Raw genomic sequence first — 144,179 nt, 5'->3', positions numbered from 1 at the left:
GGACCTCTCCTCTGAAAACTCGAGGTAGGGGTCTGGCTCTGCCAGGGGCTTGACCAGGAGGAGAGCTTGGCTTTGGCAGGGTTGTGACTGTGATGTCTGCTCTGGGGGAAAGGGACTCTTGTAAAGCGGTGTGATAACCTAGCTTATCCTTACCCGGTAGATGAGACCGACTGGTCAGGTGCCTGGTTTGTAAGTAGACTGGAGGCTTTGGAGGTCATCTTCGAAGGCTCGTCACACAACAGTCCGACCTTGACTCCAGAGTGTGGAGGGGGGACAAGGCCCGCGAGATGGGCACCTCCAGGCTGTCTGATTTCTGTTTGGGACTTTGTGGTAACATTCACATGGATAGGACAGACGTCACCCAAGGACCACAAGTGTCACCACAGCTGATTAGGAGAAGGAAAAACGGAGGCAACGACTCACAAGCTGTCTGGACTGCTGAAGCAGTGGTGAGGGCGCCAGACCAATCAGCGAGCTCCTGCCAGGCAAGCGGTGTTCTCACCTGGGTCAGGGCCCCTTGGGTCGATTCGAGCTGATGTTCAGCTGCCCCCGTCTCAGCCTGACCCCAGTAGGTTCTGGGGGAGCCAAGGCACGCCTTCCACTGAGGGCGTGTGGGCTCGTTTTCACCATTTCGGCTACAGAGAGGCCTCTTTGAGACTGGACGCTGGGTGGCCGGCAGGCCCCTCTGGCTCTGGTTGGCCACTGGTCATGCATCTCCCGTAGCCAGATTCCTCTGGTTTGCCCCTTCTCAGAATCTCCAGGCAAACCAGTGGTTTGTTTTTTGTTGTTCAGAGAGGACAGTTGAGTGGGTCGAATTTGGACTCTGCGTTTCTGGTTGGAATACAGTGTCTACAATCCTGGTAGCTTTTAGTCATGGTTTCAGGGTTTTTTTCTGAACAGCTTTGATATTTACTGAGACTGATACAACCATCCATGACACCAATATTTCTCAGAAGCGTCACATAAAAGGTTTCTCTACCTTAAAAAGTTCTGTTTGATCAATTCACTCAATCAAAAATATAAGTCAGGAAAAAAATCCTAAGCCCTGTACAGGGTTCTGGGGTATCCAGATTCCCAGCAGTCAGCTCTTTGCTTCTGGAATCCTTGTTGTACATAGTGAAGTCCATTTCATCCCAGATCTAAACTGCTGGAAAGTTCATGGACCCAGGAGTTTTCTTGCCCTCCCCCGTGGTGACCAGGGGTGTTCATTCTCTGGCCTGTGATGCTGCAAGGCTCTGAGAGGCCTCCTGTCCTTCCGTGAAAACGGAACTCCCCGCATATGGGGGCTGCAGGCTGCTCCTCTGGACCCTGGTGCTGTGCACAGAGCACGTAGTGCTTAAGCCAAAGTTGGGACACATGCAACATCATGTTTGATAATGGTGCTTTCCAAACGGTTCAGCACCCCCCAGGTCACCATGAGTGTATACGGGAGATCCCATTGACCAAAATGGTGATTGAATCAGAGTTCACCACCCAGCAAACACTTGGGACCCGTGGGGGTTGCCTGGGGGAACTGCCGACTCGGAAATTGGACGTCAGGGTAACTGCTCGGCGGTGGGTTTCACAGGTGTCAGGTGTGGTGGATACTCAGTGAAGAGCTGTGGATGATGGTGGTGGAGACGTGCAGGTGAGGAGGACCGTGGTGATGGCGGTATCCCTGAGTCCCTGGGTTCCATGTGGAGCTGGATGCTCCAAAGAGGCCATTTACGTGTTTTGGCCATGTTTACAAACACAGGAGGGAAAGGGAATGAGTTGTACTAGAAAAATGATCGAGACCCAGCAGGAAAGAATAGTATGAATAATAGGACCTGTGTTCCTCTTACTTAAAGCACCTGGAGGCAGTTGAGAATTCACGTTTGACGTGTATGTGCTGAGGGCCCGCCTAGAGCCCCACACGCTGCCTGTGAGGTCGCGGCGTCAGTGCTGTCCCGTGGGTTCGGGAACTGAGGGGCAGGGAGGTGAGAGTCTTGTCGATGTTCTCAGAACCCCCTCCACCTCTCCCCTAACCACACACCCCATCATCTAGCAGTTCCGGGTCCCCCAGAGCTCCCGACCCAGCACACGGGCCCAGACCCCGTGGCGAAGGCCTCTCCCGGAATGTGCCTTCCCTTCCTGGTCACTGGGCAAGGTTTTCCAACCTTCCAAACCCCGCTCAACAGAGGGCCTGGGTCTGGTCCGGAGCTAGAAAGCACAGGTAGGTTAACTAGGGGAGATCAGTATCAAGACTGTTCCCTGTGGTGAAGGGGTAACTGTGAGATACGGGAGACTGTGTGGTTCTCCTGGGCTGAGGGAGCGAAACCCAGGAAGGACGGACACTGATGAGGTGTGGTTCCCCCTCCACCCACTCCCCGGGAGCGGGCTGTTCCCTGGTCAGCCGGGCCACCCCCGAGTGCGGCTGGCAGGAGGCCAGGAGCCACAGATGGCAGGGCCACGGCGGGGCTGCGGTTTAGTACGCGTGCGCACGCAGGCGTGCGCACGCACGCACACGCACGCACGCACGCACGCCTCAGGGCAGCACCTGTCGCTCGCTCGGGAGAACCGGCTGCAGGAAGCAGCGTGTGAAGAGCAGGTGAGGACAGGGCGTTGGGAGTTGAGGTGGGAGCTGATAACAGCCGCCTGGAGCCCCCTGTGGAGAGGAGCCCTCTCTCCTCTGCAAAGCCTGGGCTTCGCCCGTTTTCGTCCTCTCGCTGCCCGCCTCCCCTCCAGCCCGGCCGGCCTGGCGCCGCGAGCGCTCCAGCCGTGTTTGCTGCGAGAGGCAGGGTCACGCTTCCTGGGGGAATAAACAGATTTTAGGGCACTTGGCCCGGTGTTTTCTATTTCAGAAGACACCTTTCTGGAAACTGTAGGGGTCAGAGGGTCGGGGTCCTTGCTGGCATTTGTTGGACTGTACTCGTGGCGGGTGTGGGGGCGATGCGGAGCCCTTTTGTCCTTCAAACCCAGGGCTTCAGAAGCCAGCGAGCCCTTCCCAGACTGGCAGACGGAGGCGCAGAATAGCGCTTCCTTGAATTCTCTCTTCTCCGTCTAACAGACGAGGTGTAGCTTGAATAGACATGACTGTGCTCTCTGTGTTTAAGTTCACGTTGGATTATGGCTGATCCTTCCGTGCCAGGGTGACGCTCGTGTGTCCTGGAGGCAGGATGCAGAGGACAGCTTTCAGGGCCCCTGTTCCAACACGTTCGGTCAGTGTTCCCACTGCCTTTAACCAGAGATGCCCGTCTGCCATGCAGCCTGTCTGCCACCACCCACCTCCTTCCCCTCTGTTGGATAAGGGTCCCGTTTGGAGCCCTCACCCAGGGCTGTGCGTGCCAGGCCAGAACCTGCGGCGAGGTGCTGTCCCGGGAGGATCTGGACCTATGAATTCGGGTACACGGTTCAGAGACAGGCTCGCAAGCTCCCAGGCTAGAGTTTCAGAGGCGTTTCCCTCTCCTCGCTGCTAAGGCTACTCTTCACCAAGTCCTGGCAAGTCCTGTCCCCTTTTCTCCGCTGCGTTTCCTCGCCTGAATTACCGCGAGCAGCCCGTCTCGTTGGTGCAGGCTGCCTTTCAAGGCTTCATCAGAGGTTCCGCAGCAGAGGATGCAGGTCCCCACAGCCTGCGAGAGCCACACTCCCGCTCAGCCTCAGGCCTCCACCATCTGGCTCCCGAGTCCCTCTCCAGCCTTGCCCTCCGTGTGCCCCATGGGCCTCGTCTGCCCAGGTGGGGCCTCCCCACCCTCACGTGCAGAGCAGCAGCTGGGGCGGGGGGGCGGGCCCAGCATCGTGTCCCACCCTCTGGGGCTGGCGTTTTACACTTCCGTGGTCTCACTCAGTAGTGGTTTCTTGTGCACGTTTTATTTTCTGAGACATTGCATCATCGTGAGCTCTCGAGCAGGGACTGAGTCCTGAACTGACGTGGCTCCCCATCGCCCAGTCCCCCACCTTAGACACTAGTGGCTGATGGAGAGATCAGAAATCAGTTGTCGCAGAAGACACCTGAGCTCTTCCCAGGACGTGACATCACCCTCTTAAGGCTTGTGCCTCAGACAAGACAGTCTTGTGGGCGGAGTTAGCAGAGTCCCTTCAAAGGCACGCTGCCTGTGGACCTTTTCTCTAAGCGGCGTCCAGCCTCTTACCTGGCCCAGCACCCCTCAACTACCTTCACTTCATGTGACAGGTGCTGTCGTGACTGGGGACTTGTCTGAGAGTGCTGTGTCCCCGTGAAGCCCGTGACCTCTGGAATGACACCTGACAGAGACTTATCAGGGTTGGCGCCCTGGCAGGTGGAGTCCAGGGAAGGTCTGCAGGGGTAGGGCTGCCACCCCGTCCAGTGATGCCTGGTGACCCCGGATCAGGCGAGGATGGGTCTGGTTCTGCCCATGGCAGGTGGCCTGAGCCCCCGCATTGCCCACGTGCCGAGCAGCAGTGCTCTGGCTGGGCAGCGAGCAGTTGTCACTGTCACAGCTGCTGACCCATCCCTGAGGTCAGGGTACCATCAGCCCAGCTGCTCCGGCCCGGCCCCCAGGGCCTCTAGGTGCACTGCAGCAGCCAGCAGTCTGCCCTCCAGAGGGCCTTCCAGAGCCTCCTCCCTGTGCCAGGCCAGGCAGGGGCCTCGGTGCAGCCCACGGTGGGGACACGGAGCCCAGGAGTTGACCCCTGGAGTGGTCACTATGCACACCCTACTTCTTCCTTCCTGGGTTGTACAGCGATACTTTTACCTTTTCTTGGAAAGTAGCTCTTAAAGAAAAAAAGAAACAGTTGGCCCAGTAATTTTTACTTCTGCTTTCTTTAGATGCATCTAGAATTTTAAAAAAAGAAAGAAAGCCACAGGGGGTTTGTACAGACAGAATGTCCCACCAGGCGCGTGTCCCTTTGGGTTAGCTGAATGCCCTCTGCACCCTCAGCCCAGTGCCCACAGCAGCGCGGCCGTGGACACTCGCTCCTCCAGAGCGCAGTGGCTTGGGCAACAGAGGGATGTTGCGGGGGGACCCGGCTGTGACCCTCCCCCGAGCCAGCACCCCAGGGCTCAGGGCTGCCCAGCACCTGGCACCTGGTGCCCGCGGTCTGTGGGCCCTGCACATTCTCCCCGCAGGCTCCTGTGGCCGCTTCATCTCTTTATTCACACTTAGCCTATGTCTAGTCTGGTTTTCACAGTCATTGCCACTTGCGTTATCCGGATTCATCCGGCCTTAGTCTCCATGAGCAATTCTGTTGGAGCGTGAGGGCTGTCTGTCTGCTCTGGGTCCGCATGCACTCACCCTTCCCTCAGGTCCCCGCCTGGGCCTTTCAGGAGTGATGGGGGTCCCATCAGTGTCAGATTCCCTGTCAGCACCGGGGGAGCGAGTGGGGACAGCCCCTGCAGAGCCTGGGGCCATGGGGCCATCCTGTCCTCGGGGGAGGGACACAGAGGCCTGAGGTGACTTGAGGTCCTGGAATCCGGAACCCTTCTCCTCCGGGGATGTCATCCTGGTTCCCAAAGCTTCTGTCTGCACGCCAGTTCTCTCGCCTCCTGTCCACTGAAATGGACAGCACGTCCCACTTTGGTTGAGACCTCACTGCCTGTGTGACGGGGTCATTCCTACACTGCCCGTAGGGTCCCTGTGCCAACGCAGCATCTCCTGCCCTGGTCCATCGGGTGCACCATGACTCAGTGCTTTCTGGGACAGCTGCCCTTTGCATGAATCCCCTGCCATCTGTAGAAACATCTGGATGACCCGGGCTGATCCTTGTCTTTGTGGGACACCCTTCGTGACGGGTGACAGCAGTCTCCCTCCTGGCCCTGCTCCTCTACCCTCCTCCTCGGGTGGCGCCTGTGAGGCAGGTGGGAGGGAGCCCAGCCCATCGCCCCCACTCCCTGAGCGGCCCCCCTGGGGGCGGGGGTGCCTGGTCCTCCCCAGGCGTCCCCCCCGCTGGGTGTGTCAGCCGCTCCACTCACCCCGCAGGGCCTGATGCACTCCAGCGGCCCTGTGGGCCGGCACCGGCAACTGGTCCTCGTTCTTGAGGGGGAGCTCTACCTCATCCCGTTCGCCCTCCTGAAGGGAAGCTCCTCCAATGAGTACCTGTACGAGCGCTTCGCCCTCATCGCCGTCCCTTCCATCCGCTCCCTCGGTCCTCAGGCCAAGGTAAGTCAGGCCCGCCTGGGTGTTTGGGGCGCCGTCCCTCTGGCTGGGCTGGCATCCGCAGGAGGAGGTGTGGACTCCCTAGTTTGCGGCTGGTGGAGTGACTTTGGAGCAGATCCGTCCGAAGGCAGGGGGACAGCCTCCCGAACCCTTTGCCACCCCAGGAGGCCACCATGTGTGTCATTTCTCTCTGCGTTGCTTTGCTGTGACACCAGGGTTGGGAGCGACTCCCAGCACTGAGTCAGGCTGGAGGCCATGCCGCCTGTCTGAGGAAGCGGGTCACGCCCTGGGGGCCGCGCTCACCCGCCAAGCTGACCACTGAGTGGGCGCCGAGTGTGCCCAGCAGAGGGGCCGCAGGCACGGAGGGCAGACAGATGGGATTAGCATCAAGTGGGCAGGGGCCCCACAGGCCGACAAAGAACCGAAAACAAATGGGTGGCTTTCAGGACTTGGGTCTCATTCAGCAAAAATCAGTGTGGGATGAACTCTGTGGACTCAAGGGGGTGACAGTGGCCCGCCGCAGGTCAGGGCTTAGCCCACAGCCACCCCTGGCGCTGCCCACCTACCTAGAGGGCCTTCAGAGCCAGCCCTGAGCCCTCCCTTCTCTAAACTCGCCCAGATACCCTGAGACCCGGGCTCCCTCCTGCCCCGACACTCCTGCCCCAGACCTGGGCGTGGGCGGCCCCCACAGGACCTGCCTTGGCCTCCGTTGACCTTGGTCATTGGCATGGTTCCAGCCAGGTCAGTTTCTGCCTCACGGGTTTTGGAGATCTTAGTTATGACTGTTTTTGTTGCTGAATTGTACTTCTCATGGGACAGAATCAGTTCAAGGTGAAAGAAATGATTTTCTCCAAGTTTTCCTCATGTCCATGGTTGACTGTGAATCCCATCCATGAGCCCGCTGTGTGCCGTCCGGCACGGAGGGTCGACTCACCTCTCCTGCTGCCAGGGCACCCTGGGAGGCACAGATGAACCAGAGAGTGGAAGAGTCCCGCCTCCCGACAGGCACCCGAGAGGCATTTCTCTTTCCCAGTTTAAGGCATCACCAGGTGGAAACACCAAAAAATTATTTTGAAATAATTTGATACGTGATGTTTTCCCCAAAAAACATCAGAAGGCATCGTAGGGGAAAATCAGAACTTTGTTGGGCTTCTTTATGCTGATGTTATAATTCAGTGATGTTATTCATCTTTCCAGTTGTAGTGCCTCTAAAGGACTTAATTTGGCCCTGTCTCCCCTGCGACTTGCTTTTTGCAAGTTTAAACAAAATCACCCCTCAGAGCCCCTGTTGCATCAGGAGTGGGTTCCCCCTGATTGAGGGGCTCACAGGGGAGCCTGTGGGAGGGAGATGTAGGGCAGGTGATCCTGCCCTGCACACCCTCACCTCCTACATGCCCTGTCCCACCCCCCTCCAGCTTGACAAACGTCAAGGGGTCTTCCTGCCATCTATCTGGTCTCATTGTTTTCAAGAGCTTGTCACCAGCAGGTGTGATTCTCAGTCGGACATGCACCTGTGTCAGAAAGGTCTTGAAAAGTAGAGTGAACAGAGTTATCAGGAGATCGGGTGGAGCCACGCTAGGTGCAGCCCTGCTGGAGAGCTGGCGTCTGCCTGCCCCAGAGAAGCCCTAATGGGTGGCCCGCTGTCTTCCCTCCCCTCCAGTCTCACCTGCGGAAGAACCCTCCCGCCTACTCCAGCTCCACGTCCATGGCGGCTGTAGTCGGCAACCCCAAGCTCCCATCGGCGGTGATGGACAGGTGGCTGTGGGGCCCGATGCCGTCAGCCGAGGAGGAGGCCTACATGGTGTCCGAGCTGCTGGGCTGCCAGCCGCTGGTGGGCAGCGTGGCCACCAAAGAGCGGGTCATGAGCGCCCTGACCCAGGCCGAGTGTGTCCACTTTGCCACCCACATCTCTTGGAAACTGTCGGCCTTGGTCCTCACGCCCAGTGTGGAAGGCACCCCCGCTGGCAGCAAGAGCTCCTTCGGCCACCCCTACACCATCCCTGAGTCCCTGCGGGTGCAGGATGACACCAGCGATGGCGAGAGCATCTCGGACTGCCCGCCGCTGCAGGAGCTGCTGCTCACAGCCGCCGACGTCCTGGACCTGCGGCTGCCTGTGAAGCTAGTGGTTCTCGGCTCCTCCCAAGAGTCCAACAGCAAGGTCACAGCCGACGGGGTCATCGCGCTGACGCGGGCCTTCCTGGCGGCCGGCGCACAGTGTGTCCTCGTGTCTCTGTGGCCTGTGCCCGTGGCTGCTTCCAAGATGTTCCTGCACGCCTTGTACTCGTCCCTGCTGAATGGCCTGAAGGCCAGCGCGGCCCTGGGTGAGGCCATGAAGGTGGTGCAGAGCAGCAAGGCCTTCTCACACCCCTCCAACTGGGCAGGTAGGGGCTCGGGCACCTGTCAGAGGGCCTGGGGGCGCAGTCAGGGGCGGTGGGGTGTGAGGACGGGGGTGGGGGGAGGTGCTGGGGAAAGACAGTGCGGAGAGGCTCAGGGAAGGGGCCTCGCTGGCGGAGCCAAGTCAGCCTCTCCTCACTATGGCATTAAAGTGGCCTTGGGAGCAGGAGCATCAGAAGAGTTTGCCATCAGAGCACATGTCAGGCCCCTCCTGATGTCGTGTATACTGGGTGACCCATTTTACGGCCCTCATATGAAATCCCAGACTGTAGGAAAGAGCAGTCAGTGTGTTCAGAAAGACCTGAGATTTGGTCATTGGAGGACTTGGCTGAGACAGGTTCCTTACCCTCCCTGAAGCTCAGTGTCCTCAGTGGTACCAAGGGGATGACGGTGGTGGTGCTGGCATCTCCCTGTCCACATTTGAGACAGTCTGAGGAGTGGGTTGAACGTCTTGTGATGCATGAGGGGCCGGCGGCGTGTGTGCCCGGTGGTCCCGCCACAGGGCCCTGTGAGGGGCATGAGGGCCTGGGGGTGGAGGGAGCATGTTCCCTGTGACACCTGGTCTGCCGCTCAGCTCTGTGCGATGACCTGCGACCCGCTGTGGACCCTCCCATGTGGGAGACCCTCCCCGACAGGCTGAGACCCAGGCCTCTCCTGCGGCAGGGCCGCTTTGCTGACACACTTCATGATCCTTCAGTTTGTGGTGGTCTCTCTGAATTGGCCCCTACACCTCCCCAGGACCTCCAGAGCAGAAGACAATCCCACCAATGCCACAATAAGTGTCTTAAACCTTGAGAAGCAGAGGAACACCAAAAATACTATTTTCAAACATTTACATTTTATTGTTTTAATGGCAAAAAAATATACCATTCATTTATATGTTTAAAAGTTGGGAACAAACTGACTTTCACTTTACTCTTCCCCTCAAAGTAAATCCAGTTGACGTGAGCTGAGGTTGCTGGTGTCGTTCCCCAAAGGCGGGTGAACCCTGAAGCGGGGCCGTGGCATCCCGGGCCCAGTGGCCAGCAAACAGGAGCCCTCAGGGGCCACCCTGGGCGTGGCGCTGAAGTTGCCCACGGCCAAGGGCTGGTGCCGGGTGGGTGAGCCATGTTGTTGAGGAGTGGAACGTGTTTACTTCACAAACACCTCATAGCTGTGGTCTTGTTCAAAAAGGTATTCAAAATTCAAAGCAGAATCTATGCTGTTTCCTCACGTGGCTGAAGAGAAACATTCAGTTGGTCCAGCAGGCCTCCTCTCTGGCAGCCCTCAGCTCAGAACTGGGCCCTCCATCTGCGAGGCACGGGGCAGGCAGGCCCTGCGGGTTTGGGCCTGGCCATGTTGCCAGACTTCTGCCAGGAGATGTGGAAATCAGAGGCGATCACGCCCGTGGTGTCCATGATTGTTCTCAGCACATGGTGTCTGTTTATATCTGTTCTCAGCAGTCAGAAGGGGCTCTGAGCACCATGTGGTCCCGCAGAATGTGCTGCAGGGTTTGTGGGGACCCAGCCCCTGTGCTTGGCCATTTATTCTTGACAGGGCCTCCCAACCCCACCCCGCATCTTCCCATCTTACGGACGTGGTATTTTTGTCATTGTTTAGTTTCAGTGACAGACAATAGAAAAGTCAACTCTGTTCTGTGGGAAATGGTGTTTAATGATGCTGCCCTGTTACCCTTAAAAACAGGCTTGGCACATTCATTCTCAGAAAACCCTTCCCCTCCATTACTTGGGGAAGGTTGGCCCTAAAGTTGCTGGGGGAGGCTGCTCCGCTGTGTACCTCCCCCAGGCCCTGCTTATGGAAGTAGGTGCTGGGGAAGAGGAAGGGGGACAGGATCCAGGCAGACGTGTGGCTCCTTCCTCCCCAGCCTAGGCTCCGTTTGCTCGTCTTACAACTGGGAAATACCTCCTCCTGTCCCCTCGTCTGGTGGCCCCGAGGAGTCAGGCACACCCACCCCTCCATCCCCGGGCACATTCCAGACCGACACAGATTAATTTCAGGGAAAACAAGGCAGATCATTTCTCGGGATGGTGGCCAAGCCAGGGAGGCCCCTGGGGGCCACACAGCCTTCTCCTGCCTTGCTCACTGCGCAGTTACCTCAGCAGCTTTCCTGAGCAGCTCACCCAGCAAGAGTATCAAACTGCCCCAGTGAGTTAGCCGTCCCGGTCCAGCCCGTGGAGCAGCTGTCCTTGGCACGCCTCTCTCTCTCTGTGGCACAAATGAGCTGTAGAGACCAGCTGGGCTGGGTGAGGGCGACTCTGAGGTGCTTTCTGGGCTCCCCACAGGGTTCTTGCTCATCGGGAGCGATGTGAAGCTCAACAGTCCCTCCTCGCTCATCGGCCAGGCCCTCACCGAGATCCTCCAGCACCCAGAGCGGGCGCGGGATGCCCTGCGAGTGCTGCTGCACCTGGTAAGGGGCGCAGGGCCCTTGCGGGAGGCGGCCAGATATGCACAAGGAGCAGGGCAAAGCTGGAGGGATCCCACAGCACCGGGGGGTGTGAGCAGGTGGAGGGGACGTTGTCCCCAGATGTCTGTGTGGTGGGCACAGTGTGCAGTGTCACACCGATGGCTGCAGCCATCCTCGCCCAGACCCTGTGGGGGGTGGCCAAGGGGGGCCCTGGAGCAGGGCCTGACCACAGGTGCTTCCACCCCATGGCTTTGGGCAAGTGACCTTGCTCTCCGAGCCTCAACTTCCTCGAGTAGAAGGGGGGATAAAACTTTACCTTTTCAAGGTTCTCGTGAGGGTTAGAGAAAAGGTGAGTACCTGGCACACAATAGGGTCCCAGTAACTGAGAACTGGTATTTTATAATCAAAGGAATTCAGTTGGAAGAGTCCAAGCCCAGCCCTACTCTTGGTGGGGCCCTGGTGAGAACACAGAGGCCCCATGCCATTTTCTGCAGAATTGAAAGGTTATAAATAAATCAGGCCAGGAAACAGTGCCATAAAACTTGTTCCACCCTTCCACCTTGATAACCTGGAAGGCAGTTTCAGATAATTTAGAATTCTTAGCTTCCTTGGAGTTCTGTGCCAGAAAGACCAGTGCAGCCCCAGCCCAGACCCCGTGAGGCAGGGGGAGATAGGGGACAGCCCACGCCACAGCCGAGCTCTTTCCAAACCCAAGGCAAACAGCCACCCCATAGCTTAGAGATGCACACACGGCTCTGCCTGTGCTCAGGAGGGAAGGGCCCAGTGAAGGCTTCTCCACAGGTCCTGGCAGTGGGCTAGGGCCGGCTTCTGGGTGGGCATGTTCCCTTGGCCAGGGGAACGCTGCGGCCCATGAGGCTGGGCATCAGCTCTGTGTGGACTCCAGTGAGGGATCAGTCACGGACATTTCTTAAGCTCAGGTCTGCCTGAAGGAGGTTTTTTCAGGCCTGACAGAAATCAGTGTGTGAACAAGAATGCTGGAGGCTGAAACCTCTGACAGCTCTGGGCCAGACGCAAGGCACCCACGCTGCCTGCCACTGGTGGATGTGCTCTTGTGCTTTGAGAATTTTGGGGGAAGACTTTCTCAACTGATTTTAACCTGTGCCTGGAAGCTGCACGGAGCCTTTATGTTGCTCAGCACTAGGACCCTTGTCAGGGCCCCCTCTCCCTGAGAGGTGCCCTTCTTCCTTGCTGTAGCCCATTTGCTTTCTCCTCCCAGGCCAGGCCGTGGAGCAAGAGCCAGGCCTCTTCGCTCCCATTCGGCCTTGAGGCCCCTCGAGTACATCTAAGGGTTTTCTCTTTCTTCTTGCCTTCATCTTCTGGGGTGAGTGTAGGGGCCATGGGTCAAGTTCACCAGTCTTTTCCTCCTTCTAACTATCCACTGGACAGTGTCTCTAGCGCCCTTCTAGCCCAGGGGACAGCCAGCTGGCTGCCTGTCTGTCCTGCCCGGGAACGTGCGTTTCCTCCAGCCTCTGATGTCAGCCCCCAGCACCCCAGGGTTTTACTCTAAGAAAAGTCTCAAGTGACATCCTGGACAACTCTCCTTCCCCTCCAGTGACGGCACATGTGCCCCAGAGCAGGTGACATCTCAGAGGGACTGAGATTTCCCTTAGAAAAACCGCCGAGGGAAGGCCTGCGGCTGTTGCAGGTGCTGTGGACGCTCCCTGGGAGAGTTAGGGTGGCAGTTACCTGGCAGCACTGATTTAGGCCCTGGAAGGTGGAAGGGGCCCGTGTGCAGGTGGACACAGGACACAGAGGTCAGCGCTACAGGATGAAGGAGGAGTCGGAGGCCTGGGGGACGAAGGCCCCACGGTGGGCACTACTTGGTGTGTGTGAGGTGCACGAGCAGTGAGGGGGTCCTGAAGGCCTGAGGGTTCATCCTAGTGATGAGGCGCAGCCATTGCAGGGTTTGGGGCAGGTCCCTGGCCGGAGACTGGTTTTCAGACAAGTCACTTCAGTGTCTGTGGAAGACAGCCTGGAGCTGGGTTAAGGAAGGGACAGGACTCTTCTGAGCCTCCAGCCCTCGGCTCTGATGGTAGCAGCCCCTCCCTTGCAAGACACTGGCTGCTGCTGCAGAGTGTGGTCCTCAGGCCTGGGTGCCTGGTGGCAGCTGCCAGCCCTGCAGAGCTTCCCACACGGGCTTTGTGTTCCCCCAAAGCCACTTGGAGAGAAAAGAGGGTACCCCCCCGCCCACCCCGTGCAGAGTGGTACCTCACTCCCCCCTTCCCTGCAGGTGGAGAAGTCCCTGCAGCGCATTCAGAACGGGCAGCGCAACGCCATGTACACATCCCAGCAGAGCGTGGAGAACAAAGTGGGCGGCATCCCTGGCTGGCAGGCCCTCCTCACCGCTGTGGGCTTCCGGCTGGACCCCCCGGCCAGTGGCCTGCCAGCAGCCGTCTTCTTCCCAACCTCCGACCCGGGCGACCGGCTCCAGCAGTGCAGCAGCACCATCCAGTCCCTGCTGGGTGAGCCTTGGCTGACAGCTTGAGCAGGGCAGTGGGTGGCCGCGGTCCCTGCTGGGTCTCAGGTGGGGAGGAGCGAGGGTCTCTTGAGAAGTGCTGAGGAGTCCCAGACACAGACTCCTCCTGATCTGGGGGAAAGGAGTGCTCCTGACCTAGTGTTTCCATCTGATGGCAACATATCCTCTGCCCCTTCCTGGGGTGACGTGAGGTCTTGCTGGGCAAACAGTAGCTGCTATTAACATTTATTCAGCAGCTTCGGATCTGACAGAGCTGTGTGGCTGACCCCAGGGTGACGCGGGGCACAGATGCTCAGGGCTGCCCTTTGTGTTTCACTCGAAGCGGGTGATGCTGCCTAAGCGACTAGTTGGGGTCCTGGCATGTGACCATATGCCTGGAGGACACAGCAGGGTCAGGACTGGCCCTGCCTCCATCTGCCCTTCTCAGAGACAAGCCAGACACGGATACACACGTCTGGCTGTCCCGAGCTTCTGAAAATGCCACCAAAGCTGAGCGTTTGGGGTGCATTCCCCTCGGAAGGTGCAGGACCATGGGTGCAGAGGCCCCTCCGGATAACGCCTGCCTCCTCCTTGCTTTAGGTCTGCCCAACCCTGCCCTCCAAGCCCTCTGCAAGCTCATCACTGCCTCGGAGACGGGCGAGCAGCTCATCAGCCGGGTGAGTTGAGCCAGGACAGCTGAGCCCAGGTCTGAGGACTGTGCTGGGTTGGAAAGACAGTGATTTGGCCCCAAATAGGAACCTGCACGTGATGCCTCACTGCTTTTTTTCAGCTTTTGTAATGAGAAGGAAAAGGCAAGGGCTGGGAGTAGAACTGCCCTCTCCAGCAGGTGCAGGCACAGAGGAGCAAGTTCTCCCAGTGTCCTCCCTGGGCACTGAGTCCCAAGGGCCTCAGAGGATGCTTAAGGGGCCCCAGTCACCTGTAATCTCAGGGCATTTCCTGAACTCTCCATTCAGTGGTCTCCTGCACCTTATCATCCCTAACCACCAACTGTTTCTGCTGATTGACAAGTGTGGCAGCCACCTTACCCAAGCCAGCAGGTGTAGGGCCATCCCGTCAGGGTGGCTACAGGTGCTCCAATACTTATTCTTAGATCAAAGTATGACCCCTGCCTGAAACAAAACCACCACTGAGGCACAGCGGTGAACACAAAGTCAAGTCTCATGAAAGATACTGCTTAGCAGCTTTTCAAAAAGTGCTTTCTTTTAGGAGAATGTAGATCTAATTCAGAGAATTGGAGGATTCTAACCCTTAGCATCATGTAGGCCCTTCCCAACTTGGCCTAAGAGCTTCTGATCTTCCTACTGGCCAGTGAGGGTCTGGAACAAGCACTGGGGTGACAGTGTAGCAACCCCTAAAGAGCACAGAGCAGTTTTCTCTGGTCACCTTACAGTGTAATAATTTGAAAAATACACATTATTAGATATCAGCAGATTTCATTTGAGCGGAACTGTTTCTATGTGGAAATAGAGCTGCTCCATCTAGGGTTAACCTCTGCAAATCTGATTGGTTCCTGGAGCCTCCCCCTACCTGGGGTGGTTTCCAGCTTGGATTTGGAACATAGCTCACTCATCTGGCCCCTTCACTGAGTTTCTGCTACTTTGTAGTAAGTGTGTTAGACCTGCTTGTTGAATAGAATCAGGAAGACACTTAAACATCCTGAACCCAGGAGGGCTACAAGCCTGTGCTCTACAAAAAGAGAAAGCTGAAGTTGCATTTACAGGGCCAGGCTGAGCATCCAAACAGCCAATAGCTTAATTTCTAGCTTTTGGTGGCAGCACAGGGACCTCCACAGGGAAGCGTCCTGGGCCGCCCCCAGTGGCTGGGGGATGGTAGGCATTTCCGAGTCACTCTGGAACCAGAGTGGACTTTGCTCTACAGAGTGGCCTATCCGCGCCCACTGTGCCCCTCCCCCTCTCCTGGCGAGGAAGGGCAGGGCCTGGCCGACCCTGGCCCCACCCCCACCCCCAGCGCGTGTCTGGCCTGGGCGTGGCTGTGCGTTCTCCTGTGTGTCCCTGCTGACTCTCACTCCTCTCCCCTCCGGGTCAGAGCCGCGGGCCCGGTGTGGTGCTTCCTACAGCAGTGATCAGCTTGTGTTGCGTAACTACCTGTGCTTAAGTCTAAATTCTCTTCTTTCTCTCTTTTTCTTTCTTCTTCTTATAATCTGCTGGCCGAAGGCTGTTAAAAATATGGTTGGAATGGTGAGTACCACTCTGAGTAGCACTGTTGTCAGGTGAGCCCCTCAACCCGCCCACCCCGAGGTCCCCCTGGCACTGCTGTCTCGCCAACACGCGCTCAGGCTGGGGGGGCAGTGCCGCTGGCTCAGGTGGTCTGCCCCGTCTCCGCTCTGGCTCCCCTTTCCTGCTCCACCCTTCTTGTGCTCTTGATTTGACCTTTCAAGTTCCCTCAGAACAGCAGGGGCAGGAGCAACACACTGTGAACCCACACGAGGCCCCGGGTGGAGTTCACACATTCAGCAGGTTGTGTCTGGGAGACCCCACCCCTCCTCTAGGCCCCGAGTCCCCTCCTGCACTCATAGCCCCGTGGCCAGTGTGCGAGGGAAGAGGCTGGAAGCAGAAACCCTGCCTGGGGCCTGGGCCTCGAGCTCCCACAGAGAGGACAGCAGGACAGTAGGCATGGAGGCACCGTAAAGAGAATTTCAGATGCTACCCACGTGTAAGGTCATTAGTGATAATGACAGGTGACACAAGAGAAACTTGGGGACAAACCCCTGGGGGCCAGATGCAGCGGACGCTGACGCTCTCCCCGCTCAGCTCCACCAGGTGCTGGTCCAGCTGCAGGCCGGCGAGAAGGAGCAGGACTTCGCATCAGCCCCCATTCAGGTCTCCATCAGCGTCCAGCTGTGGCGGCTCCCGGGATGTCACGAATTCCTGGCGGCTCTAGGTAGGATGGAGCATCCTTGACTTCATTGGCTTCTTTCATTCTATTTTTTAAAAAACTTATTTTTCTCATTTTTATTGGGTTGATAGACTCAAGGGTCTTAGTGTTTTCTTAGTTTATTACTTAAAAATAGCTAATGCAGACTCTAGTGCTTTAGCACAATTTCCAAATGGCCTTCCAGCTTTGTCCCACTCTCCCTACATTATGATTTCCTCTCTCCCATTTGTAGTCATTGCGTTAAGATGAATCTGTTAGATTCAAGTATTGTTAGGAGTCAGGCCATGATTAAAGAAAATAAGTCATAAAATAATAATTTCAATATTGGTCCCTATCACTGGCTACTGGAACTTGGCAGAAAAAAATACAATTGAAACCACCTTTGACTGACCACGGGGACCTAGAACTGCTTATTTCAGGATCCTCTTTCAATCCAGAACACTCTTCCTTTTTCAGCATTGTAACCCAACTGAGGCACCTCCCAACAATATCGCTCTTTTCTTACCACAGGTGCGTTTGTTGATAAAACATCTTAAGAGGCTAAGCTGCTCTCCTCCTGCCCCACTTAAGTGCCTGTGAGACTTGCCGGAGAGCCATTCACTCCACACATTTTTTGTTTTTGTTTTTCAACACCTGTTCTATGTTGGGCAATGTTCTAGGCACTGGGGATCAGCAGTGAGCAAAGAACAAAAAGCCCTGCCCTCTTACCAGTGTTTTCATGCTAGAGGGGAAGACAGACAGACATAGACCTAATCTAAGGGGAGCACCTCAGGTGAGGAAGCACCATGACAGACAAAAGCATCGGGGTCACAGTGATGTGCTGGAGGGGTGGAGGCAGGGAGGCTGGCAGGCCCAGAGCCTGTGGATGAAAGATCCAGGCCGAGGGAAGAGTGTCTGTGAGCTTGGGCAAGGTGCAGGGGACACGGGGGCAAATGAGAGAGGATGGGGTAGATCCTGGGGCTGTGAGGCCAGTGGAAGTCCCTTGGTTTTTAACCTGATGGAGTGGGGCGTCTTTGGAGGTTGACATGGCCTGGATTCACTGGTACAGGGACCAGCCGTCAAACATGGCAGGGCAGATTCCTTTTTTTTTTTTTTTTTTTTGGTGGTACGCGGGCCTCTCACTGCTGTGGCCTCTCCCGTTGCGGAGCACAGGCTCCAGACGCGCAGGCTCAGCGGCCATGGCTCACGGGCCCAGCCGCTCCGCGGCATGTGGGATCTTCCCGGACCGGGGCACGAACCCGTGTCCCCTGCATCGGCAGGCGGACTCTCAACCACTGCGCCACCGGGGAAGCCCGGCAGATTCCTTTTTAAGGAACTTCTCTTCTGCTTGGGAGGCCTGGATATTCAGTATTGGGCCATCTTTGCTAGTCCATTTGTAGATGACCTTTCCCAGCCCAACTCAGCTTAGGGCAGGCTCCATTTGTTTTTGAAGGTAAAGGGGGAAAGCCACACAGCCCCGCAGGGGCTCCAAATCCCCTGTGAGTAGATGCTTTGATGTCCTTTATGATTTGTACTATTTGCTTGTTTTCTGTGGACTTAAAACATAGGCTTCTTGGTGTAAACATAGTAAATTTATATCTGAATAGGTAAGTCAGGAGCAGATGGAGCAAGGGTGAGAAAGATCAGGTCCACGCCCAGGTTGGGTCTCTTCACCTTTGTGATGGGCTGCAGGGTGAGGCAAGAACGAAGCCAAGGCCCTTCTGTATAAAAGAAAAGCTCTTGTCCTCAAGCAGGGCCTCAGCCCCCCTTCGAGTGCAGGTGTGACAGAGCCAGCCCTCCTCCCCTGTGGACAGGCTGTTTCTGATGCCCCTTTGCCAGGTGTGTCACTGGCTCTCTCTGGTGTTGGGATCCTAGGTGACTTTTGTTGATGCTCCTCTACGTCTCTGTACTTTGCAAATCCCAGTGATACTCAAGGGGTGAGTTGCGTGTACATACTTCTGATTTTTAAGTCCTCTGGACTGAGACTGGGGAGAAGCGCCCCCTCCAGCCCTTGGCACCATCACACCCATCACAGAGCTGTGGTTTATTTAGACGACTCAGTTCTATTAGAGCAACCAGTTCAAATTACTTTGATAGAGTTTTCTAACTAAAAATGTTACATTTATATTATTAGATATTTGTTTTCAAAGTGCTGAGTTCCCTGAGACCTTCCTGTTGTTTTCAGGGACTGTTTATTTTTGAGTTCAGAGAGGAAAATGTCCCATAGCAACCCGAATGCTGAGTGGCTACTCTACTGAATCTAATTCCCAAAGGAATGATAGTGTCAGAACCAATATCAGAGTTACAAGAATAAAAAAGGCAGAGACAGATTTCTCCTTTGGCGGATGCTCTCCGTCATCCATCAAGTATCATCGGTCCCTATTGTGGGAAGACTGTGAGGTCAGAGGAGGGGAAGGGCCTGGGATCACAGGGCCTGCCCCCTGGCTGCCGGCACCGAGCATCTGCACTGTTTCAGGCAGAGCTCAGTGATCCGCTGAGGAGGTGAGTGAAGACGTTCCATGCTGAGGCTCCCAGGCCCTAACTCCTTGCTCGTGGCACCGCCTATGGACGCAGCACTGGCTGTGGTGTCTGTTTGGCTTCTTCCTCCTACATTCTTCCCTGGAGACGTGCTGGCTGCCTCTGTAATGGCCCCTGATGAGTCTAAGTGCTGTGGCAACAGCTCGTTAGGCAGCCTCCTGCTCAGGAGGCTCCTGCCCTTGGCTGTGCCAGCTCCGTGTCTCATTAGAACTGTTAGGCTCAGGAGCAGCCCCTTAGGCTCTGGCAGAGAGGAGCGGGTGCCTGCAGGGCAGTTCAGCCTACAGCAGATTCTGCAGCATCAGAGAGAGCTCATCTCAGAGCCCTTGTGGCAGACACTGACCACACATGGACACACTGTCCTTGCCCTTGAGAAGCTTCCACCTTCCCCTGCACTAGCTTTAAATATTGGACCTAATGCCGAACGGAGTGGCCATTGTCTGTCCTGGACAGTATTCTTTAAGTGGACTGTTCTTCTGCAAAAGAATGGAGACAAGTGTTAATGAGCCTTACTAATTCCCACCCTCTCCTCTGGAGACTGCAGTTCAGCGCTTACAAAGGGACAGAGGTCCACACACAGCAAGGGGGAGCCACGCTGAGCAGGTGTGATGGTCGCAGAGCTGGCCCCCATTGGTTCACGTGACTTGACGTTCACATGATTGACGTGCAGGTGGGGGGCCCAGGCGGGGCTTTCTGGGGGGTCTGCAGGGGTTCCCCTGGGACTGTATGAGAGGAGCCCTAATCCTTTTTAGGACATGGAATCTTCCCTAAGGAAGCAGGTGTTTATATTCTTTGTTTCTATAGGTTTTGATCTCTGTGAGGTTGGTCAGGAGGAAGTAATCCTGAAAACCGGGAAACAAGCCAATCGACGGACCATGCACTTTGCGCTCCAAGCCCTGCTCGCACTCTTCGGTAAGAGCTCCACGTGGCGCCACCCCAAGTGGCCCCCAGGAGCCATGGGCATGACCCTGATTATGGTTTGGGAAGAGGAAGAATTAAGTGAACGAACCTTTTTGTGTGTTACGGAATGTTCAAGTAAACAAACTCCCTGCTCTCGTGGAACTCAACTTACGATGAGCATATATGTAGTATATGTTAGATGAGGTGCCACCATGTGCTCTGCAGAAAACGTGCAGATTAAGGGACTAAGGAAGTGAGGGTGGCATCGCAGCAGAGATGATGAGGGAGCAGTGGTGCCCAGAGCCGGGCCTGCGAGGCACTTTTCAGACCCTGGGGCAAGCCTGCCTGCCATTCTCAAGAGGCCAAGTGAGGCTAAATGCTGGCTCGGATGGTGGCCAAGGCTTGAAGGCGACCAGCAGGGCCTGCTGATAAATGTGCTCAGAGAGAGACGGCCAAAGGTGATATCCTGTTCTTTGGAACAGCTGCCAGAATGGGGCTGCCTTTGCTGAGACCTTGAAAGTGGCAGAAGGAATGGGAGGGGTCTGAGTTTCCTCTTGGACACCTTCATAGGCAGCTGGTTAGACGAGTCCAGTGTGGAGACATAAATGTGCACATAGGTCCGAGGGGAAGAGGACTGTGTCCTGTGGGCGCTCCTGGGGTCAGAGGTCACAGAGATAAGGAGGGGCCCGGGAAGGATCAGTCCATGAGGGCCAGGTGTGATTGACTGTGCAGAATACCAGATTTGGTGGCCACTGTTAACCTTTACATGAACTGGGGAGGACGAAAGCCTGACTGGAGTGGGTTAAGAGCAGCTGGGAGGAGAGGCCGTGCGGAGAGGAGGTTGCTGGGGTGTGGAGCGATGGGGCCGGAGCTGGAAGGGATGGCGCATGAGGGTTTAGGACAGGGGGCATCACAGATCGCCCCATTCAGAGCAGGAGGCTGCCATGGGGTCCCGTGAGATAGGGAGCAGAGTGGAGATGGGCACATGGCGGGGTCTGCAGCGCACGGGGCTGTGGGCACTCTTGGGGTGTTTTTGTCCCCAGTGTAAGCTTTACTTTTTCCAACAGGACTGTGTGTTTCAGGCTCATAAGATGAATTCAAGTTGTGTATAAGTAACACTTGCATAATGCTTTACTAGCTTCTATGCATATAAAGATGCTTGTGAAAGAAAAATAAGAACCAAACAGAATTCTAACTGTCCTCTGGGCGCCTATGTTTTGTCTTAGATTCCACTGAGCTGCCCAAGCGCCTCAGCCTTGACAGCTCATCCTCCCTGGAGTCTCTGGCCTCAGCCCAGTCTGTCTCCAATGCTCTGCCCTTGGGCTACCAGCACCCTCCTTTCTCTCCCACCGGTGCAGAGAGCATAGCCTCAGATGCCATCTCTGTGTACAGTCTGAGCTCCATCGCCTCCTCAATGAGCTTTGTCTCCAAGCCTGAGGGTGGGTCAGAGGGCGGAGGTCCTCGAGGAAGGCAGGACTACGACCGGTCCAAGAACGCCTTCCCACAGCGATCCACCCTGCCTCGGAGCCAGCTGTCCCCCCCGACCCGCCCTGCAGACAGCAAAGACGAAGAAGAATACGAAGGGTTTTCCATCATCAGCACTGAGCCTTTGGCGGCCTACCAAGAAAACAGACAGACTCGCTTCTCACCAGATCACAAACAGTCCCGCGTCGGGACAGCTGGCGGTGTGAAAGTTTCGGTAAGCTCCAAGGGGAGCATAAGCACTCCAAACTCTCCAGTTAAAATGACTCTGATTCCCAGCCCAAACTCACCCTTCCAGAAGGTTGGAAAACTAGCAAGTTCAGATACGGGAGAATCAGACCAGTCTAGTACAGAAACAGATAGTACCGTGAAATCCCAAGAAGAGAGCAACCCAAAGCTCGATCCACAAGAGTTGGCCCAGAAGATCCTAGAGGAGACACAAAGCCATCTCATTGCGGTGGAACGTCTTCAGAGGGGTAGTGGTCAAGGTAAGGGCACTAATCCTGAAGATGGCATTTCCGTGCCCAACAGCGCTGCTGTCTTCAGAGCGTCAGAAACAAGTGCGTTCAGCAGGCCTGCCCTCTCCCACCAGAAGAGCCAGCCGTCGCCAGTTACTATCAAACCAAAGCCCCCAGCCAGAAGCTCTTCACTACCCAAGGTGAGTTCAGGATACAGCAGCCCCACCGCCTCAGAGGCGTCCATCAAAGACAGCCCGAGCCAGCACAGTGGCCGGCCGTCGCCCGGCTCTGACTCCCAGACCTCCCTGACCGACCAGCCTCTCTTTAAGCTGAAGTATCCCAGCTCTCCTTACAGTGCCCACATTTCCAAATCACCAAGGAACATGTCCCCGAGCTCAGGCCACCAGTCTCCTGCTGGAAGTGCACCGTCCCCAGCTCTCTCCTACTCCTCAGCTGGCTCCGCTCGCTCGAGTCCAGCTGACGCTCCCGACATAGACAAGCTGAAGATGGCAGCCATCGACGAGAAGGTGCAGGCTGTACACAACCTGAAGATGTTTTGGCAGAGCACACCCCAGCATTCCACGGGACCAATGAAAATATTCCGGGGGACCCCTGGAACGATGACTTCCAAGAGAGATGTCCTCAGTCTATTAAACTTGTCACCTCGGCACAGCAAGAAGGAGGAAGGAGCAGACAAGCTGGAACTTAAGGAGCTGTCTTTGCAGCAATGTGGGGAAACGCCCCCAAAAGCCCCTCCCAACGGACACTGGCATACGGAGACCACCTCGCTGAGCACGCTGCCGCTGCCCGCCGGCCCTCCTGCCGCAGTGCCCACGCGCCCTTTGAGACTTCCTTCTGGAAACGGCTACAAGTTTCTGTCCCCAGGAAGATTTTTTCCTTCCTCTAAATGCTAAAACATCTTTTATACCCACCAACACCGGCTTGGAGCACAGCGGCCCACAGCCCAGCTCTCCGCACTCACTTGGCCTGCTCCTGAACGTGGCCGCCCCAGCATGGGTGCTCTCGGGGCGCGGGCGCCACCACTCCCAGACGCCACACACACACACTGGTAGCCCCTCTGGGACTCTGGGCCAGATTCACCAAAAGCCAGGACTTCTGTGGGGTTGGTGCAGGAGGCTCATGGAATTTTCTACACATCACCAAATGTCTACCTTGGAACTCCCTGCTTCTCATCTTTGATGCGATTCTTCAACAGGATTTTTGTACAAAAATGGTCATGGTTCTGGGGTGGGGAGAGAAAGGGAGCACATATTTTGCTAAGAGGTATATATGCAGTACCTTTTATACATAGAAATACAAACAGCTTTTTTAAGGCTTTCAGGTGCTGGTTGGGGGTAGGGTATATAAAAATCTAAGTTGAGTTCTACATGAAAGTGTTATAGTAGCTAAAAAACAGGATACTGGTTTTAAAAATGCCAATGATTTATAATTAAATTGTAGCAGTTTTGGTCTCATGATATTGTAACATCAGAGTAACAAGGCAATAATTCACTTCCTGAACTCTGCTCTTTGAGGGCTACAAATGTCCCTGGGGCCCCACTGTCAGCCAAACTTGAATTTTCTTAAAAAAATTTATGTAACTCGTACCCAGGCATTTTAGAACTATGCAATTGTGATTTAAAAATGCAACTTTGTGCTTTTAAAACATTACTGACCTTTTTTGTACGTGGATAAACAACTTGGTTTTATTATCAACAGTACTTTGCATTTATAGCTATTATTTTTAAAAGCTCAAAAAGTTTTTTAAAATGTCAAATTTTGAATAGTCTTCAATAAGCAATTATCAAGTTTGGAGGGGGGAGTTTGAAATTATTCAGTTTCCTTATAAGCAAAAAAAAAAAAAAAAAACCAAAAAACAAACAAAAAAAAAAAAAAAAGAAAAATCCCATGGCTAACTAGATTTAACCAGAATCTAGCCTTCCAGCTCTTATTCCCTTTATTACCTGCTTAATTTTATTATCTTTTCCCAAAGCCAGGTTTCTAAAACCCCTTCTGTCTAAATCTGTCACCAGGTTCCCACAATCCCAGCACCTCACATCTGTGAGCTGCATTTGGACCCTCATCTTAGTGTGACCAGTGCCCCTTGCTCCTGTGGTCCGAAGGACAAATCCCCTCCCCCTCACACAGAAGACTTTAATGTCCACAGCCTCAGAAGCAGGGGGCCTTCTGCTGGGATATACATCTGAATTACTGCTGAACAGGGAAAGAGATAGACCTAAAAGTGTTGTCATAGGAAAAAAAAAAAAGAGGGACTTTTCCTATAGCTATGTCAGTTCACTGATACTGTTGCCAGTTGGGACAAGACAAAAGAACAGTCTAGGTGGGGGTAACCATTAACATATTTAAATAAAGAAAAGAAGTGCTGAAAATCATGTTAGTCCTAAGTTTAGTTAGAGAATTTACATAAGCCTCTTTTAGGTAATTCTAAAATTGAAATCCTACCATCCTCACTTTGAGGGCCCATCATACAACGGTGGGCAGCCTCTTGTCCCAGGACACGAGCCACACAGGGAGTGGACAGGAGGGGCCTGGCAGGAGGGACACTAACATCAAGACCTCCAGGGAGTTTTTAACCCTGGATAGGATCTCACTTTATAAACATACACTGACCAGTTAGTTGCCCTGTTCCTCACTGTATTCTGAAAAGAGGAAGAGATAATATTTATTCAATTTGTCTTACTCTCCTGAGCTATGTCATAGAAGCTTTTTGTGTTTAACCCAACAGCCATGTTGACAAAAGCAAAAGTATGTCCCATTCTAACCCTGATCCCAACACTGGAAGAAAAATACTTTATAAAGAAGCAAGCAACTATGAGGTTGTCTTTATGTCTTTTATAAATGATAATAAAAACCAGTGTAGCAAATAAAAGCCAAGTTTATAGCACTGTGCATTTAGATAGAAAAATCAGGTCATCAACAACAAGAAATAAACCTCAAAGTAAATTTCTGAATCCACATATAGATAGTTGGGCTGTTCCTTTCTCAGCAACTCTCAGCCTCTTTCCCAAGTGCCAAGTAGCCCTGGAGGAAAGGCCGGGTCTCTGCTCCATCCCTGAGGACGAGGGCACAACCCTGTAGGCCTCCCTCTAGCGCACATCCTCCACCACCCAGACGGCTTCCCCGTGGTTACCAAGCCAGCGAGGAGGACTCGTGGACCCTAACCTGGTTTTAGTCCTAAATACATTTGTTGTTGTAGGTTTCATGTTGAAAAGCCAAATGGAATATATGATTTTTTTTTGGTCCTAGATATAAGTTTCAAGGAAGAAAAGCAAAGATGATGAAATAATAGGACCAATCTAAAAATCACTGTAGAGTCGCCGCTTCTTTATGTTTACTGTCAGTCTTGGTGTTTTCTATACAAGTGAAATGGATGTAAAATCAAGGTGAATTTTTCAGGCTACCTTGAAAACAGTATGCACTTAAAAATTATGTGAGATTGTATAATTTGCAAATTCTTTGTACAGATCAGAGGTTGGCAAATGACCCACAGGCTAAATCTGGTCAGAGGCCCAGATTTTTACAGCCATGAGCTAGGAATGGATTTTACATTTTAAAATATTTATATAAATAAATACCTACATAATATTTTTGATTTTTACCTCTTGGTCCACAAAAACTAAGATATCTAGCCTTTTAAGAAAAAGTTTGCTGACTCCTGGTATAGATGACAGAAAACACAATTAGCATAATGTTTTGTTTCTACAATCTAGGGAAAGTGAGTGTCAGGCTGTGGATAAAACTGATAGGAATGCGTGGGAACCTGAGCCATGTGGATGGAAGCGAATGACCCCTGCATAGTCCTCGGCTCTTTGCCCCACTTGGAAGGAGTCGATGGGTGTGGGTGAAATTTACAAAAATATTTTTCCTCACTGTATGCAGACAGCATTGGATATTATTTCTTTTTCAGCTCAGGAAACTGGAACCCCTGCCCCTACTCTACTCCATCAGATGCAAATACACCAAATACAAGCAATAAAATCTCCCTCTCCTAGAAACCTTGGTATGACCACAAAGCAAGGTAGTCGAATCTGTCTTACTTCTCACCAGTGAACCATGCAACTACTTCAGTGATCTTTAACTAAGTCAATATACCAAGACGAAATTAGCTACTCAAGCTTACATTTTGATGCGTTTTGGTATTGGTGTGTAGTAAAATGAAGAAGTTCTCACCTCCATCCACTTGAAACGGTCCCTGGTCCACGCGCTGCTGCACACGCTGTCCTCGCTGTGCTTGTCTGTCCCGGTGAATCCCGGTAGGCTGTCACCTCGGCAAGTCCCCAGCTCAGTGCCTGTCCTGCCACCACCCCCACCACAAGGAGAACAGTCACTTCGTTAGTTTCAGTTCAGGCTGGAAAAAATGCCACACAATAATTTGGTTTGCATTTAGTAAGTAGGCAGAATGTGAAAAATGTATAATTTTCATCACATATTTTGTTGTTTTACCTAAAAGAACTGTCCATGTGCTTTGTGAACTGGGCCCTTGTCTGTGCCAGACCCTTCAAAGATGTTCCATGTAAGGACACACGTGGTCACATCTCCCTTCCTCAGACGCCTTCCCCACTTGGCACTCATGCCCCTTGTATGCAGTGTTAGCCATCTTTGGCCTATGTGGACTTTTTTTTTGTAAATTACAGTTTTCCAGATGGCATTAAACTTTTTATATTATGAAATTTACCCTGTAAAAAGAACTTCATATTTTTATTGAGATTGCTAAGGCACTTGGCCTTCCTTTGTGATTTCAGTGTCTATTAAAGCATGAGTTCCTTTGGTTTTAAGTACTGTATCTGAATCACTTTCTATGCATTTTCCACACTTCCTAGGTTTCTTTGCAGTACAGAAAGTGGTCATGTGTCATTAATGAGCATGTATTTCTGTCTGGAGTTTATCCTTATAAACACACTGTAGCCTCACGTTTGCCAGGAGCAGAGCCAGAGAAAGCGCACAGCAGAGCGGACCTGCACGCAGCTCATCTGGCCCCGAGGCCTGGGTACCGGTTAGTGGTAGTGGTTTAGATGGCTAAATGCTTCTGATCTTCTGTGTTGCAGGACAGAAAATTCTATGGTTGCAGACAAACAGAGTTCATTACCACTAGATCCCTGTATCTAAAAGAAACTTCCAAAGGAAGTACAGCTGACCCTCAAACAACAAGGTTTTAAGTGCGCAGGTCCACGTATATGTGGAATTTTTTCAGTAGTAAATACTACAATATTAAACGATCCACTGTTGGCTGAATGTGCAGATGTGGAGCCACGGATATGGAGGAGCCGTGAGGAACCACATATAAGAAGCGCGGACTACGTGTTATATGCAGATTTTTACTGTGCAAAGGTTTGGTGCCCCAGCCCAGACGTTGTTCAAAGGACAACTGTATTTCAGAAAGGAAAACAGTCCTACCTGTGAAAGTCTGAGATGCATGAAGAAATAATGAACACAGAATTAGGTGAATGTGAAAAAAAATCAAAACAAGTATTGATTATATAAAAAGAGTAATGTCTCATTTGGGTAGCAATAAAAAATTAAAACAAGGAAGTTAAAGTGTTATTTGTTTGGGAAGAGAAAAGTAGATTTTTAGACACAGTATGTTAAGTGTGCATAACCACACACAAAAAATAGAAATAGAGGATTATACCAAACTAATTAGTGGAGGAGAAATAAATTTTAAAAACCTTAGTTGACTTAAAAAAGAGGGAACAACAACAAAAACTTTTAAAAGGAGGAGAAAAGAAAGATGAAATAAATTTTAAAAATCAGTGATAATCAGTAATCATTAAAAATGTAAGTGAACTAAACTTAATTAAAAAGGAGCCTGACAGATGATGGCAACATGCCACATGTTCTTTAAAAAAAAAAATGCTGTTCGAAAAGAAAAAACCCAACTACCAAAGCACAAGGGCCCCAAATGACTGACAGTAAAGAATCAGTAAAATAGATGTTAAAGTAAAAGGCACTAATAAAACAAAGATCCATTTGCTAATGTTAAAAAAAAACTTAGTAGAAAGGCAAAATTCTAAATTTGTATGCAGCTAACACTATAGCCTTAAAATTCATAAAGTAAAAATTGGCAGAACTACAAGTTTGGAAAACTACACTACTATAATGGGAGATATTACTCTTTACTCTCAGTACCTGACGGGTTAATTAGACAAATATTTAGAAAGTATATATGGTGGGTTTAAACAATCAGCAAACAGGCTTATGACTTGGAGAGAACCTAGTTTCTGATAGTGAATCAACATTTTTCATAAGCACACACAAAATATTTCATGAAAAATAGACCATGTTCTGGCCTCTAGCAATCAATATCATTGCCACCAACCTAATGAGAATACAATTCAGTTAAGGCATCAATAACAAGAAGATAATCGAAAAGTTGCCAACCACTTAGATATTTTAAAATGCACTAAATAACATGAACCATAGAGGAATTCATAATAGAAATGAGAAAATATTATGTATCTAAACAGATAGATGCCTCCAGTGCCACCTTGGGAGTTTCTGGGGTTTACTTTTACTAATGACAGAGGTATTTCTTATTTGTTCTACTCAAGACCAGAAGTTTGCACAATAGACTACAAACAATCTCATTTTCACCTGATAAAGTAAAATATATATACTTATTTTTATTTCTGCTTACATGCCACTTTCAGGAAATATATAAATTATATAATAGCTTAAGAATAAAATTAACTTAAAATTTCATAAAAATTAGTGGGATGCAGTTAACGTGGCATTTTAAAGAAAAAAATTATAGTCCTAAATGTTTATTTTCAAGGTTAATTTTAAACATGTAACTGTTTAAGCCCCAACCAATGAGGAGGGATGCCATCCTAAATAGCCAGTGCTGTGGTACAAGTGCATAAAGAATGATGCCACTGAGCTAGGTGACTGATCCAAGAAGTTACCAAAGGAATAACAAGAGAAACCCAAAGAGAAGGAAAAACCCAGAGAGAAAAGAAGGGAGGGAATAACAAGAGTCAGAAATTAATTTAAAAAAAGATAGTACAGAAGATCAAGAAGGGTAAAGTCTGCCAAAAAGAAAAAATACACCAATTCCTGGGAAGGCTGACTGTGTGCATGCATGCACACGTGTGTGTATTTGAGACAGAGCAAAGGAGAAACGGTTACAGCTAAAGATGCAGCAAAAATTAATAAGAAAATACTATGAATACATTTATGCCAATACACGTGAAAATGCGAAATAATACCTAGTATGTTTTAGGCATAGATATGTAGTTGAGGAATCTAAAAATGCAGGGAACGATGGACCTCAGATGCAGGAGTGGTGTCACCTTTGGGGAGGGAAGCAATGGAACTAGAATCAGGAGTGATAAGCAAGTGACTTCAACTGCAAAGAACTGTAGCATACATCTCCTTGTTCACACATACAAACTATTTCATAAGGAATTTAAGAATGAGTGAAAAATGTTATTAGCAACTATACAACAATAAATTAGATTATATAAACTTTTAGAAAAACTATTAAAAGCTCTAGTGCAAGAAGGAAAAGAAAACTTAAAAAAAAGAGCCCATAAAATTAAAATGGTAATCCTAACTCCTTGTCCTTTATCCAACTCTCCAAAATATACAGGCCCAGATGGTTTTACATGTACTTCACCAAACTTTCAGGGACCAGTGATACTCTGTATTTTCAAATTGTTTAAGAAAATATAAAAGATATTAAAATCACTCCATGATGGTATTCTTAATTCTAAGATCAATAGATAGTATAAGCAAAGGATAGGCCCGTTTCATTTATGAATCTAGACATAAAAATCCGAAATAAAATACTGGCCATTAAATCCTTGTGTTTTTAAAACTAGGAAAACATAGATTGAAAGCGGATCTATCTATTAGTCACTGGTGCTTATCTTTACTGATGAACACGCACATGGTATTCTTAAGGGCCAGAGCTCCGGCCCTAGGGAGCATCTATAAACACATTCATATAAGTAAAACCAATCAGCATGAAACTACAGAGCACATTACCACCCTGAGAACTGGAGTGCTGAATTCTACAGTTTACATTGTAATTAGACAAGAAGCAAATCTATTACACTCCTAGTATAAGAACAATGAAATATGTATGCAAATGTAAGGGAAATTCCAAGCAGTTCTATCATTTCTTAAGAAACAACGTGAGAACTATACTCTATTAATGTTAAAGTAGAAATTGACTTTAGTACAATAATCTGTAGCGTAGATCTAAGGACACAAGGTTAACACAGCACCATGCAAAGATTTTTTAGCACAATCGTGTGGTGTTTATTACCTTAGGAAATATAATTTATATTATCTGTTATTGTTCGAGAATTTGCATGTTCAGTTATGGAATACATGCTTTGTTAGATGCTTCCCTGAAGGAGAGATTGGCCCTTAGTGAAGATCTAGTTATGTGCTGGGGACCTTGACTGACAGCTAATATGAAAGACAGGTACTACCAAGACTGTTCTTAGCTACTGTGGTGCTTTTTTTTTTTTTTTGCGGTACGCGGGCCTCTCACTGCCGTGGCCTCTCCCGCCGCGGAGCACAGGCTCCGGACGCGCAGGCCCAGCGGCCATGGCCCACGGGCCCAGCCGCTCTGCGGCACGTGGGATCCTCCCGGACCGGGGCACAAACCCGCGTCCCCTGCATCGGCAGGGGGACTCCCAACCACTGCGCCACCAGGGAAGCCCTGTGGTGCTTTTTAATATTAGTATTCTAATGCTTTATTTATAGTCACTTTGTTTTGTTGTTTTTAACCTCAGGATGTCTGGACAAAGACCACAGCTTGGTACCTTTTTCAATTTAAAGCCTTTCTTCAACTTTCCCAATCAGTATGCATGCTTAACAGCCTCTAATACTAAATAATGGCAAACAGGGAACTGACAGTCTAATGCTGCATCCACTCCAGCAAATAAGGCCGAAACATCTGGATCCAAATACATTAAAGGGACATGTTGGCATCGAGGAAACATTTTGCCTCCCAAATGAATTTGCATCCAATCTCAAGATATTTATTAGATTTGTAGCAATTGTGCATTTGGGCTTAAGGGAACAAATGTTCTTAAATATATAAATATTCTCAATATATTTATATTAAATAAGAAGTTCTAAAATTCTAAAATAACTTTAAGTCCCAATAGTAGGGCTCAAAGTCTGCCCTTTTAGTTAATTCGGACAGGTAAATGAGTTTGAATTCTGATCTGTCTGGCAGCATTCTGCCAAAAGTCTGACCTTTTTTCCATATACAGAGCTTTCTTTTTCTTTTTTTAAAATAAATTTATTTTATTTATTTATCTTTGGCTGCGTTGGGTCTTCGTTGCTGTGCGCGGGCCTTCTCTGGTTGCGTCCAGCAGGGGCTACTCTTTGTTGCGGTGCGCGGGCTTCTCATTGCGGTGGCTTCTCTTGTTACAGAGCACGGGTTCTAGGTGCGCAGCCTTCAGTAGTTGTGGCATGCGGGCTCAGTTGTGGCTTGTGGGCTGTAGAGCAGAGACTCAGTAGTTGTGGCGCACGGGCTTAGTTGCTCCGCGGCATGTGGGATCTTCCGGGACCAGGGCTCAAACCCATGTCCGCTGCACTGCCAGGCAGATTCTAAACCACTGCGCCACCAGGGAAGTCCCCAGATCTTTCTGAAGTTGTAGCCATTTTCTTTTTGAACCAAAAATGCAAATATAAAATAAAATTGCAATGTAATTAAGAAAAAAGAGGCAGTTCTTACCTAACATTTCGAAAGTCATTCATTCTACAAATATTTGCTGAGGGTTTGTTGTGATAAATAGGATGTAGCCAATAAAAAATAAACAAGCAGAAAGTTAAAATAGATGTTAAAAAGTCCATAAAATAAACTTTGTACACTTCACTTAATTAGATTCTGTTCTCTCCTGTATTACAAATAGTCCAAACAGCTTGATGAATGAAAATGCCAATCACTGTGCCTCCCCACCCAGTGCCCCGGCTAAGAAGTGCCTTGACTCAGCCTGAGGGATGAGACAGCATATGGAGGCAGAGGTGTTCTATGTGGAAGGACTCTACTCTCCTGCTGCAGCTGATGAGTCCTGAGCAGGGCCACCAATCCTGTGGGAGGTCAGAACCTTAGGAAAAACCCCTGCGACCAGATTCCTTTTCTCATGATTTCAGTCCAGGTCTAGATCAGGTCTCTGCAGCTGAAGCCAAAGTCAAAGGTAGGGATGTAAACTGAGGTCAGTGGCCAGCACGGCCATGTGCAGGCCAGAGGTGCAAAGGTGCAAAAACTGAGTGAGCAGAGGAAGCCGGCAGTGGAGAAAGGAGAAAAGAGCAGATGCAAAGGTGCCTTGAGGGAGACAAAGTCCCTGAAGTAGCTAAGTTCCAGGCTGCTCTCCACTTCAATGTTCAGTTACTTCCCACTTGGGTTAACTTAAATGGGACTTTTTTTTCCTTTCGATTTAATGGCCTGAGCTGTGGATGTTTGAACATATGGTATAAAAGGAGCAAGTCAGAAGTAGAGCAGGAAGGAAGGCTGTAGAGGAGGCAAACTGAAGACGGAAACGACAGCAAAGGAATAAGAAACACACGTGAAATGGAAGAACACATTAAGTCTAAGGCCATCCAGTGAGGGGCCTCTATGATCTTGGATGCTTGGATGTAAAAAAAAGCAATAGAATCAATCAGAAGAGAAGCCCCACGTCCCTTCCTGTGGCTTACGCTCAGCCTGCCCCTCCATCACTGTAGGTGGAGACATCTGGGCCCCTCTCCAGGGCCTACACCTCCACTTGCTTAGACCCACTCTTGGTTGCCCGCTGAAGGACAGCGTGTCAATAATCCTCCCTCTCTCTCCCGCACTGATTTTTCCTCTCAGGTGAATCATTCCTATCAGCATATTAACGTGCTGTGATCTCTCCCGTGTGGCCCCATATCCCCGTCCTGCAAACATGCCATTTCTCTGCTTCTTTCAGAACAAAGCGACTGCTCTATACTCAGTGTCACCACTTCCACTCTTCTTCTTCTCTCTTAAACCACCCCCTCAAATCACGCTTTTGTCCCCAACACAAGATCAGGAGCTACATCCAAAATGTTGCAAAAGCTAGTGGTCAATTCTTAGTTCTCTGTAATGCAGTACAAACCACATAGCATCACATATGAGGTAGACCTGAAATAAAAGTGTAATCTGCATTTAATTAAGCTTTTAAATATAGGTATGTAACTTTCAATTTACTGTAAATACAGAGATTGTCAGAACGGGTTATACAATACCATGAGTAAACAGTGAGGTAACTCCCAAGGTGGGGCCACCCCATCACTCCACACAGTGCTTTTGGATACAACTTTCTGCAATGATGAAGAGCTGGGCTGTCCAATCCAGCAGCCACTAGGCACATGTGGCTACTGAGCAGCCACAACACAGTCAGTGTGACCAAGGATATGAATTTTTATTCTAATTTATTTGTACATATAGTGGTCTGGACTGGTCTCTTAAGCCAATAATATAGAGAAAAAGGAGGCTATGAACTCTTCAAGAATAAAGAATTTTAAGTGACATCACAACCAAATGTAAATACAATTGTATTTCTATATACTAGCAACAAACACTAGAAAACAAAATTAAAACCCATTCTGTTTACCATTAGGTCAATAAACATAAATTGATTAAAACACATTGATCTCTACAGTCAAGATGGTTACAGTTCATAATATGTAGACTACACCTCAATAAAGTTGATAAAAAATACTTAGGGATAAATTTAACAAAGGGCAAGTAAGATTTCTGTATTAAAAATGAGAAAACACTGCTGACAAAAATTAAAGAAGCCATAAGCTGAGATAGATGTTGATGAATGGAACACTGAATATTGTTAAGATGTCAATTCTCCCAAGACTTATCTATAGAGGCAACACAATTGCAATGAAAATATTAACAGGAAAAAGTCTTAGCAGACTTTTTATTAGAAACTGACAAGTTAAATTTAAAATTTATTTGGAAATGCAAAGAATCTAGGAGAGTCAAAACAAACTTGAAAAAGAAGTTGCCTTCAAAATTTACTTTGAAGTTATAGTAAATAAGATTATGTAGTTTTGGCATATAAACAAATAGTAGACAGAGAAGAGTCCAGAAATATATAGAGAGAGAAAAGGGCCCAGATGTAGATGGCTAACTGATTTTCAATAAAGAGTGCCAAGGTAATTTAGTAGGGGAAAGAACAGTATTTTCAACATATGGCATTAAAACTACATTTCATTTAGAAAAATAAAACCTCAATGACTACCTCAAACCATACTCAAAAAGTAATTCAAAATGGATCATAAACCTAGACATAAAAGGTGAAGTTATAAAGCTTCATTCATAGGAAAATACCTCTTTGACCCTAAGTCAGGCAAAGATTTCTTACGACACAAAAAGCACCAACTAACTACAAAAGAAAACTTAATTGTAATCTATCAAAATTAAAACCTTTTGCTCTTCATAAGATATCACTAAGAAAATGAAAAGGCAAGCAGAGCCTAGAAGAAAATATTCATGATAATTTTTCATGGTAACTTTACCTGACAGAAGACCTGTATCTGGAATGAATATCTATATCACCGGCAACCAACAATAAAACATCAAACAATAAAGATGAAAGATTTGAACAGAAACTTCATGAAGGAAGATATACAAATGATCAATAAGCACATGAAAATGTGCTCAGAATCATTAGTCATCTGGGAATGCAAATTAAAATCACAATGAAAAAAATACTTCCCACCTTTAGAATGGCTAGAGACTGACCACACCAAGTGTTGGTGCATATACAGAACCACTAGAACTCTCATACCTTGTTAGTAGGAGTGTAAAATGATACAACCATTTTGGAAAACTGTTCAGCAATTTCTCATAAAATTTAATATACAGCCACCCAATCCTATGTCTCAGTATTTGCCTGTGAGAAATGAAAACAGATGCCCACAAAGAGACTCATACAAGAATGTTCATAGTTGCTTTATTCATAGGAGCCCCCAAATGGGGAAGCCCAAATGGCAGTCAGCAGGTGGCTGGATAAGGAACTGTGGTATCGTCATACAATGGGCACTGTGCTACAGTAAGAAGGAATGAAGGATACAGGCAGCAACGGGAGCCAATATCAGAAACAATGAGTTGAGCAAAAGACGTCAAACACAAAAGAATTCAGACCTTATGATCCCATTTATATAAAGTCCGAGAACAATCAAAATGAATTTATGGTGATAGAAATCAAGAGAGGTTGCCTCTGGGAAGAAAAGGGGATTTACTGGAAAGAAACATGATGGAACTTCCTAGGGTGATGGAACTGGTCCTATATCTTGACTGGTGTTGATTATGTGAGTGTATACATTTGACAAAACTCATCGAATTGTACCCTTAAAATTTACACATTTTATTATGTGTAAACTACATAAAAGCTTCAGAAGGGTTTTTTGAAGGGGGGTGGGTAGAAATAAGCTGATTCTAAATTTTATATGGAAATGCAAAGGAGCCAAGAATATCCAAGGGAGTCTAGAAAAAGAACAAAGTTTGAGAAGTTCCACTGCCAGAAATTAAGCTCTATTATAAAGCTACAATAAAGACAGAATGGGATTGGTGCAAGGTTAGACAAACAGATGAATCAAACACAACAGAAAGTCTAGAAACACACACACACCTGATTTATGACAAAGATGACACTACAGTACAGTGGAGAAAGAATAAATTTCAATAAATGGAGCTGGTTCGATTGGATATACATATTTTAAAAAATCAGTTTTGACCTCCACACACCATACACAAAAATCAAGTTTTGGTGGACTATACAAAACTAAAAGGCAGAAAATCTAGGGAAAATATTTAGAATAAAACACAAGACTTTACCTCCATAACCTTAAGGTAGGCAAATGTTTCTTACACAGGATATAAAAAGTTGACAAACTGGACTATAGAACGAATAAATTGATGATGGTGTATCAGACAACGGAAAACTCTATGGCAACCATGTGTTAACAGCATGAATACTTCAAATAGAAGGCTGAGCAAAATAAGCCAGACAGAATATATACCATATGTTTCCATTTATATAAAGTTCAAAAACTAGCAAAACGAATTGATGCTGTTAAAAGTTAGGATATTGTTTACTCTGTGGTGGAAGACTGGGACTTGCTTACCTGGATGGGTTCACTTGGTAAAAACCCATCATGCTCTACAAGTACAATCTGTGTACTCTTCTGTGCGTTATACATCAATATCTATAAAGTTAAAAAACCACCAACCTAATTTTTCTCCCCAGTCTTCTTCCCTCTGAAGTCTTTCACATCTCAGTAGAATGGCAATTCTATCCAGCTGTTCAGGACAATACCAGGGAAGCCATGCTCACCTTCCTCCTTTCTCTCAAGCGTCTCATATAATCCATCGCAAACTTGTTGGCTCTCTCACCTCTGCCACCTGCTGACTGGCCCGTCAGGTCTCCTCCCTGGTCTCTCCTGCTCCCACCCTTCTTCCCTTCAGTCTGTTCTCCATATGGCAGCCACAGCAACCATTTTATAACATACATCGGCTCACCTTACGTGTATGCACCAAAGCCTTCAAAGCTAAAGCTCTTCTAATGCCCGTGAAGCCCTCCGTAATCTGACCCCACCACTGTGCTCCCTGCTCACTCCAGCCACAGAGGCCTTCTTGTTGCTTCTTGGATGTGCCAAACATGCTCGTGCCTCAGGCTTTGACACATGCTGCTCTCTCTGATACCGTTCTTCATTAAAAGGAACCAGGGCTCTTTGGAAAATGCCTGATTCCAGGGCTGGAACATTTTGTGCATCTGAAAGTTAAAAAGCGCTCAAAAAATGTTTGGGACATGTCAAAAGCACACAGATGACAACCTGAATGGGCTCCCACTGGCCAAGTCAGGTTCAACTTGAATATCAAAATAAATAGTACTAGTAACAATGTATAATCCATTGAATAAAATAGGAAACCAAGAGTCCAAACTGATATAAATGAATAAATTGAAAATTTGATGAGACATGAGATAGTTTCCATCCGTAGATTTTTTTTTTTTTTTTTTTTAAAGATTTTCCACGTCACTCTGCATCATGCTCTCCTCTACCTTCTGGGATATATGATGTACACTTGTAAGTGCTGTTTTAAATGTCCATGTTTCTTTAATTCCACCACCGGCGCCATTTCTTGTCAGTTTTTGAATGCATTTTCTCCTCATTAAGGGTCATATTTTCCTACTTTGCATCCCCTAATTATTGGTTCGATGCTGAAACATTTACATTGTTGGGTGCTGGATTTTTTTGGTGGGGGGGTGGTATTCCTTTAAAATGTTTTACACTTTGTTCTGGGACATGGTTAAGTTACTTGGAAACAGTTTGATCCTTTGGGGCTTGCTTTTGAGCTTCGTTAGGTTAGGACCAGAGCAGCCTGTAGTCCAAGGCTAATTCAAATTCAGTTCCATCACCGAGGTGATCACCTTCTGAGAACAATCCAATGCCATGTATTATGAGATTTCTCCATCCTGGCTGTTGGGAACATGAACTCCAGTAGTCCTCCCTTATCTGAGGGGGATACATTCCAAGACCCCCAGTGGATGCCTGAAACCAAGGAAAGTACCGAACCCTACATACACTATGTTTTTTCCTAGGTCGCCTGTCAATAACTTCTTTAAAGGTCAATAGGGCCATTACTAAGTAAAATAGGGGTTACCTGAACACAAGCACTGCAATACTGCGATAGTCGATCTAATAACCAAGAGGGGCTACTAAGTGACTAATAGGCAGGTAGCATATACAGTGTGGATATGCCAAAGGGATGATTCACGTCCTGGGCAGGATGGAGTGAGATTCATCACGCTACTCAGAAGAGCAAGGCAATTTAAAACTTATTATTTCTAGAATTTCCATTTCATATTTTCAGACTACAGTTAACTGTGGGTAAATGAAATCACAGAAAGCAAAACCGCGGATAAGGGGGGACTACTGTATTCCCAACCCTGTGAGCTCCACAAACTGTCCTTTCTGTTCATTATGGTGGTTCTATCCCCAGCCTCACAAAGGTGCTGAAGACTCGAGTAGAATCCTTTGCAGATCTCCAGAGCTCTCTCCCTGCTGCTCTCTGCTCTCTGACACTCTGTCCTGTGAATTCCAGCCATGTCGACCTCCCCAAATCCTCAGCCTCACTTACCAAGACCTCTGAGCTTATATAAATTCCCCTTCCCTGTGATAAGGCCTGGAAACTCTCTCCGGGCACCAAGCTGAGGCAGTCATGGGGCTCACCTCGTCTGAGAGATCAACATCCACATGACCTAGGATCCAAGGTCAAGAAACTACTGTTTCCCATATTCTGTCAGATTTTTTGTTATTAAGCTGTAGTGGTAAGTCTGGATGCAGTTATTCCATCATGGCTTGAGGTGGATGTGGAGAACGGAATGTTTTACATTGTTTCAAAATACTTTTCCATAAAATATTTACCATTTACAAAGAGAAAAAGAATGACTTTACATAAAGAAGCTTAGCAGACATCATTTTAATGGAGTGAACAAAATAAACATCATCAGAAATGGGACAATTTGGAATCATGTGCCATTTTATAAAGGTCCTCATTGGATGTACAGCATTACTTCTGTGATACTCCTGCCAAAGATGTACAGCCTGAATCTAATCATGAGGAAACATCAGAGAAATTCAAACTGAAAGACATTCTACAACTGGCTTGTAAATTGCATAAACATTTTAGAAAGTAACTTGATAACTATGAAAGGTATTTCTACTCTATGACTCAGTAGTTGAACTCCTAAATACCTATTCTAGAGAAACTCATACATGTGTACAAGAATAGACCTATGGGAAGGTCCATCAGGGTGTTATTATAGTAAAATGTTAAAAGCAACTTAAATACCCACCAAGAAGAAAATGATGAAGTAGAGCAATGAAAAGGAATGAACTAGGACTTCCCTGATGGCACAGTGGTTAAGAATCTGCCTGCCAATGCAGGGGACACAGGTTTGAGCCCTGGTCCAGGAAGATCCGACACGCTGCGGGGCAACAAGCCCGTGCGCCACAACTACTGAGCCTGCACTCTAGAGCCTGCGACCCACAACTACTGAGCCCGTGTGCCACAACTACTGAAGTCCACGTGCCTAGAGCCTATGCTCTCCAACAAGAGAAGCCACCTCAAGGAGCCTGCACAATGCAATGAAGAGTAGCCCCGGCTCTCCACAACTAGAGAAAAGCCCGCACGGTAATGGAGACCCAACGCAGCCAAAAAAAAAAAAAAAAAAAAAAAAAAATATATATATATATATATATATATATATATATATATAAAGAATGAACTAGGGCTACACACACCAACACAGATAAAACCCATCAACAATAATGAGTAAAATTAATCTATTACAGATATGCATGGGAAGTATAACGGAGACAATATAATCTGGGAGGAATATACCAGCAGTTTCAATTTTATTTATAATGTTTTATTTCCTAGGATAGATGGTAGGCACATGGGTTTTCATTGTTATTCTATTTACCATTCTTTAAACCTGAAACTTTTATATTAAAAAATTTACTAATTTAAGTAGAAAAATTTTCATCCAAAGTGGTTAAAATAAAAACCAAAATATGTTTTATTTTAGCATACCACCAGTTATCTGAAAAACGTACTCATAAAGAAGTTCTGTGCAGGTGATATCAGATGATAATTTAGCTATTCTGACAGTGTAGCAAGGTCATCAACTTCATCTAGAACCTGACCAAGTTGTTAATTAGTCCAGATTTGAGTAACTGATAAAGCTCTAATACATCTTGAAAGACTGAGTGGGATGGTCATCCAGAACTGACTAGTAAGACAGCTGTATATATCCAACTTCATAAAAAAAAATTAGCCTACCAACCAAGAATTGTATTTTTACTCAGGAGTCATGCACACACATGAGTATAAAAGATAAGAGAACATTTTGGCATCTAAAGTTTTCTATCAGAGGTTACAGGGTAGAGCTGTTTTTTTCCTAGTCTTTAGGTAAAAACAACTGCTGGAGAAGTGAAAAATTCCTTTAGGTTGGCTATGGAGGCCAAAGAATGGTTACTTTGATTTTATTTTTTTTTTAAATCAGTAAAAGTGGTTCTGTGTACAGGATTCTAAAGATGCCAGTGACTTCACAACTGACTGAGTAGATGCCAGATTGCTTTCTGCGATCATCCCAATTCCCAGCTCTCTGTCCCCTATTCTTACCCAGATCCTGACATATACAGAATTGTGTATGTGACTTTTCAAACTTTTAGAATTCACAGAAGGATGCTGAGGTTTCTACAGAAGGATATGTTTTTGATACATCTTCCTGGCCACAAAAGAGCATCTGGCATTTAGAATATTCTTTTTGAAGAATAAGTTGCAAACAATGACATTTTTTCTTTGAAAATCTGTAATCAAAGAATTCTTTTGAAAGAAAACCCACATGCAATATAATTTGCATAATGCTTTCCATAAATCATGAAGAACCTGTTTTTATGTATATCAGTTTGTATATTTTTATTACAACAATGTGTTAAGAAATACATACATATTCTTCAACTTCCAAAAAGGTTTTGAGAAGCTCAAAATAAAAGCACAGAATCCATAAAAGCAAAAATAAGTGTCAAGTAATGAGGAGGTCAGAGGAAGGAAATAAGTGAATTACACACACACGAGGGTTTTGTTGTCTGTGATCATTCACACAGCCTCCTCCCAAGGTTTCCTCCAAGCAGGGATGGTACAGAGCAGCAAGCATTGCATGGCACTTTTTTTTTTTTTAATTGAAGTGTAGTTGATTTACAATGTTGTGTTAATTTCTGTTGTGCAGCAAAGTGATTCAGTTACACACATATTTTTTCATATTCTTTTCCATTAATGGTTTATCACAGGATATTGACTATGGTTCCCTGTGCTATACAGTAGGACCTTGTTTTTTATCCATTCTCTATATACTAGTTTGCATCTGCTAATCCCAAACTCCCAATCTAACCCTCCCCCACACCCTCTCCCCCTTGGCAACCACAATTCTGTTCTCTGTGAGTCTGTTTCATAGATATGTTCATTTGTGTCGTATTTTAGATTCCACATATAAATGATATCATATAGTATTTGCCTTTCTCCTTCTGCTTACTCGCTTAGTATGATAATCTCTAGGTCCATCCATGTTGCTGCAATGGCACTGTTCTCTTTGAATCTATGTTAGCAACAAGTGGCATCCAATCTCTGTGCTCAGAGACTGGGCCTGAGTCCCACACTGTGTTCCTTCTTGAGGCTTCCACTAGCTGCCCAGGCACCTAGGAACGATCAAGTGACTCCTTCCACACAAAGGGCCAAAGCCCTTAATGATGCTGTTGCTTGCTTTCGTCTTTTTTTTTTTTTTTGAATGACTAAAAAGGCTTTGAGACGCCTTCCAGAAAACATATCTGGGGAATCCCTGAATCTTTAAGACCACAGATGAGTTACTAAGCCACTGAGAAGGAGTCTCACCACAGCCAAATTCTGCTGGTCCCAGCAGTGCACTAAAGCACTGGACATCTTGTCATGAGCTTGAGGATCAGAAGGTTACTGAACATTTCCTACTTACTACTTTCTGGATTTTCTGTTTTGGCTTTTTCCTCTTTCCCTTGCTGTGCTCTGAACTCTAGGCAGAGGATTTTATGTTTATTGTAGAATTAACTGATAAAGGGAAATGGTGGAACTGACAGGGCTTTCTGTTAACGTGACTCATAAACTTTAACGGTTTATTTCCCTGAAAGACATCCAATTACCACAGCTCTAATATCTTGCTAATCTTGTATTAAAAAGTTTTTTTAAAGGGCAAAATGTCAGTGAATAGTATCTCCACTTCTCATTTTCTGAAAATTAAGCTGAACCTTTAAACAATATCATGAAAGTAAACATTTTAATTAATCAGGCTTATAATATGGTTAACAGATAAACATTTCCCGACTTTTATTTTCCAAATAAGCTTAGAATTCTCTTCTCAGAGCATTATATCATAGAATTATTTGCCAACAAGAACATTCAGTATGACTTACGGAAACATCCTGGATATTCTAAATTTCTTAACTTGCGAAGCACTCTGGATTCACTGGCCTAGTTTCCATAGTTCACATGAAGCAGCAAAGTGGCTGCACCATTTTACATTCCCAGCAGCAGTATATAAGCTTTCCAATTTCTCCACATCTTCACCACCACTTGCTATTATCTATCACTTTGATTATGGCCATCCTAGTGGGTATGAAGTGGGTGTGGCTTTGATCTGCATTTCGCCGATGGCTGATGATGTGGAGCATATTTTCATATGCTTATTGACATTTGTGTATCCCTTGGAAAAATGTCTATTGGGATCCTCTGCCCATTTTTTATGTGGGTTGTCTTTTTATTACTGAGTTGTAGGAATGCTTGATATATTCTAGATAGAAACCTGTTTTCAAATATAATTTACAAATACAGGTATACCTTGGAGATATTGCAGGTTCAGGTCCAGATCACCAAAGTAAAGCAAACATTGCAAGAAAGCAAGTCACACAAATGTTTTGGTTTCCCGGGGCAGATGAAAGTTATGTTTACTGTAGTCTGTTAAGTGTGCTATAGCATTATGTCTTTAAAAACAATGTTCATACCCTAGTTAAAAAATACTAGTTAAAAATACTTTAAAAAATACTAGTTAAAAAATACTTCATTGATAAAAAATGCCAACCATCATCTGAGCCTTCAGTGTGTAATAATCTTTTGGCAATAGTAACATCAAACATCACAGATCGTCATAACAAATATAATGATGAAGTCTGAAATATTTCAAGAATTACAAAATGTGACACAGAGAACTGAAGTGAGCAAATGCTATTGGCAAAATGGTGCCAAGAGACTTGCTTGACAGGGTTGCAACAAACCCTTAATTTTAAAAAATGCAGTACCTGTGAAGCTCAATAAAGCAACGTGCAATGAAATGAGGTCTGCCTGTAGTTTCTCCAATTCTGTAGGTTGCTGTTCACTTTCTTGACAGTGTCTTTGGAAGCACCTGCTGTATTCGTTTTTTCTTTTGTTACCTGTGCTTCTGGTACCATATCTTAAGAAACTATTGCTTAATCCAAGGTCACAATGATTTTATGCCTATGTTTTCTTCTAAGAGTTTTATAGTTTTAGCTAATATTTAGGTCTTTAATCCATTTTCAGTTAATTTTTGGATATAATAGGGGGTCCAAATCTATTCTTTTGCATCCTGTTTTCGCAACCTTGTCAAAAAACAGTTGACCACATATGTGTGAGTTTATTTCCGGACTCTCAATCATATTCCATTGGTTTATATAGTGGAAAATCTCAGTTTTTTCCTTCCTATGTAGGGAAAAACTCAGCTCTTCCCTACTGTGTTTCTCTCCTGTGAGTCTCCTTTACTATTCACACAGAACACTTCACTTCTGATACTTCTGGTCACCAAAAGTGTGGGGTTTTTTCTCCACAACAACAAGCAAATCTCCAACGCCAGCTGGGTATTCCACAAATTAATTCAGTTCTGACACTATCTACCCATAGACAGCATCAGATCCCACAGGTAAGGGCTCCAGGCTGCACCTCCCACCCCAACTTCAGACACCAGTCTCAAGCTCAGGTTATCACCTGGATGGGAGGTTCCAACAATCCCCTCCTCAGGTTCGATTAATTCATTAGACTGGCTCACAGAATTCAGGGAAACACTTACTCATGTTTACCAGTTCATTAAACAACATGGTAAAGAGTACAGATGATATGGATGAACAGCCAGATGAAGAGATACACAGGGCCAGGTATGAGAGGGTCCCGAGTGTAGGAGCTTCTGTCTCTGTGGAGTTGGGGTGCATCACCCTTCTGGATGGTTGTGTTCCACAACCTGGAAGCTCTCGGAACCCCATACTATTGGGATTTTATGGGAGCTTCGTCATGTAGGCATTAAATCCATTTTTAGCCTTTCTCCCTTCGCAAGAGAATGGTGGATGGAGCTGAAAATTCCAAGCTTCTAATCATGGCTTGGTCTCTCTGGCAACCAGCTCTCATCCAGGAGCGCACCCAGAGTTGCCTCATTAGAACAAACATGAATCCCATGAACATGGAATGTCTTTCCATATATCTAAGTCTTCCTTAACTTCTATGTTTTGTACTTTCAGAGTGTTAAGTGTTATGGGTTGAATTGTGTCCCCTGCAAAGGATGTTGAAATCCTACCCCCCAGTACCTGGAAATACGATCTTATTTGGAAATGGAGATGAGTTAAGATGAGATCATTAGGGTGGACACTAATTCAGTATGACTGGTATCTTTATAAAAAAAGAAAATTTGTACACAGAGACAGAACACACTCACAGGGAGAACACCATGAGATCAGGGTGCTGCAGCAGAAGTCAGGAAGGCCAAAGGTTACTAGCAAACCACCACAAGTTAGGAGAGTGGCATGCAATACATTCTCCATCACAGCCCTGAGAAGGAACCAACCCTGCTGAAACCCTGATTTTGGACTTCTAGCCACCAGAACTATAAGACAGTAAATTTTGTTTTTTAATCCACCCAGTTTGTGGTACTTTGTTACACTACTCCTAGCAGGTTAATACAATATAATTTGCACTTTTTTGGTTAAATTTATTCCTAGCTGCGGAGCAACTAAGCCCGTGCACCACAACTACTGAGCCTGTACTGTAGAGCCTGTGAGCTACAACTACTGAAGCCCACGCGCCACAACTACTAAAGCCTGCGCACCTAGTCTGTGCTGTGCAACAAGAAGCCACTGCAATGAGAAGCCTGCTTGCCGCAACTAGAGAAAGCCCACACGCGGCAACAAAGACCCAACGCAGCCAAAAATAAATAAAATAAAAAAAAATTATTCCTTAGTATTTTACTCTTTTCAATGCTACTATAAATGGAATTATGTTCTTAACTTCATTTTTGGTTTGTTCATTGCAAGTGAATAGAAATACAAATGATTTCTGAATACTGGTCTTGTATCCTGTAGTCTTGTTGAACTTGATTATTAAGTTCTAATAGTTTTTTAGTATATTCCTTAGGATTTTCTATATTCAAGACCATGACATCTGCAAATAGAGATGGTTTTCTCCTTCGTGTCCAGTCTGGATGTCTTTTATTTCTTTCTCTTGCTAACCGTCCTGGCTACAACCTCCAGTACAGTATTGAACAGAAGTGGGGAGAACAGACATTCTTGTCTTGCTCATGATCTTAGGGAGAAATCATTCAGTCTCTCTCTCATTAAGTATGATGATAGTTTTTCTAAAATGTCCTTTACCACAGAGGAAGTTCCCTTCTATTCCTAGTTTGTTGGAGTGATTTTTTATCATCGAGTTATGCTGACTTTTGTCAAATGCCTTTTCTGCATCTACTGAAGTGATCATGTGTTATTGTCCTGTATTCTATTAATATGGAGCACTATAAGAATTGATTTTGGGATGTTAAAACCAACCTTGCATTCCTGTAATAAATCTCACTTGTTTTTGGTGTTTAATACTTTATATATATTGCAGGCTTTGGTTTGCTAGCATTTTGTTGAGGATTTTTGCATTTGTATTTGAGATGTTGGTCTATAGTTTTCTTTTTCGGTAATGTATGTCTGTTTTTGGTATTAGGGTAGCAATGGCCTCAAAGAATAAATTGTGAAGTGTCCCCTTCTAGTTTTGGGGAAAAGTTTGTGAAGAATTGGTATTAATTCTTCTCTAAGTGTTTGGTAGAATTAATCAGTAATGTCATCTGAACTGGAGCTTTTCTTTGCTGAAAGATATTTAAGTACTAATTCAATTTCTTAAATATATATATTTTCAGAGTTACTATTTCTTCTTAGTTATGGTAATTTGTGTTTTCCTAAGAATTTGTCTATTTCATCTAAGTTGTCTTTTCTGATATCTAAGTTATCTAATGTCTATTATGAACTTAAAGAAGTTCATAATATTCCAATTCTTTTAATTTATGTGGGTTTATAATCATGTCCCCTTTTCAGTCTCAATTTTGGTAATTTGTATCTTCTTTTTTCTTGGTTAGTATAGCAAAAGACAATATTTAGAATCTTTTCAGAGAACTATTATTTGGTTTCATTGATTTGCTTTTATTTTTTAAAAATATTTATTTTTTGGCTGCATCGGGTCTTAGTTGCAGCACACAGGATCTTTCATTGTGGCACATGGGCTCTTCACTTCATCGTGGTGCATGTGCAGGCTTCTCTCTAGTTGTGGCGCATGGGCTCCAGAGCACATGGACTCTGTAGTTGCGGCACATGGGCTCTCTGGTTGTGCACACGGGCTTAGTTGCCCCACGGCATGTGGGATCTTAGTTCCCAGACAAGGGATGGAACTGGCGCCCCCTGCATTGCAAGGTGGATTCTTAACCACTGGACCACCAGGGAAATCCCTTCTTTTGATTCTGTTTTGTTTCACTGACTTTTGTTCTGAATTATTTCCTTCCTTACATGAGCTTTATTTAATCCTCTGTTCCTAACTTCAGGTGGAAGCTTAGGTTATTACTTTTGGATCTTTCTTTTTTACCAAGGTATTTAAAGCGGTAACTTTCTAAGCACTATTTTTGCTGCATCCATACATTTTTAATGTTGTATATTCATTTTAACTCAGTTCAAGTAATCTATAACATTCCTTGTTATTTCTTCTTTGACTCATGGATCACTTAAAAGTATATTGAGGGCTTCCCTGGTGGCGCAGTGGTTGAGAATCTGCCTGCCCATGCAGGGGACACGGGTTCGAGCCCTGGTCTGGGAAGATCCCGCATGCCGTGGAGCAACTGGGCCCGTGACCCACAACTACTGAGCCTGCGCGTCTGGAGCCTGTGCTCCGCAACAAGAGTGGCCACAATAGTGAGAGGCCCGCGCACCGCGATGAAGAGTGGCCCCCGCTTGCCGCAACTGAAGAAAGCCCTCACACAGAAACGAAGACCCAACACAGCCAAAACTAAATAAATAAATAAATAATTAAAAATGAATATCTGCTAACAAAAAAAGTATATTGATATTCAAGTATTAAGGGATTCCCCAAGTTTCCTTCTACTGTTAATTCTGTTGTGATCGAAAATAATAATTTGTTGATTTCAAATATAATTCTCTTGCACTAAAGTACATAATTTGAGTAATTTCAATCCTGAAAAATTTGTTAATAATAGTGCTCCATATACACTATATGTGTATTCTACCATTGTTGGGTAGAGATCTATTTCAGTTAGATCAAGTTAGTTGATAATGCTGCTCAAGTTTTCTGCATCCTTGATGACACTGTCTAGTTTCCCTACCAATTACTAAGAGTATTTTTTTTTACATCTTTATTGGAGTATAATTGCTTTACAATGGTGTGTTGGTTTCTGCTTTATAACAAAGTGAATCAGTTATACATATACATGTTCCCATATCTCTTCCCTCTTGCGTCTCCCTCCCTCCCACCCTCCCTATCCCACCCCTCCAGGCAGACACAAAGCACGGAGCTGATCTCCCTGTGCTATGTGGCTGCTTCCCACTAGCTATCTACCTTACGTTTGGTAGTGTATATATGTCCATGCCACTCTCTTGCTTTGTCACAGCTTACCCTTCCCCCTCCCCATATCCTCAAGTCCATTCTCTAGTAGGTCTGTGTCTTTATTCCTGTCTTACCCCAAGGTTCATGACATTTTTTTTCTTAGATTCCATATATATGTGTTAGCATACAGTATTTGTCTTTCTCTGACTTACTTCACTCTGTATGACAGACTCTATGTCCATCCACCTCATTACAAATAGCTCAATTTCGTTTCTTTTTATGGCTGAGTAATATTCCATTGTATACATGTGCCACATCTTCTTTATCTATTCATCCGATGATGGACACTTAGGTTGCTTCCATCTCCTGGCTATTGTAAATAGAGCTGCAATGAACATTGTGGTACACGACTCTTTTTGAATTATGGTTTTCTCAGGGTATATGCCCAGTAGTGGGATTGCTGGGTCATATGGTAGTTCTATTTGTAGTTTTTTTAAGGAACCTCCATACTGTTCTCCATAGTGGCTGTACCAATTCACATTCCCACCAGCAGTGCAAGAGTGTTCCCTTTTCTCCACACCCTCTTCAGCATTTATTCTTTCTGGATTTTTTGATGATGGCCATTCTGACTGGTGTGAGATGATATCTCATTGTAGCTTTGATTTGCATTTCTCTAATGATTAATGATGTTGAGCATTCTTTCATGTGTTTGTTGGCAGTCTGTATATCTTCTTTGGAGAAATGTCTATTTAGGTCTTCTGCCCATTTTTGGATTGGGTTGTTTTTTTGTTATTGAGCTGTATGAGCTGCTTATAAATTTTGAAGATTAATCCTTTGTCAGTTGCTTCATTTGCAAATATTTTCTCCCATTCTGAGGGTTGTCTTTTGGTCTTGTTTATGGTTTCCTTTGCTGTGCAAAAGCTTTCAAGTTTCATTAGGTCCCATTTGTTTTTTTTTTTTGTTTTTATTTCCATTTCTAAGAGAAGAGTATTGAACGCTACAACTCTGTTGAATTATCTCTTTTTCCTTTGAATTTTATGTTTTTGCTTCATATATTTCAGGACTCTGTTGTTAGGTGTATTTATACTTTTTAAATCTTTCTGAATTTTTGGCTCTTCTATCATTATGAAATGTTACTCTTTTGTTTCTAGTAGTATTTTAAAAAGTCCATTTTGCTTGATATTAATACAATTCCTCCAGCTCTTTTACAGTTGTTTGCATTGTGTATCCTTTCTATCCTGTTGTATTCAACATATTTGTGTTTTTGAATTTAAAGCCTCTTGTAGATAGCATATATTTTGCATCTTGCAGTTTAACAAACCTTGTCTGAGGTTGGAATATTTACTCCATTCACATTTATTTATTTTTTTAAAAGTTTTGGCCATGCCACACAGCAAGTGGGATCTTAGTTCCCCAACCAGGGATCAAACCTGCACCCCCTGCACTGGAAGCGCAGGGTATTAACCACTGGACCACCAGGGAAGTCCCTCCATTCATATTTAATGTAATTACACATGGCTGGATTTACATCTGCCAATTTTCTGTTTTTTTTCTATGACTCACCGTTATCATTATTAATGGATTCATAGACACTACAGTATACATTACCATAATTAACTTTATCAGTTCCCTATTTTATATTTGGATTTCCAATTTTCACTCATAACTAGTGCTTAGAAAACCTAGTATATCTGTTTCTTTGAAATAAATTTAAGTGAGATTACTAGGTCAAAGGTTTTATATATTTTATATGTAGATATATGTAACCAAACTGCTATTCAAAGAAGCTGAATTCATTCATACTCTTACAAACAACACTTGAGGCTGCTTGGTTCCCCATCTTGTGACCAGATTGGGTTTTGTCGATGTTTTGAATCTTAACCTTTGGCAATCTGATTGCATTTTATTAACTTCCATTTTTTTATTAATATAGCTGGTTTTTTCCTTTAAAATTTTAAATTTTATGATATGCTTACAAGGGTAGACCCAATTCCAAAATTATAAACGCGCAAGCCACATTTTCTTGAACTCTGGTTAATAATATACAGTTGACCCTTGAACAACACAGGTTTGAAGTGTGCAGGTCCACTTACATGTGGATTTCTCACAATGATAAATACAGTACTACACAATCCATGGTTGGTTGAATCTGCAGATAAGGAACCAAGGAGGGCAGGCTATAAAAGTTATATGTGGACTTTGGACCACCTGGAGGGTCTGCACCCTTAACCCTCAAGTTGTTCAAGGGTCAACTGTACATGTTGAAATATTTAGGTGGAATACTGATATCTGAAGTTTACTTTGAAATGAATAAAAAAATTAGATTGATTGAGGGATGAATAGATGGATATGTATGTGACACAGCAAAAACACTAAAAATCTAAGTGCTGAGTATGTAAGTGTTTGCTTTAAAAATCTTCCAACTTTTCTGAATTTTGAAATTTTTCATAATAAAATGGTTGGAAAAACCCCCCATTTGCTTCTGGTACTTTAGTGGTTTCTTCTTTTTTAAAAAATCCAATCTGTTTCTGCCAGATATTCGCACTATTTAAAGTACTGCAGCTCTATAGTGCATTCTAATATTTACAGAGAAAATCTTTCTCATGCTTCTTCAAAATTTTCCATGCTCTCTTCTTCTAGATGAACTTTAAAATAAACTTATTAAAGTAAAAAATCCTGTTTTATTCTTAAAATAAACTCTTCAACTTCCAAATGATTCTGTTGTCATTTTTGTTGGAATTGCATTAAGTATAAATATTATTTAGGAAAGTGTTACAATACTGTTTTCCCATTCATGTATGTTTTTCCATCTATTCAAATGTTTTTCATTTTCTTTATTAAAATTTTACAATTTTCTTCAAATAGATCTCTGCATATTTCTTGTTAAACTTATTAATCTTAGATAGTTTATAGTTCTGTTGCTACTGCAAATGAGGTCTTTCTCCCATTATAGTTTCTAAACTGTTAGTTCTGATATAACATACAGAAAAAACTACTAAGTTTTAAAAATTTTGCTTATATCTGGCTATGTTTCTGTGTTTTTTTGAGTTGACTCTTTTGGATTTTCAAAATACCTATAAACTGTGTTTTAATGGACGCAGTTTGATCTAAGTAAGTGGTATGATAAGGGATAGAGGAACACAATAGGAATAGGAGATTAAAAGTTGTTATCATAGCATCAAGCCAATACTTAAGGATGTTTATGACAAGAAACTTTGCTTCATGAGAACACATGCAGGCTACTCAGAGAAGTAAACAGTTATACTCAAGGAGGGAGACATTGCTAATTGCTAAAAGCAACTTAGTGAATATAATTGTGAATGCTTTTATAGATGCTGTGAGACACTACTATGATACAGTAGCAATTTATTATAGCTACTGCTGCTTTATTTAATGTTATTTTGAGTATTTTTATCCTTCAAATGTAAAGCCAAAAATTCCAGTATTCAAAGTGTATGGTATGCTATGTGTTGTTTAGGAAGAAAATATATCTAAAAAAATAAGCTTCTGGTTAGTACTGAGTTTTGTTTTGGAGAGTTCTGTTGCTGTTCAACTAGATAGGATGACTTTAAAGTTCATTTGGAAATATAAAAGGTAGTAAAACTCTGAGGGGGGAAAAATGTGTATATATATATATTATTTTTTAAAAAACAAATAAGTGAATAACAGGACAAGCCATATAAAATAGTAAAAGCCTCAAGAAGTGTGGTTCTAGCATGTAACAGGAAGGCCAATGAAGCAAAATAGAAAGAACAGAAATAGACTAACACTTGAAAAGCGAATACGTGGTAAAGGTGATATCTCAAATCACTAGGAGGAAAATAGGTTGTTCAATAAACTGTTAATATAACTCACTATTTAAAAAAACAAGAACACTATACACCAGAATATATTCCATATGAATCAAATAGTAAAATGTAAATTTATTTAATAACTTTAGACTGAGAAGGGCCTTTTTAACTGAACTCAAAATCCACAAACTGACAAAAATAAATGGAAAGATATCCTGTGTTCATGGATTGGAAGAATTAATATTCTTAAATGTCCATACTACCCAAAGCTGTCTAGATTCAATCCAATCACTATCAAGATTGCAATGGCATTTTTTAAAGTAGAAAAAGCAATCCTAAAATCTATATGAAACCACAAAAGACCCCCAAAGAGCCAAAGCAATCCTGAGAAAGAAGAAAAAAGCAGGAGGCATCACAATTCCTGATTTTAAGCTATGTTATAAAGCTATAGTAGTCAAAACAGTACACTACTGACATAAAAACAGACATATAGACCAGTGGAGCAGAATCGAGAGACTAGAAAGAAACCCATGCATATACAGCCAGCTAACGTTCGACAAGGGAGCCAAGAAAACTCAGTGGAGAAAAGAGTGTCTCTTCACTAAATAGGGCTGGGAAAAATGGACATTTACATGTAAAAGAATGAAACTAAACCCCTATCTGACACCACTCACAAAAATTAATTCAAAATGGATGAAAGACCTAATTAAATGTAAGACCTGAAACCATAAAACTCCTAGAAGAAATCACAGGAAAAAAGCTCCTTGATGTGCGTCTGAGCAACAATATTTTAGATATGACACCTAAAGCACAAGGAACAAAATAAAAAATAAATACGTGGGACTAAAAAGCTTCTGCACAGCAAAAGAAATGATGAACAAAATGAAGACAACCTATGGAATGGGAGAAAATATTTGCAAACCATGTATCTGATAAGGGGTTAATATCCAAAATATATAAAGAATTTATACAACTTAATAACAGAAAAACAAATAATCTGATTTTTTAAATGGGCAAATGATTTTTCTTTTTCTGGCCATGCTGCATGGCTTGTGGGATCTTAGTTCCCTGACCAGGGATCGAACCCAGGCCCTGGCAGTTAGTCCTAACCACTGGACCGCCAGGGACTTCCCAGGGGCAAAGGACTTGAATAGACATTTTCCCAAAGATGATGTTCAAATGTCCAACAGGTACATGAAAAGGTGCTCAACATCACTAATCATTAGGGAAATACAAGTCAAAACCACAATGAGGTTTCACAGCTGTTAGAATGACTATCATCAAAAAGATGAGAGATAACAAGTCCTGGTGAGAATATAGGAAAAAGGAACCCTTGTGTACTGCTGGTGGGAATGTAAATTTGGTGCAGCCACTACGGAAAACAGTATAGAGATTCCTCAAAAAATTAAAACTAGAACTGCCACATGATCCAGCAATTCCATTTCTGGGTATATATCCAAAGGAAGTGAAATCACTATGTTGAAGAGATATCTGCACCTCCATGTTCACTGAAGCATTATTTACAATAGCCAAGACATGGAAACAAACTAAGCGTCCATCTACAGATGAATGGATAAAGAAAATGTGGTACAGACATATAGAATGAATTATTTTTCAGCCATAAAAATAGGGAAATCCTGCCAATTTTGACAACATGGATGGACCTCAAGGGCATTAAGCTAAGTGAAACAAGTCAGAGAAAGACAAACACTGTATGATCTCACTTATGTATAGAACCTAAAAAACAAAACAAACTCCCAAAAACCCAGAACAAAAAAGCCAAACCCACAGAAAAAGAGATCAGATTTGTGGTTACCAGAAGTGAAGGGTAGGGGTAGGGGTAGGGGTACTGGATGAAGGTGGTCAAAAGGTACAAACTTCCAGTTATAAGATAACTAACTACTGGGGATGTAAAGTATTACATGATGATATAATTAACATTGCCATATGATGTATTTGCAAGTTACTAAAAGAGAAGATCCTAAAAGTTTGCATTACAAGAAAAAAATTTTTTTTTCTTCTATTTTTGGTATCTATACAAGATGATGGAAGTTAGCTAAACTTACTGTGGTCATCACTTTACAATATATGTAAGTCATTATGCTGTAAAGTTATACAGTACTGTATGTCAATTATAACTCAATAAAACCAAAAGGAAAAAATAAATCAAACTAGAAATAAATTTAATTACCCAATTTCCCCTCCTTAAAAAATAAAAAAAGCATGTGGCCTCAAAAAAAAATAAAAAATCCACAAACTATGAAAGAAATTTAACGTCATAAAAATAAGAAACTTCTATATATGGAGAAAAAAAAAAGCCCACCAAAAGCAAAGTCAAAGCACAACTGACAAAGTGGGGAAAATATCTGTAACTCATATCACAAAAGATTTAATCTCTCTAATGTATAAGGTTGGCAACTTAATAGAAAACCAACCAAAGGGTAAAACTAAAATACGATAAACCCAAAGACTTGGGAGCAAACTCTGCTGGCATGGCTGAGGGGAAATAGTCATTCTCATACATCAGTGGTAACAGTGAAAATTGGTATGATCCCTACTGATGGCAATTTGTTAATACTCTTCAAAATTAAACATGTACCTTTCATTTTACCTAGCAATTCTAATACTTGGAATTTATCCTACAAATATATTGCAAACATGTGAAATGGTTTTGCCTTGCAGCATTGTAATATCAAGACAGTATTAAAAAAAAAAAAAGACACCTCGGAGGCTTCCCTGGTGGCGCAGTGGTTGAGAATCCGCCTGCCAATGCAGGGGACACGGGTTCGTGCCCCGGTCCGGGAAGATACCACATGCCGCGGAGCGGCTGGGCCCGTGAGCCATGGCCGCTGAGCCTGCGCGTCCGGAGCCTGTGCTCCGCAACGGGAGAGGCCACAACAGTGAGAGGCCTGGGTACTGCAAAAAAAAAAAAAAAAAAAAAAAAAAAGACACCTTAATGCCCATCAGAAGAAGAGTAGTTACATAATAAATTACATACCCAATGGAATATATTCTGAAGCTGTTAATACTTTTTTTAAAACAAAACTCCCAAACCCTACAAATAGGCTCCCCTTTATGTACTAATATATAAAGATCTCTGAGATATCTTAAGTGAAGAAAATAAAGTATGGAACAGTGTGTAAATAAGGCAGAAATCTGTGTGAAAGGGGGAAAATGTTAATGTCTACTTGCACATATATGCATTAAATAAAATCTCCATAGCATACACAAGCAACTAACAACAGCAGTCTCTTATCGTTTGATGAGATAGGACCTATGCAGCAAGAAAGTAGACTCCTGGAAATGGAACCGCCAGGCCAATGGATAAATGCACATGTGATTTTGTTAGATGTTACCAACTCCCCTACATAAAGGTGGTACCATTTTGCACTACCACCAGCTAGGCATGAGAATGTTTCTCCACAGCATCTCCAACAGTAAAACTTTTAGATTTTTTTAATAAACTGGTAAGAAATGATACCATAGTGTGTTTTTTACTTGATTGTTTTTAAATTCAGGTATAACTTACACAAAATAACACCCACCTTTTTTGGGTTACAGTCTGATGAGTTTTGACGAACATATATTCGTGTAACACTACAGCCAAAGTATAAGACATTTTCATCACTCTGAACTGTTCCCTCATGTCCCATTCCACCACCCCTACCCCCCGACCACTACGTATCTCATTTCTGTCCCTACAGTTTTGCCTTTTCCAGAATGTCATATAAATGAAATCAATGTATGAAGCCTCTGTGTCTGGCATCTTTCACATAGCATAATTTTGGTATCAACAGTTTGTTCCTTTTTATTGCTGAGTAGTACTTCACTGTATCACATCGTAGTGATTTTCATTTGAACTTCACTTATTATGAGTGGGTTTGAGCATCTTTAAATATGTTCAAATGCCATCAGACATTCTTTCCTATGAACTGGAATGTTCAAGTTTCTGCCTAGTGTTGTATTGGGTTTCTGATCTCTCATTTTTTGAGAGCTCCTAATCATTTTTTGATTAGCCCCTTGTGACAGAGTCTGCAAATACTATTTCTCAGTTTGCCATTGATTTGATAGTATTTTTGGTATGCAAATGCTATTTTTATGTAGTCATCAAGTCAGAGTTTGAAAGGCTTTTGACACTACCAAGTTATAAAGGAATTCATCCATTTTTTTTCTTCTAGCTCTTGTATGGTTTCCTTTCTTACATTACAGTTGACCCTTGAACATGGCGCGGGGGGTGGGGGGCAGTGAGGAGGGGGTTAAGGGTGCCGACCCTCTCTGCAGTCGAAAACCTGCATGTAACTTTACAAATGGCCTTCCCTATTGGCAGTTCCCCATCTATGGATTCAACCAACTGCAATTCAAACCAATGCTGTTCAAGGGTCAACTGTTTTATCTCTGACCCACCTGAATGTATTTTGGTGTGCAGTATGAGGTTTAGATCCAATATTATTTTTTTCCAAAGTGCTATCCAATGATCGCAACACTACTTATTAAAAAGTTCACCTTTTCCATAGTGATTTGAGATGGTGATATCCATACACCAAATCTCCTTAAGTATGAAAGTCTAGTTTGGAGTTTCTATCCTGTTCCATTGATTTGTCTATGGTATTACCACACCACTGTCTTCTAATTTTAGAGGCTTTATAGTTATAGTATGTTTCAATATTTGGTGGGGCTAGCTACACGCAACTTATTGCTCTTCTCTTTCAGGGATTTCCTGACTATGCCTGTTTGTTTATTTTTCCATATAGATTTTATAATTAATCTTTCTGTGTCCTGACGAAAACAACTTGAGTTTTTTATTGGAATTGTGTTTATTTTTTAACATGGGGAGAAAGTGACAACTTTGTGATACTGAAACATCCTTTTCAATAATACAGAATATCCTTCAATTTGTTCAAGTCCACATTTGTATATTTTAGGACTATCTTAAAGTTATCTTCATATAGCTTTTAAACCTTTGCATTAACTTCATTCTTAAGTGTTTCTTTTTGTTGCTACTGAAAATGAGAATTTCTATTCCAGTGTATCTTCTAGGTGGTTACTGTACATACATAAAGGTTACAGATTTTTGTGTATTAACCTGAAGAAAACACTTTCAACTGTACAACGTAGTAATTTGATTTCAAACTAGATCAAAAATTGTTGGATTCAAAAGCATGTTACATTTGAGTTCAAAGTAGGTTTAGAGTCTTGGTCTTGTTCTCTATAGCAAGTATTCACATCACAAAATTCATCCACACTAACAGCACATTCTATTGATAATCCTAGAAAGAAGTAAGGGACAAAATAAACCTAAAAGATAAAACTAGACATCTTTTCTTCAAGATGGTCTTTTTAGGTTAAAATTAATGCAAACAGAGGAGAATGCTCATATCAGTATCTGTTTGGAGAAAGAACTTCAGAAGTGAGCATGTTACTATGGTCACTTTTTAAAAACATGAAATGTACTTAAAATGAGTGGAGAGAAAGAAGCACTCTCTGTTTCGCCTATATGACAGAGATGCTAATAAAGACATCTGAATTAAGATCTGTCTTCAGGTAACCTGATACAGGAATGCTTGAGGGTTATACTACCGTTTAATCTAAAAACATTTTCATCTATTAAACTATACTCATGATAGACCAGTAACAGAAGTGAAGACTTAGAATTCCAATGGAAAAAATCATAACACGTGAAACAAAGACATGTCATACACGAAGGTCACTGTTCATATACACAACAGCAACAACTTTACTATGTACCCATTTTTATAAGGTAGAACATGTTTCCATTGTCCATGATTGTATTACTATCAACAATAAAAAGACTATATAGATTTTTTTCCTTTCTTTTCTTCTTCCCCCCACCCTGTTTTGTTTTGAACTTTATAGGTGTGCTATCAAGGTACTCTAGTACTTCAATACAGACTCAATGATTATTTACTGATTGCTTCCTAACCACTTTAATTCAATAACAAATCTTTTAAAATTTGACACTTTCAAAATAGTATATATTCTGGAATCTCTCCCCTGACACCAGCTAAACCTTATGAGAAGTGAATTGTAAGAAAAATTAGAGAAAACAGAAAACTTTATTTATTACAAATGGCAAGGAAAGGAGAACTCCAAAGTCACTGTACTACTTGGGCTTAACAGAATATTCCCTCTATCACCAAGTCTTATCTCTAACAGATAACATGTGAGAAGATTCCACATGAGTGAAAACAGAAAATGCAATTACATTTTATTGTTAAGAAATCTGGAAAAGTATTTTTAACAAAGTTAGTTATTCAAAAGGTGTTACCTTAGGTTGTCTCTTAATAGCTCCTTTTCACAAGTGTGAAATTTAATGAAGGCAACAGCATTTACAAGCAAGACCAAAATGGTATCTTAATTACTAGCTGCATTTTCTTAGGCAACAAGAGGTTAAATGGAAAGAGAAATTAGTTTTGCAAATGGCATCATACATCTTTATGTTACACTCCCCCTCCATCAAGCCACAGATGGTTATGTTTCTTGAACTTACTAATATTGTAGGCAATTTTCTTTTCCTTGGGCACACTCCAATCCATCACAATTCTATATTATATATTATTTTTGGATCATTTATAAGGACTGAAGCTGTTTATCAGAGTGATTTAACATTTACTGACCAGATGAAATGGGCTTTTGCCTTACTGCACTCTATATGAATATGAAATTGGACGCTTGTTGAAACTACTTGCCCTATAAGTTTGCAGTGCTCTCAATACATACAGTTTGGAGGAATACTTTGACCTGACCTAACAACCTGATCTAACTAACTCTAATAAAGGGTTCCTGGTTCAGTTACTACTGCCAAATCTAACAGCCAAACTCTGGAGTAAAGTCACGGCTAATGTTATATCTGCCTGTCATGTAACTCATCTCTTAAAATAGGTACTCATGAAGGCCTACTGCTCTCCTCACATGAGCATCTATAAAGCTCATGCATTACAAAGAGCCCAGAGATTTTGCTTCTAATCATGACTGAGTAACTCTTATTGGAATAATAATTCTACATATAACAACTATAAGATCTGGACAGAAACAAAACAAAACACCAACAACTCCCTAAAAGCACTGGAGAGCAATCAGAAGCAGAAAGATTCTGTAGTGGAGGTTGAGCTTTCCATTTTCTAGCTGGGCAGGACCCAATCCATGCCATGCCAAGAGGCTCAGATAAAAAACTTGATAGTCTTACTTTCTTGTCTCAGAGGAAAGATTTCAGGGCAAATGGAAAATGCCGTTTCCTAAGGAGGAAAATGCTACAAAGGAGGGAGCAAAAATTAAGTATCCCCAAAGTGTTTATAAATCTCTAGCTAATCCCTGAAGCACATATATGAAAAGCAGACTCCAAGTGGCCCTAAAAGGTTAAAAGAACTAAAGAAAAATTTCACCTGCTGCCCACTGTGGAGATGAGTTTCCAGTTTCAGTTCAGCCAACCTAATGGTCTGGTTTTTTAAAAAGAAAAAATCAGTACTCTTAGGAACATAACAGAATCCAAAGTCGTTACAATATATCATTCACAATGTCTAGGATGCAATCCAAATGTACTCCACATAAACAGAAACAGGAAAATGTGAACCATATTCAGAGACATTCAATGGAGACTGACCCTGAGAGGACCCCATACGTTGAACTTTACATACAAGGAATTTAAAGCACCTATGACAGCTATGTTCAAGGACATCAAGGAGAATATGCTTGTAAGGAATGGAAAGATAAAAACTCAGCAGAGGGGCTTCCCTGGTGGCGCAGTGGTTGGGGGTCTGCCTGCCGATGCGGGGGGCGCGAGTTCGTGCCCTGGTCCGTGGGGCGGGGGGGGGGGGGGTTCCGCGTGCAGCGGAGCGGCTGGGCCCGTGGGCCGTGGCTGCTGGGCCTGCGTGTCCGGAGCCTGTGCTCGGCGACGGGAGGGGCCGCAGCAGTGAGGGGCCCGCATACCGCAAAGGAAAAAAAAAACAAAAAAAAACTCAGCAGAGTAGAAACTATATAAAAGGAATAAATTAGACATTTTAGATTTGAAAATTACAATATCTGAACAGAAAACTTCACTGGATGAGCTAACAGCAGATGAAGATAACAGGAGGATATATGAAACTTGAAGAGACATCAACAGAGATTAGACAATATTTAGAGAGAAAAAATATTTTAAAAAACCCAGAGCCTCACGGACCTACGGGACAACATGAAAAAGTATAACATGTATGTAACTGGATTCCTAGAAGGAGAGAAAATACAAAAGAAAAAATACCTGAAGGAATGAATAATGGCCAAAAACTGACTAAATATGCAAGATATAAACTTGCAAGCTCAGCAAACCCCAACAAACACAAAGAAAAATATGCCTAGGCACAGCCATAATCAAAATGATGAGAATCAAAATTAACGAGAATAATCTTGAAGCAGCCAAAAGAAAAAAACACATTACATGCAAGGAATAATGAATGATTCAAAATGTCTGCTTACTTCTCATCAGAAACAATAAAGCCCAGAAGAAACAATGGATCAACATCTTTAAAGTTCCAAAAGAATAAAAAATAATAAATCCAGAATTCTATATCCAGTAAAAATATCTCAAAGTGAGGGACTTCCCTGGTGGCGCAGTGGTTAAGAATCCACCTGCCAATGCAGGGGACATGGGTTCAAGCGCTGGTCCGGGAAGATTCCACATGCCGTGAAGCAACTACCGTAAGCCACAACTACTGAGCCCACGCACCTAGAGACCCTGCTCCGCAACAAAGAAAAGCCATCGTAATGAGAAGCCCGTGCACCGCAATGAAGAGTAGCCCCCACTCGCCACAACTAGAGAAAGTCCGCGCGCAGCAAAGACCCAAGGCAACCAAAAAAAACAGTTAAGGTGAAATAGAGAATTTTAGATAAAAGAAAACTAAGAAAATTCATTGTCAGCAGATCTGCATTATAAGAAATGCTAAAGGAAGTCATTAGGCAGAAGGTAAAGGATACCAGATGGAAACAGACCTTTACAAAGAAATGGATTAAATGAACCTATCTGGCTGATTCTTATATTTTATATGCTGTGGTACATAAATTTTAACTCTAAGTAAATTATAAAAAAAAAGTTTATATATTTTAATTCCTAGAGTAACCACTTTTAAAAATACAAAGGGGAATAGTTAAAAAGCAGAAACAGAAGAACAAAAAATAAAGGAAATAAACAACGATATCAAAAATTACATTAATTTTTAGTGGATTAAACATTCCAAAAGGCAGAGGTTGTCAAAATGGATAAAAAAGACTCAGCTAGATGCTGTCTGTGAGGGATACACTTTAAATAAAAGACACAAATATGCAGAACGTAAATCAAAGAAAAGACATACTATTAAAAAATTAAAGTGTGGGGTTTCCCTGGTGGCACAGTGGTTGAGAGTCCGCCTGCCGATGCAGGGGACACGGGTTCGTGCCCCGGTCCGGGAAGATCCCACATGCCGCGGAGTGGCTGGGCCCGTGAGCCATGGCCGCTGAGCCTGCGCATCCGGAGCCTGTGCTCCGCAACGGGAGAGGCCACAACAGTGACAAGCCCACGTATCGCAAAAAAAAAAAAAAAAAAAAAAAAAAAGATGAATGTAAACCCTTACTCAACCGTTACTTCACACCACAGACAAAAATTTATTTGAAAAGGATGGAAGACCAAACCTTCTAAGAAGAAAATGTAAGAGAAAAATCTTTGCAACTTTGGGGTAGGAAAAGACTTAAGATAGGACTCTAAAAGCATGAACTCTAACATTTAAAAACTGATAAACTGAATTCAAAACTTAAAATTTTGCTCCTTAAAAAGACCCCACCATTTAGTAAACGATACATTAAGTAAATTATACATATATCAAAGAACCCATATCCAGGATATATTTTTAAAAAACAACTCTCAACTCAAGACAAAAATAATCCAATTTAAAAAATGGGTAAAATAATGGATTAAAACTTGAACATAAGACCTGAAACCTTAAAACTCCTGGAATAAAAACACAGGCAGTAAGCTCCTTGACATGAGTCTTGGCAATGATTTTTTTTGGATTTGACACCAAAAGCAAAGGCATCAAGAACAAAAATAAACAAGGGGGACTACATCAAACTTAATAGCTTCTGCACAGCAATGGAAACCATGAACAAATTGAAAAGGCAATGTACTAAATGGGAGAAAATATTTGCAAATCATACATCTGATAAGGGGTTAATATCCAAAATATATGAAGAACTCATGTAACTCAACAGCAAAAAAACGTAAGCAATCCAGTTAAAAAATGGGCAGAGGATCTGAATAGACATTTTTCCAAAGAAGATATACAGATGGCCAACATACCATGAAAAGGTGCTCAATATCACTAGTCATCAGGGAAATGCAAATCAAAAGCACAATGAGAGATCACCTCACACCTGTTAGAATGGCTGCCATCAAAAACACAAGAAATAACAAGTGTTGGCAAGGATGTGAAGAAAAGGGAACTCTTGTGCACTGTTGATGGGAATATAAATTGGTGCAGCCGCTGTAGAAAACAGTATAGAAGTCCCTCAAAAAATTAAAAATAGAATTACCATATCATCCAGCCATTCCACTTCTGGGTACTTATCTGAAGAAAATGAAAACACTAATTTGAAAAGATATATACACCCGCATGTTCACTGCAGCATTGTTTAGACTAACAGCCAAGACACGGAAGCAACCTAAGTGTCCATCAATGGATGAATGGATAAAGAAAATGCCATACACATATTTAAATTTTTTAAAATGGAATAACATTCAGCCATAAAAAGAAATCTGGCCACGTGGGACAACATGGATGGACCTTGAGGGCATTATGCTAAGTAAAATAAGTCAGAGAAAGCCAAATACAGCATAATCTCACTTATATGTAGAATCTTAAATAAACAAACAAACAGAGCTCATAAATACAGAGAAGAGTTTGGTGATCGCCAGAGGCAGGGGTTGGGGGGTAGGGGGTGTTAGGGTTGCACAAGACAGGTGAAGGGGGTCAAAAGGTACAAACTTCCAGTTATAAAATAAATAAGTCCTGGGGATATAATGTACAGCATGGGGACCATAGTTGATAATACTGTATTGCATATTTGGAAGTTGCTAAGAGAGTAAATCTTAAAAGTTCTCACCACAAGAAAAAAATTTGTAACTACGGTGATGGATGTTAGCTAGACTTACTGTGGTGATCATTTTGCAATATATACATATATCGAGTCATTATTTTACACCCAAAACTAATTTAATGTTATATGTCAATTACATCTCAATTAAAAACTGGGTAAAAGATTTGAACAGATATTTCACAAATGAAGATATATAAATGGCCAACAAGCACATCAGTCATCAAAGAAATTCAAATTAAAGCCACAAGATTGAGAACACCAAAGCTGATGAGTTTATGGCACAATCAGAACCTTCATATATTTCTGGTGGGAGCATAAAATGACATAACCACTTTTGAAAACTATTAGGCAGTTTCCTACTACAAGCAATTTCACATCTAAGTATATACACAATAGAAGTTAGTATAAATGTCACTAAAAGATTAGTGTCACTATTCATAACAGTCAACAACTGGAAACAGCTCAAATGACTAGTAACTGTAACATGGAATATTCTATGAGAATGAACCAAACTGTTGTGGAAGAATTTCACATAGTGCTGAGCAAAAGCAGCCAGACACAAAAGAAAGCCTATTATTCCATTTATGTAAAAGTTCAAAATAAGAAAAAACTAACCTATCATGATATAAGGTGAGACAGTGATCATTTTTAGATAGTAAATACTGGAACGGGCTACAAAGGGAGACCTCTGTGGTTCTGGTAATGCTATCTTTATATTTCTGCGTGTGGTTTTGTGAGTGTTTTTATTATTGAAAATCCACCAAGCAATATATTTATGATTTTTTCACTTTTCTGTATGTATGTTATATTTCAATAAACCTTTTCTTAAAAAGCTAGAAAGGAAAGATGTATCACCTACAAAGGACCAGTAATTAGATGACTAATTTCTTTACTTCAACAATGAAAGCTAGAAGACAGGGCAATAGTATCTCAAATATGCCAAGAAAAAACATATCTCAGCCAAGAATTCTCTATCAAAGTGTTTTTTATGAATGAAGACAAAATATAGACATTTTCAGACAAAGAAAATATCATTTGCCACTGATAGACCCTTATTAAGGTAAATTTTAGAAGACAAGTTTCAGGCAAAAGTAAAATTATCTAAGATGGAAGGGCTGAGATGTGAAAGGGAATGATGAGCAGATATACTGATTAAAATATGGGCAAATCTAAATAAAATACTGATTGTATAAAATGGTACAAAAAAATGTTTGATTTGTAAGAGAAAAACAGAATGGGACCAATATAAAATCCAGTGTATTGTTCAAACTTGTATTCAAAGTTAGACTATTCTAAACTCCTTGTATTATTAATGAGAGTAAAAATACTGCTTATTTTTATACTTTACATGTATGTTATAAAAGCTAGAATAATAATTGAAATAGACAAAAGCATATAAGTTCCCCAAAAATAGACGAACAAAATGGAGAAAAGGGGGGCTTCCCTGGTGGCGCAGTAGTTGAGGGTCCGCCTGCCGATGCAGGGGACACGGGTTCGTGCCCCGGTCCGGGAACATCCCACGTGCCGCGGAGCGGCTGGGCCCGTGAGCCGTGGCCGCTGAGCCTGCGTGTCTGGAGCCTGTGCTCCGCAATGGGAGAGGCCACAACAGTGAGAGGCCCGCATACCGCAAAAAAAAAAAATTCCCTCCAAAGAAATAAACTGGGGAGGGAGAGTAGATGAAACAGGAACGCCAAATTGATAATTGTTGAAGACAGGTGATGGACACACAGGAATTCATTACATGCTTCCAACTTTGCATATGATATAATTGCTTTTGTAATAATAAACAAGTTTAAAAAGACAAAACGATATCCCAGGAGAGTACTAACCCAAAGTAACTTGGTATAGCTAAATGAATATCAGATAAAAGGTAAAAGCATTGCTAGAAGGACATTACATATGAGTATCAATTCACCTGAAAGAAAAAAATAAAGAACTTCTCAATCTACTGTTTTAAGTATCATTTGCCCCTCTTTGTAAAGTACTATCTGAATCTCATGATACTACTAGTTATCTTGTTAAGCCACATTCTGCTATAAAGTGTGAAATGGGGGAAATCAAACATCCATTTCAACAATCACAAATACTTCTTTCAGTAAATGATGCTAAGATTGTTAACCACGTGAGAAAAAAAAAGAAAAAAGATGTGAAAACTTGACAAAGAAAATCCTAGTTAGAAGGTAGAGGAAGTGGGAGTAGTTAACATCTCTTCAGATATGGAGCCTAGGAAAATGAGCAGAAAACCAGTCTTTGTACAGTGCCTATTATGTATGCTTTAAAAAAAACTTCAACTTAATCTTATGAAATGCTTTAAATCATATATTATTACTGTATCACAAATAGGATTCAGATACCATAAATGGTGAGCCAGAGTTTTTCTGGCTCCAAAGCCAATATTCTTTCCATGGTAACATGCTGGCATTAACAGAAGTGATCCAGAGGGGAAGGTAACACACGTGCATATATGCAGGTGATCATCAAATAGCTTTTAAAAGATGTTTGCACACAACAAAAATTATACGGTCTTTAAATACAGCAGGGTCACTGCCTCACCTGACAGAACCAAAAATTCACAGGATTATGGAAGTTATTCAACCCTGCACAGTTGTGCAGAAATAAAAATAAAAACTTCTCAAACTACTGTTTTAAGTATCATTTGCCCCTCTTTGTAAAGTACTATCTGAATCTCATGATACTACTGGCTACCTTGTTAAGCCACATTCTGCTATAAAGTACGAAATGGGGAAAATCAAACATCCACTTCAACAATAACAAACATTTCTTTCAATAAATGATTCTAAGATTATTTGTTATCCATGTGGCGGCGGGGGGGAACAGGATCTCAACACCTCACACCATACACAAAAACTAAGCCCGGGTAGATTAAAGCCTCAAATGTAAAATGTAAAACTTTAAAACTTTAGAGTATCTTTATCACCTCTAGGACTTTCATAGCTTGAGAGCAGAAGTCAATGCCTGACTTTAAAGCTTCAAAAGACAGGCTGACTCCCTTGTTATGGGCTAACATGATTGGTGACTTGACGTTGAAGGCAATGCTCATTTATCCTTCCATAAATCCTAGGACCCTTAAAAATTATGCTAAATCAACTCTGCCTGTGCTCTATAAACTGAGCAACAAAGTCTGGATGACAGCACATGTTACAACATGGTTTACTGAGACCTACTGCTCAGAAAAAGATTCCTTTCAAAATATTACTGACATTGACAATGCACCTGGTCACCCAGGAGCTCTGATGGAGATATACAATGAGATTAATGTTGCGATCATGCCTGCTAACACAACATCCACTCTGCAGCCCATGGATCAAGGAGTCATTTCAATTTTCAAGTCTTACTATCTAAGAAATACATTTCTTAAGGCTATACCTGCCATAGATAGTGATTCTTCTGATGGATCTGGGCAAAGTCAACTGAAAACCTCTGGAAAAGATTCAGCATTCTAGATGCCACTACGAATATTTGTGATTCGGAGGAAGAGGTCAATATATCAGTATTAACAGGGGTTTGGAAGAAGTTGATTCTAAACTTCATGGATGATTTTTGAGGGGTTCAAGACTTCACTGGAGGAAGTAATTACAGATGTGGTAGAAATAGCAAGAGAAATAGAAGTGGAGCCTGAAGATGTGACTGAATTGCTGCAATCTCATGATACAACTTTAATGAATGAGGAGCTGCTTCTTATGGATGAGCAAAGAAAGTGGTTTCTTGAGCCAGAATCTACACCTGGCAAAGATGCTATGAAGATTATTGAAATGACAGCAAAGGATTTAGTGTGAACTTAGTTGATAAAGCAGCAGCAGGGTTTGAGAAGATGACTCCAATTTTAAAAGAAGTTCTAACGTGGGTAAAATGCTACCAAACAGCATTGCCTGCTACAGACAAATCATTTGTGAAAGGAAGAGTCAATTGTTGCGCCAAACTTCACTGTCGTTTTATTTTAAGAAATCGCCACTGCCAGCCCAGCCTTCAGCAACCCTTCAGCACCCTAATCAGTCAGCAGCCGTCAACATCGAGGCAAGACCCTCCACCAGCAAAAAGATTAAAACTCAAGGTTCAGGTGATGGTTAGCATTTTTTCTCAATAAAGTATTTTTAAATTAAGGTGTGTACATGTTTTTAGGCATAATGTTATTGTACACTTAATAGTCTATAGTATAGTGTATAACTTTTAAATCCACTGGGAAACCAAAAAATTCATTTGGCTTGATTTATTGTGATATTCGCTTTATACTGCAGTGGCTGGGAACCAAACCTGCATCATCTCAGAGGTATGCCTGTATTCTCAATAGCCAAAAGGTGAAAGCAACCCACATGTCCATCAATGAATGAATAAGGAAAACGTGTATGTACATATAATGGAATATCATTCAGCCTTAAAACGGAAGAAAATTCTGACACATGCTACAATATGAACCTTCAGGATATTATGCTAAGTGAAATAAGAAGCCAGTTACAAAAAGATAAGACTTAAAGAGTCCACTTATATAATATTTACAGCAGTCAAAATCATATAGACAGAAAGTAGAATGGTGGTTGCCACGGGCTGGGGAGAGGGGGAATGGAGAGTTATTGTTTAATGGGCAGAGAGTTTCAGTTTTACAAGGTGAAAGGAGCTATGGAGATGGATTCACAACATTATGAAATTAAAAATTAAAGATGGTTAAGATGATAAATTATGTATATTTTACAATTAAAAAAAAGAGGAAAAGAAACTTATTTGAAATAGAATGCAGACCTAAATGTAAAAGGTAAAACTTTAAAACTTCTAGAAGAAAACATTATAAAATAAGATTTTTGTGACTTTGAGGTAGGCAGAGATTTCTTAGGTAGGACACAAAAAGCATGAATCATAAAAGAAAAAATAACTTAGACTTCCTAGAATTTAAAACTTCTGCTATTTGAAATATACCATCAAGAAAGTGAAAAGGTAAGCTGCTGAGAGAGAATATTCACAACAGATACCTCTGAGAAAGAACTTATATCTAGAATATATAAAGAACTGTTATGACTCAATAAAAAGAAAACCAATTTTAAAATGGTCAAAAGATTTGAACAGACACTTCACAAATGATGCACAAATGACCAATAAGCAAATGAAAAAGTGCTCAACATCATTAGTCTTCAGGAGAATGCAAATTAAACTGCAGTGAGATATTACAACATATCCACTAGAATGGCTAAAATGTTTTGAAGGGGATGTGAAGCAACTGGACTCTCATACATTGCTGGTGGGAATGTAAAATGGCACAACCACTTTGGAAATCTACTTGGCAGTTTCTCCTAGAGTTAAATGTCTACTTCCCTCATAATTCAACAGAAATTTTCCCAAGAGAAATGAAAACATATCTACAGAAAGACTTCCACACAAACATTCATAGTAGCTTTACTTATACTGGCCAAATGCTGGGAAGAACTCAAAAGTCTATCACCAAGTAAACGGATAAACAAAATCTGATATATCCATACAAAGGAGAATCACTCAGCAACAAAAAGGACTGAACTACACACAACATTAATGAATCTCAAAAACACGCTGAGTGTAAGAAGCCAGAAACAAAAAAGGACATGGTACAGTCATTTCTCAGTAACCACGGGGAACTGGTTCCAGGACTGGCTGCGAATAACAAAATCTGAGGCTGCTCAAGTCCCACAGTTGGCATATCTGAATTTCCGCATCTGTGTATTCAACCAACCAGGATCATACCATATTTACTATTGAAAGAAATCTGTGTATAAATGGCCCCGCGCAGATCAAACTTGCATTGTTCAAGGGTCAATTGTATATCATTCAATGATATGAAACTCTAGAAAAGGCAAGTCTAATTTAGAGTCATGGAAAGCAGTTATGTGCATGCCTGGGGCTGGGAGTGTGGGGGAACCGAATGGAAAGGGGCACAAGGAAACCTTTTATTTTATCTTAATTTTTTATTTTTTGGCTGTGTCGGGTCTTAGTTTTGGCACACAGGATCTTTTGTTACGGCCCACAGGCTCTTCATTGTAGTGCATGCGCTTCTCTCTAGTTGTGGTGTGCAGGTTTTCTCTCTCTAGTTGAGGCACGCGAGCTCAGTAGTTGTGGCGTGCGGGCTTAGTTGCCCCACGGCATGTGGGATCTTACTTCCCTGACCAGGGATCAAACCCAAGTCCCCTGCATTGGATGGCGGATTCTTTACCACTGGACCACCAGGGAAGTCCCTAAGGAAACCTTTTAGAACAATGGAAATGTCACATATCTTGTTTTTGGTAAGGATCACCGGAAGTATAAATATTTGACAAAACACTTCAAGCTGTACACTTAAAATGGATACATTTTATTGTCTGTAAATTATAGCTCAGTAAAGTTGATTAACATCTCCTCTACATTAGAAGACATAAGCAAGATTTCTCCTTTGTAAAACAGGGATAATAATAGTACCTATTTTCTATGTGCTGTGATTAGTAAATGGGCTAAGGTTAGCATTAGGTCATATGAAACACTTAGGACTTGCCGTATAATATAAACCCAAAAAATGTTAGTGGAATAAAGTTTTCTTAAAGATAAATAACTCTGCACAAGAGTCACTATAAACCAGTGGTTCTCAACGAGGGGCAATTTTGCTCCCAGGGACAATGGGCAATGTCTGGAGACATTTTGGATCATCATGACTGGAGTGGTGCTACTGGCATCTAGTGGATAGAGGTCAGGGATACTGCTGAACATTCTACAATGTACACAACAATCTTCACAACCAAGAATTATCTGACCCAAAATGTCAATACTGCAGAGGTTGAGAAATCTTGCTGTAAACAAAGTGACACAACAATCCACATATGGAAAGAAAATATATAAAGTGCACATAATCAACATGAAATTTCGAGTCCAAAGTGACTATAGTATATATCTTCTACAAATCAAAAAGAAAAATCAAAACCAACAGGAAAATGAGCAAAGATAAAGAACATGGCCAGTAAACATGAAAAGATCCTCTCCCTGTAGAAAAATACAAAGTGAGTGAGACAGCATTTTTAAACCAATTAAGTGGTAAAAACGAAAAACTGTGACAATACCAAATGTTGGTGCAATAGAGAAGAACAGAAATCTACACTATACACTACAGGTGAAAGAGTAAATTACAGCCATATATCAATACATATATGAATGTATGTACATATATCAATATATGCATTCCTATTCATACATTAGTTACCCCTAGGGATGGAGAGGGGAGGAACTTAATTATATCTTAATTTAAATTACAGTTCTGCTCTCTGAAAGCTGTAAGTTTTAAAATGATACCCATTCACCGAACACCTAATACATAGCAGGTAATGTGTAAGAGACACTTCATACTTTTATTCCTCACAACAAATCTATGTTGTAGATATTAGTAGCTCTTTAGGTACAGAGCCAGCTAGTGGCCGAGCCAGGATTCAGGCCAAGGGCTTTCCACTGCAAGGTCCAATCCTGTCTCTCCCACAGCAGTACAATATTATGACCTATGCCCTAATGTTTGACAATATTAATGCATTCTTGGAAATATTTCTGGTTTTCATCAAAGTATCTCAATCAAGATATTTCTGGAATGGGGAGAAGATAAAGAAAACAGGATGGCAAACTGCAGAGTAAGCAAGGCAAATAAAAGCTATAGACATCTCCCCTAGAAAAACGTGCATAGACATGAAATTATGTATATAATTTCAGTGGTTCACAAATTCCCTGGGAACACCCACGAAAAGGCCTTTGGATCCAGGTTAAGAACGTCTCCTTAGGGGGGAAAAACAGGCCATATTCACTTATAGTACTTGAAGGACCATCCAAATTTCTTTGACCAGAGTTGTACTTTATCAACTAGTACATAAATGTTCCAAACATTGCTTGTGCTCATTGGTTTGCCTCAGTAAAATCTACCATCATCCTTACTGTAACGAGCTCTGTTCCAAATTGTATACGAGAAGTAAAGAGACTGGTGGTTCTATGAGGCTTGTAGAATTAAATTCAATTAGACATCTTGTGTGTAAAGGTTACCTTTGCTGAAGGATGAAAGTTAGAACAAGGGACAACAGGTATCAGGCTTAAAAAAGAGGGTGGATCTTTTCCACAACTGGAAACAATTACTAATAAGTTATATCCCATCGTATGTCCATATTTGCAAAAATGCGTAAGATTCAACATCTTTAGTTTTAAAACAAGAAAATGCCACACAATCCATTAGCTTATATTTTTTCATGTGTCATAATCTTTTGCTTTATATTTCCTTCTTTGTCATTTTGGGGTGATGGTTCGTCTTTCCTACTCTCTAGTCTTCTTCAATATTCCCTCATTCTGCCTTTTTTATCTCTTAAGCAGATGTACAGGTATTTAGGTATACAGATTTCATATTTTCTATCAACCTAGTTAATTCTGAATTAGTATCTTTTGTTGCCCACAAATACATACACCTAAACTGGCTAATTTATCTTTTTTTTTAAAATTAATTTATTTATTTTGGGCTGCACCGGGTCTTTGTTGCTGCGCATGGGCTTTCTCTAGTTGCGGCGAGTGGAGGCTACTCTTCGCTGCGGTGCCTGGGCTTCACATTGCAGTGGCTTCTCTTGTTGTGGAGCACATGCTCTAGGCGTGCGCTTCAGTAGTTGTGGCTCGTGGGCTCTAGAGCACAGGCTCAGTAGCTGCGGTGCTCGGGCTTAGCTGCTCCGCAGCATGTGGGATCTTCCCGGACCAGTGCTCGAACCCGTCCCTTGCATCGGCAGGCGGATTCTTAACCACTGCACCACCAAGGAAGTCTGTATCTTGTGGTTTTCAATTGACTGTTTTACTATGCATCTTTACATGGGGAATGGAGACAATGTCCATGCTGTACACTAGTTCAGACTTATACTCCACCCAGCACACTATCTCTTCATTTACTTTACAAACATATGAGTGTTACTATGAGCAGCACCTGTACTATGCAGAGAATGGAATTAGTGAACACTTGTGGGAAGACTTCAGAAGTTACAGAAATGTTCTGCAACGTTCTAATTTTTCTTAATGACTAATTAAGCACATCAACCACAACTTTATTCACGTTTTTAAAGCTATTTATATCTTCCGCCTGCAAAACATCTGGGGAGAAACTACTTAACTAATATTACCTCCTTGGACCTTAAAAAAAATCTACCAGTGCTCATATTCATTGGTATAGTATTCAAATCTGTAGATTGTCTATTCTTACCTTTAAGTATCTTCTATGTTTTGACCATAACCTCCTTCTTCCCATAACTGAGAACAATTATTTGTCCTAAATATTGTCTACATGCCTCAACTTTTTATCTACTTTTATCTAGAAAAAAGTCAGTAAGCATACTGACAGAAGGCATACAACAGATTCCCAATCAACAGAAGCTGCTCCTAGTTTCTAAGCTCCCTGAAAGTAAGAGCATGTGCTTCCTTGAATCTTCACCATCACAATAACTAGCATAGTGCTTCACACATCAAAGAAACTCAGTGGATCCCAGCGACTGCCTTAGGAGAAGTTTCCAGCTTTAGGCAAATATTTCACTACTATTACTTTTTCTGGAGGCAGCCCTAACTCCCCTGGGTGTATTCCATATAAATTTATGTAGAAGTGTTTTAATGATTTTTAAAATTCCTTTAATAACCTTTCAACAACTTCTCATGGTTCTTAGCATACAACGCAAACTCTTTACTATGGCCTAGTTGCTTAGTCCCTGCTTATTCCCCCACTGCCCCGCACACTTAAGACGTCCTAGCCACACCTGGCCTCCACCTGCTCCTCAACTACTCTAAGCGTATTTCAGCCTCCCGGTCTATTTTCCTCTAATTGGGATGCCTCCCCTATCTTCACAGGCTGGGCTAACATCAGGCTCAACCATGGCCTCCGGAGAGTCCTTCCCTTGATTGCTCTGCCTTCGCCTCTACCCTGTTACCGTATTCATGGAAGAGCACTCACCGCTACGCCAAATTCTCTCTTCTCTGTTTCCAAGTGAGGGCACAGACAGTGTCTATTTTGCTTCCAGGTGTATCCCAGGGCCTAGACCTGAGACTAGCACAGAGCAAGCGAGTGACCCTGCGCTACAACTCCTCCTAAGGCCACCTCCTGGCTTTCAGGCTGGCGCCCGAGTCGTGTGGGGCCTTCACCGGGACCCGCTAGCGTCTCCCCACAACAGGCCCCCCTTTCCGGGACCTAAGGGCGCGCACCCCCTTTCCCCCCGGGGGGCTGGTCGGGAGGGTCGGACGCCCCTGCGGTCGGGTCACAGCCACGGCGGGATTCTGGATTCGGGGGCAGGGGGTGTGGGCGTTGGGAACTCGTGCAGCCACAGCTGTACGCGGCTTGGTTCTGGGCTCGTGGAACCGGCGCGCGAGCCGCCCACCCGTCCAACCCCTCTCCGACCCGTCTCGAGTCTTTAACACGGACTTCTGAAGTGAGGGGTCTGTGAAGAAGGCGGGCCTCCTTCTCAAGAGCAGTGAGAGAAAGTTTAGCTCTGGTCACCAGAAAACGACTTCGAGGGAACCGACTGGAAAACTCACCAGAGAGCGTAGGCTGCACAGCCACCTCGAGACAACTTGACTGAAGGTCGGAATCGCCGACGCGAGACAACCGAGCGCGCGCTTATCGCGCGCTGAGCCGCACAGCCGCAGTAGAAACCTCGCGCGCCCAGGGCGGGGCGCGGAACTGGGGCGGGGCCGAGCAGCTCCTCTCGCGCGCTGACGTGACGGGTCGTGGCGGAAGGGTGTGGACGCGCAGGCGCCGCAGCGGCCCGGGAGGCAGGGGGCGGGGCCGCGCAGGCGCCGTGAGAGGCGGTAGCGGCGGTGGCGGCGGTGGTAGAGGTAGTGGCGGCAGCTGTGAAGGGGTTCCGGGAAGATGGTGCTGATTAAAGAATTGTGAGTAGGATCGGTGGGCGTGAGCGAGGTTCCGGGACGGCTGTGGTGGGAGAATCATTGATTGAGAAGTGGCGGAATATTCCTAAGAAGGAGCGAGCCTCGGGCCGGCCGCTCCCTGCGCGCACCCCCTCCCCCGGCCCGCGCCCCCGGCCCGCTCTAGGCCCCTCCGCGGCGCGCCCCCAGGCCCCCCTGGCGTTGTCGTGGTAACAGTGCTGCCCTCTCCCCACCCAGGGGCGGAGGCGGCAGGGTCTCAGCTGCAGCGCGTGGCTCAGGAAGGCGCGGCCGGGAGTTTCCGCTGGGACCCGCCTTCTCTCTCTAACCCCCTCACCCTAGTCTGAACCTGGGCCCATCCCCAGGCTCTCGGGTGGGACCCAGCCGAAGCCCAAGGGTGGGGGAGACGCGATGGGTCTGTGGGTTTTCGTCCGGGGTGGAGCCTGTCTGTAACCCGCGGGAGGTGGGCTTGCCAGGTAAAGGTAGCCCTGGTGTCGGGGCTGGAGGTGGGACGTAGGTGCCCTGAAGTTCATGCTGGAGTCGAGAGTCCGGAAAACATGCTCTTCACTGGGCAGTGAAGCTCTCCCTTCACGGGAGAGCCATCTTTCTGCTCTGAGTCTCAGTTTCTACATCTTTAAGATGGGGTGACACTCTGGGCTCTGTGTACTTCCCGGGGTTTAGATGAGGCGTTAACATGTGGTTGGTCAGATAAAAGGGTTTCCAGGTGCATCAGACCGGCGAAGTGGTTTTGTTGAAAAGTTATGGCATTTCCTACCGGCAGGGATTGTGAATATCACAGGAAATCTGGTTGGTAGGGAATGTTCAGCTGTCACAGCTGGTTCGTGTTGTCAGCATCCCTTGGGCAGCTAGGGATTTCGAGTGTGGCCCGTTCTTGGGTTTTTCAAATGCTCTTTTGATTTTAAACTCTTAAAATTCTTGGCTTAATTTAGCTAACTCCGGACAGCTTATTTTTAGTGTTAGTTCTCAAACTTCTTTTAAAAAGTCACTCCTGTCGCTTCTTTGCTTAAAATCCTTCAGACTCCTTATCTCACTGAGAATAAAAGCCAATGCCTTTACTATAGCCTAGGAGGTCTTAACACTGTTTTGTGCTGTGATTTCAGTTACGTCCCTTCCCTTGTCCTTTCCAAGCTCACAAGTTTTCTTGCTGTTCCTCCACTACTCCAGGAAAAGTTCAGTTCGGGGCCTTTCTGCTTGCTGTTCCCTCTGCATGAAGAGCTCTTCCCTCATCTCACTAACTCACCTCCTTTCAGGTCTTTGCTTAAATATCATCTTAGGGAATCCCTCTCTGAAGATCTAATTGCACCCCCCCCATTTGGTGTTTGCCTTCCCTGCTTTATTGTTCTCCATAGCAGTTATCACCACTAACATGCAGCACAATGATTATTTTTTTTATTTTACTAGATGTGTTCTCTCACTGCATGTAAACTCCACGAATCTGTCTGTTTTGCTCACTCTCACATCCTCAGCTCATAGAATAGTCTCCAGCACATAGTAAGTGTTCAATAAATATTTGTTAAATAAATTAATGAAAAATTATAACTTTATTCAGTGACAGGGATCCTGAGAAAAGACACATTTTCAGTTAAAGCTTATTTATAGTATTGAACTTTGGATTTATAAAAATTTTTCTTCCAAGTCGTTTGTACAATGTATCATGCAAGTGTTATCTCATTTATTACTCTGAAGTTTTTGTAACTGATAAGTGGCAGATATTAAGACTTCTGGAGGAAATAAGACAGGAGGAAATTGACTTGGCCCAAGTCACATAGCAAGTGCATTGCAGAACTGATTTTAGGTCATAGATCTAGTCATTTTTCTTAGTTATTTCCTCCCTCCTAAAATGTGAATTAAGTGTTCAGTAGATCCCTTTGACAGTTATGTGAGTAGTATCAGGCTAAATCATGGAAAGAAATTCTCATTGGGAATTTGCATGCTGTGCTTTTTGTGAATCATTACTTTCTTTATAAAAATTTTAATGTGCCGAGGTAACAAGTGTTGAAATGTGTTCAAGGTGTAATACTTTTTCTGGAGGAGTTATACAATTATATTTCTTAATGTTCACTCCCTCATGTATGTCTCCCCTAGACTTTTTTTTTCCTCCTAGAGTTTTTTTTTTTTTTTTTGGGTGAGGCGTGGCTTGTGGGATCTTAGTTCCCCAACCAGGAATTGAACCTGGTCCCTTGGCAGTAAAAGGATGGAGTCCTAACCACTGGGCCGCTAGGGAATTCCCATTTTCCTCCTAGACTTTTTGAGGTCAGAGGCTGTTTCTTACTTTATTTAAGTATTCCCGGTACCGCACAGCATCTAGTCTAGCACACTGTAAGAACTCAGTGTTTTTTAACAAAAAAAATGATTCTTCCTACTCACACGTCAACTTTCTAAAATTGTTTTTGGTCAGGAGCAATGAATAGGTCATTCCTATGTGAAGATGTTGGTAAACTGTAATATACTTTGGCAAATGTTTGCTGTCTTAAAAAATGCCATCTATTTTTGACATGAATTAAAAGGTTAGAAATAACTTTCTCAGGTTGGGGAGTTCCCTTCAGGTTGTTGCTTAAGCAATAGATGAAATTGCCATTAGTGTAAAAGTCCTGGTTTTAAAGAACTATTTGTAGTTCGATCTGGAAAATTATTTTAGAAGGATTTTCAGAGAAGTTTGAAAAATTTCAAATTGCTCTAAAAGTTGAATACTGCTTTTAGAATAATAATACAAAATCAAAGCCTGTTTCTTTTCTCTTTTACTTTTTCTTAAGCAAATCTTGAAGAAGTTACTTGACTCATCATTCATTCATAATGTCTTTATCAGTCATTTTCATTTTGTGAAGTAAGTTTCCCTGAAAGTGTTAGTATATAAAAATAGGGATCTTCCTACTAGTGAGTAGTTGTTAAAATTACTCAGCAGTGATTCTTTGGTTTTGTGAAACTTTAGGGAAGTCTTTAACTGTTTCCTTTCTGTTCTTTCCTTCCATTTCCTCTGCATCCCAGCATCCTCATTTGGACCTTTGTACATCCTTGCCCTGCCTCCCAAAAGATGGCTTTTTCTCACCTTCCTGCTTCTCAATGTTTTTAACCACCTACAGATGACGCCTTCAGGTTAGCTGTAGTTATGTCACTTACCTTTTGGAACAACCTTCCAGGATTCCTTGTTGTCTAATAAATTTAATAGATTTCTTACCATTGTATTCCAGACCCTGATAATATGCTCCCAAACTGTATCTTTGTCTGTATCTCCCAAAATATGCTCCCAGCCTGTATCATAGTCTTCCCCCTGCCTCCGCCCTAGTTCATTTTCTGTTACTGAGACAGTGAGCAAGTTAGTGTGTACCCTGAGGAGACAGCTAAAATGATTAGGTTTGGAAGGATTTTGTATAACAAGTTTATTCTTGATGAGAATAAAAATTAGTAACCATTGTGACTTTGAGAATGTTCGTTGTCTTTAGATGACCATTATCAGAAAGACAGAGTGATGAGTGACCCCCCAGTAGTCAAGGAGGAGGGAGTAACAGGAGACGTGTTTTATACGTGTTGGAGATTAAGGTGATGTGGGCTTTCAAGCATCGTTGTTTGAGGAGACTAAGGAGAGAGAAACAGGTGAAAAGTGAGCTGAAGAGAAGTTGGAATGAGGAAAACTACTGGGAATTTTCTGTAAAATGAAAATTGAGGTGAATGCCATGATATTTTTTTTTCTCTCCTCATAGTAGAAAGAGTTAAATAAGATTTTAAATGGCACTGCTATGGTAGCTTGATGGAGGGAAAAGTCTAAGAATGACCAGGCCAAACAAGAAAAAGTTGCTATCTTGGACACCAGCTATTATCATGAGACATTTGATATTCAGGGATGGCCTTGGTTTTCAGAGCTTATTGTGGAAATAAGTGTGAGGGTACTTCCCTATAAAAATCTGGAGATAAAATGCAATATCCTGATATATAAAATAATACATCATAGAATTCTTTTTTCGAATTCATCTTTAGGAGCATTATGCCTCTATACTGGTCCTTTTGTATGTACAGTAACAAACTCTTGGACAAGATCAAACACAGAAACCTTATATTGAAAAGGGGTTATATTTGTAAAGTTCAATGTATTTTCCATGGTAAAGTTTTTTCTTACTAAGTCTAAAGGACCTTTTACTTGTTTTTCTAATAAAATTGAGGAATAATTGGGTAGTGGGAACAATTTTTGGAGGCATTCATTCGTGAGATTCAAGACGTATTCTGGGAGAAAGTATCATAAAAACAAAATGCATAATACATAGATGGAGAATGAAACCATACTTAAAGTTTCACAAGGACAACCTGACCAGGCAGTCTACAAATAATATATCCTGTACCCTGCAATGTTCAGTGATGAGTTTTCTCTTGTTCCTTTACTCCTCACAAGAATTTCTACAACTGCGTTTTTGGGGTCCTGGTATAATGAGGATGCTAAATGCAAGTGATTGTTGAGAGCCAGGAATGGGTAGTTTTATTTCCCCCATTTAAAAACTCTTATTTAGAGCTGTAGTCATTGCAAAGACCCTCTTCCATAAACAACATCTTGTACTAAGCTATCATTGGATTTAAAACGAAACCTCTTTAATCGTGGAGATCTGTGTTTTAAAGCCAACTATTTCATGTTTAACATATTTGTTATTCTTTTGTCTTTTTAGCCGTGTGGTTTTGCCATGTTCGGTTCAGGAGGTAAGTCTTGCTTACATAGTTTATTTTGATACGCTAATCTAAAGACATATTTTCATTGTATTCATTTACCTTTACTTTGCAGTTTATGTGACAGAGTGAATTATGATGTGTTAGAGATAATTCATTGTAAATGAATTTCTGTTAACACTGCCTTGTTTTGGAAGGATCTCAGAATGTAGATTAACTTCCTGTCTGGTGCAGGAGTTCTATCTACAGTATCCCAGAGAAAGAAGGTTCCAGCCTCAACTTAGGCACTTTAGGGTTAAGTCACTTGCTGCTTGGAGAAGCAGCCTACTTTACTGTTAAATATTTTAAACATTTGTCATTACTTTAAACCAAAATCTGCTTTCCTATAAAGTTTGCCTGTTGTTTACAGTTCCTTCCACTTGAGCGAAGAGAAGTAAGCCTGTTCTGTCTTGCACATGGTGACCTTTCAGGGTATTTTTTGGACAATTCTCTCTCCTCCTCCTGGCCCTTTTGTTCCATCTTTTCTGCGTGAGGTCACAAGGTTAAACATTCCCAGCACATTCATTTGGCCTAATATAATGTGATCTCCAGACTTACTCACAAGCTCGTCTCACCGCTCACTGCACGTGCTGTAGTTGTTGCTCCCAACTGAAAAAGTGTTCCCAACACAGTCTGACCACAGAACCGTGAGAGATCATTGTCTCCCTTGATCTGCACGGTACAGAAATGCATCACCTATTCAGAACTTGCATGTCCTGCAGTTGTAGCTCTCTGTAGTATAGCCAGGAATGAGGATAAAAGCAGAGACAGCTTCTGAGAAATCAAGATACGTGTAGGAAAACCCATAAAGGCCTTTGGGTCCTTCTGTAACTTGCGCACAGCTTGCACTCTTAGGTTATCTGGTTTTCCTAGAGCTGACACTCGATTAGAAGCAGTGAATTGGAAGTGGGACAAAACAAACTGATAACCTAAGATGTGACAGCTGACAGAAGGCAGACAGAAAAAAAATAAAATGCAGGAACTTAAAAGGAGTAGCTGTGTGTCACTGTTTCATGTAGACTTGAACATAGCCGCATGTACCTCAGTAGTGCCTGAGGTTTCTGTATTAAAGTGAATTAGAACACTCGAGACAAGCCAGGCACCCCTGTTCTTTACTTGTACAATTGTTTGAACTTGAATGTGGAAATTGACATTTGTTTCTGTTAAATTTTTCTTTTGGTTTCAGCTAGTTTCTGAGTCTTAGTATTGTCACCCATAATAATCTCAGCTTTTTGTTATATTTGGACTTAATAAAACATGCCTCTTGTCTTTAAGTTATCCTTAAAAATGAGAATGAGAGCCTAGTAGCATGTGGCAAAATATCAGTCCATTAATAGCATATTTTTGGATACTGTTGTCCTTCCTGTGTAAGTTTTTGTTACTCTGTTCCTGACCAAGATCAAATTTACCCTCTGGCTTAGAGACATTTTAATCATGTTTTCAAAATATCACAGTGTTGAGAAGTATATTTTGAAGGACGTAAGGATTGTAGCATTACTGGACTAACCCTGGTGTTGTATCATGAAAACCAAAAGAAAAAAGCCCTTTCTGCAGTCTAAAATCTCTACAAAAACTTTTTTGATGCGTTTAAGAAATCTTTCCAAATTGAGTGTGTGTGTGTGTGTGTGTGTGTGTGTGTGTGTGTGTGTGTGTGTGTGTGTGTGTGTGTGTGTGTGTGTGTGTGTGTGTGTGTGTGTGTGTGTGTATGTGTAAATTAACCTGCAAGATAGCATCATACTCCCATGGGCTTTTTAGATATGAATATTTACTAAGCTTACAACCACCCCTGTTTTTTTATTCCTCAAATAAAATGTTAGTTTTGAATTATTACTTTTGAGAGGTAGCTTTTCTTTGAAAATATGCTTAAAAAAGAAAAAAACCTTTCTTCAAGGCTGTCTTCATTGGAAGGAAGAAATTTAGCCAAATTTGTAGAGACTGGAGATAATGCCATGATTGAGTCACTAGAACAAATTAGAACACAAGAACTTTGCTTTTTATCATTTGTTGGAACTGTTAGAAACTCCAGATTGGCATAGAACAATACTGCCCACCTACAGGTATGGGTGAAGTCCACTGAGAATTCTCATTCACTTTAAAATGAAATAGAAACCACTATCAGCAATTTCTTGCCTTTTATGGTAATACTTGGATATTTATAAATACTTTAAAAACAGTTTCTGTTTACTAGAGAACTTCACAATTAACTGTTCTGACCCTGGATACCCAGTACTGTTTGTGTTTAGGTGGGCAAGGGCCAAATCAGCCATGTCATATACATAAGCATGGAAAAGAACACCCCAGAGGTGTACTAAAATTTAGACTGTAATGGTTCTTTGTACTTGCAGGCTTTTATTGTTACACTGTATATTCCTCCTCATTATTGAGAACGGTATTCTGATTGCTCTGCTTTCTTATTTGGCGAAGTAACAATTATGTTCCTTCCATACCTTCTTTAGAAGTTTGTGAAACTAAATGAGGTATAATAGATATGAAAATGCTTTGGAAAATACAAATGTATATTTATTATTCAAAAAACTGAAACAAGTGTCAAGATGTCTTGATAAGTGGATAGTATATGTTAAAGCACCAGAATATTTGTAACCAACAGTTTTCTTAAATAATGGAAATCTTGTAAAATATTATAGTTTCTTGAAGCTGTATGATCATCTGGTGTTTGTCTCTCTAAACATATTGATTTCTGATTTGAGTCATGTTTTCATATAGAACACATGTGCTAAATGGTTTGGATGTGCTTTTCTATATCTACAATAAGATTTTAGCACAGGAAGTTCCTGCATTTATGCTGACTTATTGAAATTCTGTACTCTCTGATATTTCAGTATCAGGTTGGGCAGCTTTACTCTGTTGCAGAAGCCAGTAAGAATGAGACTGGTGGTGGAGAAGGAATTGAAGTCTTAAAGAATGAACCTTATGAAAAGGATGGAGAAAAGGGACAGTATACACACAAAATTTATCACCTGAAGAGGTAAGCAGGGTGTTCACATTTGGTGCTTAGTCATCATATTAAACAATCACGCTTTGACTACCCAGCCTACTTATTCAGTATGTAACTACCTAACTCACTAGTAGATGTGCTGAGGTGCTTTAAAAAATTGTAATGTGACCCCCCCCCCAAAGAATTTTTTTTCATTGTGCTAATATGTTGCATTTTAATTTTTTGAGAGTGTTTCTCCCCCTTTATTAGTTTTTTTTTTTGCGGTACGCGGGCCTCTCACTGTTGTGGCCTCTCTCGTTGCGGAGCACAGGCTTCGGACGCGCAGGCTCAGCGGCCATGGCTCACAGGCCCAGCCACTCCACGGCATGTGGGATCTTCCTGGACTGGGGCACGAACCCGTGTCCCCTGCATCGGCAGGCGGACTCTCAACCACTGTGCCACCAGGGAAGCCCTTTATTAGTTATTTTTAAATTATACAGTGATCTGTCTGCTTATTAAAAAATTCAAACAGAAGATTATAAATTAAAAACTTAGTCCCCATCTCACATCATCACACACCCATAACTCCAGAGAGAAACTAGAAACAGCCTAGAGTTTATCCTTACAGATCATTTTCTATACGTATTCAAATAAGTTTTTAAAAAACATAGAGGGCTTCCCTGGTGGCGCAGTGGTTGAGAATCTGCCTGCCAGTGCAGGGGACACGGGTTCAAGCCCTGGTCTGGGATGATCCCACAGGCTGCGGAGCAACTAGGCCCGTGAGCCACAACTACTGAGCCTGTGCGTCTGGAGCCTGTGCTCTGCAACAAGAGAGGCCGTGATAGTGAGAGGCCCGCGCACCGCAATGAAGAGTGGCCCCCGCTTGCCACAACTAGAGAAAGCCCTCGCACAGAAACGAAGACCCAACACAGCCAAAAATAAATAAATTAATTAATAAAAAACATTGAAATATGTCACTTGTATCATTTATTGTTTCCCACAGCAAATGGGATCATACCATACATATGGTTATGCACTTTGCATTAATTTTCATGCAGTGATATATCATGAGCATCCTTTCATGTTGTTATTATTTAATGCCCTTTCCATTCTTTTTAAAGCTGAGTAAAATTTTTTGGTGTGGACATAAGCATAGTTTACTTAACCATTCTCTGAATGGTAGGTTGATTTAGGTGTTTTAGGTATTTTTCTTTTTGTCTGTTACAGGTAGTATTTCTTTAAGTCTTTATGCCTTAGGTTACTATTTCTCTAGGAGAAATTCATTACAGTAGGATTGCTGGAAGTCCATGCTCCTTTAAAATTTTGATATTATTGCCAGATTGCCTTCCAAGAGTTTGAGAACATTTGTTTTCCCATATTTTTCTATCTTTTTAATTTTTGCCAATTTGATACACAAAAAAATAGCCCCTTGTTTAAATTTGCATTTCTTTATTAGTGAAGTTGAATGTCTTTTCATATTAATTTGGCCTTTTGAATTTCCTGTGTGACTTGACCCTTCAAATCCTTTGTTCATTGTTTTTATCTCTTTTGTTTGCAGAGGTTCTTTTGCACATTCTCCTAAATTTGGCAGTCTAATCTCTGTCTTTGGCATAAATATTTTAAAATAGAAAATGCATAGCAATATTTATCCAAGGGTGAAAGATCAGTAATGGTTTTTAAGCGTCTTTTTTTGTCAGTAGTGTCCCCAGTTTATCAAAGGAAGAGGGAATCTGCTCTGCTCTTGGCTTTCTTCTCTTCATGTTGATTAATGCCAGGGTTTTATAGAGGTTTTTAAAATTGCAGATAAGTTGTGATTATTAGTATTTTTCGTATTTTCTCTGTTTGAGGCTATTGCTTCATTTATAATGACACATGAATATAAAGTGGGTCATCATTTTGTAGAACCTTAAATTTTACTTTTATTTTCGCTTAGAACGCAGCATTTCTTTGTTTCTGATGCAGGTTTGAATGAAGGCAATAACTTTGATTAATCAGTTATCCATAAAGACTGTGTTATTCATGGTTTCTGTTAATTTGTTAGCACCTTAAGCATATCTAAAAATGTGCCATTTGAGAGAATTTTAGCATTCTAGATGGTATAACCTATAATATTTATAGTATTGAATTTATTTATGTTTACTCAGCTTACTCAGCTTACTTTTCTAGCATTTTATATTTACTCATTAATTGAATTTAACCAATATATAAAAACTCCCTTTATTATAAACATTCAACTCTCTGGAGCATCTAAAATAAACCAAAAAGTTTGATATGTAAAATTTTCTGTTGGTCTGTGATGTCCGTATACACTTGAAATAGATTCAAAATATCCTTCGTTTGAAAACTAAGAGTTGGAATATTGAGAAAATGTTTGATATATTATTACATGGAAAAGACCAGTTGCTAAATTTGTACATAAATAATATGTTGTATATAGTTTTAAAAGTTAATCAGAAAAATGCCTAGAAAGAGATTCATTAAAATGTTAAGAATGTTTTTCCTTTGGTGGTGGAGTTACGGGTGATTTAAATTTATTTTACTCTTCTGTATTTTTGTTTAATGAGAAAGTAAAGAATGATAAATATTAATTTTGAAATATCCGATTTAGGTGACACTCCAGCCATACATAATGGATCTGTTGAGTTCAAGAGGGCTGTATAAATATGGTTAGTGCAAGAGATATTATTATTATGGAGGGATTATTAGGATGAGGTTCGGAATTCCTTTCAGGCAATTAAATAAAGGAAAACCTTGGCTGTGGAGGCCACCCTCCCAGCACAGTCTGGCTTCTGGAGCTGCTGCTTCATTCCTAGAAGGAGCTGAAATCATTCCACAGTACCCTTTGGTTTCACCCTTTCATGCACTCCTTTAATCCTCATTGCAGTCCTGAGACATGGGCAGTATACACATTATACATAAGAAGGCACTAAGTTTCATATTTACTCGAAGTCACACAGGTAGTAAGTGGTGGGATGGAGACTGAGCCTGGATTCTGTGATTTCTAATCCCATGCTCTTTTGGTCACAAGTCACAGTCTCAAGGGCCTGCACTGATGAGCACAGGTATCCCATGAGAAGGGCGAGATGGGGTCTGATCGGATGGTGAGGACTATTTGATGCTCATAGAAGGCTGGCCTTGTCACACTGAGATGGCAGTTCTGGATGGAAGCGTGGAGAGGCATGAGACAGGAAAGGGAAGAAGGAAAGAAGGTGGCAGTAATGGATCTCAGGCAGTGTGGCAGATAATAGCCACTCTGGTGGTAATGAAAAACGATAAAAAAGCTGTCTGTTAATAAAGACAAAACAGGGACCCACTGTCGCTGTGGTCCCGTAGGGGAGGTCATGGAGCAAGGGCAATCAGATGTCCACGCTCAAAGTCATCAGTGTCATACTGAAGGCACAGTAGCCCCAGGATAACTGTTATGGAAGGGTAAAGAATCGTTTAGCAGCAAGTGCTCAGGCCTTCCTGTGGAGGAAAGACCACAGGCATGGCCCAGGGATGGCAGTACAGCCCCATCAGACTTCAGTGTCCTGCAAGGGCATCCATTCAGCATGCTGAAGACATACCCACAGTCCCTAGAGAGTTTTAGAGCTCTCTCTCCCTGAGGAAGTTAAATTTGCGTCCAGAAATATATGTTCCCTTTTCCAGGACTTATTCCATTGGGAAACCTATAGTGCTCTGTGCACTGTCACTGTATAGCATTGATAGACAGGCTTGCAGACTTGGCAAACCTTGCTGGGTAAGTTGGTTGGCTGAGGCTGCCAGCACCTTACTTTACATTTGGGACACTTGAATTCTGAGGTCTGCTTTACCAAGTGCTATCGAGGTCTCTGAATTCCCTGGTCAGTATGCTTTCCCATTTCAGCAAAAAACACTTCATGGTAAGATATACACACTTAATCTCAGCCAGAAGATTGAGAAACAATCTTGGTGAAGTATTAAAAAATTCAAAATTTAATACATCCATAACATGCTACGTTAAAGAAGGAGTTCTCAGGGCTACCAGCCTTACAGTAGAGGTTGAGTAGTATATTTTTCCTACATAAAAATAAAATAAATACAAAATTTAGTGATCATCGCAAGGGACATTTCAAATGTCTGGTTTCCCTGAGTCTCAGGTAATAGTCCTCTTATGGGATGATATTCTTTCCATTTCCTTTGATAACTTATAGTGAGTGTTCACCCATTGTGATTCTAAGCAGAGGATCTAGTACTTCCTGTGTACTGGTCACTGTAAGTGCTCTAGGTGGGAGCTCATTCATTCCCCATGTCAACCTTTGCTAGTGAGGAAACTAGGTCCAGTAACTAAGATTTCAGTAGCTGGCTGATATGTCACTGCTGTTTGGTAGCAGAGATAGCCCAGGAACCCAGGAGGCGTTGTGGCTCCTCTTTATCGCTCTCTTTACTGCTGAGCCCTGTGGGAGGAAATTTTCCATTTCCTAAAGTGAAGTCCAAAAGAGTTTACAGAGAAATTTCTTCCAAGACCATGGATTTCACCACATCCCATTTTCTCCTAAGTCTTTAAAGTCGCCAGTCTTTATCCAAAATAAAGTTGAACTTAACAAGGTACTTACTCAAGATTACCCATGTATCTCCAATTGTTATAACTCTGTCCAAAGTAAAAACCCTTGGCTCTAAGCAAGCCCATCTCTTTATTGTCCTCGAGAAGTGACCTGTTCCGCCCCTGTCAGGTTGCTCATAACCTGCTTGGTTTCCTGAGCACAGCTCAGATCTGTCCCGTGCATTCCTTGACTACTTTCATTCATATTGATCCTTCTTCCTTAAACACCATCACTTTTTGTCACTTCTCCATTTGACACCTAATCAGGTATTTCTGTATGCATACATATTTGTCTTGTTGTATACCCCATTTGCCAAAAAAGTTTGAGGACGTTTCCTAAGGTTGTTTAATATACACTTAATAGTGGATGGTGGGGAGGTGAGACAGAATTTTTTGGTTGAAGAATTTTGAAGCTGGTCAAGGAAATGTGGTGCAGCTTTTAAGATGGTATTTCAGAGAAAAACTTGCAGCTGTCCTGAGACCTCATACAGACACACTGACCAATCCTTTTGCTATTGTTTTCTCTTCCTTCTTGGGGAAAATCAGCATTACTGTTTTTTATTCCCCATAAGCATTATAATCTAGTCAACTTCATTCAGTCCTGGATGATGGAGAATTCATAAAGCTTTATCAGCTCCAAAATGGCCTCGTTCCTCAAAGGTCGAAGCAGAGGTTTTATTGAAAATCATTGTTTAAAAGTTTCATGTGGTTCAAGTTAAGAGCTCATTTTTGTAAGCAACAAGAGTCATTTGCCAGGAACTTAAGTTATGTTCGTGTTTAAAAATGAGAAGTTTAAATCATCTGAGAATGCAAAGGTTGATTACATATGATGTTTCACAGAGATATGAGCATCACTGAGTAAGTATAGTAAGTAAGAAATTAATAAATATCAGCCAAGTAGAGTAATTCGTTCTTTAGTCGAGAATTAGCTGTCAACACATAATTTTTTTCTCTGTATATAGGCCTGAGTCTTAAGATTTGAATAGTTCAAAGTTTTCTACATCAGGAGTGATCCTATTTCAGAAGAATGTCAGACATTTTCCAATGTAGTTTCTTCTTTATGGTATATTTCATTTCTCATTCCTACTTTCCTTTTGTTCTGTGAAAAATACTTCTTTCTCCTTTTGTTTTTTATAATTCTCTTGAATTTTAGAGTCTTGTTATACCTTCCAGAAGTTATTCAGTTTGTGTCTGGCGATTTTATTCCTTTCCCACAAATTGGGGAATTTTAAGTCAGTTTTTAATTTTTTTCCCCTTATATCTCTCCCTTTCTTCCATCTCTAGCACCACTGCGTTAACGCAAGCTCCATGTCTCTCAGACTTCTCCGGTTGCCTCCCTGCATTCATCTCTTGCTGTTCATTCTTTTGACTGTTATAAATAATGCTGCTATAAACATTTGTGTACAAGTTTCTCTGTGAACATATGTTTTCATTTCTCTTGGGTATGTACATACACATGTACACGTACCTACAATTGGAATTGCATACGGTAACTCCTCACTTTTTGAAGAAGTGCCAGACTTTTCCGAAGTGATTGTACCATCTTACATTCCCAACAACAGTGTATGAAAGCTCCATTTTCTCCACGTCACTGCCAACACTTGTTATTTTTGGAATTTTTTTTTTAATGGCGGCCATAGTAATGGGCGTGAGGTAGTATCTCATTGTAGTTTTGATTTGCATTTCCCTGCTGATTAATGATGTTGAGAATCTTCTCATATGCTTGTTGATCATTTGTAGATCCTTGGAGAAATATCTGTTCAAATCTTTTACCCATTTTTAAACTGGGTTGGCTTTTTATTGTAAGAGTTCTTCATATATTCCGGATACTAGTCTCCTATCAGATACATGATTTGCAGTATTTTTCCCCCATTTGTGAGTTGTCTTTTTCATTTTCTTATATCCTTTGAGGCTTAAAAAGCTTCTAATTTTGACATTCAATTTATGTTTTTTTCTAAGAATTTTATACGTTCAGCTCTTTCATTTAGCTCTTTAATCCATTTTTAGTTAACTTTTGCTGCCGTCCATTCTTGCCCACTCCATTTAATTTTCCACACAAAGCCAGAATGATATTAAAACTTAAATCACATTGTGTCATTCCCCTCCTTAGAGCCTTCAGTAGCTTCCCATCATACAAAGAATAAAATCCAAACTCTTAGGCCTGTGAGAGGAGCCCCATGTGATCTGTCTGCACCCTGCCCACCTCATCATCCTTGTCTTGTATTCCTCTGTTCTTTGTTCACTACAGTCTCACCATGCTGGAGGCCTCCCGAGCAGCCCAAGCAGACCAGATCTTTTGCTATCTTAGGACCTTTGGTCATGCTGGTCCCTCTGCCTGCTCTGGTGTTCGCTGTCTCTTCATGTAGCTGGCCCTCTGCACCCTCCAGTCGCCACTGTAGTGTCACTTCCTCAGGGAGGCCTTTCTGAGTACCCTTGCCGCAGGTACTCACTTGCCCACTGCTATGTTCCTTAAAACTCATAGCCTTCAGGAAAGGTAATTTTCATTGTCATTTGTTGTTTGCTGGCCTGTTTTCTGTTTCCCTCCCTGGAAGGTGAGCTCTGGGTAAGAATTGTCCCTGTTTGTACACCATTATGTACATGGTGCCTGGCAAAATGGACAGGCAGTAAATACTTTAGTGGATGAATGAATGAGGTCTCCAGTGTCTTTAAGGTATATTTTAGTTGATTATAAAATGAAAGATTATTTATGACAAATTAATGTAGTCTTCAAATTCTTCCCCATGTTTTTCTACATTTTGATGTTTATCCACAGTAGGATGGAGAAGGTTGGAAAAATGGAACTTTGAATGGTTTTGTTTGTTTTGTCTACAAGAAGATGTAAACATTTCATTGGAAAAAGTGCAGTTTGAAATGATTTGCCAAGGTATTATTTATCTCAGGAACAAGATTTTTTTAAAAAGCTCCTACATCAGAAGTTCAGTGTACACAATGGTCATTTATTATGTATCTTTTAAATCACATAAGCCCTTTGTTTTCTTCTGCAACTATGACGAAGTTGTCTTACTGCACAACAGATAGGTTCACAACCATTGGTATATTGAGGTTAGATCTTAATATTGATAACACAACTGATAAAACACTTCAGCTGAATTTTACCCTGAAGTTAAGTATTCTTATTTTGTATTCAGAGGTGGGGTAGGGGAAGGGCTGTGTATTGGCAAAGTACCTTTGTGCATCTGGACATTATACTATGGCTGACCCTTAAACTCTGAAGCCGAGATGTGTTTACCTTGAGGTAAGCACTGTCATGCCTGTTGGTTTATCATGAGGACAACATTTTGTGACTAGTTTGGGGGAATAAGAGGAGGAATGTCCTTTTTAATTTGTTTGTTTTTGAAGGTCTAGCTCTATTTTGTTAATTTGGTTAATATTTGTCCCTTTTCTGAGACTCTAAGCTTCCAAAACAGAGTTTCCTGCATGTTAACTAAAGTGACTTCCTAAGTGATACTGAGGTGGAAAACAAGGTACGTGCTTTCAGTTGTGTACGAATGGCACACTTGACCTGCCTTGTTAGGAATATATTAAAGTTGCCATTAATGAAAATTCCTCTCCTTTAAAGTAGAAGTGAAATTCCATTTTATTTTCTCCATTTATACATTTTCCCTAAATTTAGTCAGATTCATTGAGGAGAGATGTATGTTAATGTTCTCATGTTAAACGTAAAAAACCAGTAAATTTGAAACAAAACTAGCTCAAAGGTTTGGTCGTTTTTAACTAAGTCAAAACATAAAATGAATTGGAATTCGCATGGTAGAAAAAGCATGTTGGAAATAACACAATAGGCATTTGGAAGCAAGACGATGAAACACTAAAACTTCCTTACAGATTTGGCTCATGCTGGCCGTCAGTAACTGACTGCCAATTTTCTTGTTTGTGTCAGCAAATTTTAAAACTTGATGAATATTAAGGTTTTTAGAATATTGGGCACTATAGGAATAAATAGAATAGTTCAGAGTATGTTTCTGAGCTGGTACACAGCTACTTTTCTCCTGCCTTTTTCTAAGTTGACCAAGTGAACCACTGATATAATCTGTTCGTCATTCTCTCAGATGACAGGTAATCTTGTAGCTAGTATTATAAAACATTCCCCATATGTATTATGTTATACCCTGATTAGACCTCTCCTACATTTAAAGGAGTTTTGGTTCCAGTTTTTTAGCAATGGAAGAAATAATTTGGACTGCTTAGAGATTCCTTGACTTTTAATGTGATATTATTTTCATGTATCCTGTCTTTTTTTGTTTTTTGTTTTGGTTGGAATACATTTATTTCATCTGTCTGTAAACAAGGCATTTAAGAGTTACGGCATTTTTTAAAATACGTATTAAATCAGGTGAGTTAAACTGTAGGGAATTCCTAAACTGTACCGTTCTTGGTACTGCAGAGGCAAGGAAAGGACTGTCCACACTACTGTAGCTGTGCAGCTCTCTGGCTGGTGTGGAGTTCATTCCATCTACCTTGCTTAGTCTCCAAAATTCAACATAGGAATATCTTTGTTCAACTGCTCAATCTTACTATGGGGCTAGCAGTCCTCTCTGGGTCTCATGTATCTTTAGTTTGTTCTTTCTCTTAGTTTAGGAAATTAAGTTGTGCTTGAAAGTTGTCAGAAAGCAGCTCTGATGGAAAAAATATACGCAGGGCTTCAAGTTGGAGGATATCATTTTGACATACAGTTATTCAGCCACTTAAGTGCTGGTTACATGAAATAATGAATTAGTGCTTAACTCATAGTGTTATTGAGGGATTAAAGTGAAGAAAGGCACGTGAAAGCACCCAGCTGCATGTCAAATTATAATTAAAAAGCAGTAACCACTGTTTAGTGGGCTCTCACTGCACTGCACCATTGCTAAACACATTACAGATTCTGTCTGATGGAATCCTCTCAATAACCCTGCGGAGCAGATAGTATGAAGTCCGTTCAACACAGGAGGAAGTTAAGAGCACCAAGTAATATGCCCTAGGTCACACAGCTTCTAAGCGGTGACGTTGGGATTTGAATCCAACCTGTGGAAAGCCTGTGCATGTAAAACTGCTTTCTGTACTGTAGGTACCGATCAGTAAAATGGTCATTTCATTTGTACTGCTTTGAAGACTGATAAAACTGATTTTCCATGTTTGTTAACCAGTTGTGTTTTCTGTTTGTGGTGTGTCTGTGGATGTCCTTTGCCCATTTATCTGTTGGAATCTTTCCTGATTATCTCATGAATTTGCAGAAACTCATCATGTATTAATTACATATTTAACCCATCTACTCTGACCATACTTGAGGCAGCAATTAACATTCATTTTCCAAGTCTACAAAATGTTATACTTGAATATATTTGAATATCTTACTCTGTACATGGATCCTTCACATTATCATTTTTCTTTAAGTTTATTCTGTAAAATGTATTAAAGGACTTTTATTCAGAGTCGTTATCTTATTTTGGCAACTATATACTGCATTAAGAAACAATGTGGTGTAGTCTAAACTGCAGGAGAGAACTTCTGTGTTGTATTATGTGCAGGTTGAATAGCTTCAGTTAACCCTTAGATCTCATATTAGGGGAGTAGGTCAAAAGCCATAAGAAAGAATTGCTTCTATTTTAAAAAACAATAATTTTATATTTGAGTACTCTTTGAAGCAGTCTGATAGCAGCCAACGAAGAATTAATGGTGCTGTTGAAAATATATCCAGTATTTCTCTCCTCAAAGCAAAGTCCCTGCATTCGTGAGGATGATTGCTCCCGAGGGCTCCTTGGTGTTTCACGAGAAAGCCTGGAACGCATACCCCTACTGTAGAACAAGTAAGTCTGGTTCCCAGAAACCGTTTCACCCTTCTACCCTGCGGCTAATGAGGAAAGGGACTGCGGTGCCCGCGCCTTAGAGAAAGGTAACATGAAGCAAGGCCTTCTTTGGGTTGTCGGGGAGTCACTGCACGCACTGGCAGAGAGGCAGCTGGGCTGGGTCCCGCCCCCAGGCCCTAGTGAGGGACACGTGTTCATTCCCAGATGACAGGCACCTTGAGGTCCTCCGTTGACCAAGCAGGCTCCACGGGGAGCAAATAAAAGGAATACAGAAACCTTAAAGGTCATTCTCATGCACAAGTGTCATTTGATGTAGTTTCAACAGTATTTTACTTGTATTGCCACATAGTAGAGGAAGAATATGACGGACAGACTCCTCAAACAGTTTCCTGTTGTTTGCTAAGTTAGCCTTATAAACGATGTTTTGCTTTTGTGACATTATTCTTTTACCATTGTTTTAAAATTAGATTATTGATTCCACAATCTAAAGTATCCTATAGTGTCACTGTTTAGAAGTTGTGTTTTGCAGATATAAACCAAATGTTCTGTGTTGGCAGGTAGTTTAATCTTTGTGACATTAAATATTGTGACAATTTTGGCTCCAATTAATATTCTGACATTTTTCCCCTTTTGTCGCCTACCTGTTCGTTATGCCTCAGTTGTAACGGTGAGTAAAACTCTTTTTGTGTCACATACTCTTCATCTATAAACTTTGCTTTACATAGTAATATTTTCAACTATTTCTTGCTCTTTTCTTAAAACTGCCCACTGCTGCATGGCTGCTCCTCAGTGCTCCTGGCAGCAGCTCGCGCTCCACCTCGTGCTCCATTGTTAAGGGGCTCTTTCCAGCCTTGCCTCAAAACTCTCCCTATTCACTTTATTTTGCTTCTGCTACTTCCTTTGAATGCCAGATTCACTCGCCAAACCTCACAGCTTCTTTACTATTAGCCCTGTGTGCTGTATGACAAGCAGGGTTGTTTACATTATTTAAAAGCATGCAGCAATTGGTTGGCCTGACAAGTCTGTAAAAGTAGGCAGCTAATGGTTCTTTGTCACTTGAGGACCAGTGTTCCTATGTCAGTCTTCCTATAGAGTCAAAGCATGGATACTTGTGCTGGGGAAAGCTCCTGCAGACATGAGCCCCAAGAACCAGTGGAAGATCACTATCATTTTACTGTTGTGTTTTCTGCAGAATGAATATATGAAAGATGATTTCTTCATTAAAATTGAAACATGGCACAAACCAGACTTGGGAACATTAGAAAATGTAAGTTTTGACTCTGGGCTTTCAGTGTAGAAGGCCCTGGAAATGGGAATACTGTAGTCATTTTGTCATCACCAAAGTGATGCCACCTGCCTTAGATGAGCACCTGGCCACACCGGGGTGTGTGTCAGATTGCGGTGAGGCAAGCACACAGCCAGAAACAAACGGGCCTTCCTTGTCAGTCCCTTGCCCTGGTGTGTGAGTGGACTTTGGTGAGGTTGCTGTTTTTATCATCACTTCTCTTCCTGGGACAGGGAGAGCATAGATAAAAATTCACAGATAATTTTTTTCATCTTTTCATCTGTGTATTTGCCAGAGCTGCTCTGCATAGCAAAATTGATTGCTTTAATTTTCACCTCCATTCCATTTTGCTGGAATATGGGTTGATTTCAGAGAAATGGCCAAAAGGCAGGAGGGAGAAGGTACTTTGACTGATTTACAGAAATGTTGACAAGCTCCTGCCTTTTACAAATTGGTGCACATTTATCCCTAAAGTAAATTACCAAAAACTCAGTTAAGACTCAGTGTAGTCATTAACTTGTAAGGTTTGGCAGGGAACTTGGGAGGGCATCTGGTATAGGTTGATGCCCTGGCCCAGTGGTTCTCAAAGGTGTGATCTCTGGACCAGCACCAGCATCTGGGAACTTGTTAGAAATGCAGACGGCTCAGGCCTCACTGTATACCCACTGAATCAGAATCTCTGGAAATGGGGTCCAGCAGTCTGTTTTCTGGTGGGCATTCCAGTTTGAGAACTACCATTCTAACCTTATGATATGCTGTTATGGGAAAGTAAGTTTATGGTAATTGTTGTAGATTCTTTTCTCCCTGTGGTTTAATGTTATTGGTGCCAATCAGTAGAACTTTAATGATAATTTGTAGTATTTGACTTGAGTTTTTCTTCGAGATGATCATTTGACTTTTCACGTTTTTTTTTTTACAGTAGCTCTAAAATTTAGTCGAAATGAGATATTTTGGTATGCTTTAGTCTGTATGATTTAATTTGCCATTTTTAGTTTTCAAATGGGCGTATCTTTGGCAGTTTTTAAACAGTTCTTTATGGGTTCATAGATGGAGTTTCAGAAATAAATGATTGAACAACATGAGGTATAGAGGAATTGACATCCTACTGAAACTGAATAGCTTTAGGATAATCAAATACAGGAGAGGATTTAGACCATACAGTGCAGCCTCTTAAAATGTAATTATAATGTCACCTTCTGTTTGTCTAGGACTTAGAGGTTACAAGGACGTTGTCATGTACCATTTGGGTTAAACATAGGTCAGGTACATTTTTTGTATAAATCATCTCTAAGGGCTACCAGAAAATAATGGTGACAGATTTCTGTTAATTTGGCATTATCCCCTTCCCTCTCCCCCTCCCCCACCCCCACTTATTATTTGGGGTTACAGGGGTAAAAGATTTTGAGATCCCTCCAGCCTTCAGACAACTAATTTAATGAAATAGCAATTTGGATTTTTTTATTCCTCATAATGTACTCCGAGAGTCTAAAGATAAAAGATTATGTATGTAAGTGTAGTAGTTTTGCCTAACAGTTTGCTTTGTTTCCTTTCTCTTTGTCATATATAGGTACACGGTTTAGATCCGAACACATGGAAAACTGTTGAAGTTGTCCACATAGATATTGCAGATCGAAGTCAAGTTGAACCAGCAGTAAGTATGATGTACAACTTGATGACGTTTTAACCTGTTGCCTTTTACATCTAAAAATTGTTTTATTTTTTTTTCTGGTATGACCTACCTTTCTACACTGAAATAAGCCTGGAACTTAGGTCTGGGTCCAAAAAGAGATCAGAGCAGCAAAAGAGATCAGAGAATAAGAGAGAAGGTGATTTGTTTTTTCATGTGGATTTCACCTTTGTACAAGTGATCCCTCTGAGAAATCCCAGTATTCCCAGGATATACATAGGAGTTTGTTTTCATTGGGGGGGAAAAATAACATTATTTTACAAAAGAATTTTCTCTTGAGCTTCTTTAAATACTATGGGTCCCTTGTACATTTAAAGTCTGATTAAGAAAGCAAAAATTTAATTTACATACAAATTTTCAGTAATTCAGGGCTAAAGTTGTCATTTGTGGGAAATGGTTGATGGTAGAATATCCCAGTCTAACAGTTGTGTAGCTTTCTCTTTTGAGTCTTACTAGATGTAATTATTTGTACTCTAGACTTTTGACTTAATTAAAAAAAAATTTTTTTCCCAAAAAGTAAGGACCCTTAGTCCTCACCCCAACCCTAGCAATTAAGACCCTTGTTATTACTTTGCCCCAGTTTATAAATGTGAACTCAGTCCTTGTAGTGTGTGGGGTACAGTTGTGGATTTTTTACGTGCTAAAATAACCGGTGGCCCTCTTCCTGCTAGTCTGGAGAACTAAAACTTTGCAATAAGAGTGGCAGCCCTTGGTTTGTCATGGCAAAGCATGGCACATTCGGTTAGGATCCCTTTCCATTTCATTTTTGTGCTTATTCCCTGAACTTGAGCAGTGTTGTAAGCTGAACAGAAATAACCCAGATAGTAAATGTCTGGTTTTGCCATTGAAATTGAAAGGTAAGCTTTCAAAAACAAAGGTTCGACCTTTTTTCAGAAATCACTGGGGTTGGGACTGCCAGCAGTGACCCTCTGCTAGGCCAGGTCCTGTTCTGTTTAGGGCCCCCTCCCCGATAAGAAGTGTGAGCACGGATAAGGGACTCTTGTCATAGAAATTCTTAAATTTTAGTCATGCTGTGATTTAAAGTTATTCTGTTTTAGTGATATTTCCACCTCTGAAGTTATATTGGACTTGTTTATCCTTAGAAATGAATGTATGTTCTGTTTTAAAAACAACATTCAGGTGTGTGTTTGGCCCCTTTATCTCTCTTGGTATCTCTTCCAGCCATGAGTTCGTGTGTGTTAAAGAGTGTGGTGATAGGGTGAAAGATCACTGGGAGTGGGTCACTGATGGCTAGGTCAGGGTAGCTCAGATGCCTGGAGCAGCAGTGCTGCCCACCGGGATTGGGTGAAGGCACTCGGATCGTATTGCGGGTGTTTGACTAAGTTGTGCTGGCCAAGCAAAACGGTCCAGTCTTGTGGCTCAGAGGTTTGCATTCCACCTTGTTCTCCAGCAGAGCACAAGGCACCTTTGATTTTGCCGGGGGCACAAGAGTAGTTCTTTGTTCCTGTCCTCAGGCTAAAATGGGCTCCCAAACAAGGTTTGCAGGCAACAGTGCAAGGGGAAAGAACAGTTCAGGCTGATTGTGCAAGAGCCCTGGAGGCCCTCATTCCCTTCCTTCCACCGCAGCCTCACCTCCAGAGAGGAGGGAAGGCACTGCTGGCCCGGGATGCACGATAGCAGCATTGCCACAGGGGCTCTGGCTGGAAGGCACCACAGTGCAGAGGCTCAGCAGGTGGCTCTCTTTTTGGAAGGATGTGTGTGTGGGGTGAGGGGGATAGATAGTGAGAGAGAATGGATTGGGCCCAGATGAGAGGGGTCTGCATTGTTGAGTCCATGGCGCTGTCACTGAGAACATACACTTTGAAACTAGATGGGCTTCAGATTCAAATTCTGAGGTCTTGCTACCTACTGGCTATTTAGTTATTTAACCTCTCTTCCTGATTTATGTTGTGAAAAATGGGGCTGGTTATCTCACAGGATTAAATTTGAGCACTTAGAGCAGTGCCTGCTTTAATAAATGTTCGCCATTATTGTCATTATTCTTAGCAGGAGTTCTGAGAATCTGTACACCAAGCATTGTTTGGGGAGTGAATAAGTGTTCACATATGTATGTGTGGTTTTGTTTTTCACCGTTCATAGCTCCTGTTTTCCAAGTTACACCTTAAAGATTAGTTTAAAGTTTACTGAATTCACAGTACCTTTTTTTATTGTAATAAAATACACATTAGATTTACCACTTCAAACATTTTAAACGTGCAGCTCAGTGGCGTTTAATACATTCACAGTGTTGTACAACCATCATCACCATCTAGTTCTAGAACATTCTCACCTCCCCGAAAGGACACCCTCTACCCATCACTCCTCACTGCTCCCTCCCCCCAACCTTTGGCTACCACTAAGTGTTTTCTGCCCCTATGGTTTTACCTGTTTGGGATATTTTATATAGATGGAATCATAGCAATATCTGGCATTCTGTTTGTGGCTTCTTTTACTTTGGTATAATGTTTTCAAGGTTCATCCACCTTGTAGCATGTGTCATTTTGTCATTCTTTTTCATGCATGAAGAATAGTCCGGTGTATGAATACCATGTTCTGTTTATGCATTATTCTGTTGGTGGACATTTGGGTTGTTTCCACCTTTTGGCGATTGTAAATAGTGCTACTGTGAACATGTGTGGCACAGTAGCTTTTTGTTTGTGTGTTTTCTCAGTTGTGGAAACTACAAGTACAAATGATATCGTGTAGGGATTCTCAAAACCTTTTGACATTAAAAAAAGAAAGAAAGAACCTTAACATGCATATTTTCTGCTAAAAAAGGAGAGAGGGGAACTCTGTGTGGTGGGAGGTGAGGGTGCCCTTGCAAGTTTGGGGCTTGGGGTGAGGGGCAGAGCACTGAGCTGCCTGGGGGCATGTGAAGGCTGAGGTGGGTAGAGCACGGGGAGTCATGGGGCTCGGGCTCTGCCTCTGCCTTCTGCACAGCCTCCTCCTTCCCCTCTGCTGGCACAGATGGTTGCCCCACTCTCTCCCTTCAGGTTCCACCCCCATCTGCTTGGCCTCCACTAGTTAATGTTTGCATTAGGATTAGCTCCTATTGCAAACACCTGGACCACCTGGCTCTCCTTACTTCTTGCCAGATCCAGTTTGGTTTTCTGTTGAATTAATTTGTTCCTTTGATTCTGCACTTTCATGTTCCTTGGAAATTATAGCCCACTGTGTCAAAGGAAGCTTTAAGGACGCACTTGCATTTCTGAAATGGCCATGTTGTCATAGCAGTCAACTCATATCGTGGGGCTCAGTCTGTGCTGCTGGCATAGCCCCCGGTAGCTCCTCAAGATGGTACAGTACCCTCAAGAGGCTTACACTCTGGGTGAGACAAACCCCGTACAGTGAAATAGTTAACAAATGGTGGGGGTGTGTGCTTGGTCCAGAGTGCATCAGGATTTCAGAGAAAAGAAATGATCTGTGAGGACAGAGGTCTGAAAAGACTGAGGAGGAGTCATAATATGACGACGAGTAGCGTTTTGATGGGTGGAGCGGTCCACCCCCACTCTCACTGCAGTTTTCCCTCTTACCCGTGTTGCTCTGATGTATGTTTGTTTTTTTCTCTCCCTTCTAAATAGAAATTGAACCCCAGAGGGAAGAATCTTTGTACTGTTAACCCTTGCTTCCCCAGCTCCTAGAACAGTGCCTGGGCTGTAATAGGTACTCAGTGAATGTATGTTGAATGAATGAGTGAATTGCAGGCAAGCAGAATATAAGCAGAGGTACAGGTGCGTTATCCAACGCTGAGGGAGAGGTTGGAATAATAGAGTTGAAGGGGGAACCTTAGCTACCTAGGCCTCAGTGCTTTCAAACTGTGCTTTGCAGAACCCTAAGTTTCTTGGAAACCACTCTGGTTGTTAGGACGAGTGCCTAGAGCATGGGGCTGGGAAGTTCCCTCTGCCCCTCTCCCAGCACAGTTCTGCATGTCTTACACTAGTCTTCACCATACGATTTACTTTGAACACAGTTCTGCAGCTACACATAGTTTGGTTTCAGGGCTAAACAGGGAGGTCCTATTGTACAAGTAAGGAAACTAAGGCCAGATAAACTGCGTTTTTCTCAAGGTCGTTGAGCTGATGCCTGAAGTGGAAATTCTAACTCAGTCCAGTATTTCCACTGACTTGACTCCTTCCGAGCAGAGGCCCTGTCTGCTTTGTCTCTTTTCAAGCTGCCGCTTGAGCACTGTCTTCCTCTCCTCAAGCTGGTCTGCCACTGGCCACGTCACACTTCTTGTTCTGGCCTCCCTTCTGGGAACCTTCCTCTCTGTCCAAAGCCTGTGTGTCCTGCAGGATCTGCCTCCGGGGGATTTCACTTTCGTTGGCATCAGTCTTCCCCTGTGCTGAGTTTCAGCTCTTGTTCATTTCTTTGCTGTGTCTTGTTCTGTGTTCAGGAACCCATCCCCTCTTCACAGAGTGGTGACTTGTGAATAGGTGTCAGATGAACCTGATGAGCTTGAGGGCAATGAAGAAACTAACCTGTAACACCTGGGTTGGGCGGGGGTGAGGAATCAGGCACTCACATACATTCCCTGTGGGCGTGTAAGTCGCACAACCTCTGTTGCAGAATTGCAAATGCACGTGCCTTTTGCCCCAGCAAAAGTCCACTTCTAGGAATTGGTCCTACTCAATGTGAAGTACCAAATGTATAAGCATAAGATTTTTATAAGGAAACAGTCTGAAGTCTTAAATGTTTCTCCATCGATGGGGAGCTGATGAAAAACGTGGTTCCACCCGTATGGTGGAGTTCAGTGTAGTCACCAGAAGGGAGTGAATCTTTTGTACTGATAGGGTATCCTTTCCAATAAATGTGGAGGGAAAAAGATAATATCTATATGCATGTATTTGCTTGCTTACGTATAGAGGTCAAGAAGTGTGTATAAGATGGTGGTGACAGTGATTCTTCAGCAAACGGGAGCAGCTAGATTAGATGGCAGGGGGATGGGGTAGAAGAGTCAGGGTCTGGCAGAGACATGCCCAGTGGACTGGCGGGGGGGGATGTTCTCACTCAGTGTTCAGTTTTCTGTTACTACGTGACAGATCACCACAAGCTGAGTTGCCGTGTAATGTAACCTAATCAAAGAAATGACAGCCCATCACCTTTGCCACAGTCTCTTGGTTAGAAGCAAGTCACAGCTTCCACCTGTTCTCAGGGGAGATTACACAAGATTGTGACTCACTGGGGGAAAAGGGTCATCTTAGGATACGTCTGCCATACCAGTGGCCAATTTTTAGTACCTAAAGTTTGCTCTTTAAGGATTAAAGTGATGCTAGAATTGGGAGCTTGGTTAACTGTGCATGGGCCAACGAGGTGGATTTTCAGTAGGGAGACCTGAAGGTGTAGTCACCTCTCCATGCTCAGCCTGGCACCTTAACTCCTGGAGGTTTTAGTCTCAGTCTAATTCCTTGGTTTTTATTTTGTTTTTAATGAACTCTGGTTTTACTTGAATGAGCTAAATTTTCTTAAAACGTCTGAAATGGTTGAATTTCTGTCCTGCATATTACTTGCTTTAAAAGAAGTAAAAACAGTCGAAGAAGAAGTAAAAACAGTAAAAGAAGTAAAAACAGTAAAAGAAGTAAAACAGTAAAAGAAGTAAAAACAGTATTTTGAGAGGATAAGTAGTCAACTCTCCCAAATCAGGACAAATGTGAAATGGTTGGGAGTTAAGAAACCAGGAAGTTGGAAGTGAAGCTTGAATCTTTTTACTCCACCTGGTGGCGGGTGTCTGTCACTGCAGCTGGATTTAATACAAACATAGCCCTGAACGTTATTCTAGTTGAGAGTAACTGTTGACTGCTTTTAGCGTTTAACTCTCTCTGCTGTGTTGCTCTCCTTGTAGACTTGCTGGGTTTTGGTCATGCTTATGCACTGTACTTCACCATGCATAGAAGGCATGTGATTAGACCCACAGTGTAACTGAATACTTGGGTGGATGCTTTGACATATTTACATAATCGAAGGATGACATTGTCAAACTAACTCTAGGAACAAGGAGTTGTAAAAACTGTCACTGTGATGCAGAGTCACAGAGTAATTTGCTACAGAAATCATATATACATTTAAATTTATGGGTTATTTGGTTTTTTCCTTGATGACTTATGGGAAGTCTGCATAGGACTGTTACTATAGCCACCATTCTCTGGTATTTTCTAGAAGATAACAGCACTGCCTAATGAAACAAGCTGAGCAGTCTGAGATTTCTGCTTAAATGTCCCCACCCAATTTCTTTTGGCTACCATGCAAAACGGATTTCTTGTTTTAGTGGAAAGAGGCATTGGAGTGAAGTATTAAGATGTTATATCCTTTTAGAGGGAAGGCTCCTTCTGCTTGTAATTGCAGCAGCCACTGAGCACAATCACGTTCCATCAGAACACACCCCCTGCCCCCACATCTCCTCCATCCCCTCAGCTTCTTGCCCCTCCCCCATTTCAAATATAACCCAGCTATCACTCTTGAAAAGCCTTCCTCAGTAAATTGGGTGCCCCTTGGGGGCCTGGACTGTACTGATCATGTCTGTGTTTCTAGGACCTAACAAGATGCTCAACGCCTGACATGCAGAGAGCTCTTCAGTAAAGGTTTGATCAGTCAAAGAGAATTTGCAGATTTTTTCCTCTGTGGTGTGAAAAAAAAAGCAGGGCAATGGGGAGACAGTTTGAAGGAAATGAAGTTTTTATTGTTCAAATATTAAATGGACAAATGCTACTTTAGCTCCTTCTGTACTAATTCTGGATCATGAAGTATATGTGATGTGCCTTCAGTTCTAAAAACTGTGTCCTTTCTGAATGAGCAGATGCCTTTCTGTCAGATTAAAAAGTGTTTCAGTTAGATCAGATTGTAAGGAGGAGTCAAGGTGTCCAGCGTAAAACACCAGAATACAAGTTTTAAAGTATTTTTAATTTCTAAAGTCGCTGTTGATACATAACCACAATAAAAAGTTGAGAATTCTTTAAATGTCCTGATGAAATGCACATGCATATCTTCAACTCATTTCCAAAATATACACAAATGAGTCAGTTGACATCTGCTTCTGCTTTTTTTTAAGGTATGAATTTGAATCTGGCCCCTTTTAATCATCTCCAGCACTTTGTCTAAGTAGCTTTCCATGATTTGTATACAAAAGTCACTTCCCAGGAGAGGAAGAGTCTTTAAAGTGTAAGCCGAAGTGTACACATGATTAACATCAGAGAGACCTTCGTTTTTGGAAGTAATTTGAAAGAAAATGAGCACAATTTAAAAAAAAGAAAAGAAAAGAAAAAGAAATTGGAACCACATTTTAGGTATTTATGTGTAACCGGGAAAGGATTGTATCAGCCTTCCTCTGTAGTCTATGCTTCCTCTGAAGTACATGCTATGGGACTTTATTTTTATAATTTATAATTTTTTTTCGTGGAAATAAATGTTCAATTCAAATTTTTAAGGCTCACAGGTCTAAAATTGATAAAGCTGAACATCTGCTTTTTAGATGTCAGTAATAAGCAAATATTAATGGCATAAAAGTTTGGGAGATATAGTTGAAAAATATAGATCTATGCCAAATTAAAATGCATCAGGTTTAAAGAGAGAATAATTTTTTTTCCCTTTTTCATCATCTTAGGGTGTATCAATTAAAGGTGAAAGATTTTTCCCAAATGAGGCATTTCAAAGCCAAGAGTTGCCCAGTTTTTAACCTTAGTGTTGTTTCACTGAAGATGGTATTCCTAAAAGGAAGAGACACACAAGCTAGAAACTCACATGCCATATTGTTTCTGGGTCACAGAAAGGATGTGCAAGGTGTGGTCTGATTGATCAGATCCTTAGTGGAGACTCCTCAAAGAGCTCAGAGGGGCACTTTCATTGTGAGTGACCCAGGAAGCTCGTGCTCTTAAGATAAATCTCAGATTTCATACGTATCTCTTCCTTCTTCTGTCCTTTTTAACCCCCCTCTGCCCCATTTGTTACTTTCAGGTCCTTATCCTTACATGCTCATGAGTATAATTGCCTTGGTTGCCATGTTGTGTTTACCCCAAGTCCTTTTTTTTTTTCCTCCACATTTGCGATTGTCCCCGCCCCGGGAAGTGGTGGAGAGGAGGTATCTCACACTCTGGACTCAGAGCTCTATGCCTTCAGCCCTGATGCCTGCCCCCAGTAGCCAAACCTCCCTCCCTGGGCTGTGCTCCTTGGGTCGCCACTGTTGGACTCCAGACGGCTCTGTGCCATCTCCTTCCAGTAGAAAACTTCTCCTGAGCAGCTTTTTCAACAGGAGCTCCTGGAGCAAAGTGTGGCTCCCCTCACTAGTCCCGCTTCTTTCCTTGCTACCCCAAGGGACACGGGAACTCCCAGGTGAGAGGCCAGGGCTGCTCATAAAGTTCACTCCCTCGCGGGGCCTGGAACCCCTCTGCTCCGTTCCAGCCCATGTAGTTTCCCCACTTGTTTGGGCTCCTTTGGAGAACACCCCCACCACGGCCACAAGGCCGTACATGTGTGGATCTCAGTTGTGGCTGGATCTGCCCACTGGTCCAGTTCTCTGAACGTTCTTTAGAGGTTACAAGCTTCTTTTTAGGGCCCCTGAGGCCCTCTGGGGAACGTTGTGCCTAAGTCCTAAGCTAGGACTTTGGCCAAAACGCTTTCCTTTTAAGCAAGGTCTGCCCGTGGGCAGCTTGTTAGAGATGAAAATTCTCCTCCTCCCAGGTCAGAGCCTTCCAGGCCCTGGGCTGTCTCTGTCCAACTCTTTAGGTGATTTCTGCTCACTCTTGGGAAGTGCTCTAGTATGCTGTTACTGGTCAACATTGTAGAGGGGGCACTCTCCTTCTAGGATTTTGGAAGCAGAAGGAACCTCAACTGGAGGCCATGGTCCCAAAACATTCACACCAGTCGCTAATTTTACTGTTCAGGAGTTTCAGCTCAGGGAAGTGCTGTAACTTTCCCGCAAGCCACGTTACCAATGGACTCAAAAGCAGGGCTGCTGACTTATTTTTCTAGAACATCTCACTGTATGCTGTTCCTTCCTTTGCATTATGTTGATTAAGAGCATTCTCAATTTATTTAAAACAAGCAAGTGCTGGCTCTTCCATCCATCTTCTCTTGCCCCCCGAAATAGCAGCTTTCGTCGTGGCCTTTGTTACCTCCATCCATAACTGCTAAACTCGGGCATATTTGGAAATTTGCATACATACAACAGAATAGAAGAATTGGAGACCCTAAGATGTCTTTTGGTGTGCGTACTTACAGTGAGCACCACTCATATATTTTCATGTTCATTTAGCAAACATTTATTGGAATTTGCTATTTGCTCTGTGTTGGCGTGGTAAATATTTTTCCAGATAAACTAATAATTGTATCTGTCTGAAGAGCCTGCAAGATTCTTAATCAGTGAACATGTTAAAAGTGTTTCTAAGTGACTTGGAGTTCGTTTTTTCTGATTGTGTAGTCTGGTGGTGTCGAGTGCCCTCCACCAAAGAGCTTTTTTTCTCACAACTGATAGAGACCAGTGCTGGGCTCCAGGGTGCCTGCAAAGTCCGGGTTCAAAGGCTGACAAGATGGTAGATTTGGAGTGTAGTACTTTACTAAATGAAGAGCCCCCACCGTTTAATTGCGTATCCAAAGGCAGTAATGGGATTGCTGGGCTCATCCAATCCACTTGTAGGAGTCCCGTGGTGATGGTGGTCTCCAGGAAAATGAATTGGCTTTTAAAGTTTGTGCTTTTTGCTTGTTCTTTCCAGCACTGACCATTTGTTCTCCGGTTATGATCCATTTGTTTGGCGAATGTGTTTTGGTGGGCCCGTTTTAGTTGAGAGCAGAAGTACGCTAAGCTGTATCTGATTTTCTGAAATCTTGGTTGCCTTTGGAAATGAACATGTAAGACTTGCCTTTTCCACCCACTTAGCTGTTGTCACTTTGAACACCATTCCATTATTTGAGTATTGAACAATCTGGCACTTCATAATTGTTTTAAACCATGAGTATGTATTGTTTTAAAGTTACTGCTCGTTTTAAACATACTTTTTTCCTAAATGTCAGCCATGGAAAGCTGATGAAACTTGGTTTCATTTATTTAGGCATGTAAGTTTTGGTCACACTTTTAAGCAGTGCTTGTTTCTTGCGCTCTAGGAAGGATTCGGGCATATCTTTTCTTTTGATCAGACATTCTGTGAGACAGTACCCAGATGTTACACATTTGAGTAGATAGTCTTGGCAACATATGCTTTATTGCACTGCCTTTAAAAAAAAACTTCATAATTTTAAAGAAATGTAAGAATCACAAAATATGCTTTCTAAATAATCTTTATAAGATTAAAATTTTTTCTCTTTAAAATCAGAAACATGAAATTCGACTGGAAAAAGTTAAATATTTGATCAGACCATATGAAATTGTTAATATTTGTCAGCTTTTGAGCCACAAAAGTGACACTTTTGGGGTCAATCTAATAGACTTCAGAATTAACCATTGGTAGCTGATAACCCTAAATGGTCAGCGCTGACCGTCACTCCATTGTTGCCCACAGCTTTCACAGAGCGCCTGCATCTTAGATGTTACTTTTGTTCCAGCTGTTGCCTCTCACTTCCTAAGAAGGGCTTTCTGCCTCCCAGAGCTGTGGCTGCCCCATTCTTCAGCCGTGAAGAGAGCCTTTGTTTATTGGAAGTCTGTGGCCGGGCTCCAGCAAGTGCGAGGAGCCTGTGGTTGCCAGATGCTTCAGGTCTCCTTGGCATGAGCAGACACTCAACCCAGTAGAGTACCTCTCCCTTCTGCCACTAGAATGAACCTAGACACTCATTTCTATCTTGAAAGGGTGTAACTTATCCCCGGTATATGTGCAAGAGCTCCAAAAGCTCTTTATTAAAGTGTGTGCATCATAAAGAGGTGAGAGCTGTGATGCAGCTCCTGACTTGTAGTAGTAGCCTCCTTGACCTCTGGAAACTAAAACAGAACAACTCAAGTACAGGTTTTGAGGTAGTGGTGGTTTTGCTTTTGCTTAAGAAACTTCACTTGTCAAAGGCTTATCTCGTCTCCCTTCGCTGTGCTGTGAAGCAAATCATTGTCAAGATCCTTTTCGTAGTGAGTTACAGAGGGTGTTTTCTTTTCTCCATTCTCAAAGAAGATATAAATAAGTGTAAGCATGGTTCTTATTAAAAAGAAATGTGAAAATGTTTCCCACTTTATTCTGCTGCCTTACATGGTCAAGTACTCTGGAACACTTAGATTTGCATCCAGTGGTGGATTTAGAGAATGTCCTGTGTATTTGAAGGCATAGTTGGATGGCAGTGCCCTCTTGTGGGAAAAGAGCACATTGCTTATTTCATGCTTGCTTAAATCTTAGCAAGAATTTTAAAATTTCTCTGAAAACTCTGTGTGTACAAGCTTATGTTGCGGAAAATACTTTTTCCACTAGAACCTGTTATTGGTATTTACTTCTAATCTCTTCCATGATTTCAAAGTAAAAAAAAGGGAGGGTGGTGGAGGTGGTCAGGTGTGAAGTAGTTCCTAGGGGGGAGAAATTGTCTGGTAAGAGTTAGAAAATGGGTTTTTTTTTTGAGCAGCTAACGGCAGATATTTTTAAAGAAATTAGCATAAACAGCTCCAAATCAAGTTTTTAAAGTCTGTTCCGCATAAAAGCCCTTTTCAGCAGTGTAAAGCCCTCAAGGAGAGGTTCTCTAGACCGAGTGGGAGTAAACATCCCTTAGGGTACTTGAGTCTTATCAAGTGATGAAGTGTAATCACATCACATTTTTGCAGTAAAGTTTCGTGGTGCCTGGGTGTCCACAGAGCAGCATCTGAGTCCCGGCTCTGCTCAGCCACCGTGAACTTGGGCAAGGAACTTCACTTCCTCACCCCCAGTGGCAATGTTAGTAACTTTGTTCCAAGGTTGTGAGGGTTAACTAGGAGGAAGTGTGTGCCTGGAACATAAGTAAGTTTTCCTAAAATGGTAGCAAGAATGATGCTGCTTATCAGATTTTGCTCTTGCTGTTAAAAAAAAAAAAAAAGTTAACATTTTTTCTGCAATTATTTCCCATTTAGTGTTTGTTAAATTGGTGCTAATGGAATTAAGGGGGTCCTGGGATTTAGATGCAGCTGTGCCTGAAGCCCAAATCATGAACCAAAATGGACATTTTACTGGAGAGGGCTCACCCTGTGAATTTTCAAAAGGACATTCCCATTTTAGTGTAAGGAATTTGATGTAATATGTTCTGTGATCTACTGTCATTTAAGGAAATAAATGCATTTATGTTAAGCAAAACTTTCCTAAACATACTGTTTATGTTTTAGGCATACGCAGTTTAATTTTAAAATATATATTTAACAATCATCTTTAATAAAACTGACTTGTTGGTATGTTGAAACTTATTTCATTGGTTTTAAGAGTTTAAAATGTCTTCATTTTTAAATGCTATACTATATAAACATATAATAATAAATATAATGTAACAGTAACAAATATATTGTATATTTGTGTATGAAACACAGGCTTATCCAAACCAGTAGCCTACTGACCCCTGAGAGGAGGGCTGGGGAGTACCCTCCAGCCCTGGGCTCTCCAGGAACCCAGCCTCTGGAGCCCAACTATTTAGTTTCCCTGCCAGGTTGTAGGAGATGGAGACTGTCACATCAGGCTTTTGGTTGTAACTTCTTTTCGTAACCGAAATTCTGAGTTTTTTTCTCTTTCTCTATCAATTTGCAACCTTCCAAAGGCTTTGGGGGTCTGCCTTCATAAACATGACAGTGTTGGCAGGCTCTGGCTGTGATTCGGACAAGATGAGAAGGAATGGAGGAGGTGATTACTCTAGCTGTGCTCTAGCCCAGCAGTGCTCTAGGCTGTGGCCACCTTTCAGCACAGAGCTCTGCTGACAGCGTCTGTCCTCCTCCCCTGTCCGCCAAGCTCGCCCACCCCAGGTCTCTGTGCAGCATCTCTATGAGATTGAAAAGATTACAAGAAAGTGTTCTGTTTGGGTGTGTAGGTTTGACTGCATTTCTCAGTTCTCAGGGCAGTTGTTTAAAAATTCAGCTTTAAAGATTCATTGGTGGAAAGCCAGTAAGGATTAATGAGAGTGTTGAATTAGAGAATTTTTTTTAATGCAGTTTTGTTCCTCTGAGGTACATTCAGTAACAGAAACTAGGCCAACAAGTTATTGACAATTAGTGGTCCTTTGGGAATCTGCTTTAATGAATAGATAAGAATGATTTGTAATTAGCATAATAATTATATGCAAATGAATGCTTCTGAATTGCTCTAAAACACTTCTGAACTGTTTAAACAGCCCTCCTGAGATCTTGTTACTCTATTAATTTGTGTAGCAAATCTTTTTTTCATAGATCATACAAAGATAAACTTCAGTCTAGCCCCTGTCCGAATTATTATGAATTCCAAGGTGGTAGGACCTGAATTAATGAGATTTACTTATACTACATTAATGGTACTCTATGGGAACCTGAAAGGGTGAGGAGTCACTGGGGAGATGTGATTAAAAATAGGAAAGAAAATTGCTTATTTGAAAATAACTGTTGAAATGAGTTTCTTAAACAAGTTAGTAAATGTTTTCTCTTTACACCTCTGTTACTTGCAAAATTTAATGCAAACTTTTTTTTTTTTTTTTTTTTTAAATGGACTTCCCTTTTAGAGTCTGGCTTGAGTTTTCTCAGCTCCAGTTAGCTATGCACTGGGTCAATGGTGATAGAATCTGGGAACTCCTTTTTTCTAAGTGCCACAGTACTGGAAAATACAGGGCAGTGCTAATAAATGATGATGTTTGTTTATCTACATGTTTAATTCAGCTCTTTCCCCCATCCTGGCCTTTACTTTTAGGATGTGATTAGAAGAAATGAGCTTTGCTAAGTTGAGCAGCAATACCTGTGCATTTTAAACTTAATGATTATCTTTGAGCTATTTGAATAGACACCTAATTAATCATCTTGTGCTAAAGGAAGGCATTTTACAGCAGGCTGCAGGATCCTAATATCTCTCTCAAGTTTTTGTTTACCCTGTAGAATTGTTTCTCTTTGGGGAGAGCAGGTGTCAAGGAGTTGCTAGTGCATGTGGATTGGGCACTCTTTTCCTTTCCTTAGTTTACTGTAACCTCACCTGTGGTAACCAGGCATGGTTCTTTAAGCAGTTTCTGGTATCTGGAGCTCATCTCAATTTTTCCACAAGCTGTTAAGAAGCTCTTACCAGCCTACCCCCATCACCTCCTCACTCCCCCATTTATAATCATGAGTTCAGTCTGGCTCTAGGACATTGGGTTGGCTCAGCACAGATTTTTTACTTGCATTTTGGGGGACAGCCACTATGCTAAAAGATTCATAAAACTAATTTTTTTTTTTTTTTTTTTTTTTTTTTTTTTGCGGTACGCGGGCCTCTCATTATTGTGGCCTCTCCCGTCGCGGAGCACAGGCTCCAGACGCGCAGGCTCAGCGGCCATGGCTCACGGGGCCCAGCCGCTCCGCGGCATGTGGGCTCTTCCCGGACCGGGGCACAAACCTGTGTCCCCTGCATTGGCAGGCGGACTCTCAACCACTGAGCCACCAGGGAAGCCCCGTAAAACTAATATTCTTTGTCTTCAAAATGAATCTGGTTTCTGTTGAGAGTTTCTATTGAGAACTGTAGTGAGTAACAGATGTACACCCAAGAGGTAGCCCAACTTTTGTATTCCAGTGACAGAAAACAGTTATTTATAAGAATTTAATTAATGTATTCTGTGGCTCTAGCATGGAGTCTCAGTAACCCATTTATTTACCATATTTTATTTTATTTGTTCTCCAAAGGGTGTCTTGACTTGCCTTTTTTACTTAAATAAGAGTTTTCAATTAAATAGAGCTGTATTAACACTTATCTGAATCTACCTTATGCTGATACCATTGTGTTTTTCTGTTGTTCAGGCGCTAGCATTGGTGGAGCAAGCAGTGTCTGGGGACATTACACCTAACTTGATAATGATGGTTTTACTAAACCGTTCCTTATCCTGGCCAGGCCTCTGGGCATTATACAGACAATTAAAATTTGATCATAAAAATTTTTAAACACAGTGCACCTTAGCAATAAGATTTTTCTACTTTTAAACATGATTTTAAAACTCATTTTAAAAATACATTTCCTTGGCCTAGTGAATTTGCTTTCTTTTTTTTCCCAAGGATTACAGAAAGTGCATAGCAAATTCAGCCTTCAGAATACCCAGGAGCTGAAGACTCAAGTAGGCTACAGCTGTCTTCACCCACAGTATTCTAAAAGAACTAATGAGATGAGAAGTCTGCAGCTGGTGGCAAGCACAATAAACCATGAGCCAAGGGCTTCTCTTCATCAGAGCCTCCCCTTTCCCCACGGGATCCCAAAGGAGACAGAATACTAACAAAGCCAGCAGGCTGTCTCATTCCACACTATTGCTCATTTGCAGCTATAATTGGTAGCGGAGGTTGCATTCTGTATGCTGAAACTGTCATACATGAAGGAATATATTTGTTCATTGTGATACGGATATAAATCGGCCAGTTTTCATATACAGAAAGACCAAACTAGCTACCCAACAATAAAATTGTAGCAAAAAAGATACTGTTCAAAAAATTAAATGTTTGTTATAGAGATACAAAACTGAGGTTGTTAAAACCACACCTGCTTCCTGCTTTTTAATATCTTGCTACTTAATTCAACTGATTAAACATTTACGTATTCAAACTAACATTAAAAAGCACAAAAAAATTCCTAGGTTTTGACAAGATGCATTATCCTCATCTGTCAAGGTTAAGGTGCTATTGTTAATAATTGGGTTTTGTTGCATTTTCAGTATATCCTTAATGTTTGCTGCTTTGTATTCAAGAGAAAAAAGTGGAGAGGGAAGACTTAGCTTTGGAGATATGTGTATATATGTGTATGTGTGATATTTTATATGCACACACTCATGCCTTATAGGAAAATCCACTTTGGTATCTCTGGTGCTGCTGCTTCTTGGTGTTTTTGAAATGTGTTTTGCTTATCTGGCTTTTGTGGACACCCTTCTGCTGTCCTCCTGTGTGCTGGACTAGAATGAGCCCAGGACAGAGGGTAAGAAGGCTTGTGTTCAAGTCCTCAGGTAGGTGAGCCATTGCCACCTTCTTGTTGGACTGTGGTTTCCTCATTTGTGAATTGAAGCGACTTGGGTGGTCTTCAAGGTGCAGTTCACCTCTATAATTTTGTGAATCCGTAGTTCAGAAAAGTTATCCAGTGAACAGCACTAATGATGAAGGCTCGGAAATAAACTTTCAGGATCAGTATATTAGGTCCAGAGTGGAGAACTTTCAAAGTGTTATTCCATGTTCTTCAGTTAATGAATCTATGTCAGATAGGCATTGAAAATCCCTTAAGGTGTCGCCGTGGCATGGAGCTGGGTGGGGTTAGGAAGGAGAAAGGAGTGTTGTCCAAAAGTCCATCTAATCCAACGGCTTACATTTTCACATTCACTGGTACTGTAATCATGCTTAGACCCAGCTCCTGGGGTGAGTCACCCCTTAATTAGTTTACCTCTACATGAAAATAATTTATGCTGGTACAAGTTTTAGACCAAGCTCGCTTTTCTTAAGTTAGTTCTGCCTTGGTTTATGTACTACCCTTATTGTATACTGTCAGCCCTACTGATACTTGTGTACACTTTGTTTTGTGGATTTTGCTTTTTCTTTCTCTCGGAGCTGGTGAGTTTAGCATCCTCAGAGATAGTTCTGCAGTCTCTATTTCGTCAGATTTGTCTTCCAGTTGTGCCATGTTTTATTGGCTTAGTGTTTTCCTTCTTAATGGTACATAAAATAATGGAGCATCCTGTAACTGGCAGCCTCTTAGATTCAGGAAATGTGGTGTTTACTATTCAACTCATGCCAGGCTCCATAATATCTTCGATTTTGTAAAAAACAAAAACTTGAGCATCATGCCCCTAGTAAGGTCACACCCCAGTTAGTAAAAAAGAAAAAAGGAAGTATTTTTCCTTCAAATAGGATGAACTGTTAAATGTTAACCACTGGTCAGACCTCTGGGCATTATACAGATAATTAAAATTTTATCATAAAAAAATTTAACACAGTGTTCTTTAGCAGTAAGATTTTTCTACTTTTAAACATGATGTTAAAACTCATTTTAAAAATACATTTCCTTGGCTGGTGTCGGTTGGTTTCAATTCTTTCTATAACTCTCCTCTCCATTCTCTGTTGGCAGTCAACATGTAGCCCCTGGGGTTTCGATTACCGTTTCTTTGTCTCTCTTGCTTTGCTCCCAGCTAGACTGATTTTCTAGGAGCCAGAACCAGGTGTTGGCTCTCCTTGTGTCCTTAGATCCCTTAGACTGCCTCTTAGCTTAGCATCCTGTGCACTGCATGGTGCATATGTAATGCACCTTTTCTGTGATGGCTGTTCAATAAATAGACCTTGAATCGAGGGAGAGGATGTCAAAAGTGATTATTTGATATAATGTTAAATATTTTCAGTTTTGGAGGAAACTGAGCTTATCTCTGGGTTTCCAAGCCTCTGACCTAGAAGAAAATGGGGTTACAAGTATTTGTTAGTAGGACAGCTGATTTCTCACTGTGAATCCAGGTCTTGAGACCACCTGTACAGTTGATTCTTTTCTCAGTCAGCAGTGAAGTTGTTAATTTTTAGGGTGCGGTTCTAAATTGGAATTTAAGAATTCATGTTAGCTGACAGTAATTGAACTTTCTGCTGATGTGCCCAGACACACCAGCTAACTCCAGTTGTCTGACTCCTTGCAGTTGGCTCATCCCAGTTTGTCATTCCTGGACAGTGCTGACTGACCTCGTGCCTGTAGCTGCGCCATGTTGCGTATTTTAGCAGTAAGGCTCAGCATGGCCAGCCGAGTTTGCCTGCGTAATCGTCTTAACCCTCTGGGGGACCTTTTTGTAGCTTCTTAGAAGACAGCTGTTAGGAGTTCAAGGTCACACATTTGCCCAGTTATCTTTCTTTAAAGTTTTGTTGTCTACCCGAACCTCACTCTTCTCCTTCCTCACGTAATTTATTTATAACTTTCTCTTTAGGAATTATTAACATGTCATATGCATTTACTGAATAACTGTTGAGTCTTGATTGGCTGCTTCTCAGCATGTTTTCTTTGATTTTGAAAGTTTGTATTATGCCTTGGCATGTGTTCAGTGCTTGCACTGCCCCTATCTCTAAAACAATGATTTTTTTTCATATTGACTTGTCTGGGCATTTTTCTCAAAGTATGTGGTCCCTACATAAATGCTGTGAAGGACCCCTGGTTTAAAAATTCTGCTTAAGAAGAAAGGGGCTCTCCTTTTGTAGTATTTTCAACTGACCTCTGTTCACTGTTACTGTTACAACTCATTTCTTTTTTAAAATCTGGATGGTAGCTCTTCAAAAGTAGTTTTTTAATTTCTATCTGTAGATTGTGTGTATGTATGTGTGTAATGACCAAAGAACTTTTGTAAAGCAGATAGGATTAAAAAGGTTTACTCCTTTCATGTTTTCCATTCTATCAGAAAGAGGATATTAAGGGAAAGAGTATTTACACACCAAAACCTCCTATAAAACCTAGATTTTAGGGCTGTTCCCTATGGCATGATATAACTGAGTCCCATATGGAGTCGTAAAGCCCTCGCTCACCTCACTTGGCATTGCAGGGCTGACATGAGTGTAGTCCCTGAGGTTTGCCTGTGTACCCATGGCTCTCCACGAACAAGGCTTTGGAGTGGCTGGCCTCCTAACTGAGGCATCCGCCACAGACCCAGCCGTGGCAGAGCTCAAGGGGATGCCACAGCATCCGTGGTTCTGATCGGTGTTCGCAGTCATGGGGGTTGCTCTCCAGCAGGCATTAGAGGCCAGTGTCTTCATCTAGGGGTGTTGTGAAAACTGGTATGGGTCGGCTTTATTTCTTGAGTGTGATTATACGTATATCAAAGTACTGAATATATAATATATCAAAGTACTGAAACTGTTGAAAAGTTTTGGAAGATTTCTTAGAGATAGCTATCCAGCAACCAGTCATGGTGGACTGTTAGTCAGGACTTTTATTACTTTTTATTATGTAATTGTTTTGCTACAAGGTAAAAGCTTAAAGCAAAGAGAACCAAACTGAGAACTTAATATCGTTTAGAAACATTTTCCTGCGTTTATGCAAAGCACAGTAAGCCCCGTCAGTTTCTGTCATGTGTTTAGTAGCTGCAGAGGGCTGTTCTGGCAAGGTTAAAGAATTTTCTCTGGTTTTCTTCTCTGCTTCTGACTTTGTTTTGCTTTGCAGGACTACAAAGCTGATGAAGACCCAGCGTTATTCCAGTCAGTCAAAACCAAGAGAGGCCCTTTGGGACCCAACTGGAAGGTACTGGATGCTGACCTTTCTGACAGGCAGAGTCTTGGCAACAGAACACTTGACAGGTCCTGAGTCTGGAAGAGCTGGTGACGTTTAAGTGAAAAACAGAAATGGCACAAAAATAGTTTTATTTGTGATAAGGACTCACAGCCAGTTGCAGTTGGCCAGCAAGTCTGTGCTGCATTAACAAACAGAACAGAGCCAGGCTGTCACTTTCAGCATAATGCTATTCTGATAACTCTTAAAAGAGACAAGTGATTTAGTCTTTGGGGATTGTAATGTTCTCTTTTGAGACTTGAAGCAGTACAAAAATCCATGTTAAGTGAAGGTTGATAGTTTAAATTTAGTCTTGGTAAAAACTGAACAAGTTCCCCTTCCCCGGTCTCATGTTCCTGGCCTTTTAATAGTTACATTTCGGAAAGCAGGGCACCAGAGAACAATTTTGATGGCAAGTAGTTGTTTTCTAATAAAAAGCACATCCTTACTTTATTCATGGAAGTAAGAAAAGCAATGTTAGGGTAATAATTTAAATTGCTATAGAAATATAATGGATTTTAAAGACATCCGCTAAACTAAATGACAGCCCCTTAGAGAAGGCTTAATGTGTTGATGGCAAGTTATTACAGCTAATTTGACAGGAGAAGAGGAGCATAAAAACCTAAACATGCCCAGAGCAGATTTTCCACCAACAGCGTTTTACTTGGTAACCAATCTGTTTATGCTGAAGCCAGTCACAGGTCATCGATAAATGATGTCTAGGATTACTGTTACAGTAGTCCCCTATCTGCAAGCAACAACTAAATACTGTTAGTCGTTGCTTGCAGATAGGGGATTACTGTAACAGCCCCACAAGAAGAACCCAGTGAGTGGTTCTCCATGGGTGTTGGACTATTTTGGACAGTCTTGCACATCAATTAAAATGAAGAATGAGTCTGACTTTCTTCTATAAGAAATGATTCATAATTATTTTCACATTTGTTCTCTGGATAGAGTTTGGTTCAAGATTCTCAGTTTAATGGCCATGACTAGAGACTTTTAATACCCAGAAAGTGATATATGTCACTTAAAAAAAAAAATTAAGGAACAAGTTCAGTATGCATGTTCTAAATTTACTCTCATGGATTTAAAAAAAAAAATTCCCCACCCCTTTTCAAGATTTCTCACTGTGAACTTTAGAACTCACCCTGAGTCAGAGGAGAAGCCTTTCTCTGAGATTTAACACTGGCCTTAAAAGAGAGTGCTGTGCTAGAGCAGACAGGTGTCTGCTTCTAAGGTTGCCGTATCTTCTCAAAGGTCTTCTGGCCCCAATAAGTACCAGCTCTGTAGCTGATGATAGTTTTCAGGGAATAGAGGGCCATGAAATTGAGAGTTGGAGGTGGATTAAATTGAATTTTTTTCAAATTGTCAATTTTTCAGGTATAAACTTGAAAAGGTGATGCTATATTATGTGGTGGGCTATTGTGTCTGGGTGCACATCTTTCCTGTAGGACCTCCTAACCAGTTTTATAACAGGCAGCAAGGGTAGTTTGACACTATGACTTTTACCTGATTTCCAACCTTTAGGAACTTGGAATATGAGTTTTACTGCTTTTTTATTTATGATTTTTACCTTTTTAACTAACATTGCTTTGTCTTTTATTATCCATTAATGGTTACTTAAAATTCTAGAATAGGTTTCGTTTTTAGAAATTGTGAAATTTTGCATTTTTTCAGGTTGTAGTATAGCAAATTATTGCCCCCATTTTGTGTGTGTGTGTGTGTGTGTGGTGAGGGGGTTAAACAATAGCTTATTTCTCAGGGAGAGCGCTGGCTGGTAGTGATACCATTCTACCTATTTGCCTGTCGGTTGTTGACTTGAGCCAAAAGATGGTAGGTGCAGCTACTCTCATAAGTTGGGTTACTGTTTAACTGAATTTCAGTGAGTTACTGTGATCTCAGAAATAACTCAGGGAGTCAAGAGTAAGTCAGAGGAGAAGTCTTTCTCTGAGATTTAACACTGGCCTTAAAAGCATCACTTACTGCTGAGATAGAAACTAAAGAGTAAGAAGGATTGACTAGCTGATGATACAACATACAGAAAAACAGGAACCTGTGGACTGACTTGCTCTTGTCAGCATCTCCTGCAGCTGTTCAGCAGGCCCTATTTGCCTGGCACCAAAGGGAGCACCAGGGAAGGATAATAGTTGAAGGTTTCTATACTTCTGAAATATGAGAATAGGGAAGAAATACATGGTACTTAAGGCAAAAAGGAAGAAGAAACCCTGTTCTGGTCCCACTCACCCAGGATCGTATAGAAGAATGCTCCAGTCCAAGTGCTGCCTGGTGGTTCCTCTGCCGCTCCAGAGGCCCTCCATACCCCTCAGCGGAGACTCACCTTACCAGCACACATTCCAAAGGGTAGTCACAGCTAAGTGCACACCCGTGATCGCTTTGAAACTTTCCCTTACTTATCCCACAGTGATATTTTCCTTCTGAATCATTGCAGTATTTAATGCTTGTCTGCACCAGACTGGATGAGGGAAAAGAAGCTTTTTTTTGGTGCCAGGCATTAGACAAGGTTGTATTCAATCTTCACAACCTTCCTGTGGGGTAAATACAGCTGCTTCACTTTATAGATTAGAAACTTGGCCAGAGAAATAGGGATAATAGTTACAGGAGAAGCGTCTGCCATTTCTGTAGCACCTGATTCAGTGCTAGTCACAGAGATGTGTAAGGCATGGAGACATAGCAGATTCTGGCTCTTAATCCAGAGATCCGGGCTCACCAGTCTGCACTGTTTTGCCCTCCTGCATCATGGCAGTTGTGTGGCTCTCTTATTCATGGTATTTTCCAGAATTTGATTCTTCTCTTAATACCTGTCATACGTTTCCAGTGGTCAGGGAATCTGTTAGGTGACAGTGGCACTAAGGGAGATCCATTAAAAACCCATCGTGAATCTATCACAAGTTGTGACTTAAATAACTTAACCCTAACTCTGAACCTCGGTTTCCACACCTCTAAAATGGGAATGATATTAGTAACTGCCTCAGAAGGTTTGTGTGAGGACTAAATAATGAATGTTATAATCCCAGCAGAGAGGAAGTGCACAATAAATGGTAGCTTTTATCATTGTTGTCATGCTTTTGTCTTTGGAAATAAAAATCCTCTATCATCTCCTGGGGTTAATGAGGTCAGTGAATATGCTACCCTATTTACGACACAGTTATTCCTTTTCTTTGTCTAGTGTCCAGGGTTCCCTTGGTTCTGGTGTCTGGGGATTGCCGAACACGTCCTGGTTCACCTGTCCTTACCCCTCGTGGTTATGAGTGCTTCATGAGCGCTTGACTCGGGTCAGCCATAAAGCAGAGGCCACACAGTTTAGAGAGCCTTTGCTAGCAGGGGATCACGGGATTGCCAGGGAATAGATTTTCGTATTACCTGTATGTGTTAGGAGTACAGACTTTTTTTTTAGTTTATGGTATGATACATTATTTTTTTAAAACTACAAACCCAGAGGTGCAGACCTTAGTTGTATACGTATTCATTTTCCCTCTAAAAAAAGAATTTTTTAAATCTGAGCATGTGAATTACATTTTGTTATTTAGGGTTCAACACTTGATTAAGTGACTCTGCATAGTAATAGGAGAGTGATTTATGACCTATAAAGATTTTTGCTTCAAGGCAAAATTGTGCATTTCTCATGGATGTAAACGTCTTCTGTGTAGCACCACACATGCACGTGTGTGTGTGTGTGTGTGTGTGTGTGTGTGCACGCACGTGTCCATGTTTTGGTTCATTTTATGTTTCAGGGGTTGTGATGTTGGTATGACTACCGGTACCAATGGTTTACCCATTTGCATGTGGATTCCTTTAGCTCTCCAGTTTGCCTTCTCTGATGAGGTGAGGAGTTGTCATTTTAACCAACTGAAACAACACTTTTGAAGATTATGGCAAGGTCTCATTTTTTTCTTCATTTAATCCAGATGCCTCATGAAGACTTCAGCCTCTATGTCTACATATATATGATAGTTAATAATTGGGCCTATAAAGGTCTTTGTAAGAGGCTTTGCCGAAGCATCTGCAGAGCCCTTACAGTGCTTGACATGTGTCTGAACGTTGGGGTATTAGGGGATCAGGTCGAGTAAAGAAGTTGATGCAGAAATTGTGGTGGCTTTTGTATTATCTTTTTATATGTCTTTATATAAATATTCTCTTTCTAATCATAAAGACACGTGCAGTTTGTCTTCTGTGTCAGTTAATTCAATTTTATGTAAAGGCTCTGGCAGTTGGAGCTTGGCCTTGCAGAGCAGTTTGTTGTACAGTTCACCTGCGCGGTCACGCTTTAGATTCCTTTTGGACTTATGGCGAAGGCCGTTCTGGATTCTCCAGGCCAGTGGAGGGCAGCCATCTCTGGGTTATGGGGATGCTGATTTGTTTCCTGCTGTGCTGCCAAGACTCCTTTCTCTTCTCCCCCCACACCTGTGAAAAGAAGGCAGTTTTGGTTGTCTGTGGCCTAAAGTAGAGATGCCACAAGGTTCTGTTGGCTGGGGATGGGAAGAATGGAAGTAGGGGATGAGGGAGAATTTGAAACCCCTCAGTGGAAATCTCTCTGAGGTAGAGACCGGCAGGAAGGCAGCCCAGATCATCCATCCTCGTCCTCTAGAGGCTAAGGAGCACTGTCTCTTACTGAGCCGCCCGAGGAGGAGGAGGGCTGAGGGCGCTCTCCTGTGTCTTCATCTAGACCTGGCTCTGAGTCCAGGAGAGATGTGAAGGCATTTTAAACGTGCTCCCTCCCTGTAATCTCACGTTTGAAACCCCATAGTGGGTGGTATAAAGAGGCTTAATAATTAGTTTCTAGTTGACCACACTGTGGCTTATGTATACTAAAGCAGACCTTAGAACATGGCTCATTGTTTTTGAGTACTTGGTTTGGCAACTAGGTTTTTAATTCAGTATAAAAAATAGGCATTTTGCCCTTAGTGTGTATCAATTATGCAACTCCTAAGAGGACACCAAAAAAGCCGTTCTGTGTCTTCCAGAAGCTAAGTGCCCCAGGAGCGGTACATGATTAGTTCTAGCTTTATCTCGGGTACCGAATGCCTCTGTTCTCAGGCAGAGCCGAAGGACTAGGCGTGGACGGATGGGATGTCTCACTCAGGTTCAAGGAGTGATTTGACAGGATGGGCCTCTTGCGGAGTGTCTTCCTGACAGTCAGGGCCATAAAGTTTTCATGAGTTTCACTTGAAGCGTGAATTTGTGATTTCAGTTGTATTTGGTGTCACTCCTGGAGTAATTGGACACAAGCATGAAGCACATGCTCAGTAAAGTTCTGATTAGTAAAATGGGTGCGAGCTACAAAAATACTAAGTTTGGAGGCATGGAAAATGTGACTGATCATTCTCTCACAGGCAGTAAGCTTTACTGTCTATTTTTGTGAAATTAGTTTAACCTACGATTAGTTTAATCTTTTGAACTTTATCCCACGTTTACTTCTTCCATTTAACAGTTAGCACTTGCCCAACCAGTTAGGAATCTCCTGCCCTGAACCCTTCCGAGTCCTTTGTTGATGACCTGCTCATGGAACTTGGTGTGTCCTGCGCCAGGGTGGCGGTTCACGGGTTCATACTCCCTTCCTTCCCCCACCTCCTCGTCCCCCCGTCACTCTCTGAACTCTCAGCCGTAGGCTCTGTGTCCGGCTCACTTGGTATGTGCAGTGCTGAGCACGGGGTTTGCTCATAGTAGATACTTACAGATACTTAGTAAGTATTTGCTGAATTCAAGTTAACTATCTTAAACCAAGTAAAAATCAGTGTTGGACTTGCCATGTACTTACAGAGAATATAATGTCCAGTGTTGGTCTGTCCAAATGGCTACCAAAATCTAAACCAAATTGAGGGAATGGCTGTGAATTGTAGCATCAGGCTTTGCTTGAAATTTCGGTACACATACTCCACATACATTCTGTAATCGTGTGTTGATATTTACTGATGGGGGCGCTGGCAACAGCCACAGCAGTGCATTTATTTTTAACTTTCTTAGTGAACTCTGGGTTGGAAACTTAACATTACGAAATCAGCAGCTGAAATTGAGCGTTCAGATTGCCTAAAATTGAAAAATTGAAATATGAAGGGAGCATGAGCCTTATAAAAACTGCTGTGTCCTTGCAAAATATTAACGCTGGTTAGATGTAACTTATACCTATTCTGTCTTTATCCCAACACATTTTAAATAGGAAAAAGTGTATGTGCAGTTGACATGTATGATGAAGCTGTGAGAGGACTACATTTTTAGGAAATGAGTTTGCAGAATGCCTTTGGGTGGTTTTTTCCCCCCTCTTTTGCATTTGTGTGTATTTGTTTGTCACAGATACGAGGAAGTAGTTCTTGTGGAGAGCATGGGCTGATTGCTCACCGTTCCAATTAAACACCCTGCGTTTTGTTTAGTTACGTTGTGTGGCTTCAGTATACATTACTCTCCCTTAGGCCTCATCCACATACCTCAGAGTAACCTAATATGTGTCGTTAAATTAAAAACATGATTTGAGCTTAGGGGTTTCATTTATAGTTAGAAAAGTGAAATGTAAGGAATTCAGTGAATACACAAACTATTTAAATACAATTTTGGAAACATTTCACAGCGAGCTAGTATTACAGATGAAATTTAAAATCGTGTAGAGATGGGTGATCATTTTGGGTTCTTATGTTAGCCCATGACTTTATTTTTTATAGAACTTCTGATTCTTATCTTTTGGAGACCAACCATTCTTTACCTTTTATTTTCGATTGTTTTTTTAAATTTTCATGCTATAATCTGTATAAAACTTGTATTTTCATTAGCAGAATAATTTTATTTACTGCTACACTAGGTTAGGAAGTGTTAGGTTTGGGCTGGATTGGAATTAGGTGTGAATGATCTGAATTCAGATTTTGCCTTTATTTGCTTTGGGGTTATTTTTTCAAATGATGGAGGAGGAAAGAATCAGAAAACATTTGTATTGTTTAAGGCCAAAGAGGAAACTTTGCTTTGCGCCAGCAGCAAGCTCCCTGAAGGCTGAAACTCCTTTGGGTTCTCTGGATTCTAAAACACTGCTCTGAATGTGGGGTCGCAAATACTTGTCCCATTGAGATTTTTCACATTTTTTTAAAGGTTACACATTTTTTCACAAGAATACTTCTGATAACTCTGAAGCTGATAATACTTTACATGTATACCTTGTTTTTGCTTTAGAAGTTTAAGATGAGGAAAAATTAAATGTGGGCTGAGCTAAAGTTACGTATTAAAGATCTTAATTCAGCTTTTAGCTTGATTTTATTTAGCTTTGATTTATGAAACATCAAAAAGAAAAGAAGCAGGAAAATATTTAGATTGTTTATAGTCAAAGATGAATGAAGATTTAAAATAGTACCCAGATAATTTAGGGCGAAGTAAATCTTTGTCCTAAAATACTCAGCTGAAGGCAAAAACTTTTTTAGAGTCTGTTTTTCAAGCGTGTTAATTTTTTTTTTCTGATTATAAAATAATACATATTTATGAAGTTTTGAAAATAAAAGTCAGTTGTAGTCTCAGCATTTAATTACCGCTATTTGTTATATTTCTTAATTCACATAGTTTATTTTGCTGTAGATGTTTATATTATACATAGATACCTATTTATATTGGTATTATGATTTTTTTTTCTTCACATTCTTTGAAAAGATGGTTTTTAATGGCTGTATGCATAGTAGCCGATTGCTTGGAAGAACTATGAGGTATTTCACCAACTCTCTCTTTCAGTGGGTGTTTAGTAAGTCCAAGGTTTCGCTGTTCTGAAAAAATCTAGTGTTATTTTCTTACCTGATGAATTGGGATGCATTTCTGAAAGTGGAATTATCAAGTTAAAGGGTATATGGTATATATAGGATACGAGCAGCTTTAAAACTTTTTAACTACGTAGTGTCAGACCCCACCCCAGAAAGATTATGCCAAAAGGATTCTTTTACCTTTTATTTACCACATGTAGTCAAGTTTACTATTTTCTGTGTCATCATTAAAGAGACTTTTATTTATTTGTTTGTCTGTTTATTTATTTATTTATGGCTGTGTCGGGTCTTCGTTGATGTGCCCGGGCTTTCTCCAGTTGTGGCGAGTGGGGGCTACTCTTTGTTGCGGTGCGTGGGCTTCTCAATGCAGTGGCTTTTCCTGTTGCGGAGCATGGGCTCTAGGCGCACAGGCTCAGTAGTTGTGGCTCGTGGGCCCTAGAGCGCAGGCCTAGTAGTTGTGGCGCATGGGCTCAGTTGCTCTGCGGCATGTGGGATCCTCCTGGACCAGGGATCGAACCGGCGTCTCCTGCTTTGGCAGGCTGACTCTCAACCACTGCACCACCAGGGAAGTCCCAAAAGAGACTTTTAAAGCTATTTTCTTAATTTAATCACTAGTTTTAAGACCACAGCACAGATTAAGAGGTGAATTGCATAAGTCATTTTTAGAATTGGGGTGAGACCTTAAATATCACATACATATTAATAATGATAGCTGATGAAAATATATAGCTTCTATGTTCTCATCTTTCTCCCGGGGATCTTTGAGATTGTGTTTCTGTAAGTCACCTTCTGTACCTCACACTAGAGTATTGATACTGTGGAGAATTAGGCCAAGAAATAAAGGCAGCAGGCTGTTTGTTCACTGGTTTATTTTTTTAATTGGTTTACATATTCTTCGCTGCAGTTTTTTTTTTAATAATTGTAAATTGGATGGAAAAGAAAAATCAAATTGAGACAATGTACATTTTAGATCCATGGAAGATAGCTCAGAGAACTGGTTCTTGTTGTCCCATCACTTACAGTTTTTAAACTAAATGCTATAGACCAGTGTTACTTTGTAAATTACCAGTAGTACTTTAATTAGTTTGAGCAGCCTGCCAAAGTCACTAGAAAGAATGTGAGAAACAAACTTGGGTAATTATTGAAGTCACGCGTGTGTGCTTTGTTCTTGGAGCCCCAGTTTGGTATAGGCATGTGTGTATTAAATTTAGCTTACTCTTTAATTAGAGCCATGCTTCATCCTGCTGTTTTTATAAAATGGTGGGGAAATTCTGAAGAGTTGGTGTTTTAGAAACACCCAGGGTTTTCATTTAGCACAAGGTGTCCAATGATTTGGAGTTTGAGAACGAAGCTCTCAGTAGCCCGTAATTAATAGGACCTTGGAATGTTCCATCTGGAAGGTATCTTAGGACTAATCAGTAGTGCATCAGAGGTTCTCAGTCAAGAGGAAATTTCAGCCTGAGTAGGTGGGCAGGAGGATATTTTGTTAAGCCTAAGCATATTACAGAATAAAATGCAAAATTATAGGAAGTTGTAAGACAAGCCATTGAATGTCAGGGACATGAGCTTACCCACTGCAGCCCTGGGCCAACCCCAACCCTCACACCCAACTCCTTCACCCCTGCTTTTAGTGGCACGTCAGTGGAAGATGAAAAGCTCTAGTGGAGCCCAGCCTTTGCTTTTACTGACAGAGAAGTTAAGGCCTGGGGAGGTAAAGGATCCTGCCCACGTTACATGGGAAGTTACTTTGCATAATGGGAACTGCAACCCAAGTCCCCTTACTCCGAGTCTAGCACTACCGTTTGGCAGGTGTACCTCACAGTTTTAAGTGCCTTATTCTACATACACCCAAATTGTATTTCATGTGAAATTTTCATGTCAGTGACACTTATTGGATTAGAGAGTACCTCCACTCTGGCTCACTGCTTATTGAAAAAATGATCTGTAAAAGGCCAACCTTGTCATTATTTCAACAAGGCTGGGTACTGAGAAGCTCGCTACATCCTGGGGAAGGCTGTGGACTGCTCTTAGAGACACCAGAGCCCAGCTTAAGAGCTGGGTCTGCAGGTCAGGGACGGGATGGGGAGTTACAAATATGTGATTTTAGTCTGGGGCCACAGTGTCCACAACAGAGGTGTGTCCCTTCTGATAGGGATTGTTTGTACAAGGATAGTGGTTTCATCATTATTTTCATAGTCACTCTCCTCTCTACCAGCCACATGTGTGTCCTCTAATACCACCTAGCACAAATGGGATTGTAAATGGTGCCCACTTAATACTTGCTGAATTAAACTTGTTCATAAAGTATGGGTATGTGTGTGTGCACGCATGTGCACACGTACACATCCATGCTGAATTTTCACATTGGTACTCTGTTTAATGGGAAGGAAACTGGAAAACTAGAGCTGAGCTAGCCAAGTCCTTCTGTTGACATAGAACTCACCTACAGAAGGACTGTCTGCTGTATGTAATGTTTGTATTTAAATGCTTGTGATGTTGCCTCATTGATTTAATCCATGTACCAGGTCATTATTCAGAAGATGAAATGTTATTACAGAAGACATTTTCTGAGAAAAGTTGATCAGTCATGCAGGACTCTACAGGCTTTGAGTCCTATTAATAATACCAAAATAGAATTTTTTCATATATTGTATCATAGAATTCACTTGACACTGGAACATTATTGAGAGTTTCGGGGGGAAATGTGGTCTGGTTGCTATGATTGTGTAAATGAAGAATAATCTTGAGGTTTTAGAATAAGACCTAGAAGTTCATCATTTTAAAATTTTATGTACGTGTGGCTGAATGGAAGTAATATTTGTTCACACACAACGAACTTACTGAAAGTGGGGGGTGTGTATGAGTGCAAGCTGACAAGAAGTGATAGTGGCACACAGTGTGACTGACGCCAGCTCTGCAATTTGAGTGCTGTGTGAAGCTAAGAACAGTGGTGAAAAAGGGAAGAACGCTTGAAAAAAGGCTGCTTAATCTTTTCACTCTAATTTAGTTTTTATAAAAAGGGTCCCCATAACTTTCTACTCTTTTGAGAAACTTTATTTTAAAATTGTTTTGCAAATTCAAGGTGGTAGGTACAACTCTGTGAAAGAATAAGGGAGGGAGAACTAATCTGTTTTAAGCTCCGAGTCCCACCAACTAAGCACGGAGCATACTCTGCCTTATTTAGTCTTTATAACAGTCCTGAGACATAGCTTTCTTCTTGGAATTACACCAGAACTGGGGCTGAGAGTTTACTGGATGGCCCTTCCCCTAGACCATACCTGCAGTCCGCCTCTGCCACCTGGGATTCTTTGAACCATACCTGCCTTCCATGCTAGACTGGGAGCTCCAGAGACAGGTTGGTGGCTGCCTTTGCTCTGGGCCCGTCCCAGGCTCTCTCCTTGGTCAGCTCGGGAGCGGATCAGTCTCCCACATATACCACCTTGGGAGAACAGTGGTGCTAAGTGGGTCCATGGTGAAGACACTGATGTGTGCGGTGAGTTCCTGGTTCACCCCTCCCCCACCACTCACCCCTCTCCCCCAAGTAAACATGCTAGTATATTGTGCTTACTAGGACAGTAGCCTGCACTAAGTTTCACAGAAATCATCAGCAATACTATAGCTTGCAATCCCCCCCCCACCCAGTTTTTATAATGAAAATTTTCAGAAGCAGCCATAAAAACCGAAAGAACAGAACAGTAAACACCTCCATCTAGACTGGACAGTTGTTAGCACTTTGCCGTATTTGTTTTTTCCCTCCTCTTCTCCCTTTTCTGCCTCCTCTCTCTCCTTCTCTCTACCTGTTTATTTACTTATTTATTTATTTATGCTGAACCTAAAAATCCAGAGTAAGTTTTTATACTCTGGGCCTAGGGTGACATGTTTTAAGGATCCAAATTCTAATTGCTTTTTCATGTTTTCTTATGAAAGTAAATTGCGAACATTTTATTTTGTTTTTTTCTGTCCACATAGTCCCCCCTCTCTCTCCCTTGCTCTTTTTTTTTTAATATTTTTCCTTTTTTACCCTAACTCTTGATTTGATTCCCTACTACATTTAAACTATGAGTTGTAATGATTTATGGAAGTTAAAGTCCGGATGTATGGGATTTGCCTTCAAATACTTGATAATTATAGATCACTTTTGCTGCTACATCCCTTTAAATGTCCCCGCTTTCGGTTGAAAAATACCTCAGTTAATAAACAGTGCCCCAGACCTCCCTGGTGGTGCAGTGGTTAAGAATCTGCCTGCCAATGCAGGGGACACGGGTTCGAGCCCTGGTCCGGGAAGATCCCACATGCTGCAGAGCAACTAAGCCTGTGCACCACAACTACTGAGCCTGCGCGCCTGCGCTCTAGAGCCCGCGAGCCACAACTACTGAAGCCCACGCACCTAGAGCCCGTGCTCTGCAACAAGAGAAGCCACCGCAATGAGAAGCCTGTGCACCGCAATGAAGAGTAGCCCCTGCTCGCTGCAACTAGAGAAGGCCCGCAGCAATGATGACCCAACACAGCCAAAAATAAAAATAAATAAATTTTTTAAAAAACACAAAAAACAGTGCCCCTCCACTTGCCAGTGTTTGAAGACAAGAAGACGACTAATCTTCCTCATGGTTTTTTTATTGAGGCTCAATAAAATGGATGAGACCTCACCACATCCACGGTGGGAGTGCGATAATGGTGTTATGAGAACCTTTACGTATTAAAGGCTCACTATTGATATGACGTGAATTGAATTTGGTGTTTAATCTGAAATATGAATAGTGTAATTTGAGGCGGAGCACTGTGCCTATTAAATTGTAGAGCCAGGAAGTAACTTGGTCTGTGGAAGGAGGGTTTGCAGCAGGGGAATACTGCTGCTTTTGCTAAAATGATTTCAAATTTCCAAATACCTGAATTAAACACATATGAGATTGTAATTTTCTTCATGTACGTCTGTGATGTTGTTACACAACAGTCAATTTTAAGTCACGATTGCCCATTTTCAATTTTCCTCATGCAGAAGGAGCTGGCAAGCAACCCTGACTGTCCTCAGATGTGTGCCTATAAGCTGGTGACCATCAAATTCAAGTGGTGGGGACTGCAAAGCAAAGTAGAAAACTTCATTCAGAAGGTAAAGTCTGTTCAGAGGATGGTGACTTAAATTTAGGTTAAGAGTTGAAGTAGCTATTAATGGTATAGTTTCTCTTTTGCCACTTTTTCCTTCTCGTTTAGATGAAATTATTGCCCCTCTGTGTAATTCCTCTCTGCCCTCCTTTTTCTGCCTACAAACAGCAAAAACAGATGCCAGCAGAGGTTTTAAGGGGCTTTCTTTGGAGAAAAGCATAGCGGTTTTTGGTGCAAAGTGCTTTTCTGATGGTTTGCCCAGCTCTTCTGTAGAGCGCCCTCTCCACGTCCAGCATGTCTCCAAGGGTACCCAGGGTCCTGGCACTGGCTGGAGGGAGAGGCCATGCCTTGATGTTGAGGCTCCTCTGTCCCAGCTCGGCTGATAGCCCCTGCACACAGGTCTCTCCTGACACACACTTTCTGTGCCCTGTGCAATTTCCACCTTCTGGTGGGATGTCTTCTTCAGAGATCCTCACTGAGAATAGTTACGCTGAACCTAGGGTGACATAATCTGAGGATCCAGATTCTAATTACCTCTTTTTTATGTCTTCTTTATTCAGCTGAAAGTAACACAAGTATTTTGATGTAGAAAGAGGGGAGAATTGCAGTTGCATAGAAACACATGGTTGTAAACGTGTGAGGAACATGGAAAGTTTCTTTGGTATTTAATTTTCCTATAGGGTGAACAGTTCATTCCATTATCATTATATAGAGGCCCCTGTTATATCTCTGAACTTCCCACAACTAGTTGCATCTGAGTTTCACTGTAACTTTTCTACTTTTAAACTGTAACTGCTCTAACATTTTTTTTAAAAAAGGATGTTACACATATAGCTGATTCACTTTGTTATACAGCAGAAACTAACACAACATTGTAAAGCAATTATACTCCAATAAATAAGTTTAAAAAAAAAAAGGATCTTAAAGTGCTGGAAACTTTCATTATTCTTGGGCCTGCTTGCTGTTGGCCACAGTAGGCACTCTGTAAATACTGGCTTCTTTTCTTCCTCTTGGATCACAATAATAGATTAACAATCCAGTTCTGATAAATAGAAGGTACACATGTAATTGATAAAGTCCATCCTGTTCATGGAAAAAAAAATTTAAGTCGATTGTCCAAACGTACTAAAGTATTCACTGTTTATTGCACTTTTCTCGCTTCTTGGGAAAGTGTAGTAAAACTTAAATAATCCAGCAATTAAAGCCACTAATTATATATGTTAAAGCCACTAAATATATATATATATGTGTGTGTGTGTGTGTGTATATATGTACCTAATAACAATAGAGCAGAAAAATTAATGGAGAGTATATAAGAATTCTTAATTTAATAAAACATTTTATTCTAAAGAACCCAGAACTCTCTTCTTTAAGTACATGTTGTATTCTACATCACAATATTTCTTTGAATTGCAGAGAAGTTAAGAATGACAGTGTATGATTTTATAGCAGAAGAAATCAAGTTGACCTTTAGTCACTGACATTAGAAAAAGGTAAAACTAAGTCGGGTCTAGCAGGAGTTCGTGTTGGATCAGAATGCCCACCACATTTGTTTTCAGTTTCTGGTAAATCATTCTGCTTTTGCAAGGAGGATTGTTTCACATTTCAAAGGGAGATTTTTCTTTTTCTTTTGTTTTACAAAATGTTAATAGGACGGAATTAAGATTTTCACTAATTGAAATAGTGGTCTTTTCAAACCAAGAATATGTAGATTTCATGGGTTAATTGGGGCACATAAAGTTAATATGTTATGTTAGAGTTTTGCCGTCTTATAATCATTTTCTTCTTTGTTTTAAAAGCAAGAAAAAAGGATATTTACAAACTTTCATCGCCAGCTTTTTTGTTGGATTGACAAGTGGATTGATCTGACAATGGAAGATATTAGGAGAATGGAAGATGAAACTCAGAAAGAACTAGAAACAGTAAGACTTCCCATTCTGGGGAAATTCTCTACTTTCCCCTTTCTAAAACTGTGTGCTTAATAAGTATAGACTTAAAATTAGGAAAAGTGTTATTGAAAGCCATTTCTTAATCTCTATATCCTCAAAACCCAGTTTCTTAGACACTAATATCCTTTTATTCTGATTTCTCCTTTGTTGAGCATCTTTCGTGAAAGTAAATTAGAACTTTGTTGATCCAGAATTCGTTACGTGTAAAATGTTCAGTGGTCTTGTATTCTTTTTCATGCATTGGTTGTCCATGCTGGTGCCTGGTTCGCAGTCCTTTTAGGCATTCACTTTATCAGGCCAAGTTGCCTTTGTCATTTTGTTATCGCAGTAAGTTATTAATGCTAGCACTGTAAGTCCTAGTTCGCTATTCTGTAGATAAGATAAGGCTAGTAGTATTGTCATTGATCGCAGAAGTGCCTCCTCCCATCCCACAACTAGCAGTGTCTCCTTATTTCTTACAAGCTTTAGGCAGAAATTCAGGTGATCCTTGGGCTGGAGGTCTGCATGCCGTTTCTCAAAGTTAAGCCCACCCCAGCTCCTCCCGCACCAGAGAGCTGGCCCTGCAGCTCAAGAGCACCCCCTTTCTCCCAGAGTGGTTTCTTCCCCGACTTACTCTTGCATGCGTCTGGTTTTGCTTTTGCTCTGGGCTGCGCTTCTTTTCTGTTGGAAGTAAGGCCCCACGGGGGAAGTAAACCCGAGGAATGTCCAGGGTAGGCTGTGGTTTCCATGCAGGCATCCAGAGTCCTGCCAGCAGTCCCAGTTTGGGAAGCCCCGTGGGCGGGCGGGAGTGTTTGACGAACGCCTGTGTGTGAGGCAGGAACTCCATTTAATCACAGGAGAATGGCAACAAATCAGGTTCTTTGGCACAGAAGGAAATCTATTTGTCTGGCACATAGCATTGTAAAGAATCTGTGTTTAAAATTGCTTACTTTTGGTGATTACAGCAGATCTGCTTCTAATTAGCTTTATACAAACCTTCTGAGAGGACCAGGACATATTTTCTTTATAAGGCAATAAAATGTTTTAACCTTATCTTATACATAAAGTAAACTTTAAGCAGCCTCCAGCTTATGAATGGATTTTGTTCCAAACGTTTTTAAGTTCAGTTTTTGAGATTTGGAACATGTTTTCCCATAGTGACATTATAAATTGGGGTTTGGTTTGCAGGCCAGACAATAGAGGCCTCTCTGACCTCAATTTCTCATACTAAAAGTATGGCTCTGAGTTCTAGATCTTGGGAGTAAGGTGATAGGATGGCAAGCATGGAAGACCATCCCTTACACCCTTATTTTTAGGCTGGCCCCAGGCAAAATATTTAAACGGACAAGAGTAAGTCGTGGGTACTTGCTACCTTCCTTCCAATGCCTCTCTCCCACTTTTGTCTTCCCTTTCTCAAGAGTCAGGTTCCCTTCTCTGAGCAGCACCCCTCACCACCACCCAGTCTTAGTCTCTTTCCTCCTGCCTTGCCTGGTTTTGCTCCTTCCAGGTGCTCCAGGCTCCAGTAATAGCTGCCACCTCTGCCTCCAACCCCTCCAAGCAGCCGGTGTCAGCTGAACATCAAGAAGAAAGCAGCAGGATTACACACTCATTCCCACTAAGCTTATGGTACAGCCTTGGCATCTCCAAAAAACGATTTGCCAACACCAAGAAGAAACAGAAAATGGACTTAATTTATTGATTCGAACTCTCAGGAAGGAGGTTTTCATTTGGTTTTGATTTCTATGCTGAAGGCCCGTCCATAGCATGAGGAAGAGTGGTGATGGCTGAAGGGGTAACGAATGGAGCCCTCCCTGGTTTGGGCTCTGGACCCCTCGGACGGAACTTGGCCGAGGCCTTGTCTTCCCCCAGGGGAGTGCTTACTTCCCTCACAAGTTTTTAGTCTCAAGGTGCCTGAACACAGCGCCAACGGGAGAGCCCTGACAGGAGGTGGTGACTGTGGCTGCCACCTGTGGCAGAGGGCCTGCAGGCTCAGCTGCTTCTCCATGCACCTCTGTTACTTGTGAGTTGGGAATCACACTCGAAAAGAAGGTGTAAGAAGTGTTACACACTTCTTACAAGAAGCCCAGTTTATTAGAAAGCATCATTATTGTATCCACATGGCTTAAACTGACAAATTCCCTCATGAAGTTGGTAGAAATCTGTCATTGGTTCAGGGCTGGGAATCCATGGCAGTATCTTTGTTAAATATTTCAAAAATACTTCACGTCAGATTGCAGGGTTAAATGCTGATCATCTTAATGTTAAAGCCCATTTATTTTGTTCTAGGTCACTGGGGAGTGCTTTATTCCACAGCCCATTGCTGCTGCTCTGAGTCCTAACAGTTGGTTTGTGAGCATCTCAGTCTGGGCAGCATCATGCCCACAGGCCAAAATGCCTACCCAGAAAACACCTGCCTCCTGAAGAGGCATAACATTTTCAAGTCCTCTTCACCATGGAGGAATTTCCCCTTTTCTTGAGGTCCTGTTTCCCTGACACCTGATGATAGAATGTGATGTGTTATAATTCTCTTCTTAACTCACAAATATCTGAAGAATTGGATTTCTTTCAAATGGGTTTTGGCCCTGGAGAGAAGGCGTAGCACCTCAAGAGGTTAGGCATGAGAGGAATGCCCCTGCCTGTAATCCTGAAGAGGAAATACTGGGTTTAGGCCCAGCAACTGAAGGAGTACTTAGGGCAACGTTATGCCTGTTCTCAACTGGACCTTCAGGAGGGATCGGGAGAGGGGGGAAGGGTTGAGCTTCAGAAATGTGTTTATTACATGTGTTCCTTTTCTGTCCATTCTTTTCTGATTTTCTCATTGAATTGTCTCTAGGCCGTTGTTGTGAATGCCTGTCTTTTCTGATGCCTGTCCTTGTGTCCATTGTTTCTCATACATTGTTCCTGTGTTCGCTTGTTCTTCCTTTTGTCCTCCCTCTTTTTAATAAACTTCCTGTAAAGAACTCCTTTGAGGGACACTGGTCTCAGAAGCCAGAGGTGGCGACACCTCATGGCTTCCTGTCTGGTCAAGGGACTATGAAAAGGTGAACCAGACCATCGGGGCATTTTCTCACACTGTATTAGTGAACAGTTCATTTACCCTGGCTATCTTTGATAATTTCACATCATCAGTCTGCAGGCTTTTGTTTCCTAGATTAGAGAATAGATACATTTTTTGTGCTGTGGTAAGAAAAGCCTTTTGCAAGATTTACTTTAGATCAAGGTAACTACAGAAGGGCCTCGGAACTTTTTTTTTTTTTTTTGCGGTACGCAGGCCTCTCAATGTTGTGGCCTCTCCCGTTGCGGAGCACAGGCTCCGGACGCGCAGGCACAGGCCTAGCCGCTCCGCGGCATGTGGGATCTTCCCGGACCGGGGCACAAACCCGTGTCCCCTGCATCGGCAGGTGGACTCTCAATCACTGCGCCACCAGGGAAGCCCTGGAACTTCATTTTTAATGTGGATGTGCTTGTAAATAGGCAGCGGTCACTTCACAATCTCTTCTAGATCTTTTTTCTCCCCTTGCTTACTAACCCAATTTAGAGTCTGTGATTTCAGCAGCTCATGATTTTATTTTACGTTTAGATGCGTAAGAAGGGTTCCATCCGAGGCACGTCGGCTGCTGATGTCTAGATGAGTCCCCTGTAGGGTCAGAGACAATATCAAACTGTGTAAGTGAAGACCTGGGTAAAAAGAATGTTTAAAAACCAATACCTTTTTGGTAATGGGTAGTTAACTTGCTGAGTGGAGACAACATATTAAGTATGGTTTAATTTTTAGAATGTAAGAGGTATATATTTCAGACATCGACAGTGAACACCTGAGTTATTCTGTAAGAATTTTATCTGTGGAAGAGGTTGAATTTAGTAATCTAAGTTAGTTCTTAGTGTTATGGGTTAGAATCCAGCTGCCAAGTACGCTTACTCATCATGCAGCACTGTCCTAGAAACCAGCTGAGTTTTCATCCATAGCCAGTTAATCGACCTATTTCTCACTAGGACCATTTGTGGTTAGTAAGGAAATATGTAAAAGCATTTAAAGTCAAAGATCCTTCATCCCATGCCATAAGGGCCAATCTCAATCATTCATTTTAGCTGACAATTTTTGAATATCAGGAAGGCTTCCTTCATGTTGACTGTTCAGTCTTTATATTTAGCTTTAATATGTGTAAATGCACTGTTTTTTGTTTACAGTGTAAAATATTTCTATGGTCTTATTTCTTTCACACAGATTTACATGCCTAGATAAGAGATTTTCCTAGAGGGGAAAAAGAGAGCCTCAAAATCTACCCCACATATTGAAAGCAGGATGAAAAACAAAAATCGGCAGTACACTGTCGTCATTTGTTAATATGGAGCTATGATGTTTATTGAGACAAATGACAAGACAGAACACACTTCTTACCCCACTGTTTCTTGGCTGCCCCCTGACGTGTGCTACCTGCTCTTTAATTATTGAACACCGGAGAAACGAAATGTTCAGTCCTGAAGAAAAATACCAAATAAGAATGGATGAACTCTGCCAGGATTCCTCCAAAGCCCTTTTCTTAAAATTTAGTGTTCATTTACAATTTTTTAAAAAATTTATTATTACTTTCACTAAGGTCTTCTGAGTTTCTATGATTTATTTCTGCTTCTAATTTATTTTCCCTCTGATGAAACAAAATATTATGCCCTTAGTAAGACCAGAATCAAGAGATTAAACGTTAAAAATGCAGTAGTTGGGGTGCATTGTCTGCCAGAAGTTTTGTTACACTGAGGATTTTTTTCCAAGAGAATGTTTGTGACAAGCTGCGGTCTAACATTTTTTGTGTCTCTCTGTATTTTAACACATTGCACTGTCTCGCTTTCCTTACAGTTACGTAATCAAGGTCAAGTAAGGGGAACAAGTGCAGCCAGTGATGAGTGAAGAAGAATCTGACCATGTCTCGCAGTGTTGACGTTTCCCAGACGTGTGCTTGTGGTTATGTGCCCACAGGCACAGGTCCCAACCACGTGTGTATATATGTGTGTCTATCTGTAGCTGTATATAAAACGCATGTAGAGCTGCAGATCAAAATACACACACTAGTGTATATATGTACATACATACTGAAGGGATTAGTACAATTTCTCCAAAGTACTGTACCTATCTTCAGCAAGAATGCAAAAGAAAATATTTTCAATATATATACCTGGAACAGATTTTAATAATTATCAGAGTAATACCATTAATGGACAAATTGACTGCAGTGTAATACTAGCTGGTATGTTTCATAAATGGCAAGTTGTGGACCAATATATGTAGCCTTTTATTACTTTTCTGTTCTTTTAAATCAGTCTCTTATAAATCTTAATTTTAGTGCCATAATCAACAGACTCCCACAGAAAAATTTATTAGAAATCTTTTGGTATTCCAAGGAATTTGGAATGTAACTCTGAATGTATTTATAATCATTTATTTCTGGATTTTCATTATCATACAGCCAAACTGGATAATATCTATTAGTAAGTAGTGGAGTTACAGACCAATTTTTACTTGTTTGCCCCAAGGAAAAGATCCTTTTAAAAAAATTCCATTTTTTATTGGATTTTTGTATGTTGAATTTCAAGTATTTTTCTACATCAAGTCTAGCAAAAATGGAAATGACAGTCTGTGATTTATAACAAACACTATACAATTTTCAGGCTTCTGTTAGGCAAAGAAAGAAATTGATAAAGAAATTAATAGGATTGTAGGCTGTTTAGAAAAATTGGACGTACAGCACTTCCATGGAGTCTTGTTTCTGAAATGACTGCTTTCTGAAATTACAGCTTGGAAACTATGCAAAGGATCTAGATTCCTCACAGCTTACACGGTAGAATATAGATAGTGATGACATTTTGCTCTTTTCATGTTGAAATATACTTTAAGGGGGAGATGCTGCCTTTGAGATAAGAAGAGGTTCAGAGGCAGCATGAGGCTTGTCTGCACATGGTTAGGAGGCCCTGCCCGGGGCCAGCGCAGTTCCACCCGTTGGGATGTGCTCTCAAGTAGGATGTCATTAGAACATATCCTGAAAAGGCATCATGAAAATGACGGTTAGAAGCTGCTGCCTCTTTTTTCTTTCTTTTTTCCTTTTTTTTTTTAAAGAAAGGAACAATAGCTAGGTAAGATTTTTATTATCTTTCTCTGTCCAAATCCAGTTTTTCTCCTGTCAGTCCTGGGAGCTTGAATAGAGTGGTATCGTTGAAGCCTTCAAGTCACAAACCATCTTCTTTAACCTCCCGTCCCTCCTACAGCACACAAGCCCCTACGTGGTCATATCACATTAGTAATCTGATTTGCTGACAGTCCTGCCCTCCCTGCTCCTTGTTTTCCCACGACCTGTGTCCCCACTGAAGTGATCACAGTGACTTAGACAAGGATGTTTAGGATCACTCCTGCGCTGTGATACCCTTTATCCTCAGCTGCAGACCCCACGTCGCACATGTCCTCTGTGTACTCAGGATCAAGACTGATGTTTACTCTCTGGGCACCGTTGTAGGATAGGTTTTGTCAACGCATAATCATTGTCTGCAAAGTGATGCCAGGAAGATTATTGCTAATTTTGTGAAATAAAGAGTCTAGCCTTCTCCTTTTAATGAACTTAACTCTCGCTGGCGTCTGTAGCATCATTGGGAGCTTAGACGCACACGGAAATGAGAGCCCAGCGCATGGATTTTAATGTTTTTCTAACAACTGTGGAGATTTGAGGGAATGTGTGGTGAATGTAAAATATCTAGTTTACTTGGCAGTCTCTTGTGTAAATTACAGTAAAACAAAGTAAATGAAATTTAAACAAAAAATAAATTTGATCACAAAATGCCACTTGTGTGCCTGAGTGGTTGTTTCCCTGATGCCACGTCTGGTTTAGAACGCTGTGGATGACTTCTCTGCTGTTTTTTCAAGAATTCTCTAATTTGCAGCACTACCACTCTGGGAAAAAAATTTTTTTTAATTTGTCCTTAAAATCTGAGCAGTAAAGAAGGATTATATATTAGTCTCAGGGGTTTTTAAAAACTTTTCTTAAAGGGGAAAAATAAGGAAAATCCACAGTATTTTTTAAAGTACTCAGTAAGCATTTTGCTGTTAGATTCTGCTCATTTCAAGATCGTGGCTTTTTGGTTTGGGGCCATGTTTTACATCTCCTCTTTTAGGACTTGGTCACTTCCAATCTTCCAGTTTTGGACACGTAACAACTATTTTCTTGTGGTGCCAACTTACATTCTAGAGCGGTTCAACCTTCAGAGAGGTGGCCAGGTATCTGGATGGATTTAATAAAATGTTTTATTTCCAGGGTGTTCTTGTGTTTGCTTTCTGAGGTGATTTTCTTAGTGTTTTATTTCAGAGAGTGTTTGCATTCACGTGGACCGTCATTCGTGCGTTCAGCAGTGTGAGCTGAGCTCTTCCACGCCCAGTACTCGGGTCCCCTGGAGGTGCCAGAGTGAGCAGCAGTGCAGAGTCCAGGGTGGGAGACAGGCATGTTAAGAGGTAGATGACAGCTCAGTCTGATTAAGTAGTCGTTTGACACTAGAGAATTGGTGGAGAGAGATCTTAAGATGTCATCCACATCTTACAGATGAGAAAGCAAAAGTCCAGGCCAAAGGCAGCTTGGCAGTGGGGACCCTTGGAGCCCCCCTCCTGGACCCTCGCCAAGTCTTGGACTCCTTTTCTGTCACTGGGGCCCTGGTACCCTGTAGTGTTCAGGGTCGGCTGAGGCACTGTATCCTCTAGCATGTGTTGTGTCCTCTTCAGTGTGATTTCTCCCCTCCTGTTCTATCCATTTACCAAACTGCCTCCTGGTTGATCTAAAAATCACTGTGGACCTAACACCTGGCTTTTAAATAGCTCAACTTTTCTCTCCCCTTTTCAACTGGCGAAGCTGTAAAGTTTCACAGCCCCACCTCCCCCTCAGATCTTGTCTCTGAGGAAGTAAGAGACATTTATTAACAGTTGTTTTGTCCATTTCCCCTCAGCAGTCGAGTTGACAAGAGGTCGGCATAGAATTCCCTGTTCCTGACGATTTGGAAGGAGAATGTTCTGACTGTTGTTAGACCCTCACACCTGATACCATTGAGAGCCACTGAATGTTAGGAGGTAGAGTTCAGTGAGTCCAAAATTCGATTTTTTTCAATGCTGCCCTCACTGTCAGCTTTAGAGTTTGGGACTTCACGTGACTGCAGGGAGGGAGGGAAGGTGCTGGGGGATAGGTTAAAGGTCGTCCTACTGACCCTGGAGCATCTACAGGGTGTGCTTCCTAGGAACCCTGCCAACATCACTTGGGGTTATGTCTTCTGACTTGGAAATATTAAACAACAGCGATCCCTTCAAAACCAGTTCTTAAACCAGACTGGATTAGGGAAAGTAGAAAATTTTGAGTGTTCTGTTATGCTAGGGCTACTGTTTCAAAAAAAATTCAGCATGTGTCAATCAGAGGTTCTCAACATTGGCTCCACTTAGAATCATGGGGGGAGCCTTTAAAAATACCGTTGCCCACCAGTTGCCTTTCTATGGCTTGGGTTCAGTGTGCCCCGTTTTCAAAGGCCAGGGAGAGAGCTTAGAGAATTCCTGCTCCTGGAAGATCATCGAGAAGACCTTCTCTCCAAGTAATCAGACTCCTGCCCATTCTTCAAAGCCCAGGGCAGCCTTTCTTAACCTGGAGTGACCTCTAGCAGTCTACACCCCTCCCTTGGCTCTTAACAGACTGCCGCCTTGGTTAATACATCTGTATGTTTTGCTTCCCAAGTGAGCTCAGGAACTCCTCATGGGCAGGAGTCACAGTTGTACCCCAGAATCACCTCTCCCGATGGAAAGTTTGACTCTGAAACTGATCCTTTTGTCCACAACAGATTCCTGCCTATGCTGTGCAAGGCCCCCTTTGAGTCCTGGGGTTGGAGTGGAGGGGAGTATGATGAAAAATTCAGTAAGATCAGATTTCTGCCCTCAGAGAATCAAATCCTGACAGCCAGCTGCAGCAGGAGGTAGCAGTTCTGGTAGCTCAGGGTACTACTAAGTACGTTGAGAGAACAGACGAGGGAGCTCCAGGTCCGCATTCCCTCCTCACTTTTCCAGACATTAACAGGAGCTTTGGTAGACTCTTCAAACTGAAGAAGTCTAAGACCAAACTCTTAAGTCTTTCCTCTTTCCCCTAAATGTACTTCTTTCTCCCATCAGTTAACTGTGTCACTGGCTGTGCTGCCCAAGCTAGAAATCCTAGCTGGTCACCGAGTCTTAAAAGGGCCCCGAAACGCTTGTGAAATCCTGCTCCTCTCGAATATCCTGGTCCAAGCCATGCTCCGATGGGTTGTCCTCTTATCTAGGGCAGGGGTCTGCAAACACAGTAAATATGTTAGGCTTTACAGACCACATGGTCTGTCACAGCTATTCAACTCTGCCCTTGCAATGCAAAAACGGCTGTAGACAATATGTAAAGTAAGTGTGTCTGTTCCGATAAAACTTTATTTACACAAACCGGCAGTGGGCCAGATTTGGCTGGTGAGGCCGTAGCTGCCAAGACCTGGTCTAGAGCATGGAAAGCCTTAATCAGTCTCTGCCAGAGGTGACTTTCTGGAACGCCCCTGATGGTGCTACACCCCTGCTTGAACACCTGCATGGCTCCGTGAGGCCCAAAAGACCAGTGCAGTCAAGGCCAGTGACCAGCGAGAGCCTCCCTCTGCTGTCTGTAAAGTGGAGCCAGTGACGTTCATCCACCTCATGGCCGTTGGATGGGTGAAAGGGACTGAGCAGATTTCCGCTGCCCCGGCATGGATGCTGTCCCTAGAAAGGCTCTAAGCTGAGGAAGACAGTTGCTGCTGTTTGCCATCTGATTCCCAGCCAATACCCAACCGGAAGTTGAAGGGTAGAGCTGTGGTGTGCTAACAAAAGCTGTTGATGTATAAAATACAATGAAGACAATGCTGGTTAGCTAAACTCTTCTCGATTGGCATATTTTATATCGCTGTATGTCTGTTGTCCAGAAAATACCATCTGTGGCTGTTAAACTAAAATGCTATTCTCATGGGAAAGCTCACAGATGCCCTATACATTTCCCACAATTAAAATCTGGCTCCTTAGATACCACTGCCAACGTGCTAACCTGAGCTCGGCTCCGTGGCTCCTGACTGGGCATGGTAAGGTTAGGCCTTTGCCTAGAAAAGCAGCCCGGAGTTTCCCTGAGTCAGTGACACTCGACTTTGGGTCGAATCTGTTTACTCCTTGGATTTCTGAGAAGCAGTAAAGCACTGTGACACGTCTCCGCCTCGTTGATCCCTTATATATTCTGACACCACCTGCTAATCAGCCGATAGCAGAATTGCCTTGCACTCCAGACTGAGGGAGCTTCATGAAGTGGAACGGAGGAGTGGCTTACGGTGTTTATTAATGTATGTGCTAAACAAAAGCCTCGCCTCTGGGCATCCCGTTGCACGCCGGCTCCCTGCAGCCTGGAATACTGATGGCATGTTCTCTCAGAGCCGCCTCGACTTTCCCATGGCCCTGGAAGGCCTGAAACGACTCAGCTTGCCAAGAGGTGCTGTGAGTGCTTCCCATCCAGGGTGTTCCGTAGCCGTCACTCCAAAAATGTTCCCAGAGAGACACTGTGTAGGCTGAGACTTCTCTCAAGTAAGTCTGGAGGGAGGCTTAGGACCAAGCCCAGAACAGCCATTCGTTCATTTAGATCAGAGGGTGGCAAACTTTTTCTATAAAGGGCCATATAGTAAATATTTGCGGCTTTGTGGGCCATACAGTTCCTGTTGCAGCTACTCAACTCTGCCTTTGTAGCTTAAAAGCAGCCTCAGATGTTGTGTAAGTGAATGGGTGGGGTTGTGTTCCGATAAGACTTCATTTACACAAACAGGTGGTGGGCTGGATTTAACCCCAGGGCCCTAGTTTTCCGAGCTCTACTTTAGATTCTTTCCGGCCAAAGCGGCCAACACTTAGTAGTGTATGTCAGGCGTTGTTCTAATAAGCACAACATGTAAATGGCCGCCTTTAATCTTCACTACCACGCTATGAAGTAGGTGCTGTTATCACCCCTTTTTACAGATGAGGAAACTGAGAACCAGGTAAGTGTAGTTTTGCTAGGTATTATTACAGAAAGCAGGGGAGCCAGGGATATAATCCAGGGACCTTTCCGGAGTCATGCACAACCACTGCCCATCGTCCCGTCTCCCTGTGTCTGACAGCTGCAAGTTTCCATGCCTGTGGCATATACTAAGGCCAACATAAGGAGCAGCCATCACGATAAAAATTCTACTGAGGACACTCTGTGTTCTTAACCACCACTTAGGAGCAAAATTCCATGACCGATTCTTCCCAGAGCTCAGAGCCAAGAAAACTTCCTCAACAGTGTTGAATTTCCCCCTCAGTCTTCGTGTCAGGAAACTCCCATGTTGCATTTTATGTGCAACTGAGGCAACCTCTTTAGGCAGGCTTCCTGGCATCACTCCACCCCCACCCACCCAGTCCCCCTTGCCACCCCTCATACATGAATTCTGTGACGGTGCTGTGAAATTTGAGGGTTTGTGGTTCTCCTGTGTCCACGACTGCTAGGTAAGTTCCCTCAAACTCCTTGGGGGGAAAGGTTTAGTGATGATTCTGATGTATGTAGAAACACAACGTCTGTTCCATTGAGGTGAGAAATCAGAAGAACTGCAATCACTCTTCAGCTGCAGGAAATCTCGAGGCCTGTGACTACCTGGAGGGGAGCCACCAGGGTTGTTTTGTTAGCTTTGCGGGCTTGTGGGTAGTTTTTTCCTCCAAGAATTGTCCTCAGTATTTCACTTTACAAGAGACTCTTCCTTGAAACTATTTTTGTAACGCACGAGACCTTGAGAGCACTTCCCCGTATGTGAATGCCCAGTCGTGCCTTGTATCACTGGGGATAAGAATTTTCAGTTCAGCATCTGGTGGCCCATGAGCTCACTCCTCTTCCTAGGTGCGTGCCAGAAAGCCGTCGGGGGGGATTTCACGATTCCTCCTGGCACCTCCCAACCCAACAGGCTCAGATTTTCCACTTGTGTGACTGAGGTCAGTGCCTGCATTCTGGCTGGCAAGCTCCCCACATATGCTAGTGCCAGGCCTTAGGCAGGGGCTTCTCTCATTTGCCCTGGAATTCACTCCCCTAGTTGGCCCTCTCCATCCTGCTTGCCACCCATGGGGTGGGGAGGCTCCATCGGAGACTGGGGACAGCCTGACCCAGCTCTGGCTCTGGGCCACCAGGCTGAGATGCAGCCCCTGTGTTTGCTCAGGCCTGAGAGTGAGTACGGAAGAGTCCTCTAGCCAGGAGAGGAACAGTGGGATTACTGTTGCTTGCAAAGAGCTCCATCCCTTCCTTGTCAACCCACGAGAGAATGTGGAGGTCGGCAACCATGACCACTGCCATGGGGTTTACTAATGGTCACTGCCGCTGACTCTCCCGGAGAGGCCCCGCTGGACATGGGGGCTTTGCCATCCGCCGCCTGCATTCCAAGCCTGCCACGTCCACTTACTGAGCAACGGGCCAGCAAATAAGTCTCGGCCCCTCTGAGCCTCACCGTCCTGCCAGTGAAGGTTGGGGTAACAATACCAACATGGAACGTGGCCAGGAGACACAAATGTGTAAGTAGTGTGTGAAAATCTCTCCAGCACTGGATTTGCCCCTGGGTTGGTCTACTAATCAGCTAGGGTGACCAGCCATCCTGGTTCGCCCAGGATGGAACTTTGGGTGCTACAACCAAGACAGTCCTGGGCAAATTAAGACCATTGGTCACCTTATTTTTAGCCCCAAATGTCAAGATTCTTGAAGCCAACAGCTTTCACTTAAAAACAAATAAATAAACTGAACCCAAATTGTATAGGAAACAGACTTGTTTTGTAGCCTGATGTGCCCCAAACTAACTAACTGCCTCTCTCTCTCCAGCCCGAGGAGGTGCTGGCCAGGAGGGCCTGGAAGTGCTTTCCTCAGGTGGGATGACTCATCAAGGATGGAGCAAATCCCTTCTCCACCCAGGCCTCCTCTGCTCCAGCTCACAGGTTCACCCTGCCACCATCCTGGGGAACAGGAAGTTCTCACACTTCCCATAGGTCAAGAAGCTGTCCTCGGCTAAAAACAGGCTGCACTTCCTGCAGTCAAGGCCTCTCTCCCAAAGCAGGTGGGTCAGGTCATTCCATCTTTGCTTCCAGGACAGAGACCAACCTCCTCGCTGTGTGTTGGCCCGGAACCCTCTCCATCCTCACCCTCACCTCCAGGCTTCAGCCACATGTGCCTCATTCCAGGTTCTGAGACCAAAGCCCACGGTGCCCTCTAGGCCTGGAGCCCCCTTCCCTCCCCTGTTCCTCCTTCAACCTCAGCCCAGGGGCCCCATCCTCCAAGATGCCTCCCCTGACCTCCCAAATAGGCCAGCATCCCTACTGGGTGCTGCCATCCCAGCCAAGCCGGGAGCGCCATAAAGGCGGGTACCAGGAGCACTAGCGGCACTCGCCAGCGTAGGCTCAGGGCCTGCCTCGGAGTCATCCACACTCCACAGATCTGTTTTGAATGAATGGAGCCGAGAAGCCCCAAATTTAACCCCTCTCCTCCCACGCCTTTCCCACCGAGCAGCAGGCAGTCTCTCTCCATCATTACCTGTTAACCATTCCCCTGACCCTGCCTGCAGCCCAGCCGAGGCCACATCCCAGTAACAGCCACCCCACCTCGCTCCCCTCCCATCATTTGCGAGGAAATATTTCTGTTTTATGACTAAACTCTGCTCCTCATTTCTCTCGCGTTATCTTAATGAATTAACTGGGTCCCCATCGTTCCCGCGGCCCCCTGCGGTTTATGAGCTGTACAGCGATATCTGCGATCTTAGTCAACCCACACAGTTGTTGTGCTGGTTCCTATTACAGTAATTGGCATAAACTTTATTCTTTTGCAGAGAGATTTTTTGGCCCGCTGAGACTGCATAACCATCTGCCATAAATTGAGACTAGTACGGCTTATTTTGGTGAATGCAAAATTGGATCCCATTCTTTACTCTGTGGCTTGATTCAACTTCCAGATGGTTAATCCACATGAAGTAATAGGAATGCACCACAGCTCTGCTTAGCTGAAGATGGAGACGTAATATTTATTTGCTGATGTGGAAGCCTCCAAACGCTGCCCCGTCGGGATGTCAGTATATAACGCAGCAGCACAAAAAATGTTGGCTTGTCCACAGGAGCGACAGTGTTCCTCTGAGTTTTCATGGGGGACCCCTGATGTCATTTTTTTTTTTTTTCCTGGTCTGCCCGTGACCTAATCTCAAGAGATTTTGTTCTCTCCTGGGCTGTTTCTTATCAGCTATGTCTGCCCATGTAGCCGGCTTCACATCTGCTTTGACTTTAGTGCCTGTGACATTTTCATTAATACTTCTTCAAGGTTGAGCCTTGATTCCAAATATCCTGCCGCTCACGGAAGCCGTAGCTCAGCTGTGCCCAGCTGGGGGCTGCTGGGAAGTTTGGCCCAGTGGTATCAACAAGCTTGGACATCTCCACCCGGTTGGGTTAATCAATCCGTTTTTACTTTTATTTCTGCCCACACTGGCCCGCCACGCCGGGGGATGGGATGCTCTGAAAGAGATCTAGGTCAGCAGATTCGGGGGCTTAAGTCTCAATTGTGTTTCCACTCCCGGGAGTCTTGACTGCCTGATCTGCCAAGATTATGCACCCCCGCCAGCCACCTTGCCCTTGCAAACTCACCCTGGACTTCCCAGCCCAGCCATGTTTCCCCATCTACCCTGGGGAAGACTGGGACTCAGGGCCTCCTCTCTGTACCCGCCCAGGTCCCTGGGAACCACCTACATTTGAATTACCAGAGGATGTTAAAAATGCACACGCCTGGATTGAGGGAGAGAAACTGTCCCAGTTTGCTCAGTACTATCCTAGTTTTAGCACTGAGAGTCCTGTGTCCTGGAAAACCCCACCAGATCTGGGCAAGCCAGGACGGTTGGTCACCCTACTTGGGCCCTACCCCAGACCCCAGAATGAGAACCTCTGAGGGCTCAGGCCTAGGGATCTAGTTTTGATCAGTTCCCATGGGTGATTCTGAGAAGCTTGGAACCACAGGTACCCTCAGGGCCCGTGTTCTCTCACTTTGCATGAATGTAGCACACGATACCCTCATCACTTTCTTTGGTAGAGTGTTTGATTCCCTCACTGTGAGATCCTCAAGGGAAGGGATCAGCCCAGTTTGCTTTTGCCTTCAGTTCCCAGCTCTGTGTCTGGCCCACAGTCGACACTCAGAACAGACCGACGGAAGAAATAATTGGATACAAGCAAATATCCATGCCGGGGAAAGTGACCCAGACCTGTTTCCCACGTACTTTTCCAAAGTTCTAGGGTGGACTCGATTAGAAATTAGATCAAGGAAATTCTAGTAGAGCAGGAATTGGATCTAGGATATTTTTTTAAGGGAGTGAAAACCTTGAACGTTCCAAGATGGAACAAATAAGCAATTAGATCTAAGAAATTCTAAAATGGAATGGACTGGAACCGTGAACGTCCTAAGACAGAATTGTTTTCTTCCTTAATTGTCATGGGAGCTTCTGCAGGCAGAGAGAACAAGAGGCCATATGCCTTGTACCTGATTATCAAAGCCTAGCATCCCTTAGTGCTTTCAAATGTTTAAAGTCTGCAGCTCCTCAAATAATCACAGCTGTGCATGAAGACGGACTCAAGTGTGAGGTCTCCGGGCTGAGCAGTGGGGATCAGGGAGCCCAGAAAACATGCTAAGCTGAGGGGAAGGAGTAGGAGCCAGTGTCTGGCCCTGGCAGGATCCCAGCATCACAATGCTTCACCCCTCAGCCTGGACAGGGCTCAGCCAGGTCATGGCGGTGTCCCCATCACCGGAGTGCAACCCCCAGCTTAACTGAGTTGCCTCAGGCAGCAGATCCTGCTGCTTCCTAATGTAGTTTCCTTGTCTTTTCAATAAAGATGGAAAGACTCTTCGCTGGTTATGGCTTTAAAGTGGGTGCAACATAAAGGATTATTTGTATGGGTTTTACGTGTCTGTGAAAACACTGAGGTTGACCCAGGGTCCTAGTCCCAAACCCTGTTCATGATAATCCCGTTGGTAAGAGGGAGTGCACACGAGGAGTAGAGTCTGCGAAGGTAAAAGGGAGCCCAGGGATCACCTTAACAGGGGTCACGCCCGCTGGCTTGAACCCACTGGGCTTGGTGGCTGTCAGCATGCTTGTTCAAGTGGATAAAGCAAAGCCCAGTGACAGGCTGCAGTGGAGGGAGCCCGGGGCACAGCTGAGCAGATGTG

The 144,179-nt window shown here is 42.7% G+C and overlaps 2 protein-coding genes, 1 long non-coding RNA gene and 1 other non-coding gene across 7 annotated transcripts in view; 3 read left to right on the top strand and 1 right to left on the bottom strand.

Annotated features, from left to right (window-relative positions):
* The window catches only part of TTC28 (tetratricopeptide repeat domain 28), a 596,541-nt gene extending 573,001 nt beyond the window's left edge, over window positions 1-23,540 (top strand). For 2 of the 3 annotated variants that reach the window (XM_033837115.2, XM_033837117.2), the window contains 9 exons: window positions 5,916-6,095; window positions 7,753-8,473; window positions 10,769-10,893; window positions 13,142-13,373; window positions 13,967-14,043; window positions 15,562-15,585; window positions 16,159-16,288; window positions 19,601-19,708; window positions 20,923-23,540. In XM_033837115.2, the coding sequence (XP_033693006.1) occupies window positions 5,916-6,095; window positions 7,753-8,473; window positions 10,769-10,893; window positions 13,142-13,373; window positions 13,967-14,043; window positions 15,562-15,585; window positions 16,159-16,288; window positions 19,601-19,708; window positions 20,923-22,550 (3,225 nt within the window). In that variant the 3' untranslated portion in view covers window positions 22,551-23,540. The remainder of the gene's footprint in view (window positions 1-5,915; window positions 6,096-7,752; window positions 8,474-10,768; window positions 10,894-13,141; window positions 13,374-13,966; window positions 14,044-15,561; window positions 15,586-16,158; window positions 16,289-19,600; window positions 19,709-20,922) is intronic. The other variant, XM_033837116.2, reaches the window with a different exon arrangement.
* On the bottom strand, window positions 18,423-22,904 carry LOC141276156 (uncharacterized). Its single transcript, XR_012325245.1, has 2 exons — window positions 22,809-22,904; window positions 18,423-19,272 (listed from the first exon to the last, which is right to left on the bottom strand). It is a non-coding gene; the product is annotated as an uncharacterized lncRNA (long non-coding RNA).
* A 49,232-nt stretch (window positions 23,541-72,772) lies between the features above and the next one.
* Window positions 72,773-134,743, top strand: PITPNB (phosphatidylinositol transfer protein beta). 2 transcript variants are annotated; one of them, XM_019950371.2, is made up of 12 exons: window positions 72,810-72,879; window positions 77,541-77,571; window positions 80,418-80,563; window positions 90,789-90,880; window positions 91,540-91,547; window positions 92,073-92,147; window positions 93,733-93,816; window positions 113,046-113,123; window positions 125,889-125,999; window positions 127,792-127,914; window positions 131,501-131,586; window positions 132,773-134,743. In XM_019950371.2, exons 1-11 carry the CDS (start codon window positions 72,860-72,862, stop codon window positions 131,546-131,548), a joined length of 816 nt encoding a protein of 271 aa, XP_019805930.1. In that variant the 5' UTR covers window positions 72,810-72,859; the 3' UTR covers window positions 131,549-131,586; window positions 132,773-134,743. The 2 variants fall into 2 exon arrangements, with proteins under 2 accessions (XP_019805929.1, XP_019805930.1); XM_019950370.3 differs by lacking the exon at window positions 131,501-131,586 and having other exon boundaries at window positions 72,773-72,879.
* Window positions 84,440-84,558, top strand: LOC117307746 (small nucleolar RNA U109). Its single transcript, XR_004521627.1, has one exon. It is a non-coding gene; the product is annotated as a small nucleolar RNA U109 (small nucleolar RNA).
* Window positions 134,744-144,179: the final 9,436 nt, after the last annotated feature.

This window comes from Tursiops truncatus, chromosome 13 (genome assembly GCF_011762595.2).
Source record: "Tursiops truncatus isolate mTurTru1 chromosome 13, mTurTru1.mat.Y, whole genome shotgun sequence".
NCBI classification, from domain to species: Eukaryota; Metazoa; Chordata; class Mammalia; order Artiodactyla; family Delphinidae; genus Tursiops; species Tursiops truncatus.
Note: the sequence above shows the minus strand (reverse complement) of the source record. Positions and strands in the feature narration are given on the sequence as shown.

Coding starts and splice junctions, on each gene's coding strand:
- PITPNB (XM_019950370.3), top strand. CDS start 72,860: ATGGTGCTGATTAAAGAATT. Junction 113,124..125,888: donor CTTTGGGACCCAACTGGAAG/GTACTGGATGCT, acceptor TTCCTCATGCAG/AAGGAGCTGGCAAGCAACCC. Junction 126,000..127,791: donor TAGAAAACTTCATTCAGAAG/GTAAAGTCTGTT, acceptor TTGTTTTAAAAG/CAAGAAAAAAGGATATTTAC.